The sequence below is a fragment of the Carassius gibelio genome, chromosome B19 (genome assembly GCF_023724105.1).
Source record: "Carassius gibelio isolate Cgi1373 ecotype wild population from Czech Republic chromosome B19, carGib1.2-hapl.c, whole genome shotgun sequence".
NCBI classification, from domain to species: Eukaryota; Metazoa; Chordata; class Actinopteri; order Cypriniformes; family Cyprinidae; genus Carassius; species Carassius gibelio.
The window spans coordinates 15,475,973-15,585,990 of record NC_068414.1 but is presented as its reverse complement, the minus strand read 5'-3'; the positions used below and the strand labels follow the sequence as shown (position 1 = coordinate 15,585,990).

General features: G+C 37.2%; 10 protein-coding genes, 2 long non-coding RNA genes and 4 other non-coding genes across 31 annotated transcripts; 13 read left to right on the top strand and 3 right to left on the bottom strand.

Annotated features, from left to right (window-relative positions):
• Positions 1–5,475: 5,475 nt before the first annotated feature.
• Positions 5,476–16,379, top strand: si:ch211-152p11.4 (regulator of G-protein signaling 1). Of its 2 annotated transcripts, none has more exons than XM_052584095.1 (6): positions 5,476–5,687; positions 7,914–8,382; positions 10,132–10,193; positions 10,383–10,513; positions 13,197–13,363; positions 14,722–16,379. In XM_052584095.1, exons 2-6 carry the CDS (start codon positions 7,918–7,920, stop codon positions 14,890–14,892), a joined length of 996 nt encoding a protein of 331 aa, XP_052440055.1. In that variant the 5' UTR covers positions 5,476–5,687; positions 7,914–7,917; the 3' UTR covers positions 14,893–16,379. The 2 variants fall into 2 exon arrangements, with proteins under 2 accessions (XP_052440055.1, XP_052440056.1); XM_052584096.1 differs by having other exon boundaries at positions 7,865–8,382.
• atat1 (alpha tubulin acetyltransferase 1) lies at positions 16,324–30,048 on the bottom strand. 9 transcript variants are annotated; one of them, XM_052584090.1, is made up of 13 exons: positions 29,526–30,048; positions 27,970–28,030; positions 27,771–27,862; positions 27,537–27,594; positions 27,334–27,447; positions 25,658–25,759; positions 25,391–25,436; positions 23,696–23,741; positions 23,206–23,280; positions 21,788–21,992; positions 18,721–18,824; positions 18,521–18,623; positions 17,174–17,320 (listed from the first exon to the last, which is right to left on the bottom strand). In XM_052584090.1, exons 1-12 carry the CDS (start codon positions 29,615–29,617, stop codon positions 18,569–18,571), a joined length of 1,050 nt encoding a protein of 349 aa, XP_052440050.1. In that variant the 5' UTR covers positions 29,618–30,048; the 3' UTR covers positions 17,174–17,320; positions 18,521–18,568. The 9 variants fall into 9 exon arrangements, with proteins under 9 accessions (XP_052440048.1, XP_052440046.1, XP_052440047.1 ...); XM_052584092.1 differs by having other exon boundaries at positions 18,521–18,602; positions 29,526–30,047; XM_052584088.1 differs by lacking the exon at positions 18,521–18,623 and having other exon boundaries at positions 16,324–17,320; positions 29,526–30,047.
• Positions 30,049–30,414: 366 nt separating this feature from the next.
• LOC127979016 (uncharacterized) lies at positions 30,415–32,642 on the top strand. The gene is made up of 8 exons (XR_008158693.1): positions 30,415–30,469; positions 30,689–30,753; positions 31,288–31,354; positions 31,576–31,642; positions 31,839–31,885; positions 31,978–32,039; positions 32,211–32,279; positions 32,447–32,642. It is a non-coding gene; the product is annotated as an uncharacterized LOC127979016 (long non-coding RNA).
• On the top strand, positions 31,145–31,211 carry LOC127981069 (small nucleolar RNA SNORD52). Its single transcript, XR_008160050.1, has one exon. It is a non-coding gene; the product is annotated as a small nucleolar RNA SNORD52 (small nucleolar RNA).
• Positions 31,431–31,497, top strand: LOC127981070 (small nucleolar RNA SNORD52). The gene has a single exon (XR_008160051.1). It is a non-coding gene; the product is annotated as a small nucleolar RNA SNORD52 (small nucleolar RNA).
• LOC127981072 (small nucleolar RNA SNORD52) lies at positions 31,700–31,766 on the top strand. The gene has a single exon (XR_008160053.1). It is a non-coding gene; the product is annotated as a small nucleolar RNA SNORD52 (small nucleolar RNA).
• LOC127981071 (small nucleolar RNA SNORD52) lies at positions 32,078–32,142 on the top strand. Its single transcript, XR_008160052.1, has one exon. It is a non-coding gene; the product is annotated as a small nucleolar RNA SNORD52 (small nucleolar RNA).
• Positions 32,643–33,210: 568 nt separating the features above from the next.
• cb19h6orf47 (chromosome B19 C6orf47 homolog) lies at positions 33,211–36,950 on the top strand. 2 transcript variants are annotated; one of them, XM_052584101.1, is made up of 3 exons: positions 33,211–33,556; positions 34,121–35,073; positions 35,645–36,950. In XM_052584101.1, the coding sequence occupies exon 2, from the start codon at positions 34,131–34,133 to the stop codon at positions 35,058–35,060; it is 930 nt and encodes a 309-aa protein (XP_052440061.1). In that variant the 5' UTR covers positions 33,211–33,556; positions 34,121–34,130; the 3' UTR covers positions 35,061–35,073; positions 35,645–36,950. The 2 variants fall into 2 exon arrangements, with proteins under 2 accessions (XP_052440061.1, XP_052440060.1); XM_052584100.1 differs by having other exon boundaries at positions 33,212–35,073.
• Positions 36,951–37,456: 506 nt separating this feature from the next.
• On the bottom strand, positions 37,457–41,231 carry ppp1r11 (protein phosphatase 1, regulatory (inhibitor) subunit 11). The gene is made up of 3 exons (XM_052584106.1): positions 40,829–41,231; positions 40,014–40,122; positions 37,457–39,750 (listed from the first exon to the last, which is right to left on the bottom strand). Exons 1-3 carry the CDS (start codon positions 40,904–40,906, stop codon positions 39,569–39,571), a joined length of 369 nt encoding a protein of 122 aa, XP_052440066.1. The 5' UTR covers positions 40,907–41,231; the 3' UTR covers positions 37,457–39,568.
• Positions 41,232–41,354: 123 nt separating this feature from the next.
• vars2 (valyl-tRNA synthetase 2, mitochondrial) lies at positions 41,355–58,861 on the top strand. Of its 3 annotated transcripts, none has more exons than XM_052584075.1 (30): positions 41,355–41,586; positions 42,309–42,530; positions 42,625–42,706; positions 42,820–42,920; positions 44,155–44,276; positions 44,409–44,475; positions 44,573–44,670; positions 44,869–44,950; positions 45,783–45,902; positions 45,975–46,083; positions 46,154–46,242; positions 46,434–46,524; positions 47,494–47,621; positions 47,919–48,022; positions 48,191–48,272; positions 49,210–49,286; positions 49,452–49,539; positions 49,677–49,770; positions 50,420–50,490; positions 50,646–50,771; positions 50,969–51,073; positions 53,461–53,529; positions 53,613–53,691; positions 53,785–53,912; positions 55,311–55,463; positions 55,530–55,766; positions 55,855–55,966; positions 57,136–57,326; positions 57,406–57,555; positions 58,274–58,861. In XM_052584075.1, the coding sequence occupies exons 2-30, from the start codon at positions 42,345–42,347 to the stop codon at positions 58,373–58,375; spliced, it is 3,243 nt and encodes a 1,080-aa protein (XP_052440035.1). In that variant the 5' UTR covers positions 41,355–41,586; positions 42,309–42,344; the 3' UTR covers positions 58,376–58,861. The 3 variants fall into 3 exon arrangements, with proteins under 3 accessions (XP_052440035.1, XP_052440032.1, XP_052440034.1); XM_052584072.1 differs by having other exon boundaries at positions 49,674–49,770; XM_052584074.1 differs by having other exon boundaries at positions 42,293–42,530; positions 49,674–49,770.
• Positions 58,862–59,897: 1,036 nt separating this feature from the next.
• LOC127979004 (alpha-1,3-mannosyl-glycoprotein 2-beta-N-acetylglucosaminyltransferase-like) lies at positions 59,898–70,058 on the top strand. Of its 4 annotated transcripts, none has more exons than XM_052584082.1 (4): positions 59,898–60,239; positions 60,415–60,619; positions 65,002–65,870; positions 68,085–70,058. In XM_052584082.1, exons 3-4 carry the CDS (start codon positions 65,043–65,045, stop codon positions 68,784–68,786), a joined length of 1,530 nt encoding a protein of 509 aa, XP_052440042.1. In that variant the 5' UTR covers positions 59,898–60,239; positions 60,415–60,619; positions 65,002–65,042; the 3' UTR covers positions 68,787–70,058. The 4 variants fall into 4 exon arrangements, with proteins under 4 accessions (XP_052440042.1, XP_052440041.1, XP_052440039.1 ...); XM_052584081.1 differs by having other exon boundaries at positions 60,415–60,652; XM_052584079.1 differs by lacking the exon at positions 60,415–60,619.
• Positions 70,059–71,456: 1,398 nt separating this feature from the next.
• ddx39b (DEAD (Asp-Glu-Ala-Asp) box polypeptide 39B) lies at positions 71,457–79,803 on the bottom strand. The gene is given in 9 exon segments (XM_052584109.1): positions 71,457–72,464; positions 72,569–72,634; positions 73,214–76,541; positions 76,849–77,014; positions 78,055–78,130; positions 78,132–78,145; positions 78,263–78,372; positions 78,468–78,627; positions 78,630–79,803. Coding segments are annotated over 7 exon segments (819 nt in total). The 5' UTR covers positions 78,723–79,803; the 3' UTR covers positions 71,457–72,464; positions 72,569–72,634; positions 73,214–76,341.
• Positions 79,804–79,990: 187 nt separating this feature from the next.
• Positions 79,991–80,999, top strand: polr1h (RNA polymerase I subunit H). Its single transcript, XM_052584108.1, has 4 exons — positions 79,991–80,289; positions 80,402–80,505; positions 80,603–80,712; positions 80,856–80,999. The coding sequence occupies exons 1-4, from the start codon at positions 80,172–80,174 to the stop codon at positions 80,878–80,880; spliced, it is 357 nt and encodes a 118-aa protein (XP_052440068.1). The 5' UTR covers positions 79,991–80,171; the 3' UTR covers positions 80,881–80,999.
• Positions 81,000–81,149: 150 nt separating this feature from the next.
• On the top strand, positions 81,150–96,842 carry LOC127979005 (general transcription factor IIH subunit 4). Its single transcript, XM_052584084.1, has 14 exons — positions 81,150–81,298; positions 81,658–81,773; positions 82,006–82,110; positions 90,063–90,194; positions 90,274–90,459; positions 90,577–90,685; positions 93,093–93,161; positions 93,335–93,418; positions 94,187–94,355; positions 94,454–94,584; positions 94,679–94,726; positions 95,805–95,883; positions 96,273–96,334; positions 96,427–96,842. The coding sequence occupies exons 1-14, from the start codon at positions 81,296–81,298 to the stop codon at positions 96,535–96,537; spliced, it is 1,404 nt and encodes a 467-aa protein (XP_052440044.1). The 5' UTR covers positions 81,150–81,295; the 3' UTR covers positions 96,538–96,842.
• Positions 82,263–89,622, top strand: LOC127979017 (uncharacterized). The gene is made up of 2 exons (XR_008158694.1): positions 82,263–82,765; positions 82,861–89,622. It is a non-coding gene; the product is annotated as an uncharacterized LOC127979017 (long non-coding RNA).
• Positions 96,843–97,374: 532 nt separating the features above from the next.
• Positions 97,375–109,050, top strand: LOC127979006 (SH3 domain-binding protein 5-like). The gene is made up of 6 exons (XM_052584085.1): positions 97,375–98,145; positions 98,377–98,439; positions 99,116–99,244; positions 102,954–103,115; positions 104,473–104,646; positions 105,148–109,050. Exons 1-6 carry the CDS (start codon positions 97,900–97,902, stop codon positions 105,769–105,771), a joined length of 1,398 nt encoding a protein of 465 aa, XP_052440045.1. The 5' UTR covers positions 97,375–97,899; the 3' UTR covers positions 105,772–109,050.
• The last annotated feature ends 968 nt before the right edge of the window (positions 109,051–110,018 follow it).

The following is a 110,018-nucleotide window of genomic DNA, read 5'->3' as shown; positions in this document are numbered from 1 at the left end:
AATAAGGATTTCATACAGTTATATTTATTTATGTGTTTGAAGGCAAAAATGTATGGCATGTGCAAATGTGTGTGTGTGTGTGTGTGTGTGTGTGTGTGTGTGTGTGTGTGTGTGTGTGTGTGTGTGTGTGTGTGTGATCTCTTATCAGTCTCTCTCTGGTCCCTCTCTTCTCTGAATGAAGAACATCTTCCAGGAGGAGGCAGTGGAGGATCATCTCTTGCTAAAACTAGAGAAAGACGGTAAGAAAATTAGTAAATTGGTAAAACCAAATCAGCAGACCTCATTTTTCAGACATCTTCTATCTATCTTTATTGGAAGAAATGGCACACACACACACACACACACACATACACACATATAGGTGGTTCAAGAAAACGCATAATTTTCACATAATTTACAGTTTTACAATACCTTTCTCCCCAGCCTGGCACAAATGGCTCGATTATTTCCAGGTTTGATGAAGGGCCGCCTTCCGAAATGTGATGTGATTGGTTAGCTGTCCCAGTGTGTTTTGATTGGCGAACAGCTAAGACAGTGTTTCAGTACTGCCCCGTCCCTTACCAAAGCAACAAGGATGGCGTCAATATTACTTTATTAATTTGAGCAGGATTCAGACCCCGAGTTTTTGACTAAATCACGTTTTAGATTCAATGCCAACAACTGCTTTAAAACAATGTTAATATGAATTATGTTTATTGTTCTTTAAGCTATAACATGAATTGCAGTGAAATGCATGCAATTCAAATGTTATACAGTAGAATTGATTTGTGCCATATTCTCATAATTCAAATGTAAATTGTGCAGATTACATAACTGTCCAGTATTGTAATGTCAGCAATTTATAAAAACGTTTTCATAACTGTAATACATATTTACATACATAATTATTATTCAGGTTGCATGTGAATGATAAAAAACAGCGTTTCTTCAACATGGGGAAAACATGAGGCTACAGCAGCACTTCTTCTTTGTCGTCACGATCTTGCCTGATGCTCTTAAAGCTGCAGTAGGTAACTTTTGTAAAAAATATATTTTTTACATATCTGTTAAACCTGTCATTATGTCCTGACAGTAGGATTTGAGACAAATAATCTGTGAAAAAAATCAAGCTCCTCTGGCTCCTCCCAGTGGTCCTATTGCCATTTGCAGAAAGTCATCCGCTCCCGGTAAAAAATAACCAATCAGAGCTGCGGTCCGTAACTTTGTTTGTGTTCAAAATGTAGAAAAATGTATATAATAAGCGAGTACACCATGAATCCATTTTCCAAACCGTGTTTTTGGCTTGTCCTGAATCACTAGGGTGCACCTATAATAAGTGTTTATATTCGGACTATTTTAGATTGCTTCGGGGATACCGCGGTGGAGTAACCCAGTACCTTTGTGATTCTTCATAGACATAAACAGAGAGAAGTAGTTCTGGCTACGATGTTCTTCCGCAAGACGCTAGCAGTTCTGTTTATTAATCGCTAGAGCGTCAAAAGTTCCCTACCGCAGCTTTAACCAAGTGTTCTAACCACGCCCCTCCCCACCCCCAACCATTCGAATTTCTGAAGGCGGGAATTATTTTAATGATTATCTAATGCTTTGTGACATCACAACAACCCGGAAAACAATGCTGTAGTCCAAACGAGCCGCTCGTTGTAGTTCTTGAAAAGGGATTTATTAAGATCTAAATATCTCCCTTTGGAGTGGACTTTGAGATTTGTAACTTTGTAGATCATTTTTATGCCCACACATGCACACACACACACCAACTAAAATTCAAAAAGTTAAAAAACATAATAGGACCCCTTTAAAATTTTCCATTATTACAATGAAGTAATACAGTACTCTAAATATTAAACATAAACCACCAGCAGGTGGCGATAAATGTCTTTATAAAAGTCATACATCCCTTCATGCATTCATTCGATTTGTTCAAACAGCTGATTCATTCTGGAAATGCATTAAAAGATTTTATTCGCATAATTTTTTTATACATAAACAACACTACAGCAAAAGATAGAAATAACAGACTTAAAAACATTTTAGCAGGTGAAAATAGTGTTCTAATAACTTTGGCCACCACTGTGTGTGTGTGCATATTTAAGAATCTTCATAATATAAGAATGCTATATTTCATTATTATTTGTTCAAAACATGCTTTTGTTTGATATTCCCGCTTAATATCCTTCTCTAAAGTCTATTGCCTGGTCTCAAGAGGATCATGGTCTTCAGGAACCTCTTTCCAGTGGTCTTGAAGTCCTAACCCCTGCAGATCAGCAGGTTTATGGACACCTAGCTCCAGTCCAGAATCAGCTCACAACAGCAGAGTGGACTGAGGGTGTGTTTACTACCATAAACTAAATAATTAATCTTAATAACAGATGACTTTCTGAGTTATGAAATGGGCAGAAAGTTTGGTAAGCGAGGATTCGGCTCCATCAATTAAATGAAATGCTTAGAGGGTGGCCTTGAGGTATTGTCATTTTCTTAGAATATTTAACTGCAGTGTTTTGTCTTAATTAAGTAGTGCCCTTGTCATGTTGTAAATGTATGGCAATCAATGTTGTTTTGTTGTACAGGTGGCAGTGATAATTGCCAGAAAGCCAAAGAACATGAAATACATGATCAACACTGTATGTAGGCAATGCTTGCTGGTGTTTTTTATTTTATTTTATTTTTTAATGCAATCATACTGACAACAATTTGTCGACAAAAGTCCTTGTTAGGGAAGCAGCTCCATCGAACAGTGATCACGGTGTTTCACCGTGACATTAAGCTGGAGAACCTGCTGATGAACCCTGAAACCCTCAAGGTCAAGCTGATCTCCTCAAAGACTCTGGCTATAAAAGTTTCTATGTATTATGCATCAATCCAGTAGTCTGGGAACTTTTTTTTTATTACTTTTATTAAATTACATCATATATGTTTACAATGTTTCTCATATTAGAAAATATGGTGTATTATTCAAGCTTACCCGTCAGGCACGCAAGAGTACTTCCCTCCCGAGGACTATGTGAGGAGTGAGTATACTACAGTAGACCAGCTACTGTGTGGAATCTGGGAGAGAGAGAGACATATGATGATTTATTATAAATTCTGGAGAGCATTGCAATTACAGAAAAACATATTAGCTTATTAGGGCTGGACAGTCAATGACAGGATTTAGATAAAGTTAGATAGGGCACACTGTCACTCAACGGCATGGTCCTGTTAGGTTTTAATGGCAACCAGATGCACTGCATGCCATTTTTGGCTGGTGTGGTCTGATCTGAGTAAAGAGAAAAGCTACTGTAGCTCAAATAGCTTCAGGTGTCAGAACACACAGTGCATGGGAGATTGCTGCATATGGGGCTGCAGGCATGTGAGCATGTGCCACAATGGACATGTGAGTGTCAGAAATGGACAATGGAGGAATAGAAGAAGGTTACCTGGTCTGATAAATCACATTTTCTTTTAAATAAGGTGGATGGTTGGGTGCATGTGTGTTGTATAAATTAGAAAGTAGAAGAATGAGGAAGAAGGAACCGGCAGGCTGGTGGAGGCAGTGGCACTGGAGGCAGTGTTATGAAAAATGTTCAGGAATTATTTGAGAGACAAAGAGTTCAAGGTGTTTCTTTGGTCATCAGTTTCTGCAGATTTTGCTCGGCAAACGAATCCAATCCGCACACTTCTATACGACTTGAGACAGTCCTCAGACCAAATGATCAAAGTTGTAAGGTTATAATGTTTGTTTAAAACATTGATAACCACAGAAACACAATGCAATAGTATGACTAGTTCAGAAATTAATGGCACCGCCGGTTTAGTCCATGGAAATATATTTAAGTCACTCGGAAATCTCATTGGTCACAGTACACTCACACAGCAACACACTGGGACTGAAACAGCGTTATTGTGGTAAATTGGCAAAACACAGTGATGGGTTCCACTTCAAGACCATCATTCATTCTTATTCTCATTAAATGAATCTTCACCAACAAAGAGATCAATAGATCAGTCACCATGTTATTGGCTTTTCTGTAAAGTTACTAGACTGTGAAACAACTCTAACTGGAACTTGGAAACTGTGAGATGAAATATACACAGAAAAAGAAGTTAATACAAACATCAGCACAAAATTGCACACTTATGAGAGATGAATAACAGCTGCATGGAGTTCAGAGGGCACTGATAGTGAATCTCTCTTTACACAAAACTTGGATTAACATACTGCATATTATCAGTTTTAGTATGAGTATTACTGCTGACATTAGCATTAGTATTCAAGATCATGTCTAGCTCAGTGGCAGCTCAGTAACACAACATTTCTTCTTGCATCACGATGCAAAGCTCTTCAGAGACTTTGTGATCTGATCAAGGTTAAAGTACAATGCCTTCTTGGGAAAGGACTGCTGCACAGCAACATCTGAAGAGCCATGGGAGCTATGGCTGTTGTTCGGTGTGGTTCTGGAACTGAGGGACCCCATGTGGAGAGACATGCAAAGACACAGCACCCCTGTAGACAGAGAGGATCATGGGCTGTGCTCGAACTCACAGCTCAGTGCTCATGTGCCAACACATACTGAACCAGCGATGAAGGTAGTGACTGTAATGTAATGCATGATTTTATTTGCAGAGAGAGAGAGAGAGAGAGATTTTGTTATAAATTAAATGGTTTTTAATTGCAAATAGTAGCTCAGTGGATTAACTATTTTAAGATCATAAGAACAGGTTGGACCCAAGACAACTCTATATGAAACTCTATATTTTATTAGAAATTAATTAGAGTATAAAGTAGGCTATTTATCAGTGTTATCTTGATCCTTCTTGGTATCTTGATATCCAGCTTGATGGCTCTAAAAACAATCTGTTGTGTGACTGCTCCATCTAATGGACAGATTGCATTCATAAACGTGCAGAAAGTCCAGAATGCTTAAATAAAAGTCCCACATTAAAGGTCTCTCGGCTCTAAATCATGTTTATTATTATTATTATTATTAATCTATTATTTCTAATTAAATCATATTGTGTAAAATATAATAACAGGCTAAAACCTCTAGTCAAAATGGACTTCCATGAAATAAAACTTCGCATTAGTTACCTGTAGATGGAGCCGTTTGAGAACAATCAAACACCTGTTATAATCACGGTTTATCACGAGTAGAGATACTTCAGGAATTAATATAACAAAACATGAGATAACAAACCCTAACCCTTGTCAACCAGCTGTTATGTGTTTCCTTGTGCCATAACCATGGTTTACGCCCAATTATTATTACTGAATTCATTGTTACTGCTGCAAAACAATACGATAAATGTATCTGTTTTCTTCTTCAAATAGTATTGGAGGCTTACACAACCGTTCTGTAATGTGTTGCATATGCCATGCGGCTGCTGATCCAGTTATCTGTAGTAGCTGTGCTCTTTTGACATCAATAGACGCTCTCAGTGTATTATATAGAAGTATGCAGGGAGGGCAAGTCCAGACTGTGAACTATGGGTGTGACGAAGAGAAAATAGGCGTTGCTTTTGCCATTCAGGAGTAAAATGAGAAGAGAGACAAGCAAGACGTGATTTTGACGCCACTCCAAGACTCGCTTCGGATCCAGTCGCTGTGTGTAAATTCGGATTCTACTAGAAACACGAACCGACTCCGAATCGCTCGGATATAAGTCACTTACAAGGATTTGTCATGAAAAGGCGGGAAAAGGATCTAAAATAAGGTATATTTATATGGCATATGTGCACCATATTCCAGTGCTCAGATTTCACGTTGCTTTGTTTACACGCTGCGCTACAGACGCGACGCGACGCGCTGGAGCTCTTAATAACAGGAACGAATCCGCGGGCGCGCGGTGATGATAACGGGAGGGAGCTTTCTGTTTTGACGCTTCGCGTCGCGTCTCTGTCAGTACAGTCATGAAACTCTCGAGCCTTGGCTTGATTTCAGTCGTTTTTTACAATTGTAAAGCATAAAGTTATATTTGAACCTGTTAACTAGGTTAACATGCTCAGTAACGTAGTTGTCTACAACAAACTGTTACTTGGAAGCAAAACTTTGGGAATATGTTAAAAGATCTTAAGCTAAATTAGATACTTGTCACGTATCTATACGTTTAGTTAATAATTATTTATTTATTTACTTACCTCAGGAAAACAATTCTAGTAAATAATACTGAATTATATTAGAAGCACAGTAAGTAGTTACCTATAACCAGTATCAGTTATTGATGAGATCTATACAGTATATCTAATATTGTGCTATATGAGTATGTCTGCATGTCTCTGTCTGTCTATCTATCTACAATCTCTACTTAAAGTTGGGAAACTGTACAAATTGTAAGTAAAAAAGGAATGGAAAAATTTACAAATCTCATAAACTTATATTTTATTCACAACAGAATATAGATAACATATCAAATGTAGAAAGTGAGACATTTTGAAATGTCATGCCATATATTGGCCCATTTTGGTTTTAATGAAAGCTACATATTCCAAAAAAATTGGGACAGGTAGCAATAAGATGCCGGAAAAGTTAAATGTACATATAAGGAAAAGCTGGAGGATCAATTTGCAACTTATTAGGTCAATTGGCAACATGTTTGGGTATAAAAAGAGCCTCTCAGAGTGGCATTGCACTTCAGAAGTCAAGATGGGCAGAGGATCACCAATTCCCCAAATGCTGCGGCAAAAAATAGTGGAGGAATATCAGAAAGGAGTTTCTCAGAGAAAAATTGCAAAGAGTTTGAAGTTATCATCATCTACAGTGTATAATATCATCCAAAGATTCAGAGAATCTGGAACAATCTGTGCGTAAGGGTCGAGGCTGGAGAACCATACTGGATGCCCGTAATCTCCAGGTCCTTAGACGGCACTACATCACATACAGGAATGCTACTGTAATAGAAATCACAACATGGGATCAGGAATACTTCCATAAAGCATTGTCGGTGAACACAATCCACTGTGCCATTCGCCATTTCTATAGGTCAAAAAAGAAGCCATATCTAAACATGATCCAGAAGTGCAGCCGTTTTCTCTGGGCCAAGGCTCATTTAAAATGGATTGTGGCAAAGTGGAAAACTGTTCTGTGGTCAGACGAATCAAAATTTGAAGTACTTTTTGGAAAACTGGGACGCCATATCATCCAGACTAAAGAGGACAAGAAAAACCCAAGTTGTTATCAGCGTTCAGTTCAGAAGCCTGCATCTCTGATGGTATGGGGTTGCATGAGTGTGTGTGGAGTGGGCAGCTTACACATCTGGAAAGGCACCATCAATGCTGAAAGGTATATCCAAGTTCTAGTACAACATATGCTCCCATCCAGACCTCGTCTCTTTCAGGGAAGACCTTGCATTTTCCATCATGACAATGCCAGACCACATACTGCATCAATAACACAATAACAACATCATGGCTGTATAGAAGAAGGATCCGGGTACTGAAATGGCCAGCCTGCAGTCCAGATCTTTCACCCTTAGAAAACATTTGGTGCATCATAAAGAGGAAGATGCGACAAAGAAGACCTAAGACAGTTGAGCAACTAGAAGCCTGAATTAGACAATAATGGGACAACATTCCTATTCCTAAACTTGAGCAACTTGTCTCCTCAGTCCCCAGACGTTTGCAGACTGTTATAAAAAAGTAGAGGGGATGCCACGCAGTGGTAAAAACATGGCCTTGTCCCAACTTTTTTGAGATGTGTTGATCCCATGAAATTTAAAATCAACTTATTTTTCCCTTAAAATGATACATTTTCTACATCTATCTATCTATCTATCTATCTGTCTGTCTGTTTGTCTGTAAAACAGCTTATCTCAATGATAGGTAGTTAGATAAACATAAGTAGAATAGGCACTGTATGTATTTTGAATGTAATTCTTTTTGTTTTGTTTTTTAGTTGGCCTCTGGCATTCTCTGTGTCTTTCTTTCTCTCTTTTAAAACCCAGCATAATGCTGCGTAAGTTCAGTTCGGAGGGTGCGTTGCTGGAGCTGGATTTCCTGCCCTGGGGGGATAGAGATGGGACTCCGGACACCTCGGATGATCAGCCAGATGGAGCCTCAGCATCCTACCCTTGCACCCCAGATGCAATGTCGGGGGGTGCTGGAAAGGGGGAGCTCAAGAGAGATCACAGCATTAGTATGGAAAATCTGGTCGACTTGGAGAAGGACTCTGGTTTGCTGAAAGTGACAAATTTTAATGAGAGCTTTAAAGCGTATAGTGACAGCCAGCTCACTGGCACTGCTAAAGGCAGCTGTGAGAGTGTGGGAAAGTGTGAAGCGCAGCACCACTCCCCGTCACCCACACTGAAACCTGGCCAAATGCACGTCTCCCCAAAACCTCCCCACTATCACCGGCAGCAAGCTCGGGCCAAACTGGCAGCTGCTAAATTACACCTTAAAAGCTTGTTTGGACAGGTAAGTTGGGAGACTTTTTTTAGAGTAGAGTTAATGAATTATATAAAACTACTTTAAAAAACACATGTTGACAATTTGAAGTTCATCACAACACAATTATGAAGATTTTTCTCCTGGTCCAGTCGAATTATTATTATTATTATTAATATTTTTATATTTTAATATTAATAATAATATTTTTAATATTATTAAAATACATTTTTCCAAATATATTATTTTTGGATGTTTTTATCAACAAAGACTACTGTTCAAAAGTTTGGGGTTGGTATTATTTTTATAAACGATTTTGAAATGCGTCTCAAGCTCACCTAAGCTGCATTTATCTGATCAAAAATACAGTAAAACAGTAATATTGTGACATATTATTGCAATTTTAAATAACTGCTTTCTATTTTTATGTATCTTAAAAAGTCATTTATTCCTGTGATCAAAGCTGAATTTTCAGGATCATTGCTCCAGTCTTCAGTGTCTCATAAACCTTCAGAAATCATTCAAATACATTGATTTTGTTATTAAAGTTGAAAACAATCATGCTCCTTCATATTTTGTGGAAACATGACACTGGTTAATAGAACTCTTTTTTTTTTTAAATTGAAATATTTTGTAACATTATTTCCTGTCATTTTTGATCAATTTATTGTGTCCTTGCGGAGTAATTTATTTTTTTTCTAGAAAGAAAATATTACAGACTCCAAATATTGAACAGCACTGTAATTCTAATTAGTTTTTGTAACACACCCACACGTGTGTTTGTGTGTATTTTTTACACTTTTTTTTCTATATTTCTATTTTATTATATATAATATATATTTGTTTGTTTCAGAAATATTTCCAACAAATTATCGTATGTTTGTAATTTGCAACAACAACTGGAAATGTAACCACTGTAGTGTAAATCTATGACTGCTATGTTCATAATTGCTTGGAAAATTATAGCATAGACGCAAGACCTCACTAATTAATTTATTATTCTCCACCCATTCTAACTGAAGCCAAGACAATCAGAAAAGCTTTCATTTGTCAGCCAGAGCTGGATAACAGCGCATCATTTAAGTCTGCAAAATTTGGGGGAAAATGGTACTTTAAACATCCAGAAACTGATAAATAGAAGATCATATAACAGTGTACACACTGCACTGATGTGGAAAAACAGTTCCTTCAGCTGGTCTGAAACGTTCCCACACTGTCTGATCATCAAACCATCTTTATTGTTGAACCCTATATATATTTGTACAGTACAAGACATACATCAGGAGCAGCAGCTCTGCTTCTTCAGAGCTCACACAAGCCAAGTGGGATGAAGTCAAAGACATGAATGCAGTTTTATTACACCAGTAGTCAAGCTCACTTTGAATCAGTTTTACCCCTTGAGATATACTGTTGCTTTGTCCAAACAGTAAAAGGAGAAGCAAGCTCTGAAAAGGGAACTGAATGTTCTGGTGTTGTATGAGGGAATCGCTCTATTGAAGCAAATGGGTGTTTTAAAAAAAAAACTACAATATTGTTGCAAGAAATCGCGAAGAGATACCGTGGAACAAAAAAGTTCATTCTTTGAAATATTTTGGCATCTGATAGATCCGGCTTTGTGAGAATGATTTCCATGACGTAACACCTTCACGACATTCAAGTCATGGAACGATTGTGTGAATTATACTTCCTTAAAGTCTTGAATCAGTTCATATCATCATAAAAGTTTTATGCAGTGTTAATCAGTGACCTTTTACTTTTTTTCTTTTTTTTTCACACAAGGGTTCACCGCAGTCCTCGCATTCGAATCTGGCCAGTGCAGAGCACAGAGCGAACGTAACCAGGTTAAATCTATCACCTCAGTCACACATTTGATCAATTTCATCTTCATTTCACTTACGGCCTGTTCTCTGTCCGCCACTTGCAAAACACCCCCTCCCCGGCCCTTTAGTTTGGTCCCACTGTTATTGATTCCACACATTTTTTTCTGACTCTCTTTGTCACGTATCCTCTCACCCTCTTGTCTCTCTCAGTGCTAAAGAGAGGCGTTCTCGAATGCCTTTCCTCAAGCAGTGGAGTCAGGTGGGCCACAGCAGAGCTCGACTCAGCAGGAAGGAGATGGAAAGTTGGGCCAAGTCCCTTGATGCTTTGCTGGAAAGCAGAGGTGAGCGCAAAGGACACTTTCGATTCACCATCAACACGGGTCATGCTAAAGCAAAGCTGTTGTTCTGCTAACTTTGACCTGGAACGCTGTTCTGGCCAACTGCCCGTCCATGCTTGAAATGTTGTTTTTAGGAAAATGATGCGTGCAGAGAGCATCATATCCTGCCTAGTATCAAATACTGGATCATGTAGCATTACAATAAACAACAAATACTTTAATACAGTGAGGATGCATTAAATTGATCAAAAGTGACAGCATTTATAATGATACAAAAACAAATGCTGTCCAAATGCTGTAATCAGCATATTATAATGATTTCTGAAGGATCATGTGACATTGATAACTGGAGTAATGATGCTGGAAATTCAGCTTCGCATTATTTTAATTAAATATTTTCAATATATATTCATACTGAAAACCTGAATTGTAATACCTCGCAATACATTTACTGTACTTTTGATTAAATAAATGCAACTTTTGCACAGTGGTGTATAGGTCAGCTTGGTTTGTGTTCGGTATAATTCTGTGGTTCAGTTATGAAACCCATTTATTACATTATTGAAACACCCTTCACACTGCTTCCTCTTAACATTGAGGAACCGCTTTCCTGTGTAGCTTCAGACATGAGTTTCCGGAGAATTCCCAAACAGCATGAAACAATATGAAGAAACTAGATAACGCAGTAATGAGCTTTTTCCCCCCAGAGGATGAGAGCGCAGATGTGTAATTGCACAGATTAAACCACCAAGACTGTTCGATTTTCCGAAGGAAATGAGAGTGCGGCTTGTTTGTCGCATGATGCCAGGCTTTTGTGAGTGGCTGTCAGGGTTAAAAGAGTCCAAGAACAAGGTCCTAGATAGTCCCTTGGGTGACAGGTTCATTGTGCACCAGGCAAAAAATGTTAGTTGGCTTTCTTAGAAAAGTTGTTGCACTGAACTGCATGATTTGGGGCATCGTTGAAGTTAGTAGCATAAAGTGTCAAAGCTTTGTACTTACTGAATATGGCTGGGAGCAATAATAAATAAGCAACAGTAAGCCTTAGAAAGCAATAATGATAATTAGTGCTGACCTCGAATGTGAGAATGAAATGCATGTCTCATAACAAGTTCCAAGAAACTGTAAGCTTTTATTATTAGTGCAGCTTGTGATGTGTAAACAGTGGACTAATGGGTTATGCTTGATACCTGACGTCGTGTTCCAGTGGTTTGCATTTTTTAATTATTTATAGTATTTACTTAATGATTAACAGCATCTCGTCTTCTCTTAAGACTGCTGTTGAACTGAGAAAAGTGGTATTGACCAGTTGTTGTTGTTGGAAGTAGTTTATCAGTGTGACAGACCTCACAAAAATCTAATAATACACTGATACACATGAAGCACAGTCTGCAGTCACAGCTGGAAAAGTATAATATGCAATAAGAAATTCAGTCTATTCTGTGTCGCTGCTGTTTTGGAAAATAATACTCTATATACATAATAGATGCTTTCTTTGAAAAGGGTATTGTTTAATGGGGAAAAAAATTAACATAAATCCCATGTTCTGTTAGATAAATGTATTTCTTTATTATTATGATTATTTTTAGCTTTGAAAATGTTAAGGCTGTGATCTCTTAAATTATAAAACTTTAAATTATACCGTATCGTACTCTTCGTGTAATCTGTTGAATTGATATTCAGTTTATTGTAGAATTTATTTAGTTGTGTATTGTATCAAACCATATAATATTGAATATAAAAAAATATATGTATATTATGGAAATTATATTTATCAGTAACTATATACAAAATTTTTAAGCTTTGCATTATTTTAAATGAATTAAAAAAAGCCAACACCATAATTTATTTTACTTCTACATTTTAAATTGAAGTTCAATACATTTTTTCCCATATTTATTTATGCTAGAACATGGGGTCAAGCTAAACCTGCAGAAAAAATAAACAAACAAACACATAAATAAATATATAGATAGGTGAATGAATGAATAAATAAATAGATAATTAATAGGAAAATAAAGGAATAAATTGTTTGATAAAACAAAAATAAATTATTTGTAATAAAATTGAATCCTGAATTTGTATTGCATTTTTTTTCTTTACTTATTTTCTGTATTTATTTATTTTTAATTAACTTTTTTTTTCTTAACTTGTTTTCATTTTTTTTTAAATATATTTATTTTTTTATCTAATTATGTGTTTATTTCAAGATTTATTTATTTATTAGTCTTTAAGTCTTTTTCTTTTCCGTGGGTTCTACAGCGTTTCATTTCATTTCTGATCTGAATGATGTTGTGAACTGTGTGGTGAGTGTGTGTTGGTGTGTGGACTGGTTGAAGTGTGGGAACAGCAGTGTGTTGTAACTCCAGAGGCCTGCCCTCCGTCCCACTTCTATTTTCACACTTCAGAGTGTCGTAACCTGCAGTCGAAGGGTTTTTAGAGAATCAGAGGGAAGGAAGGTATGTGGTGTGAGATAAACCCTCATGATACCCATGCCCAAAGTTTTTCTTTCCTGATTTTTGTGTCGAGTGTTATGTGACGTGTGTGGGTTGGTGTGTGGCAGAACATGCATGTGAACGTGTCATCTGAGCATCTACCAACAACCCATCCCCCCCACCCCCGTTGTAAACAGAAATACCTGATTTCCCCCCCCCCCAAAGTTCATTACGGTTGTTTCTCTTCTCTTCAGTGGGCGTCACAGTGTTTGAAGCGTTCCTGCGATCGGAGTTCAGTGAGGAAAACCTGCAGTTCTACTCGGCCTGCGAGCAGTACAGACAGTCGTCCAACAAATTCAGCCTGCAGAGACGGGCAAAAATGATTAACGAGACTTACATCCAGCCTGGTGCTCCCAGAGAGGTAGATTTATCCCATTTTGTTTACTGCATTAAAAATATTGCCTCCAAAATGTCCAAGCTGCTTTTTCTCATACAGTGAAAATAAATAGGTCTGGGGCTGCTGAATGTATAAATGTACAGTCCATCTGACAACTTCATTATTTTAGCAAATTTCAATAACGCCACAGACATTTCAGACTTAGCCTTTAAATTTCAGTCCCTTCCTCACAAATCTATCATATGATTCAAGAAGGTAATTTTTAGAGTTTGATAGTCCCAGTGACTGTTTATAATAGCAAAATTAATTATTGTCCTCTCCTTACACAAATATGTCATCTCACTACGGAAGACTTAAAGAAATATACAAATATTCCTCTATAATAATAATAAAAAAGGGAGCTTGATAGTCCCATTATAAAAGCAAAGTAAATTCAGCACACAAGGTCTCATACAACTTCAGAAGACTTAGAAAAAATATAATAGCACTTCTTTGTCATTTCTTTTCTTTTTTTAGAGCTTCATTGTTCCAAAAGAAAAAGAACAAATCTGCCACATGACTTCAGAAGTCTAAAGTATATATAGAACATTGTAAAAATAAAAACAAAAATGAATATTTCTTTATTTCTTTATTGGAGCTTGATAGTCCTAGTGCCTACTATAAAACCAAATTAAATTCCTCACAGAATTCTATCATATGACCTGAGAAAACATAGCAAAAAAATAACTGTATAATTTCTATAATAATGATAATAATATTTAAATTTTTTTATGGCACTTGACAAGTCCTAGTACATTTGAGTACAGTCCTCTATCATATGATCTAAATCTATCATGTTAAAGGGTCAAATAAAGATGGAAATGATGTGTTTTGGCTGTTTTTGAAGCTGGCTAAGGACTCTGATTGAGTTGGGCAGGTCATTCCAACAGGAAGTGGAATATTATACAAAGCTTTTATTATTAAAGTCTTTTAAAGTACTTTCTATTCTAGTTCTATTTTATCTATTTGTTGACTTGACTCTCTAACACTTGCTCTCTCTATTCTTTTTCTATTCAGTCAACTTTTTTATATATATATACATATATAAATATATAAAGCCTTGCTATGCGTGTTAGACAAACTGAGCCATGTCATAGCACATATTATTGCTCTTTTGTTGGTTTCGATTGCTTCTATTGTCATCATTTCAGTGGCTTTGGATAAACACATCTGCTAAATGACTAAATGTAAATAATATCATATTAATTCATTTGTTTGCCTTTTTGGGAGCTCGACTCTGTCCCACTCCCAGTTATGAAAGCAACGATCATTCAGAATATCCTTCAGTATATCATTCTTGTGTGAGTATTTGTGAACTGTGAACTTCTTTCCAACACGTTTAGGTGAACCTGGACAGTAAGACAAGAGAACTGACCCTAGAGCTCCTCAAAGCCCCCTCTCACACGTCCCTCTCACACGCCCAGAGACGCATCTACTGCCTGCTGGAAATGGACAGTTACCACCGCTTCCTCCAATCGGAGATCTACCTCACACTTCTGAGGGACTCATATTAAATCAGGAGCGGGCCAAATGTCCAAAAGCAGAGTAATCCTAAAAACTGAACGGATATCATGCCTGGACAGTGTGGAGACGCCAAACGTATCTCTCTGATGAAAAAAAGAAATCATCGTAACTACTGAATAACGTTTTAGTAAAATAAAAAAGGAAACAGACGAGCAGGGATGAGGCGTCTAAAGGGTCATGCAATGGGGAAAGGAGTTTGATTTTTAGTTGCTAGATTGAAACAATATCACTGGACTAAATGGTATGTTGACAGGCAACAAAGGGAAAACACGTCTGGCAGGAAAGGGCTGTTCGGTGAAAGGCCGGAGCCCTCATTAGGGTCAGACCAGCACTAATAATATAGTTAAACAGAGAATCAAACAAAAACTCAAGCTCTCAGCAAGACAAAAGTCAAATACACCGTCATCTAAATAAGCAATATGAACACAATTACTTTAAATAAAAGATGAAAACTTCCCTGAAGGCCCGACAGACGGACAGTTTGAGTTTAAAATGTTAAAATGTGTATTAGGATATTGTGATTTTATGATCACAGACTGTATATTAAAGCTGTACCTGTCATTCATTTGAAGAAAATGTGACTGAAGACATGGAAATCAAAGGTCTATCACTGTCTGTCACGTTACTGAAAAGGGTTTTTGGTTGTTTTTTAGGTAACTGTAGAATTCAGTAAATGTCACATGTACTTAAGTGACACTCTGTAGAGCGTGTTGCTGGGAAATGTCAGGTTTAAAAAGCAGACACTGAGCAGGAACCTGATAGACACCAGCACTAATACCATCCCATAAGCACAAGCACATTTCCGAGACTTCAGTTAAAGAGCAAATGATCTGAAGAGCACTGTATTCTTATTATCGTGGACAAACACCTGAAGAACATCAGAAAAATGTCCACTTCCATGTTTTAAATGCATATTCCAGATGAATGCACATAGTGAAAATGTTCGGCTGGAGGATGTAATGTGTTGTATGTATTTTAGTGTCTGTGACTGACACATTGAAGATGGTACGTGTATTATTACTGTAGACATGCTACTAAGAAATGCATGCACTAATTTCCTTGGTCAAATGTTCTCCGAGGGTTTAAATCTGTTTATCCGAATATAATACAAATGATTTCCCTAAGGGAATGATGTGATTATGTGATCAGTGTACAAGAATGAGCATCAGTTTGACTGTCAGGGTATTTATGTTTGTTTGAGAGCAGCGATAAAAATGAATCGAGCGGTACAAATGTTCAACCATTTAATTTAAATTCCACCAAAACGTCTGCACTTTTGCATAGACCTGTTTGTGAAAAACATGATAAAAGATCAGAATATAAAATTGTGATTATAAAAGCACAAGCCATAAAATTAATAGCTGAAATGTTTATAAATAGGATTGATAAAAAAAAAAAAGAGTTACAAATAGCTGCTGATGTTATTTTCATTAAAAGTCTTTTTCACTTTTGTGGTTTAATAAAAAATTCCTATAAATCATTTCCCTCATTATTCTCAACTGCAATGTCCGTTTCTGTTCTTAAAGGGATAGTTCACCCAAAAATGAAAATTCTGTCACTAATTACTCACCCTCATGTCGTTCCAAACCCGTGAGACCTCCGTTCATCTTCAGAACACAAATAAAGATTTCTGATGAAATCCGAGAGCTTTCTGACCCTGCATAGACAGCAATGTAATAATAATAACAATTTTATGAAGCCACGAGAATACTTTTTTGTGCACAAAGAAATGATAAATTTACTTTTCAACAATTCCTTCTCTTCCGTGTCAGTCTTCAATGTGCATTCACAAATTCTTCTGCTTGTAAACAATGTGCAGTTCATCCGAGTTCTACATCAGAAAATGTATTATTTTTGATTTCTTCACGCACAAAATGTATTCTCGCAGCTTCATAAAATTAAGGTTGAAGCACTGATGTCACATGGACTATTTTAACAATGCCTTTACTACCTTTCTGGGCCTTGATCGGGGTAATTACATTGGTGTCTATGCAGGGTCAGAAACTCTCGGATTTCATCAGAAATATCATAATCTGTGTTCTGAAGATGAATAAAGATCTTATGGGTTTGGAACAACATGAGAGTGAGTAATTAAGGATTAATTTAATTTTTGAGTGAACTATGCCTTCCACCATCTTCCGTCACCAGGGCCTTGTGCTGCGATACTCTTGTTTCTGTCGGACCCACTGGGCCGTACATCGGCTCTCCCCAACCGTCCAGGACCATCCGCCTCTCCCTCCGCCCCTCTCCACCTCAGCCGCTCCACCTTTCCTCCAGTCCTCCGCTCGGTTCTGTGACACTTTGGTCTGCAGCTCTTCTTTGCGGTCCAGGGGTGTTATGGAGGTCTGCTCCTGAACATGATCTTTCTTAGTGGCGGCAATTTTCGGAAGGGACACAACCTGGCCTTGAAGATGCGGTCTGGAAAAGAAGATGAAAAACAATGAAAGATTGAGCAAAAAAAGCAGAATATTAAGCAGATGATTTGAAGTGAATAAGGCCAAGGCTGAGAAGAAAAGCAGCAAGTGAAATCAAACTTATATCAGAACAAGAAGAAAGAAAATGATAAAGTAGGAACATGCACACACTGTATTTCCTGACCTATAACTAGGTCCACACAGAACATACACACTTTCATGATTCTTTTATTTTCTATTTTGCACTTATTGTAAAAGATTAAATGCAAAATGACATGTTTTGGATATAATAATGTTACAACTGATCTGAGAGTACTTGACTCGTAGATGCAGCTGAAAGCATGATCATATTATTTCTAGTCTAGTCAGCATCTTGATATTCCACACCTGTGAGATGGATGGATTATCTCGGCAAAGGAGAAGTGCTCACGAACACAGATTTAGACAGATTTGTGAACAATATTTGACAGAAATAGGCCTTCTGTGTACATAGCTCTTAGATCTTTGAGATCAGCTCATGAAAAATGGGGGCAAAAACAAAAGGGTTGTGTCTATAATTTTGGTCAGTGTAAGTAATCATGTAAAACATAATTTAAAAGTAAAACTTAAAATTGGACAATTACAAAGTGTTTTTTTTTTAAAGTGTACTTAAGTGTGCTAAGAAACCTTGTCATGAAAGGGAGCTCTCTTTAAGTGTACTTAAGTGGCCTTTTATTTAATTGATAATATCTGCAAGTACAATTACATTAAAAAACATACTTCTAGATCTGACGTACATGACAAGTGCGTATTCATTACAATTAAATGCACTTCTTTTTCACAAAACTTGGTCAGAGATCTTTTAAGATTTTTGTCCTCCAAAAAAACACATTAATAAGCATGACAATATGGGGTGAATTATGCAGCAAATTTGCATGCTCTGGGTTAATGGTTTGCTCAAATCCTAACCCTCAGTGTGAGCTATCACAAAAAAAAAAAAGTGATGCTTGGCTTGGCAAACCTCATTAACAAACAAATTCAGCAGAAATCGCCAGTGGTTTCTGTGGAATTCTGCAGTCGTGGATTCTGTGGAGACCTAGTCATTACCTTGCTCTCAATCCCTGGGGTTTTCTTCAGTATTCATTCCCAATTCACATGTAAATAATACAGCAAGCAGCACCAGGTGAAAGTGACTCTCACAAAGGTTATGCAAGAAAAGCCCGACCTTTCTGAAGTGTGTTTGTGTTCCTCTGCATCTGCGTTTGCCCCTGTGTCACACACTCTCTGACAGAGCTCTGCTTTCAGCCCTGAGGAAGCACACACCACAGCTACTAATGGTTTACTAATGTGGTTTCCTGTGGACCATCGTAACGCTTCACGGTGCGCAGAGGTAAATGGCTGATTGCAGTTCAAACGGTGCATTACCTGGAAGCTTCAAGGGGTTCTGCTGTTCTGGCAATAATTGCCCGACATCTCGGCTGTTGATATGGCAACTGTAGAGGCTGCTCCTGGCAACCAGACCCTGATGGCTACAGGATATGAGGAAATGGACGAACAACAGCAATAGAGGTACGGGACGGAGGGCCGAGAAGAAGGGAGGGGAAAAGGAGAAATAAATGAAAAAATAAAGAAAAAGAAAAAATGAACAATTAAAAATAAATGTGACAGAAAAAAAAAGCACAAATAAAAACGGAATTAAACATAACCTCAAATGCAAATTCAAAACCCAACATTGTATGAAAACAAATTCCAGTGAAACAGGACACAGGGCAATGATTGTGTAACGTGATGGTGGATTCTTAAACTCAAGAAAAGACTAATATGGTGTAATTTAGCAACTTAATGCCTGGCTTTCTTTCGGACATTAGAGTTGCAGTCAAATGTATGGCTGATATTTTAGGTCTTAAAATATCAAAGCAAGAGTCAACTTGATCCACAAGCTTCTCTCACAACCATTTATTCTGAGCCATTTTGTATTTTAACCTTTAAACTGATATAATTGGCATTTTAGGGGCACATGTAGCTCAGAAAGGTTTCTAGAAGAGTTTCGTTCACCATTTTAACTACAGTATAGTGTCTGACTACCACAAAGTATGCAGATACTTCATGTTTCACATGGGATCTACTGTTTTAAAATGTTAAACCAAACAAACTTTATTTTTGCAAAATGCTTAAAAAAAATTAATAAAATAATAATAATAATAATAATAATAATAATAATATATATATATATATATATATATATATATATATATATATATATATATATATATATATATATATATATATATATATATAAAAACACACACACACCCAGTATATAGTATATATAGTTATATAATTAACTAAACAATTTTTTATTTTATTTTTCACCTTTTTGGGGACACCACTTGCGTTCATTTTATTTTCAGAAAGATATTTTTAAAGAAAGAGAAGCCATTAATTCAGCAAGGAAACATGTTGATTAAAAGTGGAAATAAACGTATAATGTTACAAAATATTTTTTACTTCCTATTCATCAAAGTAATGATGCTGAAAATTTTGCTTATCGTCCGAAAATAAATTACATTAGAAAATATATTAAAATGGAAAACAGTTATTTTAAACTGTAATGATACAGTTTATCACAATATTACTGTTTTATTGCAATCTTTTACCTTTTTTAAAGAGACTTCTTTAAGAAGTCTACTTTTACAGTTTGTGTGTATTTCTCATATTTTGTATTTCTCAAGATAAAAATCTGGACCGAAACCAAAGTCCTGAGGTGCACCTGACAAATGAATTAATTGACAAGTGATTAAAGAAAACCTAGATTTTTTCAACTGTAACTTTTATTACTTGCTGCTCAAGACAGAGAATGTTTGACAGTTGAGGGTTTGCACTAAAGTAAAGTGACCAGTAAAAACTCTGTTCTATCTTTTAAAACACTCTTATTGGAAAAGGTACAGAAAATTGTATTATCAAATCATTTTACAGGAAATCTGATCGTTCATACACTCACAAGGCAGAAAGCAAAATAATAAAGGCTTAGTTCAGTCAGACAATTAAAAAAAATGTTTCATGAATTTGTCGTCAAGCTGTTTTCCACTGACAGTTATTTATCTGTGAAACACAAAAATTCTACAGAATCTTTTGATGATTCTTCAGAATTCTTCTTTTGAGTTCCACAGAAAAAATATCTCTTTTCAAAGGAATAGATCAACTTACAATAAAAACTGGTTGAAAATTTCTCAACCCCACGCCAACTAAAATAGAGATGAATTTGTTTCTTCTTCTGAACAGATTTGGAGAAATGTAGCATTGCATCACTTGCTCACCAGTGGATCCTTTGCAGTGAATGGGTGCCGTCAGAATGAGAGTCCAAACAGCTGATAAAACATGAATATTATGTAATACCATATTGAGAATAGGGGAGACCGGGGGCAATTGAATTGTACATTTTATACATTTTCCTTCATAACTCAGACTACTTGAAATACACCATATTTTGATACTGGAAACAAATATAGGTGCACTAATTAATAATACAACTGATATATTTTTACTAATAAGGATAAGACTATAATATTAAATTGCCCCCAGGCTTTGTTCCTTACAAACACATATCTTTTCCCCTTACACGATGTAAAGTTGTGTGAATTATTTGTGTATGTTTTTATCAGCTGTTTGGACTCTCATTCTGACGGCACCCATTCACTGCAGAGGATCCACTGGTGACCTAAGTGATGTAATTCTCCAAATCTGTACCCATGAAGAAACAATCTCATCTACATCTTGGATGACCTGAGGGTGAGTAAACTTTCAGCAAATTTTCAATTCTGGGTGAACTACTCCTTTAATTTGAACTTGCTAAGAAGTTTAATAATACAATGACGTTAAAGACTGAGGGTCAATGAAAGCTGAGCCTAGATCTATTTAGAGAGCTGGCGTGGAATGAGAGAATGAGAAAAAGAGAGAAAAGCATGTGTTTAAAAGAAAAACAAAGAGTTGAAACTCATCGAATAAAGTGAAGGTTTTGACAACAAAAGGAGCATGAAATAATTGGGGAAGTCAATGCATAAAGCGAGCATGTCATAATCAGAGATTAAAGGAGGAGAGAGAGAGAGAGAGAGAGAGAGAGAGAGAGAGAGATGTTTAGAGCTTCTCTAGAATAAAGTGGTCAAGGCTGCTTACGTGTTAGAAGAATAAACAGGCCGTGTATCTGTCCTTGATGCAGTACACAGTGATACAATAACGATGCACTAATGAGCTGAGTTCACATTCCTGCCACCAAGCAAACCATGCATTCCCCTAACACAGGAAGTGGTTCTTCGTGAACATGAATGACCTTAGTGTGTCTTCACTTTCATTCCCACAGAGCAAATGCTCTCAGTCGCCAAAATAAACCCCAGATGGAAAAAGCGAAGAGGAAACAATGTCAATATTTGCAAGCAAAGCGCTGAGTTAGACTGAGGTATGCTGTAACTGACTGTGAGGTGTGGTTGAGATGTACCTGGTGCGTTTTGCCCTGCAGCTGTCGTTGAGCTGGGAGGAGGGGGTCCCGGGGGCCGCGGCGGGGCGGAGTGGGGCCCGGCTGGGGGAGGATCCCACACTGAGCGAACGGGATTGTGGAGATGAGGGAAGCAGAGGGGGAGAGTGGGGGGGACCCACGGGGCGTACGAACGGCCAGGGGAGAACCCTCTGCTCCTCCCGAACCACTGTGGAAGAGAGGAAGTGACTCCTCTTACTGATTCCTTAACAGTTGCATTTATGATTCTTTTAGCACTTTTAAAGAAGAGATATGTGAAAAAGTGAAATGCAATTCCATTGCCTCACTATAAATTACTGGCTCATTACAGTCGTTTGTTCAGGAATCAGACTACACTGGTTGTGCCGTGTGTTTTTGATTCTCTATAAAGAAACATTTGATTAGATCCATTCGTTCAGGAATCAGACTACACTGGTTGAACCATATGTTGATGATTCATAAGAGTCATTCATTCAAGAATCAGAATACACTAGTTATGTTTTATGTTTTTAATTCAACAAAAATTACTCAGAATAATTTTTTCGACAATCAAATTACATTGGTTGTACTGTATTTGAATCACAAAAAAAGAACTGGCTCCTAATAGTCATGTGTTCAGGAATCTGATTACACTAGATTATTTTTTGTTTTACATTGTGTTTTCAACTCACTAAAAAGGATCAACTGTTCAGAATTATTTATTAGACAATTAGACTACACCAGTTGTCTTATTTGATTTTGAATCACTATAAAGAACTGACTAATAAGTCTAATAATTTTTTCCCTGATTTTACCTCACTAAAAAGAACTGATTGCTTCTAATCATTTTTAGACTACACCTATATGCTTCTGAATCACTAAAAAGACCTTGCTCATAATTAGGTTTAGTATCGGACTACACTAGTCTTATGTAATCTGTTTCACACTGTAGATTTAATAGTGAATACTGAAAAGTAGAGCATAATTTGGAACAACATTTTGTCCGCTTGTAAAATGTCATTCCACTCCTGTATTTTAAAGAATAACACCGGCTCTGAATAAAAACAGATTTGTTTTGTTCCTTCTTGACACCTGTATGCTTGTTGACTGAATTGATACATGGATTTAGATACTCACACTCCCCAGATTACAACCCTAATATATCTAAACTAGGAGTGAGAGTACTTATTCTTTGCAAAATGCCTGTGATCACTGAAAAAAGCTCTTTCCTAAGAGCTCTAAAGTAACTGGTGGACCAAATCAAGACATTTAATGAATAAAGGGAGGCCTGTTTCTAGCTAAAACTATTTATACCAGTGGCTGGATGACGTCAGTTTTCAGCTAGTTGGTGTAAATGTCAGCTACTAGTGTCTCTATTGAACCAATTTGTTGAATATACGAGACGGAGACTATGAGTAACCCACCTTCTCTTTCCATTAATGAATATGGTTTGATCTCTCCCTCTGCCTTTTTTGGCAGGACTTTTCTCAGCTGGACCGCTGTAAGGGTCAGAAAGAGCCAAAAGAAACAACTGGTATGATTGAGAATAAGTCTGGAGTACAGCAAGCAGTAAAACAGTACACTGCACTCTTCACACATATTCATATCCATAGATATCCATGGCCATAATGCATATATCGATTACCATTCCACTGCACTTTGGGGAAAACATCTAGCACTTATCTATAATTGGATTTTATAAGGGAAAAGCAAGGGATCTTGTAAGGAAGTGAATTTGTAAGCAATTTGTTGGGACTGATTGATGTGGGCAGAGGTTATGAGTGCAAAGGAAGAGTCTATAGTGAGTGGACTCTCTCCTAAACCATGAATATCCAATAAGGGAGTGATAAGTAAGGTGGAAGCCGGGTGACGGTGGGATAGGGGAAGAGAACAAAAGATATTCAATGTCCTTACAAAAATCCGTACATCCCCTGATCCGTTGAAGGGGAGGGAGGTGTTCCTAGGTGGATTTCATGAGACAAAAGCACTTGAACAATAGGTGTATTGAGTTGCTTGCATGTTAAACTCAGTCTATGGCAGCTACCAACTATAAACAGCCCAGATCTGGGCTCGGTGAGTCACATATATATAAACATAAATAAATGCACGGGAACGGTTTTTGCAATATAATATTATTATAATATAATACTGGTAAAAAAAAAATTATAGCTTGAATGCACTGTTGCTTTGGATAAAAGTCTCTGCAAAATGCATGAATGTAAATGTATAATATGATGAAGGTTTAGATTAGAAAATACACTTGGTTTGAATAAAGAAGCACTGGAAATATTAAACAATAAAAGAACCAAAAAAGACAGCTGTGAGCATTATGGACAAGCACAACTAAAGAAAGACTTTATTTCAAATAATTGTGGAATCTGCTAAAATGCCCCCTTTTTTTTTGCAAGGAGGCAAAAGAATATTATAAATAAATTAGATACTAGGAACATGACATGCTTGTTTAATAGTAAAAAAGATAGCCTAACCCTGATTATGCAGGTGAACTTGTGATCCTTATCAACTCTTTGTAAAATCTTTGAGAGAAAAGGGTTTATCACATTTGAAATATGGGTATTTTTCTTTAAAAACACGTGGATTCGCTGCAGGAGGCTTTATTTCATCCCCCGGAGCCGTCTGCGGCACGTTTATTATGAATGCGCGAGCTTTATTTGACGACTTGTGGACTGTTCAACTGCAACACCCGCTGACTGCAATCATAGAGCTTGGAATAGACAGGAAAATTTTTAATATAAATCCGTATGGATTAGTCTGAAAGGAGAAATATACACCTAGGATGCTTCGAGAGCGAGTAAAACACAAGTTAGACAAGTTACACAAGACCTAACCCTTTAAGATAAAAATAACAATAACTATGCTATGATATTTTTGTGACAGTTGCAGTGTTACAGAGAGACTAAGACTAGTCGTACAACTACTGTAAAATAATACAGTTTAAATAATTACTTTTTAGTATTATTGTTCTCGATTATAGCATAATTTATATTTTAGCTTATATTTTTATAATTTAAAGTTTGAAGATTTAGTACCGGTAATTATTTGTACTTCTGACATTTTACGTTTTTTTTTTTTTTTTTTTTTTTTTCATGATTTGTGAATTTATGAATTAATATTATTTTGAATTATTATTATTATTATTATTATTATTATTTACATTTAATTTCGTTTTAGTTTTGTACTTTAAAATTGACGTCAACTTTTAGGTTTTTCATCTAATATTGATATTTTATTTCAATTAATGAAAATGATTTTGAATATTTATTAAAATACAATAACAGCAAGGATTAAAATAATGAAAACTACAATGATAATATATATATATATATATAGCAGGTATTTCCTTGTCACTGTCAGGTGTAGCTTGAATTAACAGTTTGTTAAGAGTTTTGAGTTGAATTACTTCAGAAATTTGAGGAAGAAAAGAAGAATAAAAAGAGGAGGAATTTCAATACAGTGCTGCCTCGCACGAACTGTAATTAGGAGAATGGGAGGTTGTCCTGAGAATAAGGCATTGAACCCTGGCACAGATCCAGAACAACATTCCAAACCCACATAAGAACACGGAAGAACAGTGATGCATTCAGCCATTACCTGATCTACTCTGGAAGAATCCAGTGAACACCACAAAGTTATTCACCTGAGAAGAACAAGTGTGACAGGGGAAGAAATGATTGAATTACATCATAACAGTCAAGTTTTGCAACAGTCATATACACACCTAACTGTTCGAGGAAAACACTATGCTATAAATTATCTGTACAGGAATTAAAACCTCACTGCTCCAAAATCTCTCTCCACATACAGTAACATCAAAACATGCTCTGATTGGCTGTGATTGCAGTGCTTTCTCTTTCATACCTGAGGCACACTGTTCTTGAGATCACAGTGCTTTTCTAGAAATGACAGGAATTTAGGAGAAGGTCTATCGTACGCCATCTGTTCAGGCTCCACCCGTTTGTGCTGCTCAATCAGAGAATATGATAAGGATAGGAAAACATGAGTCACAAAATACAAACAGGACTGTTTAGTAGCAAATACAAATAAGGCTGTGCAAAAAATGCAATGTGATTTTCATGCTTATCTCGTCAGTAAAGATGCTCCTTTAATTAGAAGTATATCTCCAGCATGTGCGTTCAGATCAGGGTTGCCAAGTTTTCACAACAAATCCTGACCAGTTGCTTCTCAAAACTAGTCCAAGACTAGCCCAAACGCGTTTCCAGGAGGTTCCACGATAAAAATTGTCCTGGGGTTAAAATATACATTTTTTGGAAGGGTTGCCTTGGTAAAATTTGCATTTTAGGCACTAAATGTCACGTTATTGGTATTGGGGTTGCTTCAAACGAGGACATGAAAAACAACCACAGACTTGGCAACACTGGTTCAGTTGGAGCGGCAGTTACTACACAGAGCCGTAGTCTACCGACAACTAACACAAAATCGACAAAGAATCATCTGTGATTTAAAAATCGATTTTGTGTAGATTGTCAGTGAATTACGGCTCTGTGTAGTAAATGCCAACCAGTGTTGCCAAGTCTGTGGTTGTTTTTCATTTCTGCAAGTCGAAGCGACCCCAATAACCAATAACATGATATTTAGCCCCTAAAATGCAAATTTTACCAAGGCATCCCTGCCAAAAAACATATATTTTAATCCCGGGAAGCAATTTTTATAAGGGAACCTCCTGGAAACGCGATTGGAGTAGTTTTGAGAAGCAACTGGGCAGGATTTGTTGTGAAAACCTGGCAACCCTGATCTGAACACACGTGCTGGAGATATACTTCTATTTACAGGAGATGCGCATGAAAATCGCAATCCATTTTTTGCACCGCTTTAAATACAAATGGGTCTTTATACTTTTCAACTGGACATAATAAAAAAAATAGCTAGTAGTTGGTTTTTTTCCAACCGGAAATCACAAAAATAGATATTAGGTAAAATGTTCATGCTGCTCTTTTCCACACAAGATTCAAAAACTTTTTTACAAAAAAAAAAAAGGAAAAAAAAAGCATAAACACAGTCCATACAACTAATGAGCTATATTTTATGTGTATGACAGCTTTGTCTGAGAAATACACCAAGCTATAAGATATTCACATTTTAAAATGTAAGTTATGCAATAGAAATCTGAATAAGTAATGTTTAATAAATAATAAATGTTTCACTGCACAAAACGTAGTTTCACTTTTCAACTCAACCTTCCCATTTAGCATCCAGCAAGGTTTAACTGCATAAAAACCAATGCTGTTTAGCATCATTAACGTCAAACCTGGTCTTGATGAGGCAAGTCTAAATATATGTGCACTTGCAAATAAGTTTTAAAAGCTACAATGAGGCTTTGAATAAAGTGAATGAATTATATTGACCTTGTCCTTGTGTGTTTTTGTTGCATGGAAAAGAGCAGCATGAACATTCTTTGAAACATCTCCTTTTGTGTTCCATACAAGCAAGAAAGTCAGATGGTTTGGACTTAATTCAGGGTAAATAAATGACAGGATTTTCCTGCCAACTAAATCAGGCCGCCGACAGACACTCACTTTCAGCATGAAGTCAAAGAGCTCGAGCCCGTATCCATGTCTCTGCAGTGTCTCTGTCACATAGAAATCCAGCACACATAAAGGCTCGGTCTCCAAATGCGCCCCCCGCTGGTCCTGGATGCAATTACAACATACTGTAAATCATTAAAACATCACATTTAAAAAGACTGAATTTACCAACTCAATAATGAGCAAATACTTACAAGTAAAAAGAGCTTCTTGTAGCCAACCTTCAGAAAACCAACGATAACACCCCTCCCGCTGGTGAAGCGAAAGACAGGAAGAGGGAGTCAAAGACTGTTATTAACATCAGACGAGGATGTGTTTATATGAAATGGAAATGGAAAAACAGGAAGGAGAGAGGTCAGCTGTATTGATGTGTAAATAGATTAAATCTGAAGCATAGGCTTAGAGAGGGCTAGAGAGAGAGAGCGAACCCATTCTGTTCTCCATCTTTCAGGAGGTAGAGATGGTGTTTGTTGGCCTGGAGCTTCGCTGCACTGGTTATAGGAGCAGGCAGCTGCTGGGCCTGAGGAGATACACACACACACACACACACACACACACATGACATGATGACAGGCTGAAGCTGACACTGAATGACATCTGCAAGCTCAAAAAGACCGTCATTATCACCTTAGAGGAGGCTTTGCCCAGCTCATCTATAACTGTGCTGATCTGAAGAATAGGATCTGGTCTGGAGAACAAAAAGCAGGTATGTTAGGAATCTCACACAGCATTTATGATTCCAGTTATGCAAGTCATAACGGATGCGTACACATGTACAAAGCATAACTGTTTTGAATGACAAGTCTGAATCATATATAGCTGTGAGGCTATACAAGAGGCTGCCATCAGATTATATCATTACATCAGATTTGTGAATCATGGTTTGTTCCAATGGGTAGGTAGAGCAATGGTCCTCCACTAGGGGGCATCTCTATTGAAATGTTAAAACACACATACACAAATAAAAAATAGGTACAACATTAAATTGACATATGCATATTTTTTCTTTAATTTAATTTGATTTAGTTTATACATGAAAGACCAGCTAAGATACGAGGGCCTTTGAATATTGTCTAGAACGAAAGAGAGCCTTGGAGTCCAAAAGGTTGGGAGACACTGTGTTAAACACCATCTGGTGGCATTAGAATAAATATGTTTTAATTTAAATGTGTACATCTGCAGTGGATTTTGTCAATGTTTAGCAACCAATAAGCATTTATAACCTCGGTTAACACACAAAAGGTGTGACCTAAATTGCATACTTATGCACTACTATATGACATTTTAGTATAAATAGTGCAAGTAGTGCATTCACACTGAAAATTCAGAAAAGAAAAAGTACACTTTATATACCAGGATGATGCACTTAACCAAAAAAAAAAAAAAAAAGTGTGGAATGCTGTACAATTCATGCACTCAACTGTAGCAGTTTTAATTACTAGCGAAGGGGGAAGGTTATCAGACTCCAATTATTAATAATAAGATAATCTTTTAAAATGCATACACACTACATGGCTGAGTACATAGTGCATAAGTGCAGACTGCAGGTGTGTCATTTGGGATGCAGTTAAAGACTAAAAACTGCTGGCTATATAAAATATATTTTTGGCGAATTTTAAAATTAATGTCAAATCTATAATTGTTGTAGTATAATAATATGTTACTGTTATTTTTATGAAAATTCTTCATACTAAAATAAAAATACATGCTTATTCATTAAAAACGTATCTATTAGAAAAGTCTTTATTATAATCTATCTATCTATCTATCTATCTATCTATCTATCTATCTATCGCATAAGGTGATATCTTCTAGTTTAATCCAAATAAAGTCTGCTGCTGTCTTGTAGAATCAGCACAGTTCAGATTAAACCCAAGGCAGATTTAAACAGACTCATGTCAGGTTTGTTTTTTTTTTGTTTTTTTTTCAGGGCCGCGTTTGCATCCTCTGACGTCAAGCTCTCCATACAGCAATAGGCTTATCATTACAGGAAAGAAAGATGACAAAGATGACCCGGAACAAATGCCACATTTATCCTAATAAAAGAACATCCCAAATCCCCACTGGTAGCAGTATATGTCCAATGCACACCCGTGTCAGCCACCGTTTCAAGACAAAAGCAGTGTATGCAGCGAACAGATCCCACCCGTGTCTCTCCCCGCACACATTAAAACACACATTACCTCCCATACGCTCTCCGAGCTGCACTCAAGTTGTTATCCAGCACGGTAATTCTCTCGGTGAACAGCGCATTCAGGTCGAAAGGGAAATCCATCGTAAGGACAGAGCTGAAATCTTAAGACAATACCTCACTAATGCCCTACTGCAGATTCAAATGCATTTATCACAGTGCCAATCGATTCTCACTGCATTCCCGGCCTGCTCTTCAAACACCAGCTCCACATCAGTGCCGCTTCAGTAGTAGACGGGTTATCAGTGCAGCTTCTGTCCTCTCATTGTGTCTGTGTGTCTCTCTGATGATGAGCGCGAGCGGTCCGCCCCAGTACACCCGTATATATCTGTGCAGTACACCCCACACACGCGTGCAGACGCGACAACACCGCAGGAGTCCCGCAGCACCTGCCAGTGATTTAGAGTTTCTTGTTACAGCTCTAAAAATGTAAACAAAACAAAAAATCTTTAGACTTCTGCGGCTTCAGAAGATTTATTTCCGTTTCCTCTTGGCAACGACGCACAACTTTGTGCTGCATAGCAACCAAACAGAGCGCGATAGAGAGAGAGAGAGAGAGAGAGAGAGAGAGCAATATTTAAACACTTTTATATTTTATTTTTCGTATTTTTATGTTTGTTTTCCTCCTGCAAACTTTATTTAACAACATTTAACTTTAACGCGTATGACTGGCCTTAAATATTTATGTGGCGTGATAATTGTTTTTTTTTTTTTAACTGTACAAATATCCCATCTGTCAGTTCAAACTAAGTCATAAATACAGTCATTTAAAAAAAAGTGTAAAGAAGAAAATGTGTTCGTGTGTGTGTGTGTGTGCTTAGATTTTCATTCAGGCAGATATTTCGCTACCCTGCCTGCAGCATTAGGACCCTGTTAAATATCGTTTCCTGCACGCTGTGCGATCTTTTCCCTTCTGGGGACGCTGCAGTGCCACAGGTAACACTGAATGGTTTTTGCGTTTATTTAATTTTTATTTTCATGTTATTATATTATATATCCTAAAACATAGTTTAGTGTTTTGTTTATATTTTGTTTGAAAGGCCGACGTGGCGTTGACGCTGGCACGTGTTGCCTCGCCCTCGTGATTTTCTGAGTTCACAGATCAACGTGCTTGAGCGACTATGATTTAATGAGATCACCGTAAATGTTTTACAGATCTACTTGAACTACTCTGGGAGACCAAATTTCAAAGAATGTGCCGAAGCTGCGGCAGTTTCCCAGTAAGTCTGAGACAACAGTTGTTTTATTTTCTTCAGGGGTTTTCAAACTGGGATGAATGTTCAATTAAAATTAAAAAATTACTTTTGATTAATAATTATCTTTACAACACTATAAAAGTGAGTAAAACTTAAAAATCTGCACAAAAAATGCAATATGATTCCAGTTTCTGTTTATCAGCATAAATGTTTATGCATTTATTTATATATATATATATATATATTTATATTTATATATATATATATATATATATTTATATATATATATATATATATATATATATATATATATATATATAGCTGCCTTTTAAACTTTAGGACAGTAGTCCCTTTTGAACCCATTTGGGGTCCTGTGACCCTTAAAGATTGAAACCCCCTGTTGTCTATTATTGCATGTAATGATGAATCCTTAGACTAGAGTCTCTGATTTACTCGTGAAGATCTTCACAGTGCACTGAACACATGCTCTACAGCTTGAGATGGAGTAGAAAGTGACTTGGACCTTTTCTAAATGTTAAAGGTTTGTTTTTTACACAGATTGGGAGAGAGGAAGTGATGTTGCCAGGTAGCTGATGTCAACCAACCAATAGCAGACAACCAATGGGTAAGAGCTAGTTTATGACCAGGAAACCATGAATAATTGGTCATTCAAAGGAATAATCTCATTGTCCATTATTGCGTGTAATGATGAATCCTTAGACTAGAGTCTCTGATTTACTCGTGAAGATCTTCACAGTGCACTGAACACATGCTGGACAGCTTATGATGGAGTAGAAGTAATTCGGAGCTTTTCTAAATGTTAAACTAAGGTTTTCTTTATTACAGATTGGGAGGGAAGAAGAGATGTTTCCAGGAAGCTGATGTCAACCAACCAATAGCGGACAACCAATTGGTAAGAACTAGTTTATGACAAGGAAACCATGAATAATTGGTCTTGTCTATTATTGCATGTAATGATGAATCATTAGACTAGAGTCTCTGATTTACTCGTGAAGATCTTCACAGTGCACTGAACACTTGCTCTACAACTTGAGATTGGTTTGTAGTGGCTTGGATGTCTCTAAATGTCTAAACTTTTTAACCTTTAGGTTTGATTCCAGCAGAATGGTTAATCGCCACGGTTCATGACTACAAGGTAAGAAGCTGTATCTTTTTCTGTCTTTGCATGTGTGGCCCATGTACAGTTTCTAACAATTTGTTTTTCACAAATGCTTATTTTTTTTTAAGGATTCCAGCGAAGGGTTCGAAGCTGATATGGACATTGTCTCCAGCCCATGAAGCTACATCAGGTTGTCCTAACAGCATTTCAGATGTTTTATCAGTGATGTGCAGTGATGATTCAACAGACTAGAGTTTCTGATAACACCATGAAGTTATTCACATTACTGAGCACAGCATTTGATTATAATAGTGTATTGTTACGAAGAACATCTAGGTAACATTGGATTTTATTTTTTTAGGTTGAATGGATGGCAGAATTATGTGCCAACGATGGGCACATTCCTGTGAATGCACAGACCTGTCGCTCTGTAAGTACAGCTCCTGTAAATTAACTTGGGTTACAGTTGGGTATTAATTAGTGCGTTGTTGTTTTCACTGAAACTCAATTAAGTTAACTTATTGTGGTGCACAAATACAGGCAATGAATTCACTTGTTTTCCCCATTTGTAATCTAATTCACTCGTTTTCTTTTAAGGGCTGATGTTTATGCCGTGTCAGAAGAGTTGTGGTGACCGGTCTGGAGCACAACGTTGAAATGTCAAGCTTTGTACTATTGTGTATCATTACTTCAACACTTGTTTCACTGTCATTTGTATATCATTCTAAGAACAGTTTGAGAAAGTAACTGCTTTTGTGTTTCCTAATAAAAAAGAATTTGTGTGTAAAATGTATCGAAAGTAGATTGAATTTTCTTCTGCTATTAGAAATGGCGAAGGACTTTTATTATGGAAACGGGTCCCTTCCGTTGCTCGCGGCTACTATGTTTGACTTCACTGTACTTGACTCACTTTAGCCATGTTCATATTTGCTGCTAGCCTACCGGTTTTTTAGCAAATAAAGAACCACGTTTTGGAAATCAACAGCCTTTAGTAGTTTACACAGAGGGTCACAAATCTCCAGAGCGAAGGTCACTGGGCCAGCAATGACATCATGTAACTGGTTGTGATCTGCGTAGCAACGCCCGATTTATGAACGAATCGTTCTTTTGAGTCGGATCTTTTAAATGAATCTCCACTGACTCCAGCTCCGAGAACGGTTTTTTTCTTCCTAAACGAACTATAGGTTATAGAGTGGTTTTTAGAATTCGGAATGGCATATTAGCATACTCTGCTTACAATTTAAAAACTTTCTGGCTAAACCTGATATCGAAATACTCGTAAAGAACCGTAATATGACGGCACACGAAAGAATCACTGAGTTGTTTAGTTGAACCGGTTCCTTCATATGAACCGGTTCGCAGGAACCGGTTCGCAGGAATGAGCCGGACGTCCCTTTGCTAGATACGTAAACCAGCTCGTTCTCTACACAATGACATTCTAGGTGCGTGAGGTTATCTCAGTCAGATCGCCGTGAGTCTGTTGGACTTGAGCTGGACTGTATTTTCGCACGGAGTCGAGCTGTTTATGTGCTGAAACGGTTTAAGTTAAAGCATGTTTGTGCCGGGCGCAAGTGAACAGGAACGTGAAGCTGGCTTCGATAAGTGAACTCGAATGTTTTTGCAACTGAAGCAGAGAGACTGATGTCTGGGAGATATAACTGCATGTCTTTACTGCAGTCACACAAAACTAAAGTTCTGAGGTCGCAGGTATGTTTGATCCGGTCGCTAGTGTTTCGACATCGACACAGTTTCACCTGTGAAGTTGTGGAGTCGTTAGGCTAGTTCAGACATGCTAACAGACGTCGTTTCGCTTGAGGAAAAAGCGTTTAGAGCTAAACAAATAAACGTTACCCCAATGCTGCAATAATATTTTTAAGTGGTCTTTTATCATTTTATTTAAATACATTTTCATATCGTTTAGTTATCTGCACGGGTGTGGCCTTGGGTTGTTATCTGGTTGATTTGCTCTAATACAAACACGCCTTAATACAGGTCTGTTGAGGTCTCATTGTTTAAATGCCTTCTGACACTTGTGGCAGTGTAAACTTTACATGTCGTCTTAAAGCAACACTCAACGTCGTTTTTTGACACTTTAATATCTATATAATTAGATTTAAGAGCTATCTGTACTTTATACTATACTATATTTACTTTATGGCATACCTAGCTTTTAATGTGTAGTTATCAATTATATCAGCTTTCCACCACACACTGACACTTTTTATTAATGTTATAGAATTGTAATTTTCTCCTTTGTGCATTATAAAGTAGTAGTGCAGACATGACCGGAGTTGTAGGGCGAGTTTGGGGGTGGGTCAGTCCAGCGAATCTGTACTCCTCGTGGGGCAATAATGCCAAACCTAAAAAACCCCCATCAACGGAGATTCAGACTAGAAGCAGATGGGGCTTATGGGGACTTACTGCCTGGGTTTGGAGGGGCGAGAACCCCCAAAAGGACCAAAAGACAATCACTGAGGAATTCTGGGAGACTGAGGAGACTATCAAGCCGTTGGAAGTTGAAGAGCTAAGGGCTGATATTGGGATTGAGAAAGCAGCCGCCCAAAGCCCCTCGCGCTGGTGGAGCCGAATGCTTCCATCCAGATACTTTTTCTGGCCCCGGTGGTCAGCATCCACCACGCTCCGCCAGCAGAAATGTGCCGGGTGGAGTGAAGGTACATGGGACAGCGATGAAGTCGACGGGCAATCAGACTATGGGACGCCTCCTCCGTCCCCCACGCCACAGAAATCTGCATTCCAGTTCTTCTCTCGCTCGTGGACGGGGGAAATCGTGCCTGAACACTACGACATTAGCTTTAATTTCCTCCGCCACCTCTTTGACTTGTTTGTGGTGGGCTTCCTGACCACCGTATCTCCTCCGACCAAGTTCATTTTGGACGTGCTGGGGGTGCAGGGGGCCCTGAAGCTGTGGCTCCATGGGATGGCCATGTTTCTGGTGTCGTCTGTCGGGATGGCCGGACTGCTGTGGGTGGTACAGGAGTACCTGCTGCTGTTTGCGTTGGTCTACGGTATCATGCAAGCGCTGGTCATCTCTGTCAGTGTACGCCAGAGCGAGGCTTCGGCAGAGGGGGATGATGGGAAAGCTGACGGAGAGGTCAGAGAGAGCGAGGGGGAACAGAACGACATTTGGGAGCAGAATGAGCCACAGCAGACAGCTGACGAAAGCAAGAGAGGAGTTAAACAAAGGAGCTGAAAGTCTATTTTTGGTAAGTAGTGGATTCTGCCCACAGATACGGTTTTCATATTTGTGCTGGTGTCATAAAATAAAAAGACTTTCATTGGAGAAATCTATTTAACCCATATAGCGATGCACCAAAATTATTATTATTTTAACTGAAACTAATGTTTTCATTTAGCCGAAAACTGAAATTGGAAGTACTTAATATTTACTGTTGGATTTTAATTGTTAAATTGACTTCATTTGAAATCTCAGACTTTTTATATCAAAAGTTATTAAGCACAAAGCTTACTGATTTGTTCTAATTTTAATGTGACTTTTTTATTATTATTATTATTAATAAATCATTTTTTTGCAATCTTTACCACATCATCGATTACCCATAACCCTGAAGTTATGATAACTTTGTTACAGACAGTCCCACATTTGAATCAATATTAACTTAAAACTATTCTTTCCAGCATAGTTTAACATCAGGGTGAATAAATTTTGGCAGAATTTTTAGTTTTTGAATGTTTTATTTTTCTCCAAGTAGAACACACAAAAATCTTTCTTTTCTGGTATTGCAATGATAACCAATTTCTTCGCTTCTGTCACAGGTTGTTGACATGCTGATAGTCCAGTACCAAAATCATTCATTGAGGATCTAACCACTTCAACACCACCACCAACAGCTCCCCATGAGCGATTGAAGAGCACCCTAAATATACCAGCACCTCTTTCTCTCCACCAGTGGACATTTTTTGCTCGTTTTAAAATGTAATTTAAATTTTTCCCAAAACTATTTTGATGTAGCACCCCAGCAGGAGAAGTGACCGTGTAAAACTAGACCATAACATCTGCCATCTACAAACCTGACGAAGCATGTACAGAACTGAGAAACCAGCGGTGATGGAAATACTGTGTGATTCTGAAAGCTAGTTTGTACTTTTACCTTTTATATGGTGATTTACCAGCTTTGTGACTTCACGTTGAGTGTACTGCACATCTGCATGTGTCACTTTATTCCTAGTTCAGTGTGGCCTCTGGATTGCTTATATCTGCATTGTGTCCTCTGCTGTTTAATGGGTTGAGCTGCCCATCTTTAACTTGCTCCATTAGTCCAGTCTTAGTGTACTTTTTGAGGGCAATTATAGAGGAACTGGACACTTTTTGCATACAGCAAACCTTATGTTGTTTTGTACTCATTTTATTTTCATTCATAGAACCCGTTTATAAAAAACTGACTTGTGTTTTGGGTTACATCATTAAAACCACTCTGTGTTTGAGGTATATTTATGTACACTCCGTTACATTAACTCTAATTGTGTTGTCAGTCATTGCTGTTTCAGTTGATTATATCTGTTGTGCCTCACAATGTCTGGTACTTCGGCCAGTTCACAGGGAATTATGTGTAAAGAAACTACAAGTAATTTTGCACAGTTGCGTACTGACCGCTTAATATCCAATGCTTTGTTGCACAAACGTGTCTCTCGCTCGCAAGAATAGCTTTCTCTTCCTGAATGTTTTCCACAGCTAGCATTTTATCTATGCATGATCCTATTGAACAATGAATTATTTGTGAGTGGCTTTTTCTTTGTAGTACTGGTTTGTAAATTTCTGCGTTGTTCATGTCCGTTATTTAAGCGCTAGAATTGTTGGTTTACTACATACAACCCTTAAGCAATGCAAGTATATGTGTAACCTAGGAAGGTTCTTTAAAATGTGTTTTTCATTACCATTGAAAAGTGCGGGCCACTGCTGAAACCAGACAGCTGTGAATGGAAATGTCTGCTGTAGAGTGAAATGCATTGCAACTCAAGGATGGATGTATCTATGGTGTGAGATCCACATCTGCTGTTCTTAAGTGCTGCACACTGAGTCTTTAATAGTCCTTACACCTTAAATAAACTTTCTTTTCCCATATATCATGTCTGGAGTATGTATGTTTATATTAGGGCATATGTGGACACAGATTTGATCTGTTATGGATCAGTCTCAAGTGGTCCCGAAAATTGCGACTATCTTCCAGTTTTAAATTTTTTGTTATATATATATATTATTGTTAATATATTATTACAACATACTGTACTATATATATATATATATAGTACAGTATGTTGTAATAATATATTTTAGAGCAGAGCAGACCATGAAAAATAAGTCACTATAGAAATTTCCATTTTATACATTTTAGTAAATCTCAATCCACAGCTCCCTTCTATGCTGTAGTGTAATGCATGTTAAAATTCTGAAAAACATTTTACTGAAGCTCCACAGCTCCCTTCTATGCTGTAGTGTAATGCATGTTAAAATTCTGAAAAACATTTTACTGAAGCTCCTAAACTCTATTAATAATGCATCAACTGAATCATTATATAAATGTGCATTCAATAAAAACTGAACAGAATCAGGATGAGAGACAAACACAATCAGCTTGCCATTAAGCATTTAATAGATATAAACAACATAATTTACCATCTGTTTATTCATGTTAAATCCACTCTATGACCTTTGCTTTGTGCATACAGGTGCATTCACAGTAAAGGGACGACAGATGCATGTGGATGCCGGAAGGCAGATGACTGCAGTGATGGTCCTGATGGGGATCAACTGTAAACTGTATGGGCCTTAAGTGGAGAGATGATGTTATGTGCATTTGGTCTGGACCAGCATTCAGCCATGCACTCTCCCGTGCTCTTTATACCACATATAATCCGTTTACACCTTAAAGCTGGAGTTAAACTACTACACACCATCCTGATGGCATGCAAACTCCCAACATTACAGCAATTTTTGCCAAATAAAAGCAGCCAAAGTGCCTAGGATAAGATGATGCACCATACATGTCACGGTGATCTTCTATATAACACACAAAACATGTTCCCTGTATCTTGTAGGCATGAGAATGAATGGAAGAGATACCAAATCTACACATTTTCAGATCAATCCCACTGTTTAAAAGAGTAGTTCCCCCTGAAATGAACATTTGCTGAAACTTTACTCATCCTCGGGCCATCCAAGTATTAGATGAGTTTGTATCTTCATAGGAAATGTAGCATTACATCACTTGGATCCTCTGCGGTGAATGGGTGCCATCATAATGAGTCCAAACATCTGTTAAATAATCCACAAGCAATCCACACCACTCCAATCCATCAGTGAACATCTTTTTGAAGTGAAAAGCTGTACATTTACGAAGAAACAAATCCATCATTAGTCAGTGTTTTAAAATTAAACCATCACTTCTGGACAAAATATGAGTCTATAATCCATAAAAAATAAAATAAAAAACACTTTCTCCAGTAAGAAAGTCCTTCTCTTGTTGTTCTCATACATCGAAATTCACCAACATATTCCTTTATAACAGTTTTTAGCAGTTTTTGCCTGTAAACAGTGCTTGATCTGTGCATATTTCTCTCCTGATTCAGACAAAATGACTTTCAGTGGATTATGGTCTCATATTTTAGTCCTTAGCAGTGGTTTGAAAGCAGCCTTTCACTTCACAAAATGTTATTTGATAGTCTGGAGCTGCGTGGGTTATTTGTGGGTTACTGTGATGTTTTTATCAGCTGTTCAGACTCTCATTCTGATGGCACCCATTCCCTGCAGAGAATCCACTGGTGACCAAGTGATGTAATGTTAAACTTCTCCAAATCTGTCCCCATGAATAAATAAATCCATCTTGATGGCCTGAGTAAATTTTCAGCCAGTGTTCATATTTGGTTGCACTATTTCTTCAGTTTTATAGCTGCTGTCAGTGTTGTGTAATGCTCCATGTGGCCTTCTCAATTCACATCACAGATGTTTCTCAGTCCACTTCACTAAGTTATAAACACATCGATATCTTTGCACCTACATGCCGAGTCTCTGACTAGTCTGATTGTCTAAGGGGAGTCTCACTATAACTCAATCAAACTCACGACGGCTGATGGAGATGATTTGATGCGCCCTTGTAAAAAAAAAAAATAAAAACACCCAAAGGGCTGAGTTCCTGAAACTTGCCATGTTTTAAATTCACTACAGCACACAACACATATTACTCTCGAAGTGATATGAAGAAGCACTGCTGCTAGAATTGAGACACTGCAAGGCAAATTATGTTTGATAGAAAATTCATTTTTATACACCGCACTTATTCCTTTTAAATCCGTTTGCTATAACCCTGCAGAATCATATTTTAAGGTGTAACTCCATTAAAATGTTGCTTGTGGACACAAAACTGGTAAGATCAAGTTGCGAAACGCAAAGAAATAAATATAGATTTTACTAAAGAAATAAAAACCAATGTCCTATGCACAACAAATATCAATTTTCCCCAGCATTCAGTTCACAAAAAAAGGTTTAGTCTTCTTTGAGTCATTAAACTAATGACAGAGGAGAAAACGAATCACATTACTCTGCTCTACACGCTTTCATTCATCAAAAAGCTTTGACACCCAGTGATGGTGTGATGTAATCAGATGTGAGTGAGGATGAGGGATTATGAATCTAGTGCCCACGCCGTCCGTTACCCTTCCTCCAAACCGACTCGCCCTTAACTGCTAGTGAGGGTTCTTTCCCCCAGAGCTAGGGGGCGCTGTGCTCCCTCCACCCTCCCTCTGTTCATGGCCTCTTCTCCCGTGTCCCAGAATGCAGTGCGCGCTTCCGCAGCCATCCTCATCATCGCCCTCGCTTTCCGAGGAAGACTCGCCGAACTGTCGAGGCTTCTCGTAAACACAGCAACCTGAACACATCAAAGCCATTGTAGAAGAAGATGAAGAACAAATAAGCGGAGGACGTTCTATTTCAAGAAACGAAGCGTTCAATAGGCAGCTCTGAGAGAATGCAGGTCATTCAAAAGCTCAGCTATTTCTAATCTGGCCCAGATCTGCCTGTCCTGAGCTATTTTCAAGTATGAGACAGATTCTCATTTTATACAAGAAACGAGTAGACATTAAAAAATTCAATTCAGAGCCAGATATGATATGAAGTCAAAACAAGACTCACACTTTGAAGACCTCCGTCCCAGATGCTCATTGTCCACCGTGTCACTGGACCACTCCACTTTCTTCTCCGTCTTCCTTTTCCTGAGCTTGATGGTCAGGCTTCTGCCCTCCTGGAAGCACACCAAGCCAATGAAGCATATTAGTGACAGTATTAAATATTTTGACAGCTACGGGTAAACATTAATAGTTATGATGATGACTACATTTATCACATCAACCATTGTTCTGGCTTTGTGTTAGTTGCCACAATCAATGAACATGAGATCTTATTAAGTACTGCAACACAATCTGCTAGAGATACACCACAGCAGTACCATGTTTTATTTATTCGTTTAATTTAAATGCCTGCGTTTTTTTTTTAAGTAAACAGGTTTTGTCATATTAATGTTTATTACATTTTAAATAGCAAAAAAAAAAAAAGTTTAAGTACTACAGTCCCATGTACTTTTCTGGCTGTAGGTGTTGTAAAAGTCCCCGTGTGGTAAAAAGCGTTCACAATTTTCAACTTTTTTTTTTTTTTTTTTGTTACGGCAGTAACAATAACAACTGTAGTAACTGACCTGAAGACTACAAATACCTCTAAGTGGAGACTTACAGGTGGATTTCTGTTGTGATGTGGGTTAACTTGTGATCATAACAGAACATGTTGTTTATTAAACAGGCCTCACGCTGGTATCTAGTCAGTCTCTTTAAACTCCTCGAAGGGCGAACCTCGAAACGATCAGTTCACCGCGAGAGCCGCTGGTCCCAGTTCTTGACTGGCAGAGGGTGTACGTGTGTCTCGTGGTGGTGTGTACCGTATCTAGGGCACAGTACCTGCTGCGGTGGAGGCGGTGTGCCCGTCTGAACGGTCTCCGTTATCGTCTCACTCGATGTCCCTGTCGCCTCCGCCATAGCGCTGATAAAACCCCGATAAACCTCCGGTGGACGACAGTCTGCTCTCGGTACAGAGGAGGTTAAATCACCACGGCTGCAGCTCGGGTGTCGTGTCAGGGTGTCGAGCTAGACGCTATATGAATCTGAGTCTGAGATGAATGCAATGCATGAGCTGAATTTGCCCCAGTATAATCACTCCTCGGAACGGACGCAATTTGCGGACGGACCGGTTATCGATGTTGACTGTGTTTCAAAAACTGAAGAGCTGGCTATCTAGACAGGATTTTGAGACAACACAGTAGTATTTGGAGTCAGCTCAGCTGAATTGTGTATCTACAAATGCCGTTGACTCGAAAAACGCCCAAAAAATAAGGATCTCGGAAAGCGCAACGCCCCCTTGATGCTCATCAATGCTGTCTAGATAGACAGCTCCCTAGCATTTGGGATGAAGACGCTGAGTGTTACTTTAAATACTTTCCGATAGGAAACAGCAGACGCTACGAGAACGTGCATAACGTGAAGGAAGTCTAATCCAGTGAAATTTATTTTGATTGTTTACAGCTTTTTGAGTTGACACTCATCTGTGTTTTTTATCACAACATTTTAAGTCGTATGGAATTTCAGACTTTAAAATATTAGTGGGAAAAGCACTGCCGTATCCGCAATATGTCTGCGCCCTGTGACCGCACTCACTGAAGGTACATTTCTCGTCTAATATGCAGCATTTTTTTTTCTGATTGAAAGATTAGATGTGTATACTGTATAAACATGTAATTAAGTTTCACAACGCATTTATTCACAATATTTAAAAAAAAAAAAAAACACGAACCTTCATTGACTGCTTTTTAACATTGCCAAACACATTTGACTTTGTATTTTCAGGATTGTTTCCTATTTTATGTTCTGTTTTGTTATACTATTGTTCTTAATGATTGCCATATTCATGTTCTGTTGCATTTACATGGCACTCCAAGCAATGTTATTTTAGTACTATTTATATGTTATAATGGTAATTAGTACTATTGTGAGTTTTAAATAATTTTTGTATTAATAGTTTAAATTACCTTTTAGTTAAAGTAAAGCTTTAGTCATTTTTATTTCTATATAACCTTTTAGGTTTTATAACTTAAACATTTCAGTTATTTGCCAGGGGAACTTTTCTTTTCTGTTTTTTTTTTATACGTTTATATCTTTCAACTGATATTTATTTGCAATGTTTAAGTATTTCTGTCTATCTTTTTTTTTTTTTTTTAAGTGTAAGTTTCACAATAGTTTTAGTTTCAGTTAACAATAACAACACTTTCCTTGGTACCATGAAAATAAATTTTTAAATGTGATGCACAAATTAAATTATATATATATACGTTTTTTTACATTTTTTTATTATTATAACAGAAAAAACAGTTGTTTGTCTTTTCAGATTAGTTTCGGTCTGAAAGGCTCCAGATCTCAGGACATGTGGATGGCTGTGCATGTGGCGTCACCCAGAATCTGGAGCAGAGATCTTCAGAAGGCCTGGAGCACGTGGGGATGCAGACTCTGCTCCCAAAGCTCATCTGGCACACAGCCTTCTCATCCTCCCAGGACACAAGCAGAGAAAGCCAAACGCAGACAAGCGCGGGAGAAGGCCATACTCACCAGTGTAGGTTATGCAGACTGTACATATCAAAATATGTACCTAATGTTTCCTTTCCTTTAAACACATACATGTCTCATCATGTCTTTAACCCTTGCAGGATGTTAATGATCCTGGACTAATCTGGTCAGATAAAGAGAAAATAACATACACTGCTGCACTCATACCTGGAGAGAAGAAAGGTGACAGAATGGTTTCCCTCTGCCTGTTTTGTCTTGTGTTGCTGTCATTTTTCTGACTAATGCAGTTAATATTGATGTCTATTGCTACCATCCCATGTCTTCCTCTCTTTTAGACACCACTCTGCCCATCCCACAATCCTACAGCCCAGAATATGTGGAGTTTGGCTGGTATCAGTGGTGGGAGAAACAGGGATTCTTCAGTCCTGAGCAACATGTGAGAGAGCAGCTACAGCTTGATATAAATTGTCTCTACCTTATTTTTATCCTCCTCAATAATGTGTCAATCCAAAAAAGATGCTGATTCCATTTCAACTTGACTGAACTAAAAGAAAGAAAGAAAGAAAGAAATTGATATATAAATACACCATTGTTCAAAAGTTTGGGTTCGGTATAATTTTTTTAAAAAGAAATTAAAAGTTATTAATTTATATTATTTTTTTAAACTTAAATACTTTAATACTTAATGATTCATTAAATTAAGACTTTTGTTAAGTAAGAATTAGATTTGGTACCAACAAGTAGAACTTCTGTTTTGTTTATATTCAGCTTGAGAAAGTTATGCCAAAACCAGGATTTAATCTCTTCTAAGCAGCCCAAAAGAGAGGAAGAAAGAAGGGTGGAATTCTTAGAAGACAAATAAAGCTGGCTGTCGTCAGCATAGCAATGAAAACTGATGCCATATTTCCTAAAAATTTTACCGTAAATGTTAAATAAATAATAAATAAAAGAGGGCCCAAAACTGAGCCTTGAGGAACACCAGCTGTAACAGGTGAAACATATGATCAAAATTTTTTAAGTTGAACAAATTGAGTGCACCCAGAGAGATAAGATCTGAACCAACTAAGAGGGACACCGGTACTTCCTATAGAGAGTAGTCTATCTAAGAGAACTTGATGAGAAATTGTATCAAAAGCAGCAGTTAAATCAAGTAGAATAAGTTTAGTTAAAAGTCCAGAATCAGCTGGCATCGGCAGAGCAGTCTCTGTACTATGCAAAGGGCGGAAACCAGATTGGAATTTTTCAAACAGGCTATTTTTAAAAGATGGGAATGAACCTGACATACAACAACTTTTTCCAAAATCTTTGGGATAAAGGGCAAATTTGAAATTGGGCGAAAATTAGCAAAATGATTAGTGTCAGCTCCTGGTTTCTTAAGTCTTGGAGTGATTTCAGCAACCTTAAAAGATGAAGGAACCACACCAGAGGTGAGAGACGAGTATATAATATCAGTTACTATACCAGGTAGAGAAAACAAACAAGCTTTGACCAGTTGAATGGGGAACTGATAAGTGGAAGACTTAGATTGTTTGATAAAACCTGATGTTTCATCAGTAGTTGGAAGTTCATACTGTAAAATGATACACATGTATATAAATATTTATTTAATAATTTATTTATATATTATATATATTTTTATTTGAAACCCTGTTTTTTACCTTCTTCCTCAGAGTAAACAGCCCCATACAGTTGATAAATATTTCTCCTTCTGTATTCCTCCGCCGAATGTGACCGGCACATTACATCTCGGGCATGCGCTGACGGTGGCTATAGAGGATGCTCTGGCTCGCTGGTACCATCTTAATAAACTCTTTTATTATGACACTGTAACACTACATGCCTCAGCAATACATGTATAACATTTCTCTATAAATGGACTCTCAGTCCAAGATGAAATGACCATTTCATCAAATAATGTTTTCAGGCGACGGATGCAGGGCTACAAGGTGCTGTGGGTTCCCGGCTGTGACCATGCTGGGATTGCGACACAGGTATCCCAGCTCTTTATCTCTGTTTTAAAGGGATAAATAGGATGCCTAGGTGTGAGTTTCTGTTGGGAATGATCTGTGTTGTGTCTCTGTGTGATAGTCGGTGGTTGAGAGGATGCTGATGAGAGAGCATGGGAAGTGCAGACGAGACTACAGCAGAGAGGAGTTCCTCAAACAGGTCTGGAGATGGAAAAATGAGTAAGTCTCTGTCTGTCTTTGCTGTCCTTGTTTTCAGAACCTTGCAGTTGTTTAGGAGCTATACTGTATGCTACTATATGCTACTAGTGCATCTGTTATGTCATTATATGTCCATATGGTAACTGTAATGACTGCTTTCTTTTGTGTTTGCCTTTCTGCTGTTTTAATGATTTATTAATTTTATTAAATTTTTTTCAGAAAGGGGGATGAGATTTATCATCAGCTGAGAAAACTTGGTGCGTCTCTTGACTGGAACCGAGCCTGTTTTACAATGGATCCGGTAATAAAAAAGAAGAAGTGGTTTCTCTCAGTTTTCTCATGGGCTGTTTGTAATAGCATTCTTCTGTGATATTCATTCAGTTCCTGGAGTATGCAGAGTGTATAATATGCACATTATGCATATTCTCTGTATGAATAGGATATCTAATTAATGCATCCCACAGTGCAATTCACTTCAACCTGATCATCTCTTCGGAAAAAAGGGTTAATTTTTACTATGTAAATAACACACTTTACATTCAGTTCATACTGAAGTCTATTTTTTAATAAACCTTTTTTGGACACATACTTATATGTTAATTACATTAAACTTTATTCAAAATGAATATAAAATCCAGTTAGCTGAAATGTAGAGAGTTTTTTTATCTGTTTAATAATATGTCATTTTATAATTACGTCTTTTGTACTTGAAATATGATTAAATGTATGATTATGATATGATTATAAAATGTATTATTGAATAACACCCTACAATTAATGCTTTATATGTACTTTAGTATGTTAGTCAAAAACAATACTTCTTAAAGCATAACAATTTGTTAAAATTTAAAATGTACTTCAAAGTAAAACATTTAATTTGACTTTATAAAAGTGCACTTTAAGAAACCTAGTCATGGAAGTATGCTCTCTTTAATTCCACTCAAATGTGCTTTTATTTAAGGAATATTATAATATCTGCATTTAAAGTTTTTTTTTTTATAACCTACTTTTAGGATTTGAAGTACACATCAAGTGCAACAATCAAAAAAACAATATATAAAACTTTTTTCATAAGGGTTTCCATTTAACAAGCATGTACAATAATTGTCTATAATGTTCTTCATTCTCTGTAGGGTTTCAGCAGTGCTGTGACAGAGGCCTTTGTCAGGCTGTGTGACTCTGGGCTCATCTATCGCTCTGAAGGTCTGGTCAACTGGAGCTGTGCATTAGAGTCGGCCATCTCAGACATAGAGGTACATCACTTTGCCGGCCGCTCCATGTGGAACCACCGGGCCGCGGACTAACTCATGATTTGATGTGTTCAGGTGGACTCAAAGGAGCTGTCTGGCAGGACTCTTCTGTCTGTTCCTGGTTATCAGCAGAAAGTGGAGTTCGGGTTCATGCTTACGTTTGCTTATCCACTGGAAGGACAGCGTGAGTGAACTTTTCAGTGTGCTCTGTTTCTCAAGATGTTGCTTTTCCTTTATTCTTATTTGTTTTTTAGAAGGAGAGGTTGCCGTTTCAACCACGCGTCCAGAGACGATGCTGGGAGACGTGGCCATTGCTGTTCATCCCGATGACCCTCGATATAAAGTAACACTACACTGGTTTTATTAGATGAATTGTTTGTAGTCTGCTCTGTGCTTACAATATGTACTACTTATCTACATTTGATAAGTCTAGTATGCAGTAGGCAGTATGTCTTGTCTACTGTGCTAAAGTGACTTAGAAGACTGAATATATTGATGCAGTTTTAGCCCTTTTCTCCAAAATGTTCATCTTAGGACCTTCATGGGAAACACTGCAGGCATCCATTCACTGAGCGTTTATTGCCCATCGTCACTGACCCGATGGTGGATGTGACATTTGGCACAGGTATGTCATTTTTTTGTGCATATCTTTTGGAAAGAACTGTGTGTTTTATTGTAAAAATGTTCAATTACAATTAGTGTACTTTTACACTGCAAGCCAGCGAAATTGTGACCCTGGTCTACATTTGCGATCCTATATTTGTATTTTATTAATAAATAAAAGAACATGTATATTTAAATAAAAATATGTATTAAAAATAAATTTTCTATAAGTTTCATGAACATTGAGTTAAAGGTGCTGTGTGTAAGTTTTTGACTCTACTAAAGCATAAAAGTACCATAATAGTTTTGCAGATATTTAAGAAACATGATATTTGTTTATCTGAAAAACAATGCTAGAGTCAGTTATTCTCATTCTGGAAATGTTCGTTCCGGGCCGGAATGTCTGTCTTTGTTTTAGTCTGTGAAACCCTGCCCACTGCCAATTTAACCACTTGTCGGAAAACACAGCGTATTTCATTTCATTCACCGTTAAGTGCGCTCGTTCCTGTTGGTGTCGACAATCTGGCAACCTGTGTGTGATCTGAGTAGTGGCCGGGTGATAAAACCCTCTCCAATATTTTGAATTTGGACTGCAATACCTAGTTCAACCACTCGCTGTCAATCCTACATACAGCACCTTTAATATACTATTAAAGTACAAATTTGACAAAGTTTGACCTGACTGTTTAAAAATCAGTTAAGAATGCAGCCTTATCTTGCATCACATTTATTATGTCACACATTTATTTATCATGTTCAGCGGTGAAATCCAGTCATTGCAATTGGAATTCATGATCAGGAATTTTGTGTGAAGACAAAATAGATTTCAAGAGATTTGGCACTGAAGTTGGTCAGAAATTTTAAGTTTAAAGTGACTTCTGTGTGAGTTGTGATTCGTACATCACTGCACTATTGGGAGTATTAGTTTGCTTGTGAAATTTGTGACTGCACCTTTAGTCTCAGCTCCTGACTTTAAACTGTGCCTTCATAGGTGCTGTGAAAGTGACCCCAGCTCATGACCACACTGACTTCCTGCTCTCTCAGAGACATTCACTCCCTCGCCTGACTGTGATTGGAGGAGATGGGACTATGACCTCAGACTGCGGCCAATGGCTAGAGGTACAGAGATTCTTTATAACTGACCTTTTTAAAGGTTTGACCTCAGTGGGATTATTACAATTATTACATCTCTGATCATGTGATAATTTGGGATAGCAGCAATTATTGGGCATTAATAACTATATTAGCATTTACACCAGTGAACAATGATGTTTTGTTTATTATAAGCGCACGCTGCAGTTTTATCGTCTGTCCCTTTAAATGCTCAAGCTCTTTAAAGTTGCGTGGATTCTGATTGGCTGTCATTGTTCATCATCTGCTGGAAATGTAATGTTTTGTAATGTTTTTGTTTCTCAGGGTGTTAAGCGATTTGATGCCAGGGAGCGTGTGATTACTGCGCTGATGGAGAGGAAGCTGTTCAGAGGAAAGAAGGATCATCCCATGTCATTACCAATCTGCAGGTAAAGCTATGGATATCAGACCACCAGCAGTAAACCTTTCCTCATCCTCCTGAGTTTTGAGTACTCCGGCAACATTTCTGTCAAACATTTCTGTCATGTTCTTTCAACTAAAAAATACCAGTAGTGTCTGACCTTTTGTCCTCTCTTGATTTTATTCCTCCCACATAGTCGTTCTGGAGATGTGATTGAACCGTTGCTGAAGAAACAGTGGTTCGTGCGCTGTCAGGAAATGGGCAGAAAAGCAGTTCAAGTGAGTGAGCGTGTTTTAAATGTGTGCTTGCATCAGACAGAAATAATGCTCATGTGCTGAACCACACAGTATGTGGGACAGATGCAACTTTTAAACTCTGTCTTTCTTACAATGCTAGTTAGGCTTAGAAATAAACCTTATTCATATACTATGATTTATATCTCTCAAAATGATTTCAGCATTGATAATACCACACAGTGTGTGGATAATACAATGTTTCTTGAGCAGTAGATCAGCATATTAAAATTACTTCTGAAAGACCATGTGACACTGAAGACTGGAGTAATGATGCTGAAAATACAGCTTTGATCACAGAAATAAATTACATTTAAATGTTATTGCAATGATACACTTGTTTTATATTTAAAAAAAAGTAAATAAAATTCCACTATTACTTTTTTACTGTATGTTTGAGCCTTGGTGAGCTTAAGAGACCTCCTTTAAAAACATTTGAATGGTATGGCATATCAAGCATGAATGCAAGTTTACAGTAAATGGTTAATGTCAGTTCGTCGACATGCATGTGTGTTATTAACTGTATCTGTCAATACTGCCTCCAGCAACAGCAAATGTATGGCTCATTAAGCTCTTTACTGGAAAACACATTCCTGTTACTCGTCGATGATAGTGGACAAATGTTAATTAACTCTTGAAATTTCATCGTTCTGTTTAATAATTCCAACATTTAAAAAAAAAAATCATATTATACTACAATACACTACAGTTTACTGTAGGAAAAACTAAAGTATACTACCATATTTATTACAGATTATCAATTCATTATAGCTAATACTCCAGTATGCTGTAGCGTTCATTAACAAAGAGTTGCAAATACTGTAATATATACAGTATAATTTACTATAGTGTGGTTCAAAAACACTATAGTATTTTTGTATGTGGGTTTTGTTATTGATATGGATGTAAATGCTCTCTTTAGGCGGTGGAAGAAGGAGATCTACAGATAATTCCTCACTTTTACACAAAAATGTGGAAGAGCTGGCTGTCCAATATCAGGTTAGTCTTATTATTTATTATTATTGATGCAAGGCTGTATTCTTCGTGATTTACGATTATGTGCATGTCTTTCTGTTTTTTGACCAGTTCCACACTTTTGTTAATGTTCTTTCCGTTACATGTTTGAATAAGATTTTATGGCATATGTGTATCTCCACCTTGCAGCGATTGGTGTATTTCCAGACAGCTTTGGTGGGGTCATCAGATACCAGCCTATCGAGTGACAGTGGAGAACTCAAAGGACACAGATGAGGTGTGGCACTATCATGAAATCTATATTTGTGGCCTTAAAGTACCTGCTGTAGCATAATGTGTTTATGAATTGAGCCTGATCACACTGGGTGAGGCTTTGACTGAAGCGTTGACGGTTGTTGGCTGTGTCTGGAGCAGGAGCAGTGGGTTTGGGGCAGAAGTGCTGCAGAGGCGCGACAACGTGCCGCTGTGAAGTTTGGAGTGAATCCTGATGCCATCACACTCACACAGGGTGAGAGTTCACATCAGTCACACTCCCAATCTACACTACTGTTCAAACGTTTAGGGTTGGTAAGATTTTGTAATGCTTTTGAAAACAAAAACCCTTTTATGTTCACCAAATCTGCATTGATTTTAAATATAAAACTGTAATACTGTGAAATATTTTAGTTTGAATGCGTTTTAAAATATAATTAAAGGATAGTACACACTTAAAAATGAAAATTACCTTTTTTACTCACCATCAAGCCATCCTAGTTATATAAAACATTTCTCCGTTCATTACTTCTCACTGAAGCTTACCATACACCTGTGTCATCCGCTGGAAACATGCGTCTCGTGAACATGCGTATGAAAGTCAGCAGAAGCTAGAGATTATGGTTGATGACGTTTTAAATCTGTATATTTTTCAAAAACATCGATTCACTTCAGAAAGTCTTTATTAAACTCCCGGAGTCATGTGGAGCACATTTTATGATGGATGGGTGTTCTTTTTTTTGTTTTTCAAAATCTTGATCACCATTCTCTGCCTTTATAAAGCTTAGAAGAGCCAGGGCATTTTTAAATATAACTCCGATTGAATTAGTCTGAAAGAACAATCTTCCTTAATGCAGACTTTTACTGTAGCATTGAATTCTGACTTTTTGAAATGTTTGTTTCAGACCCAGATGTGCTTGATACTTGGTTCTCCTCTGGTCTCTTCCCGTTCGCAATGCTCGGCTGGCCTCAGCAGGTTCATCATTTTTAAAGTCCATTTGTCTTTCAACATCACGAACTCATGAAAGAAACCAGACTGAACCAGACACCAGACAAAACGAAAACAATAAAGAAAGTCTAGTGTATTGACACATTGAATGAACCTGCTTTGATCTCACTCTCTATCCTCAGACAGAAGACTTGAAACAGTTCTACCCCAATTCCATTCTGGAAACAGGAAGTGACCTCATCTTCTTCTGGGTGGCCAGGATGGTGATGCTGGGCAGAGAGTTGACCGGCCAGCTGCCCTTTAAACAGGTTGGGACGATGGCTTATTGCCGAGCTCATACCTCTAAGTGCAATATCGTAAGGTTGGCAGGAACTGAATATTTATATTGCAGTGTGCGTCATATACCAAAAGTATCCAAAATGTCACAGAGAAATGTTACTGTTTGTATTATTTTGTGCTGCTCTGACTCTTTTATTGCTCTTTCCCTCTCTGCTCCATCAAACAGGTGCTCTTTCACTCTCTGGTGAGAGATAAATATGGGCGGAAGATGAGTAAATCTTTAGGAAACGTCATTGACCCTCTTGATGTCATCTCAGGGGTTTCTTTGGAGGTACAGACACATACATACTCTCAGATTAAGACCTTTTCCAACCAAGTACAAAACATGAAGATACCATGAACTTGATGTGGTTTTGACATATTTAGGGCCTGAGGACCTTCTTATAATTTTATCTGTTTATTTTATAGCTTTGGGTTTGCCACAGCAGTGACCATTACTTGCTACTCGATACTGCTAGTCAATTGCAGCATTCTCATTCTCACATTTGATTGGACCAAAATCGAAGCTATGAGTCATCAGTATATTTGGTCCATGTTTTAAAGCTAATAGCGGTAAAGCCCAATAAATATGGACCATTATTAGGCAAGGCAAGTTTATTTATATAGGACATTTCGTACACAATGGTAATTCAAAGTGCTTTACATAAAAGAAAGTAAAATAATCATGAAGAAAAATAATAACAAAAATAAAACAAGCAATTTTAAAACTTTTAAAATTATTAAAACATTTAAAACAGTTAGAAAATGATTTTACATAAAAAATAAATAAATAAAATAAAATAAAACAGTGAAAATACAGTGCAATCAGTTCGGACATTGCACAGTGCTCATTCAATAAATGCACAGCTAAAAAGATGCGTTTTGAGTCTAGATTTAAATGTGACTAGTGTTTTAGCACATCTGATCTCTGGAAGCTGATTCCAACTGCGGGTGGCATAGTAACTAAAGGCAGACTCCCCTTGTTTTGTGTGAACCCTTGGTATTTCTAACTGACTTGATCCTAGTGACCTGAGAGCTCTGTTAGGTTTATATTCAGTGAACATATCTGCAATATATTTCGGTCCTAGGTCATTTAGTGACTTATATACGAGTAAAAGTACTTTAAAATCAATCCTAAATGTAACTGGAAGCCAGTGTAAGGACCTGAGGACTGGTGTGATATGCTCAGATTTTCTGGTTCTAGTCAGAATCCTGGCAGCAGCGTTCTGGATGAGCTGCAGCTGTCTAATGGTCTTTTTGGGAAGGCCAGTGAGGAGCCCATTACAATAGTCCACCCTGCTGGTGATAAAGGCATGAACAAGTTTCTCCAAGTCTTGACTGGAAACAAAACATCTAATTCTTGCAATGTTTTTTAAATGATAGTATGCTGATTTAGTTACTGCTTTGACATGACTACTGAAACTAAGGTCTGTCTCCAGAATCACACCAAGATTCCTGACTTTATTTTTAGTTGTTTGACCCCTAGAGTCAAGAGATAGATTAGAGATTAGAGATAATTTTAATTGATCAGGAATTGTTGATATTGAATATTTAATTGTGCACACTCTATACTTTTACATTTATCTTACATTTGCCATCATCTAACACTCACTTAAAGTTAATCTACTTGACTCAAAACTTAAATACTTTAAAGGGGGGGGGGGGGGGGTGAAATGCTCGTTTTCACTTAATATCCTGTTAATCTTGAGTACCTATAGAGTAGTACTGCATCCTTCATAACTCCAAAAAGTTTTTAGTTTTATCATATTTATAAGAGAAAGATAGTCTGTACCGATTTTTCCCGGAAAAACACGACCGGCTGGAGGCGTGACGTGTGGGCGGAGCTAAAGAATCACGAGCGTGAGTAAGCTTTTGCGACGCAGCGCTTGTGTCTCCTTCCGCTTTGTGGGTGACGTAAACACGTTGTGTCACATTAAAAAAATAATTGCGAAAGAACCTGATGTGAGATTTAAAATAAATTAAAAGAGGCTTCCTCTGCCTCGATCATTTTTTGTAATCGAGTTACTCAAGGAATCGTTTCAGCCCTAAGTTTCAGCACTTACAACCTCTCAAATCTGGCAGTGCAAGTTCAAATCCTAGCGCTTTGACTTTTGCTACTCTTTTTGCGGTATTCCTGTTGCAAAACTCACTTGTGCACAAATTGAAAGATTCAGCTTTTCACATCAGAGCTGTGAGAGTACATTTCAACTTACAAATACAAATGTTAATATGACAAGTTCTCACATTCAGATTTTCAACCTCTCGAGTTTAGCTACTGATATACCTCCATAGTTTTTTTATATACTTCTTTAGTTTGACATCATTAGACTCACATTAGACTTGGCATTAGAGGTTTGAAACCTTTGTCCTTTCTATGCCTGTACATTTTTTTTTTTTTTTACTTCATTCCCTTTTTAGTTCCTACGAATATTAGATCCTCAAGTACATTAATAAAAGAAATAATTCAGACATATTAATGAATATAACAAGACTTTGTACAGCTGGCGATGAACATCTATCAGTCAGACGTCTTTATCCAGGCCTCAGGGCAGAACTGACTTCACTCGCTCTGAACGCACCGTGATCCGTGGTGAAATCTTAATATATGAAATGGCTAATCTTCTCATCAGCACTCTGTCATGAGGACTTCATCTTCTTCATCTGGTTTAATCTCTGTAGAGACTTCAAGAGAAAGTCAAAGAAGGAAACTTGGATCCGAGGGAAAGCGTTGTTGCCATTGAAGCACAGGTCAGCACCAGGTTCGCTTCATTCCAGTGTTCAGTCGTTTCCAAATAAACAAGTTCACTTCATTTCCTGTGTCCTTCCTGCAGAAGAAAGATTTCCCCAAAGGGATTCCTGAGTGCGGGACAGATGCTTTGAGGTTCGCGCTCTGCTCTTATAAAGCCCAGGGTAAGTCACCCTCATTAGAGAGTGCTGTAATCAAACCTTACCATCAGCTTTACCCAGAGTTATTCACCCAGTTTTCCTCGAACCCTGTCTCAGGAGAGGACATCAGCCTGTCTGTGTCCCATGTGCTGAGCTGTAGACATTTCTGTAATAAGATGTGGCAGACCGTGCGCTTCACCCTCGCCACGCTGCATGATGCAAGTTTACCGACATCATTAGCAGAGGTAGGGCAGCCAATATATCTTCATTAAATCAATAAAGCAACCCAGACGAATGCTGCTCGCTGGGTGAGACGGTGTGAGAGCTGATCAGCATGAACCAGACATGATTTAATGATCTTAGTTCTGCATCTAGGTTTAAATGAAGTACACACTTTATCTTGTGCTGTATTTTGTCTTGCACTATGCTCTTTCATATTCGCTTTTGTTTGGTGTACTGAGACTAAATCATAAAAGAAGAGGAAGAGTGCCAGTGCAAATGGAAATCAGTTTGAAGGGTGAAGTCTCAGTTCTTCACTGAGATTATTCCCATTTGTTGATAACTGTTTTTGTTCCCTTAGTTTCACAGTGTGCTTGTGTCAGATATACTGGCAGCCTGCTTCAAATGTTTCGAACGGAATTTTGAGAAAGGAAAGGAAAAGTAATTTTTTTTTAAATTAGAAATAATTATGTATTTAAATGTAAAATGTTTCATGAAATAATTCTTTAATTTCAGCAGTTTGCTCTATGCCTATGTCATTCAAAGATTTGGCGTTTAAAGAAATTAATATTCAGCACAGACACATTAAATGGATCAAAAGTGACAGCAAATACATTTATGATGTTACAAAGTATTTAGTTTTCAAATAAATGAAAAAAAATTTTCTATTAATCAAAGAATCCAATGTTTTAGTTTTTTTTAAAGATTAGAGTGATTTCCCGAAGGATCATGTGACACTGAAGACTGGAGCAATAGTGCTGAAAATTCAGCTTTGCATCACAGAAATAAATTATATTTTAAAGTATATTCAAATGGAAAATCATTATTTTAAATTGTAATATTTTATCACAATATTAGTGTTTTAACTGTATTTTTACTGTGATCAAATGTTTAGACAAACTATTAGTCACATTGCTCTCTAAACAGAAGCATTTAAAACATAACAAACTCATAAAACATATCTGTAAAAATAGGGCACAATATATAATTATAAGGGTATAATTTGAAGGAAGTTTTCCATATTTCTTTTTTACAGGTGTTTTACCGGTACTTTGAATTTTACGCTTCATTGCATTGTGCTTTAGAGTTAACAGAAATGTCAGTAAAATTAATGGACATGTCATGTGTTATGAGCTCCCAGTACTTTTCCTGTTATTTTACACATTTATTTTTTACAGTGTATAGCCCAAATATCAAAACATGCCTCTCGCTCATACCTAAAATGCATAGTTTACAGTCTTTGTTATTATACACACCGAACAGTTTAAAATAGCCCAGCTCAGTGGTTAAAACTGTGGACTTGGCAACCCTGCTCAAAAACAGATGTTTGAGGGGAGCCATTTGCGTTATTATAAGTCTGTGTACCATATGATATTTAAACTTGCATACAGTTGCTTTAATGTATCTCTGACTTTGTCTCTCAGACCTATCCTCTGTCCAGCATGGACCGGTGGATCTGTAATCGTCTGTACAGCACGGTTCAGCAGTGTGAGAGGGGTTTCCAGAGCTACGAGCTCCACACGGTCACGTCTGCACTGCACTCTTTCTGGCTCCACAGTCTGTGTGACGTCTATCTGGTGAGTATGATCTGTCATGATCCTGGTGCATCTCCCGGTCACTGACTGATGAACTGTCATCTTCAGGAAAGCATCAAGCCGGTGTTGAAAGGTGAAGGCTCTGGTAGTGAGGAACAGAGAGATCGAGAAAGGCAGGTGGCCGCAGCTGTGTTGTATCACTGCGTGTCCATCTCTCTCACGCTCCTCTCGCCCTTTATGCCTTTCCTCACGGAGGAGCTGTGGCAGAGACTCCTGCCTTACGCTGACTCTGACGGGACGTCCCGCAGCCTGTGTGTGCAGCCCTACCCAAAGACCTCACAGCTGGTCAGAAACAAAACTAGACACTACCAGATAACACGCAGCTCTATTTTCCTCACAAAACAACTCTTTTGCATCTCCTCGTTCTCCTCAGGAGCACTGGTGTTTTCCTAAGGAGGAGGCCGACTTCTCTGTGGTACAGGAAGTGGTCAGAGTGGCGAGGTTACTGAGGGCCCAGTGCCAGCTGACCAAGGAAAGACCTGACTGTGAGAGAACCTCAAGTTTTTGTTGACTAAAAGCTGATGTTTTGGACATTAGTTGTGTTTGCTACGGCATATTATCACTACTACAATAGCTCATACTTGCAGTGTTTAGTGTTGCAGTGTTTAAAAAGATTATTTATATACAGTGCTATTATAGTAATACTTTGAATCGACTTTTTATATTTATATATTTTCAGTAAGGAATGTTAAAAAAACATAAAAAAATTTGTTACTTCAAATAAATGTAAAAAAAAACAAAACATGGAAAATTACTTGTTTTCATTAAGTTTAGTCATTTTAAATTGAATTACTAAATTCTATCATTATCATTAATAAAATTAAATAATTAAACTAACAAACTAGCTTATACTTTAATAAAACATTTAAATATACATTAAAAATTCTATATAGATATATTGAAAAAAGCTAACAGAAATGGAAACATACAACAAAAGTATATAAATGTAAAAAAAAATTAAATATTTAAACAAATTTATTGTGCTCTTGTCATTTTTATTAGTTTTAATATATCATTTTAATTATTATTTTTAGTATAGGGTCCAATTCACACTAATAACTAGTTGCTTATTAACATGTCTATTATTAACATATTGGCTGTTTATTAGTGCTTATAAAGTACATATAATGCATGACATCCATAATCCTACCCAATACCCTAAACTTAACAACTACCTTATAAACTATTAATTTCTGTTTGGCTGATTTATTTTTATTTCCGTGTTTGTGTTAACCGTTTTATCACTTAAACTTATAATGTTATTTTCTAACTTTATGCTGGATTTTGCCTACCACTCAATAAAATGTGAAAAAAGTCTATAGACATAACCGTCTCGGGTCATAACTTCACTGTAAAAACAGATTAGTCAAAGTTGTTAACAAAACCAACAAAAAAAAACATTGCCATTTCCTTGGTAATAACATGTGAAATTCACTAACAATTTCTGAGTAAAAATTCAATACAAAAAATGTTTATCGACTTTCGACTTGGGCATGTAAGAAACCACCTAGCCCTAACAACCACCCAGAACACCTTAGCAACCACACAGAAGACCCTGGAAAGCAATATTTCCTCTTGTTGCAGTTCTTATAGTAGCACATGTAATGTATATAGTAGTTGAAATCTTTCATCGTGTGACGTTGTGCTGTTGTAGTGTGGGCGGTGTGTGCACAGGATCAGGCTGAGACTCTTGTGCGCTTCAGATCGGCCGTCTGCACGCTGGGCCGGATCTCAGCGCTTCATCTACACTGTCCAGAGGCAGGCTTCTCCAACTCTCCTCCTCCACCCAAGGCCAGTGCTGTAGGGGTGGTGGATCACTCCATCTGCTTACATCTCAGCGTTCAGGTAATGCAGAGTACTACAGTAACCACGTGTCTATATATAGACTGCTGATGACTCTTTCTCTCTCTCCATCAACCTACAGAATGGTATTAATGTTGACAAACAGAGAGCTCTCCTCTCTCAGCGCAGAGAAAAGCTGGCCTCCAAACTCACACAAGCCCTCGCTCGCACCCAGATGCCCAACTATGCAGAAAAAGTACCCAACAGAGTCAGACAAGAGACCGAGAATAAGGTGAGTACAGAGAATGGGCAGCTGTACTTCAGTAAAACTGTACATTTTATATTTCATCCAAAATTAAATCATATTCGATTGGAAAATATATTTTGAGTTTAGAAAATAAAGCCTATTTTAGGACCTATAAGTGGTTGTTTTTTTGCATTGCTATTCTATTTCCTCCCCCAAATTGTGATGCCAAAAAAAATATATATATATATGATGATGAATTCCCCCACTAATGAGAATAAATGTTGCATTGCACTAAACACAGTTTTGAAGAAATTAGTGTTTAATGATGACGATGATGCAGTATAACCGAGATAACAATGCATTGCGCCCGAAAATAGGCTTCTTTTGTTTTTTGATTGTATGTGAAATATAAACTGGACATTTCTTTGTGCGATTCACCCTCCTATCTATGGGAAAGAAATCTGAAAACCAGATTTACATACTAGCGAGTCTCCCATATGTCCATGTTACTCAAAATGCATTATTCATGCTTGCATGCCTCATTGCACGATGTTTTCATACGCTCTTGTAATTCCATTTTCAATAGAAAACCTCATCATTTATTTTGTGCTATTAAAGTTCCACTGCAGAGTATCCACATGTACCTTCGTGGATTGAGATGTTTATGAATGCACTTTTATTCTCCTTCTGTATATCCCATCAGAAAGCTTTGTTCTTTCAGCTGAATGAGCTTGAGTACACTTATTGTCTTCTGAAATAACAGATTGCAGCTTTGGAGCAGGAGCTGAAGAACATCGAGGACCAACTTTTGGCTTTGGAAGAGACGCAAGGAAAGAAGTCTAATGGACACCAATTCAACCAATAACCAGACGACACTTTTTGAGAGGAGTGAGAAGCAGATTCCCTACTTTAACATCTCAGAAGCAGCTGGCAGATGTTCTGACACATGACATTTAACTGGGAACCATTAAAGGAAAATGGTGGAAAAACACCTTAATAAAGAAATACTGCCTTTCCCAGGTGTTCACAGTACTTTGAGACTGATTTGTGCAGTTTGGGTACATAATTGTTTATTGCAGTCCTAATGTCTTTATCAAAGACAAGCATGTGCCAAAACGGCACACTTCCATGTGTACAGTGTAGATGTCCTCTTTGTTGGTTGTGTCATGTTTAGTCTCAGCAGGGAGCTCTTCTTCTCCTTCCTTCATATCTAATCCCATCAGCTGCATTCTCATGTAGGTCATACTCTGTGTTGTCCTCAATTACATAATCTCCTTTAATCTGCCATGTTTGTTTCTTTGTCACTGGAGTAATGATAATACTAATGATAAAGAGTTTTCTGAACAGTAAACCGGTTTCTTGTTGGCCATTGTGTTCACCAGCTCAACAAACAAATCTGTGATTGGCTACAAAACCTTTGACACTCTTCACCAGGGCAGGATTTGGGGGCCCGGGGCCCCTGGGTTTGAGGAAATGTTTTGAGACTTGTACACTACAAATGCCCTCAACTAGAACCTCATTATAGAGCAACACAAAATACACACAAATTAAAATACTTTGAGGCACATATAGTACAATTAACATGCAACATGTCTAGCCTATAGTCATAGTTTAGATGTAATATTAAATAGTCGTCATAATAAAATAAGCAAGATGTGTTCTCTCAGTTGAGATCAAAGCCCTGAAATGAAATTGACCAAAAAATATATAATATAATGTATTTGTATATATATATATATATATATATATATGTATATATATATAAAAGATATATTTAATGTTATGTCAGGTTCTTATTTAATCAATGAATTCAATCAGAATAAAAAGACATGTTGGCTATTAACATTAAAATGTCTTCTACATCATGGTAGTATGACTTTGTTTTCCTGCAATTTCTGTTATGTGTTAGGCATTTTAACTTAATTCGATTTTATTTTCTAGATCGATTTTCCAACCATATATATATATAGCAATACTATACTTTGTTTGTTTATTTATTGATTTATGTTAAAAAGATCAAATAAGTTGATTGCGACTTCAACATACAAGGGTTCATTTATTCTAATTGTATTTATTCATTTGTTTAAATGTTTGTATTTCGATTTAAACCTCGGCATGTACTTTAACGACAAAATCCAAATATTAAGTTCCCAAAATGGGATAAATTTTTCATATATTTCTTAATTTATAATTCTAATGACCCTAGTTGTTTTTACCTGTTCATGGAGTTATTACAGAGACACCAAGCATCCAGCGGCCCATCACCACATCGCGACGGTTGCTAAGGCGTCTTGTTGCTAGGGAAATGGCGAAGGGGGCGGGTCCTACTTAATGAGTCAATCCGGAAGTGGGGAATCGCTTTGCCTGCACACACACACACACACACACACACACACACACACACACACACACACACACAGAGAGAGAGAGCAGTAGCGGGAGCGGCGTCAAACGAAGCCCTCCGTCAGTGCACAACTGTTAATACCGCCGCTAAAACAAGCGTCCGGAACAGCGCGTGCTCACCTCGCCAGCCGCAAGCACCGGATGTGAAACACACACACACACACACACACACACACACGGGCAGAGAGGGACATGGGCGACAGCTGCAGGACTGGAGAGACCCGAGTATTGACAGCAGCGCCGGGTGAAGGCGACCGATGAAGATGAAGATCTCTTCGTCTCTTCATCTCGCTGTTTAACCCCATCCTGTCCGGAGATGATGAAAGGTGAGGGACACAGCGGTCGTGGTCTGCGGTGTGTGGAAGTGTTAGCCACTGTTACATCAATGGCGAGAGTGTTTGTATTTCAAACTAGAGTATGTGTGTGAACACATCCTTCTCGGTGGGACCCTGGTGTTTAGTGTAGTGCATGATATCTCTCTCTCTCTCGGTGGATTACAAGAGAGAGTCCGTCCAGGTGAAGCTCTAACATCATGTTTGGTCAGTTCCGTGTGTCCTGGACCTTCTGCTGGTGTTGTGATGACAGACCAAAGCTGTGGGACTGGTCAAACGTGTATTAGTATACCCTGAAGCCACGTCATCGTACCCATCACTAAAACCTGTAACGTTACCGTGTTCTTCAGCTCGAGCTCACGAGGATCCGGCGAGTGAGTCTGTGCGCTTCTTTAGGAATCGTTGTGGTTAGTTATCCATGATTATTCATAAACTTATCTAATGTAGCGTGCGATTGTAATGTCAAATGTTATAGTAATGAGCATAAAATATATATTGTTGTCAGTGAAAGGTCTTAGAGGCACATTTGAAACCTATTCACGGACTAGAATCAGTGTTTTTATTGCTTTATACAATGTAGAACTTTTACAAATGCATTGGAGCTAATTTAAATAATGCTGAAAGTGAAATAGAAAACTTAAAAAGTAGCCTAAAAGAAAATTAGAAATGTTGACTTGTTTTAATTTGCAGTAGCTACTAAAATTATTAAAACGAAATGAAATAAAACTAAACCCCTTTTAAAAATCTAAAATAAAACTAAAAATAGAATAAGCTGGTTAGAAATGTTTAAAGAAGGAACTTAACATTATTACTAAAACTTAAAATTAAAACTGAAAAATGTAAAAAATTAAAATTCAAAATCATATTAAAATAACAGTACACTGGGGTAATAAATTATGTAGAAAAGGTTTTTCTTCAGAAAGGCTATTTGATAAATAATTACACGTTGAATTAACCATGAGGTTTTAAAGTAAAAAGACGCACTCCAATAATCTTGTTTTATTTTCAGCGTTGAACAATCATTTTTACACTCTATATCAGTCTATAATCATAAATGAATGTGGAATCTCCTGAATCAGTTTAAGAAGTTTCTGAAATCTGTATTGTTGTGGTGGTTCCCGTTGTTTTTATTTCAGTAACCATAACTGTAGCAAAGCTATAACAACAATTCTGCTTCCCGTAGTGCATTTTTGCAGGAAAATGTCATTGTAATTCTTCATTTCAGCCTAACATTTCTAAACAAGCGTTCCTGTATTTAATGCTGAGAACTGTAAAACAACTGGACTTCCATCTTTATAAGGAAGTGACGGACTGAACCTTTCAGGGTGTCACGCGTGTTAATGCGAGCAAAGGAGGGTGTTAAAAGCACTTTGGAGCGTAAACTGGCAGTGTTGGCTCTTTGCATGGGTACAGTACTTCCCTTTCCTTTCTCCTCCCCTCTCTTTTGGCTCATCTGTTTCTGGCTGATCAGCTCTCTGTGAAGAGTTGGGGAAGAGACGTGGAAACATAGTCTGCTCTGTGTCCAGGTAATGCTTAATGATACCTCTGAACCCTTTTCCACACGATCCACTACCAAACAAGCAACTTCTGGGCGTCTTGTGTCACTTTGTGGCACTACATGATCTGTGGGCGTCTCTTGCTTTTTTGTATTTATAATGTTTTTCTCTATGTTGTCCATTCAGCATGCTCTTTATAATGTTTTACGATCTTTGCATGCACAGTCTTGCGTTTTGCTTGTTTAATAAGTCTTGTCTTGTGGACACGTTCGGTTCCAGGTGTTTTTGATGAAACCTTATGCTTGGAGCATGTGCGCGGGCACAACTGGGAACTGGTTGTGTTTTTGTGTCCTGTTTATTCCTCAGAAAAAGCACAGAGAGACGCGTTTCAAGCCCATCAAGGCCTAAATGGGTTCCTTGTGTCCTGCTGATTGTAGATTTGTGAGTGAATGCTTAGATGTCTAACAGGGTTAAGTGGAGATTAGTTGGTTTCAGGCAGAAGATTACTGAGGTTATTAATGGCTCAGCAGACACCTTTCCTGTGCAAAGCACTTTATTAGGTGGTCTTCTGATGTCTCATCTTCACACACTCTCTGGCTGTTTAACCCTTTAGCGCTGACTGTGTATGAAATGGAAATGTTTAATCAGTGACAGTATGGTCTGTACAGAATGATGAGTAGTCTTATGAGCCCGTGTTGACTTTTGTGCACAACTCTGTCACAAACAATGAATGGACTTTGTTCTTGCAAAGTTTTTTTTTTACTAGCTAAACAGTAGTTCTGACTAGTGTGAGAAAGAAAGCAGGTTTTTATAAGTGGTAGATTTCCTGTGGAAAGACTTTGCTTCAGTGCATTCAGAGGCAAACGGCTAAAACATTTTTTAACCTTGTTTCTTTAGTGTAGCTCGGAGTAGAAAGTGAAACCACATGCTACCACTGTTATAGCTGTCATTTTTGGCAGTAGCCTGTAGAAATCCGATTAATTGGATGATATCTGGCCACATTGGTTAACTGTGCTTGCTCAACCAGACTAACATAACTCTGAAATCTGTAAACGGCTCAGAATGAAAAACGGTCATTTCATCCGTCCTATCAATCACTAACAGGTTTAGTTTAACTATGCTTAGATTTAGAGACAACCAGTGTGTTTAAACTAAAAACCCTTTAACAGTTGTCCACTAGTAGAAATTACAGTTAGTAATTAAATTATTAGACTCCATGTGACCTTAGCAACTAGAATTTCCTCTCAGGGATCAATACTGTCAGTCTGTCCATCTTTCTCAACGTCAGCAGCAGCGTGGGATGTTTGCTGTTACACAACATTTGCACTAATGCAACTATATGCTGGAGTCCACCTGGATAATGTTGTTTTTCTTGTGCAAACAGTGCCTGCATAATTCTCCCTATCCTTCATGAGTGCCATGGGTTTTGTGTCTAATGAAAAAGTGCTTACTCAAAGAATACTTATGACCTCGTAAATCCACACAGGAACCACTGGGCAGTGCCACGTTTCTGTTTTAGGGATGGATGTTCAGCTCTTCCTTCGTCAGTGACAGACTTCTGTTCATTGGCAACACCACATGGTAACATAAAACCAGACTTGGCACCATAGTGCAACTGACTTCATGAGACCGAATCTTTCTGAATTTCACTCTTGGGAATTGTAGGCCTCTTTAAGAAGGAAATTCCTGTCTGGTATACAAACTATGTTGGTCTGGCCCATTTAGAAAAAATAGGCTAGCTCTTGTTAGTAGCCTGCCCCATGAAAAGCATCAGCTAATTGGGATCCAGAAGTGATATCTCAGCTGTGATTGTTGGTTCAGTTCATCCGACTGTAAAAAAAAAAAAAGATTCACCATTGACTGTCATGGTAATTACGGAGTGCTCTTTTGCAATGATGGCGGTCTGATCAAACTGTCAGTTTTAATTACTCCGGAGTGCCCTCAACCAGCCAAGAGCTGGGTTTTCAAAGCATGCTGGGAAGTTTGTACTTCCTAAAGCCCTCCTGTGGAGTGGGGTGAATGAAATACACTAATTTGTGTTTGAGATGAAGGCAGCTGTAGTACAGATGAAATATAGGCAAGGCCATTGGTGTATAAAAGATTTAAGGGCAGTCATACTGCGATAAACGTCTTTAGTCCAATATTTCCCATCCAAACTACTATGACGAGATGTGAATGTAAAGACAAGACATGCAGTGATAAATGTAGCTGGAGCCATCGCAAGAGATTGTGGGTGACTTGTGGGTAACTGGCTGCAATGGGTGATTCATCATAAGTGCAGTCAGCAGTTTTAAAGACAAACTCTCCACTCCTGTTCAAATGACAGAAATGCTTGCTTCTGTTACTTACATTGTTGTCACTTCTCTTGTTGTGTACTGTACTCCATTGGTAATGGACCTTAGACAGATTTAACAATGACACTGTAAAGCCTAACATATGAAATAATAGTAAAAAAATAAATAAAAATAAAAAATAAAATATATATATATATATATATATATATATATATATATATATATATATATATATATATATATATATATATATATATATATATGTAACATATAAAATACATAATTTTTATAATTTTTTAATTACTAATAAATATTATTTGAAAGAAAAAATGCATTTTGAGAACATTTAAATATTTTCAAAGTAGTCTGTCCTTTGAACCTTTTTTGTATAGCATTTTTGGTAGTTTTTTTTTTTCTTTTTGGTAATCTATTTATTCAAATAAAAAATTAAATGTATTTTTTTTTTCATTGCAAATACAATCTTTTAAACATTTATATTGATTTATTAATTTGAACATAATTTTTTTTTTAGATTTGCTAGTTTGTCATAATAAATCAGAAATATGTATAAACATTTATTTTATTAATAATATAAACATAATTACACAATAATAATATAATTAAAAGGAAAATATAATGGGAAGTGAAATTTTAATCATGGAAAACATGCAAATAGGTAAATATACCCTAGTATTTTTTTTCTCAATATTTTATTTTACCTGCTATTTCCCATTTGATATACACATTTTCAACACCATTTCTTTTTTACTTAAGCCATTTCTTTATTAAAATCAGTAAATATTACTTGGCAAAAAGGCATGTGCATCATGAAGTGGAAATAAAAAAAATAATAATAATAATTTTCATATTCTGTTCTCTACCTCACTCTCGTCTGTCTGTAATTAATAATTTCTGTCATTTTATCTTTATCTCTAAATTTATATCTTCCTTTTCTCCGATTTCTAGCATTTTACTCACTGCGGTCCCTTGTGTGGTGTCACTGGACCATGGTTCGCAAAAAAGGATCTCTTATTTTGTGTGGAGCGTTTCTATTTGTCGCCTGGAATGCCTTGCTCCTCCTCTTCTTATGGGGGAGGCCTCCCATTGGCCGACTTGGGGAGGGAGGCGGAGCTGAACCAGGGGCCGGAGAGGAGTGGGGAGGTGGAAAATCAAAAGTGGGCGGAGCTAACGAATTGGCCGGCGAAGTGATCAGATTGGCCGAAGAAGTAGAATCAGAACTGGATACTCAGAAGAAGCTTCTCAAACAGATTCAGAGTCACAGGGAATTATGGGAACAGCAGAAAGAACAGGGAAAGAGGGAATCTGAGGACACAAAAGATGAAAAGAACGTAGAGGAGCCTAAAAAACCTGCAATACCTGAAAGTCACAAGATTGTAGAAGAAGTTCTAATGGTTACGCCACCTCAGCTGATCATAAAAGAGCAGCAACAAGAGGACAAGAAAATGGCAGAAAATGAAGAAGGCCGTACTAAGCCAAGTCCTCAGATCATTATCCCAATTCTCGTCATTGCCTGTGACAGAGTAACTGTGAAGAGAAGTTTAGATAAACTCATACAGTACCGCCCTTCTGCTGAGCTTTACCCAATCATTGTCAGCCAGGACTGTGGTCACGCAGATACTGCAAGGATGATTGGCTCCTACGGCAGTCAGATAACCCACATCAGCCAACCGGATCTCGCAGACATTCCAGTGCGACCCGATCACAGGAAGTTCCAGGGCTACTACAAGATCGCCAGACACTACCGTTGGGCCCTCAACCAAGTGTTCAACGTCTTTGCTTACTCCACAGTGGTCATTGTGGAGGATGACCTGGAGGTAAGATAATGCAAACGTTTTCATTATGAATGGTATTCACTGTCGTCATATCCATCCTGCATTTGAGCATCATTATAAGTTAACCAGGTCCCCATAGTTAGAGTGCCATATCTCAAGGGAAGCCACATTTTTCCTCTTTTATAATTCATAGAGAGGAATTTTGATAAGAGCTTGTCTCTCGCTCAGAGGGAATATTTTCATTTGCACATTTCTGAACCTTTCCTTGAAATTCTCACAGGTGAACTGATTATAAAGTCTAATATGCACCAAAAAACCCATTAATAGGACAGCGGTAAAGCTTCAGTCTTCTTCTTGTGAGTTCTTTAAAGGAAGGGATCAAGGTCTTTGTTTAACTTGGGTATTCAGGCAAACTAGTTTATTTTGCATACTCATTACTATGTTCTGTGATGGATTCGATGGCTGTCGTTGCAGTGGTATAAAGTTATTTACATGTTTTTTTTTAAACAAACCTCTGTTGTGCTCGAGGTAATAGTTGCCTTCAAATGTCTGAGTCATTGACAAGTAACAGTGTAGATGAACGTGACATGGACAGATTGTAATTGAATGATTGTGGAGTGAAAAGTAATCATATATTCCTTACACCTTGAACATATGTGTGTGTATACGTTAGGTCTTTTTTAGAAGTGTATAGGGTATTTTCTTCCCCACATATCCTGAAATAATTTCATAAATATTAAATATCATGCCACATGACATTTTACAACCTGAACTAACATTGTCGCGTCATGAAAAAAGTCAAATTATTTGATATGATAAAAGACAAAGCATCCTTTGCTTAACTTAATTTTCCTTTTTTTAAATTATTATTCTGTGTGCTGGTTGCACCAGATTTGTGATTGCACCACATGACTTTGATTTGACATTTATATACTACTTGTGTTTTTTTTTCTTCCAAGAATGTAATCCTTTCAGGAAAAACTTGAGAAATGTCATGGCTTGTCATAAAATATCATAGCTTCGAAAGTACCACTTTAATAAATTAATGAATAAATAAAGCTTTAAAACAGGGGTTTCCAGACTCGGTCCCGGAAGGGCCACTGTCATGTAGGGCTGGACGATTTATCAAACATTATGTTCATCTAGTCAGTAAATCTGGTTCCGTGATTACCGCTAAATCGCCATCATCTGCTTATAATTGGAGCGACATTTAATAGACAGAGCCGTATATCACTGACAAGCTACGCAATATCGCGTTCATCATCCCAAATGAATCGCCTTCGATAATGAACGCGATATTGTGTAGCTTCTCAGTGATCTACAGCTCTGTCTATTAAATGCCGCTCCATTTGAAAGCAGGTGATGCCAATTTAGCGGTAATCACGGAAGCAGATTTACTGACTAGATGCGCATGATCATATCATTAGATATATATCGCCCAGCCCTACTGTCATGCAGAGTTTAAATCCAACTTGCCTCAACAAACCTGTCTGGAAATGTCTAGTATGCCTAGAAATTGAGGTTGGAGCTGAACTCTGCAGAACAGTGGGCAACCAGGAGCAGGATTGGACACCACTGCTCTAAAACCTTCTAGATCAAGGGTGCCCAGTTACTGGAGATCTACCATCCTGCAAAGTTCAGCTCCAACCCTGATTAAACGGCTAATTAATCTCTGAAGTAGCATTTAACAATTACAGACATCTGGGTTGTCTGTAAACACACCTGAGCCAGCTAATCAGGCTCTTGTGAGGTATTTTGGACACTTCCAGGCAGTTGTGCTGAGGCAAGGTGGAGTTAAATGCTGGAGGACACAGTTTGGACACCCCTGGTCTATTTAGTCTATTTAGTATAGTTGGTTGTTAGGTACTAACTAGTCAACCATCTTTACCCATCCCTAGTCTTTGCTGAGGCTAATGTTTAAGAGTAATTGTGATGATAATGTTCTTTAGTGGCAGTTTGGTGTATTGATTCTGCTAACCATTGTATTCCAGGTTTGCTCCCTCATTTTAGCACATTTAGTTGGTCAGTGGATTAACTGTAATGGTAACATTAGTTAAGCTCTACTGAGCATCACAGTTAAGCATAACAGTGATTCCCTAAGGCTCAAACACACATTTTTTTTCTGTACATCATTATAAAACAGCCAGCTGGCTTAACAAATGTTCACCTAACACCTAACATCTTTGTCCAGACATAGTTTTTTGTTAATATCTGTTTGTTTTTATGTCTTAAAACTGCCTTTGTTTCATCTTGTAGGTAGCCCCTGACTTTTTCGAGTATTTCCGTGCGCTCTACCCTATCTTGCGATCGGATCCGACTCTGTGGTGCATTTCCGCCTGGAACGACAATGGACGGGATGGGTTGGTCGACCCGGGCAAGGCTGACCTCCTTTACAGGACAGATTTCTTTCCCGGCCTCGGATGGATGCTTCTGAAGGAAGTCTGGGCAGAGCTGGAGCCCAAGTGGCCCAAGGCATTCTGGGATGACTGGATGCGGCACCCAGAGCAGAGGAAGGACCGCTCATGCATTCGTCCCGAGATCTCAAGGACTATAACGTTCGGCCGGAAAGGTGTCAGTTTGGGGCAATTTTTCGACCAGTATCTGCGCTACATAAAACTCAATACTGAATTTGTGCCTTTCACTAAAGCGGACTTGTCCTACTTGGTCAGGGAGAAGTACGATGAAACCTTTGAAAAGGAAGTGTATAGCGCCCCCTTGGTGAAGGTGGAGGAACTACAGCAAGGTGGAAGCCTGAAGGGCTCCGGGCCGTATCGAGTTCAGTACTCCAGCAGAGACAACTTTAAAGTCCTGGCCCGCAACCTGGGAGTTATGGACGACTTGAAGTCAGGGGTTCCCCGTGCCGGTTACAGGGGCGTAGTCAGCTTTATTTCCCGCGGACGAAGAATTTATCTGGCTCCCCCTGAGGGCTGGACTAAATATGACACCAGCTGGAGCTGAGGAGGATGAGCTTTAAACCACAAAAGACCAGAAAGAGAAAACTCACAAATGTTATTACAAGTACAGGAGCAGAGAAACGCCCTCTCAAACCAAAGAAAACAGAGGCAGGGTGTGAAAGGTTGAGGGAAGGTTAACACTAAGATGAAAGTATAAAATACCTGCTGTTTTGTTAGGGAGGAACGCCCAGGAATGCTGGGAACAGCACAAAAGTTGGTGCATCGTATATACGCAGCAATCACGCAACAATCTTCCCTCAGAGTTATGCTGCAAACAGCTCCTATGCAGAATCACTCATTCTGACATGGAGAAAAATGATCTGATTGTTTATTTTTCCTTATTTGAACGTACTGACCTTCAAGTTGATTTCACATCAATCCAAAAGGAATTTAAGGTTTTATATTTTATCCTACCGCAGTGTCTTTTGGATGAATCTCACAATAACAGTCAAAGGAAGAAATTATATTTGCATATATGCAAAAAAAAAAAATGACAATTTGACATTTTCATTGCAAACGCATTTATTATCTTTCTAAAGAATCTGGCCATTTTTTTTTTCATTATTCTGTGATGATTTTAATTAAAACTGAAATTACCGAATAATTAATATATATTATTACTGTAATAATATTATATATATAATTAATTATAGTTTTATTATTATTATGTGCTTAATTTTAATACATTTTTTGCTTACGATCTGACCAATCTGAGTGTTAAAAGCCCTTTTGAAACCCTTTTGCAAAGTCTTATGGGTCCCTGAGATCATTATAAATGAAGATTGTGTATAACTGTTGTCTAATTTGATCGATGCATTCGTATAAAAGCGCAGACTCGTTCATTTGACAATTATGTAGCACCTTTGAATCTATGAAGTTCAAGCTTGTTGCCAGAAATGATTCATGGCTTGTGTAACTGACATACCAAAACTCTGGAGCGCATCTCTTCTGTGCCATTCTGTTGAAGTACTGTACTTGAACCTGTTTTTGTTTTAGCTGCTCTTCCTGGACCGGGAGAGCTCTCATTGCTTTTTAAGGATGTTGTAGGTTTGTTGCAAAACCAGTGGTCATAGAAATCGCTTTATATGTTTTTACGAATGAAATGAATGGATTTCAGTAGGCCAGAGGAAACATTTTAATGAAATGTACTGTATCTAAATGTTTGGGAGAGAAATGATCTGATATTGATGCTGCTTATGCGGTATGAAGAAGTGTGAAACCACTGCCTGACATGTTTATAACTTTAATACATTGAGAATAAAACAGACTATTTTGATATTTGGCAATATATGCTGTTTTTTAATCAATTTTGGCAATCTTTAATTTGTTTCGGTCTTAAATGTTACATTTTCTCTTTTTAAGTCCTAATTCTGAGGTTTGTAAACGTGTTCTTTCTGTGTCATGTTGGTTGTTTAAGCTGAAATCCTATCTGGTTGACTTCCTTCCAGGGATCATTTGTCCAAACCCCCAACATCAGCACTTATCCAGGCGCCATTGTGACACCTTTGACGTCTCTGTCGCTCCAGATTTCCTTTCTCACTCCTCTTGTGCCCTGTTGACTTCCTCTCTCATGGCTCTCTGTGGTTGACTGAAATACTTTCTTTTCCTGTTCTTGTACAACCAAAAGCAACTTTTGAAATGCCAAAGGATGCGTGTCACTGATTAGATGAATAGGACATTCATTTTGTGTTTCTTTAGCCATTAATCAGATTCATTTTTCTGGGAATTGGGCAGCGGTGAATCATACTGGAACATCTCATTGTAGTATGATTGATTTAATTGGTTGATCATATTGCCACATCAGATCAGGGAAATTAGTAGTATCTGAAATTAAGAGGTTGAGACTGTATCTACCATGCTTTCATGACTTGTTAAAAAGAGCTAATTTGATAGACCTCTTTCATATAAATGCTATCTTTTGGCTCTGAAAGGTAGTTGTAAAGGCTTGTTCACACCGAGAACGATAACTATAAAGATGGAGTTCTACATTTTTTTGTCCACACCACAGCTATAATGATAAAGGCACAGAGAAGCGTTATCGTTGGAATCACGTTCAGAATTTTTTATTTATTTTTTCTCCAGCTAATGACTGACACCCAATCAGAATCAATCTTGCTATAATGAGCTCGAGAATTTAAAGTGGCAGATGAGTGTGCAGTGCTTAGAATAAACAGATGCTATCGACAGCTGGAGTGGATGCTAATATAGTTTTCTTTATAGTTGTTTTTATAAGTTAACGTTCTTTGTGTGAATGGGCCTTAAGCCTGCTCAAAATTTAATGTAGAGATGCATAACAACCAAACTACATTATTCCTGCTCTGAGACATATCACCCTGCCCTTAGTATCAATACACAGTTGAAATAGTGGTGTAAATGCATTCATGCCATCTCAGAGCAGCATTAAAGAGTCTGTGGAAATGCCACTTCAGAAGCACTTCTGTGACACCTTTGCAGTGTAAATGACTTCTGAAGGTCTGAATGCATTAATTCATAGGGGTCCTTAATGTTCTGTGTTCCTCTCTGTCTAGTGCACAGTTGGTGAAATCTAGCGAACCATTCTTTTCACATGTTTATCATCAGTGGAGTCCGCAAAACTGGGGACAAGGGAAGTTAACTTTAGGAACCAGCCAAAAGTCTTGTGAACCACTCGGAAATCTTACAAACTAAGTGTGTGTAAATTAAACAGACATACTTTATTTGGTTTAACAAAACTTAAGTGGTTTAAACAAAGTGGCCATTGTTCTGGCAGCTGAACATACACTGAACTCATTTTGTTGATAGCTACTTCACTGGTAACAAGCATTTTGCATTTACTGCTAATATATTAAACAACTTTCAAACCATTTAATATCAATGCAATCAACTATATGGTCCATTTTAATCCAATGATGAAAACGCCTCCTCTCACAATAGAAAACTAAAATTATGCCTCTGCATTATATTACTATATTGTGAGGAAAAATATTAACATTGAAAATAATGCTTTTTTTTTTTCTTTTTTTTGTCAACAAGCAAAATCAAACTGAACTACTGAGGAGGTATTAGGAGATCCACTACATTATATGATAACACTGATATATGAACTTATTTTTCACCAGCACCATAACAGTCTGTGTGACAGACAAACTCTGTTGCTACAATGCCATGCATCCTCCGAAGAAACTGCTACCTTTTGTGGTGTGTCGTCTTTATCGTGTTTGTTCTACTTGGAGAAAGATACAAAAAGAGAAAATTACATAAGTGCATAAATTCATATAACATAAGAACTGTTTTGACGTGTTTCCTCTAAACATTGTCTAAATATGGACAATTTCGAAATTTTCTATTAACAAAAATCCCATTAACTTTCTTTTTTTTTTTTTATGGAAAAAAGCAACGTAGACATTCTTCAAAATATTGTGTGTTCCTCAGGAAAAAAAAATGCAGTTGAACAGGATTCTGAAATAACAATGAATACATGCGCAAATTTTAAATCCCTTTAAAACCTCTTTTATTGGAAAATTGTCTGTAAAGACTGAATATTACCATGCACTCACTGTAAAAAGAGATGTCAATCTCCTCTGGAGGTTCACTGATGTTTACCTCAAACCTGTCCTGAACATCGTTCAAAGTGCAGGCGTCAGTCTCATCTGACAAAGGTGATGGCCAGACCTTTCGTTCCAAACCTGCCGGCCCTCGCAACCTGAATGAGTGAGAAAAGTTAAAGCTGTTCAGATGGATCATTTTACTCTCTGGAACTTGGCTTTTTTTTACATTAATTATTAACTTCATATAAACTAAACCAACCCTGTGCAGGTATGTGTCTGAATCTTCAGGCATGTGGTAGTTGAAGGCGATGATGAAGGTCACCACCTGCAAAAATAAACAGCTGTACCAGCCAGATGTCTTTATTAAAATGACACATCAAATGCAATGACCACATCAAACCAAGTGCAAAAATTCTCCCATTGAGTTAGCTCTTTTTTTTTTTTTTTATATATATATATATAGCTTAGGTCAATCTTTTGGATTGCTTGGCAAAATCTCCAGAAACCAACAATCCAAATAAAAAATCCATTGGACCCTAAACCATTTATGTACTGCACACAATATTTAAGGTTAGGGTTGTAAAATTGCATAATCAAGTTGCATCAAAACTTGAATATGGTTTTGAACTGAGCTGTATTTCATCATCTCACAATTTTACTTCCATCCGTTCCATTCGGTTGCAGTTTGCATTTAATTGGATAAACAAAATCTGTATTCAAATGGGTCGCGTTGTATTTTGCATTAAAGCATGTGAATGACCAGAGTGCATTCAGTCGCTTTCAGATATGCAAACGTTTCTTAGAAAGCGGCAAAAATCAGTGTCTCTTCCTTGAGTCACTCCCCATTTGCATCGACTTTGGGGACTTTCTGTGTGTCCCCTGCTGGACTCTCCAGATACTGTACCTGATTGAACTCCAACACGTCCAGGAGGTCAAAGAGCTTCCTGTTCTTCTCGTTGTCCTTCAGCTTGACGTAGTACTGCTGGAGGCCGTGAAGCGTCAGCTTGGTCTCGTCGTCCACAAACATTTCCATGGGCTAGGACAACCAGTGGAAGCAGGGGGAAGGTGAGGAGGGGAGGGAGAGGAGCATGCAGGTTCACATTGTGAAGACACAGGAACGTTGACAAGACAAGGGTGGTGCGGATAATAATGTTACAAGGGTGTGAAAGAGGAAGTGGTGTTTATGGCATGGGTGGAAACAGCAAGACAGACAAAGAACAAAGAAAAATAATGGACAATAGAGGTATAAAGAGTTTAGAGAAGGACAGTGGTGGGGGAGGAGATGACAATGAGAAGGAGAACATGGTGTTAGGAAGGAGAGAGTTATGAAACAGCAGGAGAAAGGGAAGGAAGAGAAGGGATGGGGGTTAGATTCACCCTCCCCTCCCGTCCCAAGCCAATGAGGACACAACACACACACACACACACACACACACTTACTGTCTCAACACGTTGATAAATGCTTCCCTGCTGACCTAGGCTACTTTTAGCTACCAATATCAAGCCTAAAATCTTATCTGTGTTATTTTTAAATAAACAGTTCTACTATAGAGGAAACACAGAGTAAAACTACTTCTGTTACATCAAGCAATGTGCAGTTTGACAGAAATGAGTTTTAAGTAGAATCAAGTCAACATGAAATCGAAAGCCTCTTTGACCCTATTTGCTTTCTAAATACACACTCCTGTTCATAACACGACTGATTCATCAGAGCACATTATTCCACAGAACAATGTAGCCTTTCATTAAAATGTAATAACTTGATCTGCCTTAACATCTCTTTTTTGGATGATTTCATCAAGGCTACAGCAACAAACCCATTGCAATTTGTAGCTATTTTACTTTTTGGCAAATTGGAGAAATGACAGACATCTCTCTGGCCAGACTTTTCCAATCATTTAGTCCTTTTAATTCATATACAATCGACTGCAGACTTGCATTAAGATCTGCCTCCATCCAATCAACAACCGATGGATTGAACAAAGCCCATCTTCGAACAACAGCCAAACAGCCATAGAGTCAGTAAGTACCAAGCCAGTTATAGTCAGATTAATGTGAGTACATGTTAAATGAAAGCAAAGTGCAAGTGCATTATCTAGATCTGGTACAACTTCAGTCGGTCTTAAGCTTTTGAATGGTGTAAAAAGTCCAATACATTTTTTAGCTTGACTTTTAGGCTACTGATGTATGCAATCCAGCCTTTCTATAAATCTTGCTAGCAGTTAACTCCATTATTTAAAAGCATAACAATCGGGTAATTTCAACATTCAGCCACCAAACCAGTCAAAAGCATGTGGCAGCTGATTGCAACATGCATTAAAAGTATGGTCCACTCCACCATCCACCATTCAATCAAGTCCCACCCCACATTTGGAAATGGTCTCTTTCTACGCAAGTAATACAAGTTATGAATGCTGACTTTTCATGTTGACTTTAAACACTCATAAACCACCTCACACCATACTGCAACACTGTTGAACATTTAGCAGTAGGAGGTTCAGAAGGCCAAATTCATGTGCCTGATTGTTGAATTAAACATACAGAGAACGTCCTCAATCTGACCTGATCTGGTAGACTTATGTTTTAGGATCTGGGCTACTAAAACAAGCCCGTGGAAAAGGACTGAGATCAAAATCTAACTATTAGTCCCATGACAGAAGCGCTAAACTCCACCTCCAGCCGTGTCTGACACAGTAGCACTGCTAAATGCACTTTTGCACTTACCTTCGAGACGTTTAGACAAACCTCTTTACTGTCTGTCAATGAATCCTCTATTTGCTGCTGAGCTGGTCTAAAGCTCATTTTCCTATATTGTCTTCAACCTTATGTTTAATGGTATTTATGTATTGTAACTCTCACTAAATAAGCACAAGAGAGTGGATGTTAGAATCTGTGTGTTAAAAATACCCATTTTAAAGTATATTATGGTGCAAGGAGATTTGCTCATGAATATTAAGTGAAGCCACGCCCCTCACAATCATTCTGAATATTTCAAAGGGGCTCAAAGTTGTATTGTACTATTTACGTTTTTTTTTTTTTTGAGTCTGGCCACCCAATGGTTCTTCAAGAGCGCCTCTATCTACACCCGCGCATGTCTCCTCTCTCTCATCTGAGTTTCTTCATCAGCTCATCCCTCTCGCTCCAGTCTTCTGCAGCTTAATCCTCCCTTTCGCTCTCTTCTCTTGTCCCTTACACCCGCGCATTCTTTCCCCACCGCTTCGGGCCAGTTTTATCGCCTTGAATTTAACTTAGCGACAGACAGTTAGTCTTTTTTCTTGGGGGCAGAGACTGTCAGCTGGATTGATGAAGAGCTGTTCCCTCATCGGCTGGTCCACCTGAACTGATTTAAGCCACCAAAGACTGAATCTTTTATTTCATTGTATTCCTGCTGTCTTCTTTGTTAAGGAGAAATTAACTGCAGCCCTGTAGTGCCAGTTTCTTGTGAATCTAATGTAGTTTTTAGCAGCTTGCTTTGTCGGGCCGCCACTTTATCGGTTTTAGTTTTGTGCCTCTTGAGAGTCTCTGGCAGGTGACAACAGAATTCACGAAGCTCCGACAAGTGCTTCTCCTCTTAATTAAAGGTTATTTGAGGACAGATCACTAGGCTGGAATTACAGTCGAACATGAACTTAAGCAATTTATCATAATAAATAGAAACTGAGAGTGAAATAATATTCAAACGGGAAGGATTTTGGGTCTCTAAATGCCTAAATGGTTCATGCTTTGAATTTTACGGCTCTGAAGTGAATTTAAAGATACACTAGATCCTTCCCTTAAAGAAATCCTCGTATCCTGTTTAAAATACATTGGATGGACTCTTCATGACTTTATCCAAGGTTGTTAAAGGACCTATTTATATTTAGAGTGGACTGACCCTGATGGATGGTGCAAATCTGTTTGCCAAATGCAGACGCAGCATTGCCAGCTGAGGTGGGGATTCAGCACTTAACATCTTTTTCACTGTGCCTCTATTAGTTAACAGTCTGTGATTATCAAACGGGCAGCAGGAGGGGCATTTAGTGTTACGATGTCTCAGGGAGGCCGTAAATGGGTATGAGGTGGTCTTGTGAAAGGAAGGAGCTGCTGACATAGAAGTAAGAGAGGCGTAATTACATCTTGCATGAACTTTCTGCAGACGGGACGGATCTCTTTACTCAGGGTGGCACTGAACATCATGACCTGCTTCTCGTGAGGGGTCATACGAAAGATCTCCTGGACATCACGCCACATGTCTGCAGGGAAAAATTTATATTAATCATAGCTTTGTTTGGAACAGCATGCTACTCAAACTGTTTCTGAAGTACATAGTGTAAGTAGTATAGTGTGCGATGTGCAATGTTTAGATAATTATTATTAAAGACTGAATTAAAATGCATTGTGTTATTTTTTTTCGTTTTGCTATCTGACAACAATGGGACAGCAGAATAATGCCTATAGTTTCCCCTACAGCTTTTAAAGAAAAATGCATGTGTGTACTGCACAGAATTCAGTGTAATTTCGTTGGGAACACAGTCATAGTCTCGTAAAGAGTCTGCTCACGAAGCTGCTCCAGCATCTTGTCACATTCGTCCAGGATGAAGTGCTTGATGTGGCGCAGGTTGAAACGCTAAATGCATCCAGGAGTTTCCACCACCACATGAGGGCTCTCTTTCTTCAGAACCTCATCATCCTTCTTTATAGATAAACCACCAAAGAACACTGCCACCTGGGGAGCGAGACGGCACACGCAAATGAAGGTGAGAAAAGATTGTGCACAGCAATATTAAAAAGTAACAGTTTTTTAGATTAGCAGATCATGACTTGCTTTTAATTTAAACTCCTGGGTTTTTGTGACACGGCAAACGAGAAGTGAAACTGCAAGTGTAGGTTTTATTTATACATTTAATTTATCAGTATGGATCACCCATCAGATGATGTAAATAATCTATTGTATTATATTCATGTTTTTTTAAGAATGCATATTAAAATTTATTACATTTAATTTTACAGACCCTAGTGGAAGAACACGTTATTTACATCACAAAATGACAAATATCAATATAATGTCTACAAAATAAATCATTTTTGGTGCTATATGCAAAAAATTAAAAGTCTCTCAAGGCTGCATTTTTACAGTAAAACAGTAATAATGTCAAACAATATTACAATTCAAAAATAACTTTTGATTGAAATTAAATAAAAATGTATTTATTCCGAATGCAAAGCTGAATTTTCAGCTTCATTGCTCCAGTCTTTAGTGTCACGTGATCCTTCAGGAATCATCTAATATGTTGATGAGCTGCTCAAGAAACATTTCAAATTATTATCAATGTTGAAAACTGCTTGAAATCCTTTCAGGACACTGTAATGACTATATTTTTCAAAAGAACATTTCTTTGAACTGATCTGTTATTATTACTGTCAGTTGTGATCAATTTAATGCACCCCTGCTGAATAAAAGTATTAATTCTTTAAAAAGAAATCTTACTGACCTCAACATTTTCAAAGAGTAGTGTAATTATTTGGTGTATTCCAAAGGTAGACTAAAGAAATTCCTCTGTGATATGAATGAAATTCATTGTAATTCATTTACAATTCAGTAAACTGCTCTTCCAGTTGAAATTCCAACACAAGAATGGAAACAGAGGCCACTTTTACATCTATCACAGCCTCTTCTACAGGACAGATCACAAGAGATATTTAAAGTAAGTAGCTGAAACATGTGAACTAAAGCTTTCCTAGAATTTGAAAGTTCGGCCTTCTTACTTTAACGCTGGGCTTGTTTTTGGAGAAGCGCTCATACTCTTTGCTGATCTGCAAGGCCAGCTCTCGGGTGTGACATCACCAACACTGACACCTGGGTGAAAGCAATCACTGGTCAACCCCAAAACTTGTGGGATGGCACATAAGGCACACTCAGAGAAATCACTTTATTTATGTAGTTTTTTGTTGTCAAAGCCTTTAAAAAGATTGCCTGCCCTGTCACTGGCTCCAGCTGCTGAAGGGTAGCCAACACAAAGACAGCCGTCTTCTATAATAATACATCCATCCCCAGGATCGCCTGAGGAATGCTTTCATCCTGAACTGAAAGAGGAAAACACACATACACATAAATATATTTAAATATAATATGTCAAACTGATATTCTGAAAGCAATAACCTAATGTTGAATTGCTCACCCTGCGACAGATGTCCAAATCCACAGTCCACTATAGCTCTCAGCAGTTCTGGTCTGAGAAGGAAATCCTTGAATCCTGAGGAGTGGATGGACACATATTTGACCCCTTCTTTCCTGATGGATATTATCCCACTGTTGTGTCCGAGGCCTGTGTCCCTGACACCACCTCATCCTCCTCATAGTCCAACAGCTCATTCTCAACGTCGTTCTCATTCAACCTGTGGAGAGATTGGGAAAAGACAACAAAGAAATACATGAGTAATCAAAACTAAATGAATAATAGTTACTGACAGTCCCTCTTCCTGTTAATCATTATGTAATGTAATCATCGATATCTCATATCTACTATCATCTGCTATATTTTGCAAGCACTTTTCTAGGAATTGCTAATACACCAGATATAGTAAATGTCTCTCAGAATGGCAAAACAGTTACACTATTTGAGGTGTCGTACATTTGACTTGTTTATGGAGGACTCTTACTGCTCTAAGACTTTAAAATATCAGTCGTTGATATCTACCATTGGGAACCTTGGGTACAGATGCCAGTTTATAGTGCTGGTGTTTGGTAGTCTAGGTCATGTACACAGGCTGGTGATCCATGGACTTTGCATTGGGGGGCTATCTAAAATAAGGGCTAAACAGTTTGCAAAGTACTGTTCAATCTCAGCAATTATAGGAAGCATGTTTATTTGGAAAAGGCAATGTTTCCTGTTTTGTTTGTTAGGACAATATTTGGCCAAGAAACAAATATTTGATTATCTGGAATATGAGAGTGCAAACAAAATCTAAATATTGAGAAAACTGCCTTTAAATTAATCCAAATAAATCCCTTAGCAATGCATATTAATAGTAAAATTACTATATATATATATATATATCTTCATGGAACATGATCTTTACTTAATATCCTAAAGATATTTGGCATAAAACAAAAATATAATTTTTTAACCCATTTAATGTATTTCTGTTACTACAAATATCCCCCAGCGACTTAAGACTGGTTTTGTGTGTGTGTGTGTGTGTGTGTATAAACACACACACACATTTATTTTATTATATTTGATAACATGATTAACATTAACACGAACCACATACATTTTGTAATCAAATATTTAAAAAAATTATACACTATACATTTTATTTGATTACTATTATTAATAAGTAACAATATATCATAAGTTACATTGAATTAAACCTACGTGTTGTTTTTCTCTACTTGTTAACAGACAACACATACTTATACAGTAACTTATCAACAATTCTTATGACAAGCTATTTAAAATAAAAACAATTTCTCTTGCACTATAATTGCAAAAAATTAACATTCATTTGAAGCTGTTTCTTTGTGTTAATTAATACGCGACTAATTAAGAGGGCAGGTCAAACTAGCAAACTATACTAAACATATTAACTTAACAGTAACTTATCGCAGTTACCTCAAAATACTGTAGAAGCTGTTGAATTTCACTGCACCTGCGAGAGAGGCTGGCGATGGCGTCATCAATCCGCGACGAGGACACAACACGTGGAACTGTCTTCAGAAGAAAGTTCTCAGATTACAGACCAGAAATATTGTGCTTGTTATTGAAAGCAGGGTAGAAATTGCATGTTCGAGGCCGTTGTGTTTAAGCTTTAATAAGTGAGTGCGTTAAGACGCATCTTGTTTTGAACGCAGTGTAAATCTCTGTATTATTTTACCAGAAATGTCATGTTTTAGTGGTGATCTCAACTTCTGCCCAGAATGTGGGAATATTCTTCCAGTGCCTGGCAGGGAAAATACTATCACCTGTCCACGGTGTTCCTTCAAAATCCCTGTTCGAGGTGAGAGACATAAGTTATTGGATATTTAGTGCTAGACCCAGCACCCAGCAGCAGAGGTTTATGATAAATCAGTGAGTTTGTATTATAATCTAGCTGTAGGACTCTCTCTCAGACTTCACAGCTCAAGTGATTCAGTCCTCGGTGGTGTTTAATCCTCTGGATCAGAGCTCCAGCACTATTGACAGCGGAGAAGATGCTGAATTAAAGGGCCCAGTGGTGAGCTATTTCAAAATATATTTGTGTTGGATTCTTAAATATTATTGGTTCTGTTTGGAATAACACTCAATAGACATTAAACCTGTGCCTCTTTTAGATTGACAGGAGATGTTCCCGCTGTAATAAAGAAGGAATGGTTTATCATACAAGACAGATGAGATCTGCAGATGAAGGACAGACGGTTTTCTTCACATGCATACACTGCAGGTCATTTACATGTTACGCTCTTATTGACAACTTATCCTTGTTCCAGTAGGTTGTTGTAAATGTTGTTTAGACATTGTGTTAAGTGATATTAGATCTATTTGTGCACTGATGCCAGAATTTTTCATTTAATTTCTCTGTTACAGGTTCCAAGAAAAGGAGGATTCATGAGAAAATTGCTGTTGGCATTTACATTTCTTTTTTTATTTCTTTTTTTAGTATAATTTAAATGGTATGAAATAATAAAAATGCTTTGTACATGTTTTCAAATAAAAACAAATAAATAATAATGTGTGTGGGAGTCATTTTTTTGCAGGGCTATAGTTTAGTTTAAGTATACACAATAAAACATGTCTTTAAAAACACCATGTATTTTAAATAAGAAGTTTACGAATGAATAGTTTATCGAAAGTCCCGCCCCACGCACGGCATGTTAGCCAATCAGACAGCACGTTTCGGCGGTCACGTGATCCTTCAACATGGCTTCTTACCATCAGTACTGAATGCATGTATGAATTGTTGTGAAGAAATACAATGATTAACTTCATTTAATGCACTCTCTTGCGCTACCTGACGCACCTGAGACATGGTAAGCATATTGACTGTATATTATATTTTAAAGCGAAAAACACTGACATTAAACACTTCTGTAATCAGGAACTGCACGCAACAATAAGCACAGTGATACATTATTAAATATCGTTTTCAATGTATTCGTTGCCTGTTGACTTTTGATTTAAGTGTATTTTGTTTATATAAATTATAGCTATTGAATGTGCTCTAACGCCTCAGTTAATATTCCTATGTGCAAAACAAAAATGTTATGTGGTACTGTTCATGTATTATGAACAGTATAATGCACTTTTTACCATTCACCATGGCCTTTCATTATAGTAATAAGTCATAACGCAAGTCATCCTTTGACTCTTCATTCTCCTATGTAAACAGATGAAGCTTCGAGTCCAGCTGCAGTGCAAAAACTTGCATGAGTATCTAAAGGAATTGAGTCCAGAGATCCTCGACAAGCTCTACAATCACCCAGCAACATGCCTGGCAGTCTACAGGTCCATCTGGCTTCAGTCTTTAAATATGCATGCATATTAACATGTATGAATCTAATTTGGTTAGATAATGCAAGTGGGATTTATTAAAGTGAGAGAGAGAAGAATAATGCACAACCTGGTTTTCAAGCCAACAAAATTTTTACCTAAAATAATATGATAGTTCTAACATAATTTTCATAAAACTGAGATTACACAATGGTTAATGCTTTTTGTCCGATTCATTTTCTAACAGGGAACTTCCATCATTGGCAAAGAATTATGTGATGCGGATGCTGTTTTTAGACCATCCACTTCCACAAGCTGCAGTCGCGCTGTGGGTTAAAAAAGACAGCCAAAAGTATGTACAAAAGTTAGTTTTGTCATTCTAAAACAAATTGGGGTAACATTTGATATTAAGGTGTCCTTGCTACACGTTACTTGTACTTACTATAATAATTATAATGAATTATTCATAATTATAGATTTACAAGTTACCTTTGAAGGAGTGGATGCCGATTTGCCATATCCTTCATACTGATATTAATTATTTTATTACATGATTTCTTGTTTGACTTTTAATCAAGTTATAGCAAGAGTGAAATGTGTAACCTCATGTGTGCTGTATTTCTTTTCCTCAAGATTAATGTCCACATATTATGTGTGTGTATCCAACCGTAATGATAAGACACTCGCCAGTGCTAGAAAGCCTTGAATTTTAGATAAGTTCTCCGTGTACGTGTGTTAGTATCTGTCTGTACAGGGAGAAGCTCAGACAGTCCCAGGACAAACGATCAACTGCCAGTGTCCAGCATATCAGATATACGTCTTTGGAGAGTTTTATCTAGATTTTGGAACCAATCAGAATTTTGTTGACTCATGTATTGACGCAATTAGTATCCTCTGTCAGGGTATAACTGTGGTTGATTTTGTATTGTACTGGGGGCGGCCTGCGAACTCCTTCGAGAGTGTTGAAGCTGACTTCTGCTGATGAAATTGCAAACTATTTTCTTCAAGTAAAATTATTATTATTAACTGAACTCATCTCTGAGTCCTGGTCTTCATTGCGACATATCTGGTCCTTGGGTTTTAACTGTAAATTCCCCTACAGTTAATGGTGGAGGATCGGCGGGCAATAGTTCTTTGTTGACATCCCTGATCAATCATCAAACCAAGGTAGGAAAGATTTTAGATTTAATATTATTGGTTAGGAACTGTCTGTAAGTGGAGGGGGTCGAGAGAAGGAGGAACGATAGACTTACTCAGACGTGAGGGGGTAGACACCAGCTCCAGGGTGGAGTAGGTAAATTGGTGTCACAATATACCTGTAAATAAGTAACCTTGTGAGTATAAGGGGTACAAGTACACATCGGTAGGTCTTGATATAAGATATTTAGAGATGTGTACAGTTACAGAGGGAACAGGTGCACACCTATAGGTCTTAGAGAGAGACGTAAAAATTTTCTAGGTGTGCACAGTCCAGGGGGGGACAAAAACGCATTCTTAACAGGCATGTGAACCCGTAAAGGGCAGTGCTGGGTCAAGCACCGAGGGACAAGGGACACATAGGGCCGTAAATAGGCAGTGCTGGGTCAAGCACAGAGAGCCAAAAAGCACGAGAGGCCATAAAGGGCAGTGCATTTACGGCCGGGTAAGCCAAAGTAGGGGTATGGGAAATCCCGAGAAGAATGTAAGACGCTAGACGGGGGTTCTAGTCGTATCTCGCTCTTCCAACTCTCGATCACCCACCATTACAGACAGGGGCGCCCCGAGCTTAGAAATAGGCCAGGTCAGTGGTTAGGGAACAGAGTATCCAAAATTAGTGTTTAAAAATAAATATTGATAATTCATATGTGCACCTATAAAAATATAGGGATATATGCAAAGGGAAAGTATTGATTGATCTGGGATGCCTCAGGAACAACCCCAAAAGAGCTAAAATGTAGTTTTCATGACCCTGATTGGATTGGACCAGTATATGGAAATTCTGGAATATACTTTGCAATTTCATCACGCAGAAGTCAAGTGCTGTTGGTAAGATCGCCGCCTCAATATGTTTTTGGTTTATGATAGAAATATGACTGACAAATTAGGTAACCTGGTCAGCCCTGATAGAAATAATGAAACAGAAGAGAGCAAATGCTGTAAACAGTTTGGCTCTGAAGCTCTGACTTTAAAAAAAAAAATATATTCTCTGAATTCATTTAAAGAATGATCAGTCTGAGCTTTAATTCTGATTGTAATGTTAAAACAAAAACTTGATTGGCTTTAAACTTAGAAAGAACCTGAGAAATAAACATTTATAAATGTATGTGCCGATTTGTTAAAAATAATCCCAGAAGTAACTGAGTGATGATTTAATCTGATTCTCTGTGCATAGAAGGTTTAAATGACAAAGAATGATATCATAAGACCTGTTCCAGTTCCTATATAATTGTTGAAAGTCCTGACAAGGAATACTGAACAGAATTCTGGGTTAGTGAAAAAAAAAAACTGTAGGCACACAAATTGGCAGTGGCATTTTGGAAAAACTTAGAAGCTTATGTTTTGCTTTAAAAAAGATAAAATTACTTTGACTACAATGACGCCGTTGTTTTATCTCATGCTGGCCCCCACCATGACTCTGGCTTAAGCTTTAAAAGTACCAGAGACATGTTCTGAGTAAAAAAAAAAAAAAATGTAATTCCTATATTTACTAATGTTTGGCCAAAAGAGTAATTTTATTGTTGGATTGCAAAATTGTAGTCACGCAGCATCATAAAAAAAGAAAAAAGAAGAGAAAAGAAAATTATTTTTTGTTTATGAGATGATAAAGTTGTAAACAAGTAACATAAACGGGGGTTTCAAAGTAACTTTGAAGACAGCATGCTAGCAAGACCCAAAGTAATATACCTGGGTCAGATAACCTCTGACAGATTTAAAACCAATGTTGAAATTCAGAAGCCATGGCCAGAATTAAGTGAATGGATAAATACAAGTTGATGTAAAAGTAATGACAATGACTGCAAAGAACTTTGAGAAACATTTGAGTTGCGAAAATAAAGTAAAAATACAAATATAAAGATGTTTATTTTTAAAATGCATATAATTTCTGACAAGTTTTAAACTGGGCTAGAATAAAATGATAGTACGATGAAATTATGTTAAAAATGAATGAAAATGCATTGTTACGAGTCCTGAATCCCTCAGAGTTCTCTCTCTCTCATTCAAAGTAAGCTAAAATGCCGTTATCTGAGCTTGTGTTTAAGTGATAAGATATTTATAGTACAGCACAGTGTTTCAGTCAAATCATAGGCAGAGATGCTAAAGGACATGCTAAAAAGAGTTCAGATTTAATGCATTAAGAGGGCAATTGGTAGTTAAATGTTCAACTGCCCAATGCATGTAAGAAATAAGAGATTATAAAAATAATGAATAACAATTTAGGAGCAATTGTTGAAGAGACATGAGGTCTTTAAAATCATAATACAGACCCTGAGCTATAGATGTAATAATTTTGAATAGTTAAACAGTTGTATTGCTATTTGTTCTATGACCAGTAACTTATCTGTCTTATTTTTAGTCTCCACCATCATACAGGGCCTGATGGCTGCAGCTACAGAAGCAACAGAAAATTACAATGAATGGACGGGTGTGAAAAATTAATTCACTGAGTAATCTCAGCATGATAGTTTGGAGGTATCCAATTGAGTTTAGCGATTAAATATTAGTTTGATTAACCTTTTTCAATGTTTTAACACTAGTAGGTGCTGTCAATGGCTCTCATGGTTCTTGAGTGCACCTTTCCTAAGCTGCAGGAAATACTGGATTCTGGAAGAAGACTGTCGAGGATGTTGCAACGGGAAAGAGTGGTTACCAGTGTGCATGAGGTGATTTCTCAATGACGGGTAAGATCCTCTTCTGGCCAATAGGGGACAACCTAAGGCAGGGGGTCACCGCCACTGGGCACCTGCCCTGAAGGGAGGTGTTATATGTGAGATGGTAGTGGAGTTGAGCGGATGCTTGATAGGCCTAGAGCATCATTAAGAGGGGAACTGTATGAAGTACAGCAATCTGCCTCAAAATGTGAGCTCCTCCAGACCTGATCACCAGCAACCACATTCCTTGACTGATTGTTGTGACAAGCGTCCACAACTTGATGCAACTATGCCAGTGGATCACACCCTGAGGACAAGGAGCTTATTTATAAAAAGTTAATGGCAATGGGCTTTCAAGAACCATCTGAGACCATGTGATGACAGCCATTATTTTGAGACAAAAATTTCTTATGAGGCTAAAATGATATTGAACTAATATGTCTATATCATAGTCTTTACTCATGCAGGTCATTAGGCATGACACAAGATGATAACAAGATATGGTGGTGGCTAAAAAATAAGACTGCTTCTGCTTAATCAAGAGATGGTTTAGATAACAAAGGTTAAGGGAATTAAGCATGTAAGGTAAAAATAATTTTAAAGAAATGTTCCTAGCATTATGTATTTTAAACAGTTTAAACTGAGATTTTAGATCTAGAAACTTTGATATTTTTAACTTATTTGAATAATTTAGGGTTATATGTTGTAATGAATTTTATATTATTGTCTAAGTTAAAGTTTGGCAAAAATTGTCAAAATAAATAAATAAATAATATTTTGCACAGTAAGAGAGAGAGAGAGAGAGAGTGCTTGAGTGGAGGCAGGGATAGTGCTCTTCTTCTATTATTGGCCTGCTAAGAAAGAGTAACCAAAACAGAGCAATGATTTGAAGACCAAAACAACCAAGCTGATTTTACTCTAAATAAAAATCATTAAAGAACAGGCAAACTTTGAGATTAGATAAGAGACTAGGTTCAAACTAGGTAAAATGCACAGACAATGTTTAAGTTTAAATCCTTCCGATTTAATACCAAAAGGAAAACCTTAAATATGAGCTGTTAAAATATTAATGTGTTAAGTATGTGCATGCACAAGGATGGCTACTATAAATTTTTGGGGGACAATTCTGTTCCTGTTTTGTTTCAATTGAGTTACTAACCTCTGGAATGAGTGTTTTATCATTACAGATGTGTTGAGTGAAATTACTTTACAGAAGTCGGTAATTCTGAGTGAAACTAATGAAAAGACAATGCCGAACATGGGACGAGCTTTAAGTGGATTGGTTATCCAGCTCTGTCTGCTACTGGTAATAATGACTTGTTTTGTCTTTTATAATGCTGATTTAAATCACTCTCTGGATTAATATGTTAAAGAGTGTTTATATGATTGGATTTGTGAAATTTAAGTTTGCCGTCCAAAATGGGTTTAAAATCCATGCCTAAATTTAAATGAGGGTCTAAATTTTAACAAGTTAACACTTTGTTGTTTGAATGGTAAAGGTAAATATTTTAGACGGCAGAAAAACAGTGACAGATTGGCTACGTCACTAACCAAATTATCCAGAGAGCACCCTCACATAAAGAAGCCTGGTGGGAAAACAAAGGAGTGAATCCCGCTTGTGTAATATAGTGCAAAAGCTTTATGTAGTGGTTTATGTAGAACAGAGATAAGTTGAACAAAAACGTGTGGATAGCCCCTTAATGGAGCAAATCCATAACAAGAGGTTTGAATTAATTGAAATAGCACAGCAAAAAAAAAAAAAAAATAATAATAATAAATTTAGTTTGAACAAAACAATTGTAATAGGCTCTATGGAGCTGCTTATGAACACCTGTCAGGTCAAATCAAATTAATATTGTGAACACTGACAGGGCTTTTTGATAATGTATACTGTTTCAATACAGATTTACAGAAACTGAGGATGTCTCTTTAATAAATATTTGGGCGTTTAGAACTAAGTAATAGTATTGTTCATTTAGTAATAGTATTGGGAAATCTGTGTGCTTTTTTTTTAGTTTATAATAATTTATGAGTAAATAAATATCACTACCAATTGACAAACATGAACGAGGGTTTTAAAGACATTGATCTCGTAGCTGATGTGTAAGCATTTATCACTGACAAAACAGTGAGAACTAAATTGACTTAATACGAGGTATTGAGGATTTGCTTCTGAATGTGTCATTAATATAGTCTGAGTACAGTAATATGGTATGAAAATTGACAAGATTTGCATTTGAAAAAAAAAGGTAATGATAAGGCAATGAGTATGGTTAACAGTAATGTCCTGGTATAAAATACATGCATGACAATAAGTGGATAGGTTAGGTGTATTTTTGAAGTTAGACACTTCGATACTTAAAATGTAATTTTGATCAAATGTTGTTAACAATGACAAGTTTGGGTTAATGGTTAATGTATGTTTAAACAGCATGTGAACTATGATGACTGCAAATGGATTCGTGGTGAAAGTAAAACTTAATAAAAGGGCTATTAAGTAATAAACTAGGAACTGCTCTAGGTTTTCGAGGAAATTATGATTATGATTATTTTTATTTTTTTAAGATGGCTCAATATTGATCTTACTTATTTTTGGTTTGTTTAATTTTGTGTTTTTAACACCAAGTTTGGAATGAAAGGGTAAAATAGATAATCAATCTCTATAATTGTACCATTGATGGGGAAAATTATAGATTTTCATAAAATAAGGGTATCTTTACTGGGATTTAGGTTATAAGCAATGTCTATATTTGGTATCTGTGAGGTGACTGAGGGTCTGACATATGTCAGGAATGCAATAACAGTGGTTATTCATTTAGCCCGGCTTCCAGAGAATAATATATATACGTTTATTGTAATGAGTTTATTTTAAGATATGACCAAATTAACTAAAATTCATCATAGTTGTATAAAACATGCTAAAAGAAAACAAATAAGGCAAATATCCTTCTTAAGGGTTAAAAAAAAAAAAATGAATTGGTTATAGTGTATGCGGTTTTCTTTAATGATTTGTTAAATCTGGTTAATGAATATGCAAATTTAGTCTTAAGGCTGTTAGATAAATGTTTTGTTTTAGAGGGTAAGTGTGAAGTAGCTGTAGTAGGAAGAGAGGTATTTACAAAGATATGTTGATGAAAGTATATATGGATGGAGGACACTTTTCCAGGTAGAGGGACACACAGAATAATTCACTGGAAAAGACATTATGTTAAGAAAGACTAGTGCAAGTGGCGATATTGTGGGATTAAGTAAGTAGATGAATGTATATGGGAAGTAAGAATGATTATGGGAAGTATTTTGTACAAAATAATGTGTTTATTACTAGAAATGTCAGCCAGTACCAGAGATCTTAAGTATATGCACCTGCTTAAGTTGACCAACAGCCTGCATTCTTAGCATGCATCACAACTACACCTGACCTCATTTATTAGACCAGATGTGGGGTATTAGACCCCACATTGATCTAAAACGGGGGACTGAAGGAGTGGATGCCGATTTGCCATATCCTTCATACTGATATTAATTATTTTATTACATGATTTCTTGTTTGACTTTTAATCAAGTTATAGCAAGAGTGAAATGTGTAACCTCATGTGTGCTGTATTTCTTTTCCTCAAGATTAATGTCCACATATTATGTGTGTGTATCCAACCGTAATGATAAGACACTCGCCAGTGCTAGAAAGCCTTGAATTTTAGATAAGTTCTCCGTGTACGTGTGTTAGTATCTGTCTGTACAGGGAGAAGCTCAGACAGTCCCAGGACAAACGATCAACTGCCAGTGTCCAGCATATCAGATATACGTCTTTGGAGAGTTTTATCTAGATTTTGGAACCAATCAGAATTTTGTTGACTCATGTATTGACGCAATTAGTATCCTCTGTCAGGGTATAACTGTGGTTGATTTTGTATTGTACTGGGGGCGGCCTGCGAACTCCTTCGAGAGTGTTGAAGCTGACTTCTGCTGATGAAATTGCAAACTATTTTCTTCAAGTAAAATTATTATTATTAACTGAACTCATCTCTGAGTCCTGGTCTTCATTGCGACATATCTGGTCCTTGGGTTTTAACTGTAAATTCCCCTACACCTTAAACCAAACCCTAACCATACAGTGAGTGCATAATAAAAAAATAAAGAGTTACCCAAATCGCATATTAAAATGACTTCTGTAGGATCATGTGACACTGGAGTAATGGCTGATAAAATTGCTATCACAGTAATAAATGATCAATAAAATATTTTAAAACAATAAACAGTTCTTTTAAATGTTAATAATATTTTGGAATATTACTGTAAATGGAGACTTGGTGAGACTTTTTACGAAAACATCTTACCCACCTCAAACATTTGAATGGTAGTGTCATGTATCACTTTCTTATATATATATATATATATATATATATATATATATATATATATATATATATATATCTTCATGTTTCTTTCCTTTTCCTAGGGACCACGATAAGTGCGTGTCAGTGTTAATTGGGCTACGGCTCTGGCACAGTCAGCACCTTCAAGGTGGACTCCAAGGATTTGTGCTGAACCCAGTGTTTAAAGACAACCTGAGAGTAGCACTTCTAGGCGGGTGAGGAACACTTTTTGGATTAGGAACTGTATTTAATGTTGGGGAAGCAGGTTTACTGGACTAATGTTGACTTTGTCAGGGGTAAACCGTGGACAGATGAGGGCAGTAACCTGGGCCCCGATCGTCACGCGAGGGATGTAGAGAGTCTGGACCGCTATGCCATGGAGCGCTGGGAGGTCATCCTTCACTTCATGGTGGGCTCTCCCAGCGCAGCCGTCAGCCAGGATCTGGCCCAACTTCTCACACAGGCCGGGCTCATGAAGAGGTAGAGCACACCATCGCTCCTGATGCACCAACTAAAGTAGGTCAGACATGAAGGGTAGACATAAAGTGATCTTGATCTGTTTTTTCCTCCCTCTCTCTCTCGCTCTCTCTCTCTCAGCGAGGCTGGCGAGGCTCCTTGTATCACCTCAGCAGGGTTTCAGTTCCTGCTGCTGGACACAGCATCTCAGCTGTGGTACTTCACTCTGCAGTACCTCAAAACAGCGCAGGTCAGTGCATGACATCTAGAGTCTACTCTGTACTCTGTAAAGAGCAGATCTACTACCGGCTTGAACCAGCACAAACCCACTTTAGGCAATTAAAAAGCTACGGTCAGGATTTATTAGAGACTCACAGTGAAAAATGAACGATGAAAAGCTGTGGACGCATTTATTTTGAGTCTGAACTTATTGTATGTGTATTAAATGGAGTTTCCCTTTCAGACACAACATTTATGAGAGGAGAATATTTAAAGCTGCGGTAGGTAACTTTTGACGCTCTAGCGGTTAATAAACAGAACTGCTTGCGTCTTGCGGAAGAACATCTTAGCCAGAACTACTTCTCTCTGTTTATGTCTATGAAGAATCACAAAGGTACTGGGTTACTCCGCCGCGGTATCCCCGAAGCAATCTGAAATAGTCAGAATATAAACACTTATTATAGGTGCACCCGGGAGCGGTAAGAAATAACCAATCAGAGCTGCGGTCCGTAACTTTTTTTTGTGTTCAAAGTATACAAAATGTATATAATAAGCGAGTACACCATGAATCCATTTTCCAAACCGTGTTTTTAGCTTGTCCTGAATCACTAGGGTGCACCTATAATAAGTGTTTATATTCGGACTATTTTAGATTGCTTCGGGGGTACCGCGGCGGAGTAACCCAGTACCTTTGTGATTCTTCATAGACATAAACAGAGAGAAGTAGTTCCGGCTACGATGTTCTTCCGCAAGACACAAGCAGTTCTGTTTATTAACCGCTAGAGCGTCAAAAGTTCCCTACCGCAGCTTTAAATAAATCATGCTAAAGATTGGGGTAGTCAAATTAATGTTATTTAAACACACAAAAAAGGCATGTCTTAAAGGCTTAGATCACCCAAAAATGAAAATTAGGCCATACTTTATTCACCCTAAAGTCAGCCTAGGTGTCTCACATGGCTCTGCGGGGTGAACAAAGGCCTCCTGTTGTGAATCGATGCATTTCTGTAAGAAAAGTAACCATATTTAAAATAATAATCACTTGAATCTAGCTTGCACTCACTGTTGAGCTCACTAACTTTTTGAGTTACAGGCCTGCAAACTTTAAAGAAAAAACCTGAAAGTGCTATTTCCCATTTTGAATGGTCACCATTGGAACATAAAGCAACAAAGATTGCTAAAGTCAACAGATTTTACTAACAGACCAACAAATCTCTGTGTAAAAGTACCGTTATGATGCTGTCATCTTTCTGAAGTCCTTTTTACCCCTCGATAAAAAGGCTCTGAATCTCAGGTGAATTATGAAATTTTTATCCCCCTCTACAAAAAAATCTCAAATTTGTGCTGGGGACCTGTGGTTGAGTTGACTCGGCATGACCCAAATAATGTTTAAAAAAAATGTATGTTTCTTTACACTAATTCAACTTAATTTGTAATTTAACAAAAAGTATTTTTGTCACCTTATTGTACGCAATACATTACCAGGTACAATTTGTCCATTTAAATTGGTTAAAATGGTTATGTCTGGTATAAAAAAAAAAAAAAAAAAAGATGTGTATTTTTAGAGTCTTAAATCACTTGCAAAGCTTCATTACCTTACTAAAAATTATGCAGTTTTCATCTCTGCTGGGTCATTATGTGTTGGTCATTATGGATATGATTTGGCTGTGTCTGTGTTCTTTCATTTGTGTATTGTCAGTGGATCAACCGCAGAACTCTCCTTTCTCATCGATGTGCTTATGAGATTGTGATCTCATGCTAATTTGGCCTGTTCAGTAAATCTGGCCCACATTATGATATATGTCTCATATAAAGGTTTAAATGCCCAGACTAGACTGACAGGCAGCAGATTCATGTGTACCCAGTTGAAATTGTGAATCAAATTTCTGTGTGCCAAAAGTGCAGTAACCGCGAGAAGCTTCTGAGTGCTGTTGAAGAAAGATAAACAACTTAGCATGATACAACAGTGTGTTTGCCTTTCTAACATACGGAAAAAACATGGCTTTCTTCTTGCGTTGCTAACTTTGCTTAACAGAAGTTAAGAATTTGTAAAAGCATCACAAAACGATGTCTCTATCTAATGAAAACATATGGCCTTTAATAACTAGACATCTGGATGAGAGTCATTTGCAAAGACCACTGGGTGAGAGAGCGTCTGAACCTCATTGCATGTGCGCACAAAGTATTTTTGAATCTGATTGTGAAAGTTGTCCGATACAGATGTTCGTATGCCAGTCGCTCCTGTTCGGTGAATTATTCAAGACTTGCACCTCTTCTTTCAGTCTAATCATTTTAATTCCCTCAAGGTGTTTACATGATGACTTCTCATTCCAGTTGAGTTGTCATTCTGATGGTATTATTAGGCTGCGTGTAAACGTGGTTAGTGTGTTGGAAAATCTGGCTCCGCCTCCTCATTAACAGTCTGATCTTCTCCTTCACAGTCGAGAGGAATGGACCTGGTGGAGATTCTTTCCTTTTTGTTCCAGCTGAGTTTTTCCACTCTTGGTAGGGTGAGTGCAGCTTTTACAATGTCAAGAATAACATACGAGTCATAGATAAAAGCCATAACTTATTGTAATTCAATTAAAGAAGCCATTCTGCTATAGTCTCATGAAATAGATTTGCTTGCGTGCTTATTAAAACGTTTTGCTTTTTACTAGTGGGATTGTTGTTTTTCTTGCAGGATTATTCTGTGGAGGGCATGAGTGAGTCTCTGCTCACATTTTTGCAGCATTTACGAGAGTTCGGTCTGGTTTTCCAAAGAAAGGTCAGTCAGTCATCCAGTAAAAGTGCTGAACAGCTCTGTGTGAGGATCAAATTATACATATAATATATAGATAATAATAAAAATGTGTTTTATGCACGCACATACACAAACAAAAGTAAGGAATAATAAAAAAAATGTATTGTTAAAGATGTCTAAAATGCTCACCAAGGCTGCGTTTATTTTACAGTTAGAGTACAGTAAAATAATATACAAAATATATATTATTACCATTTAAAATATGTTTTATATTTGAATATATTTTCAAATGTATTTTATTCCTGTGATGCAAAGCTGAATTTTGTCCCATGATCCTTCAGAAATCATAATAATATGCTGATTTGCTGCTCAAGACACTTTTTTTATTGTTATTAATGTTAAAAACAGTTGTGCTGCTTCATATTTTTGTGTAAACTGTGGTAAACTTGTTGTTGATGACTATAAAATTCGAAATAACAGCATTTATTTGAAACAAAAATATTTTATAACAGTATAAATGTCTTTATTGACACGTACAAATTTAATTTGTGGTTGCTGAATAATTTTTTTTTTTTTTTTTTTAAATAAATATTTTACTGACCCCAAACTTTTAAACGGGTTTGTATTTATTTATCACTAGGGACATTGTTAAAGTGCTGTTAGAATTTTATAGTAATCCTAACATGCTGTCAAAATGTTTTACTTATGCAGTACTTTAAATGCACTGTACTGGAAAGATGACTTAAAAAATAAAAAAAAGCAGTTGCACCAGTTTGCATCATCTTTTCACAGAGGAAGTCAAGGAGGTACTACCCTACCAGGTTGGCCATAACTCTAGCTGCAGGGGTCACAGTAAACACTGCCACTGGATCTGCTTCGACTGCACTCGGAGCCACAGCAGGAACAGGAGACACAGGCTTCATCGTTGTAGAAACAAATTACCGTGTATATGCCTACACAAGTACGTCACGCACATCACACACACTGACTTGTCTAAAATGCAATGCACCGTATGAGATAAGTCGAGGAAATCACACTTCCTCCATCTCTCTCCGACAGACTCTGAGCTCCAGATTGCACTAGTAGCTCTATTTAGCGAGATGCTTTATCGGTTTCCTAACCTGGTGGTTGCACAAGTAACCAGAGAGTCAGTGCAGCAGGCCATCGCTAACGGCATTACAGCACAGCAGGTGAGAGACACACAACCTGGCGCTCTGCAGATTGGTTTGTTCTTCTAACGACAGGGCTGTTTGTTTGTTTGTTTCATGTATTTTGTGATTTCAGATCATTCACTTCTTAAGTACCCGAGCTCACCCAGTAATGCTTAAACAGGTAATTTAAACCTTTGTGCTAATAAAAAGGGTTCAAATTTTAATATTTTAATATTAGAAATTATAATATTTTCTAGTAATTAATTATTTCTAGTAATTCTTCATTTATCATGAATAATTATTAAAATGTTTTAATATAATTAAATGCAGTGCTTGTAAGGATTTCTTTAAAATTGTGTTTTTCCAGTTGAAAATCTCATTGATCATGTTCATTAGAAATCTATTAGTCCCATAAAGCACTTTAATAATGATATATTTTTCATGGCCAGCCTGGAAATTTTATCTATGTTTTCTCTCTCTCTAAAAAAATAAAAAACTTAAAAAGCTAATAGGATTTTTTTCCACTTGCTTTTTAATTTAGCAGAAAACAAGCTTGGTGACCAACAAAAGTTAATGATTCTTAAAAGCCATAAGAAAAAAACTAAAGCTATAAACAAACTTCACCACAGTCACATGACTTTAACGTCATCAGCACTATTAAAGGGATAGTTCACCCAAAAATAAACAATTGTGTCATAATTCACTCATCCTCCTTTTGTTCCAAACCTGTATGATTTTCTTTCAGCTGTTAAACACAAAACAATATATTTTGGAGAAGGTTGGTATACAAACATTGGACGGTACCCATTGACTTGCATAGTATTTCTTTACCATACAATGGAAGTCAGTGTGTGATCTTAAATGTCCTGCCAATCTTTGTAGGCACTGGTTAGCAACTGCTTTTTTCAAGACAAGTAATAGCTTAAAAAAGCACAAATGGGGTATTAATTTATTTTATGCCATGGAATAAAGTGTGAAAATATCTTGAGCTTGTGTTCACCACAGACCTTGTTTCAGACATTTAACTAAAAAACATTGACTTCAGGATGATGAAACAGGAAATGCTAACTTGTTTCTGGGTTTTGACTGCAAAAATGTAATCTCACAGCCCTCTGTAGTTTCCCCTTACAGGCTCAGATGTCCCTTAGGGGTCTCCCTTGTGCAATATGGTGACCCTTATCATGACAATTCTATACTGCTATGCAAATATTCTCTGCTTAATGCATGAACATGTTTCCACATATCATTCTGTCCTTCAGAGCCCCATCCTTCCCCCAACCATCACGGATCAGATCAGACTGTGGGAGCTCGAGAAAGATCGCTTACAGTTCACAGAGGGTGAGTATGTCTTTGTGCATAAGAGACCAGCTCTCCAGCTCCAAAGCAAATTTACATTACTTAGGTTAGTTCAAATATCAGTGTTATATTTAATAATTTTTGTACATTAGGAATTTCAGTTATTTAAATAATACAGTGTTGCTATTTTATTTAAATGTAACCAATGGGAATGGCTGTCTCCATCTCAATAAAAAAAAAGAAATGACATCTTGATGATTTTATGACATAGAGAACTTGTTTCCATTCCATGGGTGAGCTGCAGGGTTCATTCTCTTGAATGTAAATGTCAGTCTGCATAAGAAGTTGCATTGGAATAAGGTTTGGGGTAGGGGTCATAAACACCATCTGAAAATCTACAAACTTCTCAGTGGTGTTTTTCATTCTTTCAGGAGTCTTATACAACCAGTTTTTATCCCAGGCTGATTTTGAAGTCTTGCGGGACAGGGCTCAGGTAAAGAATGGCATCTTTCTATGTGTACTTGCTGTGCTTTATTAAGCAGCTGTGTGTGCTGCAGTGATGTCCTGTACCGGTCTGTCCTGCAGGGTTTAGGTGTGCTGGTTTGGCAGAACCCCGCTCACAGGGTCATGGTGGTGTCGCCACATGGACACAGCGAGGTTAAGAGATTCTGGAAGAGACAAAAGAGCCATACATAGAGGAAAAAAGAAGAACAGAAGAACAGCCCTGAAAGATGCATCTTTCACTTATAAATTTTACAAAAATTATAGCTTATAGATGGACATGAGACATTAACTATAATGAGCACTATTTTTGTGTGTTTCATTGCAAGTTCATCTGTACAGGAAAAAAACGATATGTTTCTATACATAGTTCAAAGCCGTTAGCTGTTTATGCATTATTATTATTCCCTTATTGACTTAATTTTGCTTTTGTAATGTCTGTCTTTGCTTCATGTTTGTGTCTGAGGTAAACTGACTAAAATAAATACTGTTTACACTGATTGCTATCTCTTTTGTTTGATGGCATGGAAATTTGGTCCATGAAATTTACATTTCAGTCACAAGTAATTAAGGGGATATTACAGAATTCAAATTCAGCTTTTATGTTGATGATGGAGATGAATAAATTTGAGTCTTAACGGGCGAATCTTATAAAAACACGCCCAGTTCCCGCTATTTTAGAAGATGAATAACGCGAATAATTACATTGCAATATTATTTCACTTGAGTAAAATAACAGATACAGTAGGAATAATAATGATACATGTAAGTAAAAGGCTTACGTGGTATTTTCTTTGCAATGTGATAATAAGAAAAATACGAAAATGAACTTAATTATCAAAGTAATGTTAATAATGTTAAATAACAATGAAATATATTTTTTCTTTGTTATTTATTACATTTGATGTTTCCGGGGTAAAATGCTATTTTAAGGTGAAATACTTGACGTGTACTTGTCAGGTGCCTCGAGATTCACATATTTTGAATTACAATAATTCTTGTATTAGCCACCGCTATCATCATATTTAAAAATTATCAGCGGGGGAAAAAAAACTATATAAATATAATTTCTGACGCTTGATTTTACAGTAATAACGATAACTGGAGTAACAAGGCGAAAACTTTGGAACGGTTTCCATGGGAAATGTTTGTAAAGATCATCCTGGACCAAAACTAAAAAGGCAGTTAGAGATGAAGAAATAGGGAGGGTAAGAAATAACGGAAACGAACACAACCAAACTGGGACAATAACAGTAACTGTCTATCTATGTCTGTCTGGAGCTGTCGCTGTATTTATGAGCCCTGAGCAGTGCGGTCTGGAGAGGCTGTGATTTCTGCAGTTAGCCGCGAAGCTAACGGTTCAGCTCGGGTCATTCATCGCTGCGAGACTCTACCGCTACAAAAAACACGCCTGCGCCGTTAAATGATTCTCATTCACCGATAATGTAGCACTTTACCGGTAATGATCGGGTAAATATGTATTTAGGCATGGCAAACATTTAAGCTCTAATATATTCTTATTTAAAAGAACAAAACGGGTAATTCTCAAGGCCACGGATGGAACCGGGGCCTCAGCGTGAGAACCCCCCCGGGTCAGGGGAGCCTGAGAACGGGGAGTGGAGAGAGCAGAGCGCCGCGGTGGACACCGGGGAGAGGGACGACACCCTGAAAAACAGAAGCGGGGATGGAGGAAACGAGGAAATCACGATCAAAACCGAGAACACCGTGGTGGCGGAGAAAGATAAGGATGAGTTTGATGAAGATGAGGAGCAATATGAGGAAGAGCTGGACCCCAGGATTCAGGTTTTAGGATTTGGACCCAAAATAAACTTGATACTGTGTCTATGACTATAAACTCAGTGAACTATGATACATATTATGCTTCAATTAATGGTTTATAATAGTAAAATGTTTAGTTTGTCTGTGGTTTTTGCTGGTTTTATATTAATTAATGTACCTTTGTTTGTTATTTAATACTTGTAATAATAGTAAATGAATGTTAAGTGTACTCCCTCCCTGTTTCTCATTTGTCAGGAGGAGCTGGAGCACTTGAATCAGGCCAGTGATGAGATCAACCGAGTCGAACTACAGCTGGATGTGAGTAATGTGTATGAGACTACTGCTTTGTCTCAAAACCATACATACAGCCTAAGAGAGATCTTCAGTTTTAAACAATATAACGTCTTGACTTCAGATTTGGTCACACAGTTTGATGGGGATCACTTCACACCTGTTCTATTGTCTTGATGCAGTAATTCAGTTTAACAACAGCAAATGAGATGTGCACAAAAATGTAATTTATTTCTGTGATGCAAAGCTATTTTTTTTGTTTTTTTTTGCAAAGATGCAGAGCTGCATTGTTATTGGAAATGCATGCATCCTATTGTGATATAATATGTGAAAAGTGAGAAGAATTTGTTAAAAGGCGGCAAAAGGTGGAATTGAACTATGGTTGATTGAGTTAAAAAAGTAATTATGCACTTTATCATCTTCACCACTGGAGATGTCCAGCAGAAGTCTTTTTGTTGTCTAGCTAAAACACATGTTGGTGGGCGGTGGTAGTGTTAATAGCCTCTGCCAACTCCTTTAATATTTTCTTTCGATATTATTTATTTTACTACTGTCTTTATAAGCCATGTTTGGGTTGTGAGTCCCCATCGGTTGAGAAACACTAAATTAGAGTAATAATGAATGTATTGTTTACAATATTTAACTCAAGTTGAGCATTGTTTTTCTCACTCTTTCTCATTATCTCTGTCTAACGCTCGTTTAGGAAGCGAGATCCAGCTACAGGAGGATCCTTACAGACTCGGCACGCAAACTCAACGCTCAGGGCTCTCAGCTGGGAGCCTGCATTGAGAAAGCCAGACCTTATTACGAAGCCCGTAGGCTCGCTAAAGAGGTGTGTACGTGTGTGTCGGATGAGTGCAAGATGTTTTTGTAGTTTGCTGCTTCATTTCCAGTCTCTCATTATTGCGAAAATCCTCCCGCTGAAGCAGAAAACATTTCTCATTGCAGTGATCGTTATGGTGAAAGAGTGAGTGTGTTAATGTGATTAACCCTGATAAGACGAGGTGTGATTTGCACATCACTTTTCATTAGCATTTTGCAGCCAATTTTGAATATGTAATTGAACTGATGGAAATCGTTTAGCTGAGGCTACAGAGTGTAATTGAAAACAATTGAAGCAACGCAGAATTTAAACTTTGACTTGGTCATCATCGTCCCTCTCATGAAAACTGTGCAGATGAGTAGACAAGTTCAGTAAATGTAGTGCTCTGACTCTCTCTCTCTCTCTCTCTCTCTCTCTCTCTCTCTCTCTCTCTCTCTCTCTCTCTCTCTCTCTCTCTCTCTCTCTCGACACACACACACACACACACACACACACATATATATATATATATATATATATATATTTATATATATATATATATATATATATGCTTAATATATTGCTTAAGTCTTTTACTAAATTAATTTGAACAAATAATAATACACAAAAAACACCTGGAGGACGAGTATAAGCATTACAATACATAACACGCGTTAAGATTCTTTTATTTTTATCGCTACTCTAGAGAATAAGTGTTTATACCAAAACTATAAACGTTTACCCCAGTACTTCTGTTATTTAAATATCTGTCACAGGGATAATGTTGTGTGGTTGAAAAGACTGTTTGTGTTGCTCTTTCTGTATCAGCAGCACCATGAATGATTTATTAACATGGGCAGCGACAAAATGTGTTTCCATGCTCCATTGACACTCGCGATGTGAAACAGTCATAATAGATAGCTGATTTGTTGTCATTCAGGAATAAGATTGCGTGGGTGTTTGAATCGAGATTGCAATCTGTAAACGATTAATAGTGCAGCTCTAATGTAAACACTGCAAATTGTTTTGTGAGGATATCATCACGTTCTCGCAAGACACATCGGATCTTGCAAGATCTTGTACCACGAGATTTCGCCACAGCTCTATTAGGTATGTGCAAAAAACACATTTTCAAAACTTACCACACTGTGGGCCGCCTGAACGACTCTTCAGCTAATCAGTCTTGAGAAAGCCCTGTATAATATGGCTGGTTTTTGGGTTCATTGACACAGATATGCTTCTAAGGGAGGAGGCTACACAAAACTCATGGCTAATGGTGACGTGCTCAAACAGCAGCACAATACATGAGTCCATGACAGAGCTATCTGTCTGAATGTGTCTGGCTGAAGAAGAACTGCTCTAAAAGAGATCAATTTAGAAGCAACATTTTCAAGGGCATTTTTTATGCAAGCCGTCTAATACACACACACACACACACACAGAGATTTTTAATATGACAAATACAAGATGAGAGATGCAATACAATGATAACAGCCACAGTTATGGGCAACTGATGAGGGCAGCATCACCACAACTATGTGTCCTTCCCATATATGTACACACACTACCTTGCAAAAGTTTGGGATCAGTTAGATTATATATATATATATATATATATATATATATATATATATATATATATATATATATATATATATATATATATATATATTTATTTATTTATTCATATATAAGTAAATAATACAGTAATATTATAAAACTATTTAAATTTAAAATAACTCTTTTCTGTTTTAACCATTGCTGTCAAATGATTAATCGCATCCAAAACAAATACGTTTTTCTATGCATAATATTTGTGTGTACTGTGTATATTTATTATGTATATATATATATATATATATATAAATACACACTCATGCATGTATATATTTCAGAAAAAATATGTTATTTTTATATATAAAATATATTTATTTATAATATTAATGAATATAAATGCAGACATGTAAAAATATGTAAATATTTTCAAAATATATACTGAATGTGTGTGTATTTATATTATATATACACAATAAACATACACAGTACACACATATATTATGCATAGAAAAACTTTTATTTTGGATGCGATTAATCGCAATTTATCATTGATTTTATTATACTGTAAAATATAATTTATTCCTAGTGAATTTTCAGCATCATTACTCCAGACTTCAGTGTCACATGACCCTTTAAAAAAATAATTTTAATATGCTGATTTGATCCTCATTTATTATCAGTGTTGGAAACTGTTTTGCTGCTTAATATTTTTTCTAACCTGTGATTCGTTTTCAGGATTCTTTGATGAATAAAAAGTTAAAAAGAACAGGATTTATCCAAAATAGAAATATTTTCTAACAATATAAGTCCTTGCTATTACTTTTTATCAATTTAACACATCCTTAGATTCCTTTACTGAATAAAAACATTAATTTCTTTCAAACAAAAAATTATTAACCCAAAACTTTAGATTTCTGAAGGATTATGTGACTTGGAAGGCTAGATTAATGATGCTGGTGAAAATGTAGCTGTGCATCACAGAAAGAAATTACATTTTAAAATACACTCAAACACAAAACTTTTATTGACCCCAAACTTTTGAACAGTAGAATTAATCTATTCAGGTGTGTGTGTGTGTGAGAGAATTAAAACAGTTTTGAATTCAGTTCTCATATTTTATATTATAAAATATATATATTATCGCATTTTATCTCGTATTTTATTATATTATACACTGTCTGATAGGGTTTTGCTGAGAAATATGACATAGTTTTCTGAAAATGATGTCTGGTGTGTAGTGTCCTTATGCTTTAAGAAAGCCTTTTACAGGCATATTTTACTCCTCCCAAGTGATTTGAATAAATCTTTATCAGTAAATGTTGTGTAAAATAAAGGCTACATTTACACAGCAGCAGAATATGGTTGTGAATCCTGTTTTGAATTTGAATGTCTTCCATTTCTAACATAATGTAGTTTCAGTTTTGATAAGAATTTCTGGAGTTGTGCATGTCCCCATCTTTTTACTTATACTGCTGTCACAAGTTTACAGGTGATATTCATGGCTATCGCAACAATAAAAAAGGGTCTTGGCTTCATATATTCATTCATGGAGACATCATTCGATCCCCTCCTATAAACTGAGCATTTGAAGAGTCTGCTAGTAAGTGCAGTTGTTGATGGGAACGTAGCCAAAGTCAGATATCATCCTTGGCGAGGATGCCATATTTCCAGCGAGTTATCCCAATGAAATATGGCCTGCCATTCTCGGTTCCTGACTTTTATTGATTGGCTTGGGTGTTCTGATCTGTGCACAGCAATTTTCACCGACAGCAAGCCAGGCTTTTTCAGTTAAATGGTTTTCAGATCCAGCCTTATTAGAGTTATGATTGGATGTCAGCTTTACATTCCTCAACTCCCATTGGCCATTTCATCCTCGTTATTTAAAGTGGATGGTTATGGTTTGTGAAGTGCTATACAGAGTACATCTCTCTTGTCTTTTGCCTTATTACATAAAAATTAATATTGCTGTAGAATTATGTTCTTCCATACTAATCCCACATCCTGTAGCTAGTGTTTTATTAGATTGCATATAACCTGATATAAAGTTTGGAAGGATTTGTAGTGCCCATTCACTTTATGGCTCTCTGTAAGGTCAGCATCCCTTCCTCTGATTGGCTGCATGTTTGCAGAGCTGAGTGATTGATTGCTGTATATGAAATATGACGGATGACCTTACGCACAGGCTCAACAGGAGACCCAGAAGGCAGCGCTGAGGTACGAGAGGGCTGTCTCCATGCACACGGCTGCCAGAGAGATGGTTTATGTGGCTGAGCAAGGTTTATTGGCTGACAGGAACACATTGGACCCTACCTGGCAAGAGATGCTAAACCATGCCACAGCAAAGGTACGACAAAGTGAGTCTGTATCGCTCTTAGATAATTACGGCAATAGGCTGTTGCATAAATTTGTGCTCAAAAACACAAGTGGTCTTAGGTTTACGACAGGTCTTAATTGCTAAAATCAATCCCTCATCGTCAGAATTCTAGGTTTGCCCTGTTGAATGTGTCTTCTTTAAATGTGCCCAGCTGGTTAGTGTGGATTTTAAAGGCAGTGTGGCTTTGATTGACACAGTGGGAGCAATCAATAATGCTGATGAATGCACACCTACACTTAAAGATCAAGGTTACATGTCTTCATTTATATTTTATTCAAACCCTGCCAGTAAAATGGAAGCAGCACTTCTTCGATGTGAAATCATCCTACAGTTTTAGTTCCCAGTTGGGTTGTCACCAAAACTTCAGTAGTCAATTACCAATGCTAGTGAATTTTCAAGATGCTTGATGCCAATTCCAGTAGCATAGAAAATACTTTTAAACAATTATGGCTTCAGGTTTTTCAATAAATCATTCAAGTGAAAGTTGCAAATTAAATAAACACTGATTCAGGATTATAAATGAATCGTTCAAGTGAACAGCCAGTAATAAAGTACCGAAAAATAACAAGGAATGGAAACAAAAATACAAATAACTAGTAAATTCAAGTAAATAGTACGTAATAAAAAAAGAATAAAGTAACAAATTGCATGCAATAGAATAGAAACAATAGAACAAATTAAATGTCAAAGGAACAAATTACAAAAGAACAAAACATTGGATATGCCTGGTTTTATTGTGAATGATTTATTGGTGCATTTATTCCAAAGAATACAATTGTTTTTGTTATCTTTAATCCAAATGAAAAAAAATTCCCTTTTATCCTGATGTCACTCCAGCCGAATGGCTTTCTGGATCGTTATTTCAGCAAACTCACATTCAGTCTGACTCCATTCTGTTTTGAAATGCCCTCTTTTAACAATTTATTCAATTCCCAAAAGTCTTGCTTTTTTCCTCATTCAGTATCCTGTATTACTTTGAAATGCATCACATTACAGAAAGAAAATGGGTTGTTAAGCAATTCATGTTAACTTGAAGCTAACAAAAAAGTTTTACATTTACTCTACCTTTTTAGTAAACAATCAGTAATAAAATATTGAATAATTTTTTTTTTTTTTTTTACCAGTAACAGTACAAAAATTGTACCTTTAACATTCCTGTATGTACTTTTCTACAAACTCCTAAGAATACTCTGTTATTGACAGGGTTGATGCGATATTGATTGTTAAGTCTTTGTACGAATGATACAGAAAGAAATGAGAATACATTTGATTAAATGTCTCTTGAGAACAGAACAGGATATCACGTTGGACATGTTTCTGTTTTCAGGTGAACGAGGCAGAAGAGGAGCGTTTGAGGAGCGAGAGGGAGCACCAGCGTGTCACTCAGCTTTGTCAGGAAGCAGAAGCACGTGTGCAGACTTTGCTGAAGGCTCTTAAGAGGGTCATTATAAAGTCCAAGCCTTATTTTGAGCTCAAGGCTCAGTTCAACCACATCTTAGAGGTATGCATCAGGGACTGGCCTCTGCTGTAAAGGTATTCAAGGTCTGCTGGCCGTATCGATTTAAGTTACTAAATGAAATCCTCTATGAAATGCAAACTAGGGGTCGGTGGAATTAATAGGACCTTGACTTGTAGCATACAAACTGTTCATTTCTTTTTTAGTTAGTCTATTGCATTTTGTAGTATAAAGAAGTAAACATTTTCTAACATCAACCAATTATATTTTATATATATATGGCAAATAACCACTAATTGGTTGATGTTAGAAAATGTTTACTTCTTTATACTATATATATATATATATATATATATATATATATAGAGAGAGAGAGAGAGATATATTATAAATAAAATAAATATTATAAATAAAAAAAATTCTGATTGGATAGTTATCTGTTTATCTGGTTACCATAATGTCATTGATATATGTGGTGCATAAACATGACAAATTGTTTGTCTTTTTTTAATCCATTGTGCTATGATTATCATCACTCATTAACAGGAGCACAAGTCCAAAGTCGTCCTGCTGGAGGAACGAGTGGCGAAGGTGAAAACCCGATATTCTGTCGCCCTCCACAACCTTGAGCAAATCAGCGAGCACATCCATGCCCAAAGGGGTCGCATTCGTGCTGCCAAAGAGCGAAACAGAGCCCGTGGGGGGCGGAGCTCTCCAGTGGGGGCGGAGTCTGAGGGTGTAATCCAGGCAGGGGCGTATGGAGGGGTGGTGGCCAATCCCTTAATGGTTAATGACTGGGCTGATCAGGAGAAAACCAGGCAGTGGGTGGAGAAACACAGGGAGGCGGGGTGGGGCCAGAGAGAGAGGGCGGAGAAGGCGGCGTCAGACTCCATGTCAGTCATCAGCCTGCAAACCATCGCCTCCGACCTGGAGAAGTTCGATTCTGTGGAGCACTTGGGAAACCTTAGTGACGTCGGAAGTATAATAGGTGAGGAGAAAGAGGCAGAGAGCGAAAGAGGATTTAGGGTCGATGATAGAATAGTAGAGAGAGAGGTGTTGAACCTCTCGAGACAGGACACAGAGAACGGTGCCTCAGGGACGGACAGAGAGCAGAGAGATAGAGAGCAAGAGAGCTTTGTGAAGCAGCACCACAGAAGTGTTAGTTTGTGAGGAAACAAGAAATTAGAGTTGCCTGTTACTCCACTCCAGTGTTGGAGGGCTAAAGCTTGCCTGCATGCTTCCAGGAGAGACTCTCAACTGACTACAAATAAATCAGACTGAAAACACTGCATTCTATTAAATGGATAGTTTAGCCGAAAATGAAAATTGTCACTCACCCTTATGTTGTTCTAAACCTGCAAGACCTTCGTTCATCTTTAGAACACAAATTAGGATTTTTTTTGATGAAATCCGAGAGCTTTCTGACCCTCCAACGCAACTGAAATTTTAGTCCCAGAAAGGTCATTGTAAAAATAGTCCATGTGACATCAGTGGTTCATCCACAATTTTACAATGCTGCGAGAATACTTTTTGTGTGCAAAGAAAACAAAAATAACCCTGAGTTACCGTCATCTGCCTTTTATCGAAAGTACCGTAATGCATGAGTGTTTGTTCCTCTGCACGTAATCAGTGCATGTGGTACTCTCTATAATGGCAGAAGATAGTAACTCGGGGGAGAAGAATTGTTAAATAAAGTCATTGTTTTGTTTTCTTTGTGCACAAAAAGTATTCTCATAGACTCTTAAAACTGAAGTCAAGCCACTGATGTCACATGGACTGTTTTAGCGATGTCCTTACTACATTTCTGGGTCTAAGAACATTTAGTTGTGTTGCTGTCTATGCAGGGTCAGAAAGCTCTCGGATTTCATCAAAATACCTTAATTTGTGTTCTGAAGATAAAAGTCTTTTTTTTGTGAATAATCCTTGTAAAGGTGAAGTGTGTAATTTCTGTGCCCATGTGGCACTTAATGGAATTGCAAAAACATACAGGTTTCCCAAAATATTGGTTAGACGATCCGCCCCCAAACTTATGGTCAGTGTTGCCACATCAGGCTTGTCTGGATTCCCTGGGGGAAGTCGTGGCCTAGTAGTGGTTAGAGAGTTTGACTCCTAACCTTAGGGTTGTGGGTTCGAGTCCCGGGCCGGCAATACCACGACTTAGGTGCCCTTGAGCAATGCATCGAACCCCCAACCATAAATGGCTGCCCACTGCTCCGGGTGTGTGTTCACAGTGTGTATGTTATTACTGCTCTGTGTGTGTGCACTTTGGATGGGAATTCTGAGTATGGGTCACCATACTTGGCTGAATGTCACGTCACTTTCACTTTCTAAAAGAGTTTACACGTTTCATAGTAATCAACATCATCAACTTGATCAACAAGCTTGAGAAGAATCCAGACAAGCCTGATGTGTCAACACTGGCTCAACCAATGGCATATGCGGATCATCTAATCAATGACAGAAAGTATTTTACTTTCTGAACAATTATTAAATACTCCATCTTTATTAACACTAACTATGGAAGTCCGTTTCCACCTGAGAGTAAAAAAAACTAATTGGTAAACAAATTGATCAACATTTCTTCACCATCAAAGGATTAGTTCACACCAGAATTAAAATGTCCTGATGATTTGCTCACCCCAGAGTCATCCAAAATGTCCACATCTTTCTTCAGTCGAAAAGAAATTAAGGTTTTTGAGGAAAACATTTTAGGTTTCTTCTCCATATAGTGGACTTTAAACAGGAACCAGTAGGTTGAAGGTGCTAATTGCAGTTTCCATGCAGCTTCAAAGAGTCTTATCTAGTAAAACGATTGGTAAATTTCCTCAAAACACATTTTTTTACCACAAATGCTTGTCTTGCATGAGCTCTGTGATCTGCGTCCATAACATCACACACCGCACATCACAGAGCTCGTGCAGGACGAGCATGTGTGGATAAAAAGTATTTACGTTTTATTTGTATTTTATTTTTATATTTTTTTAGTCTTAATTTTATTTATTTATTTTTATTTTTATTATTTATTTATTTATTTTTTACTGAAAATGGTGGAAACTGTCCTACATAAATAATAGTCCTACCAAATGGTTCAAATGAGTGCAAAGCTCCTCCAAGTGTGGCGACTAAGATTCAGACATGATATTGAATCCATTTTTGGACATAATTAATCGAGAGGAAGGAGAATATTAACACACCTACACTGATTGACGTGGCATTATTGTAACACTGCACTATAGCGGAGGGGGTTCAGATGTTCTTGGCAAATTAATGAATAACAAAAAGGAGGATGTATTTTATTCAATCCGCAGGGATTTGTAGTTCTCATGCTCTGATCCTGTCTTTTATTGGCTACTGTTTCACTCGGTCAGGGAACAGGGGAAAAAAGACAGAAAAGACACTTCACACATTGCGAGAGAGAGGGAAAACAAGCGAGAAATGGATTGAACATTGCAGATCAAACTCACATCTCTTTCTATTACCTCAAAAAAGGGAAATGCTCTTAGAGTGGAGGTATATTGGTACAGTAAAACACTTTCCTGATAGGCTTCCATTGTTAGTGTGTAACTTTAAACATTTTTTTTGTTTGTTTAGGAGAATGAAATTCAGCCTGACTTAAAGTCTTTTCTGTGGTGATGGTTAATATGACACTCTTCATCTGACTTAACTTGTATGTAACCTGGAATATATATTATATATATAGTTTTTATAATATTGCTGTATTTGGTTCCCATCTCCGGGTCTCTCGCATCAAGTGTAGATATCTGGAATATTTAGTTTTTATAATTTTATTTGGCTGTCAGTTGGTATTATTTCATGCAACATGTAATGTTAAGTTCGTGGCATTTATGATATATTTTACTGTACTGTTTTTATTGTCTTTGATATTTTTGAGAGATTTTAGGTCAGTTGAGGAATGAAAGGAAATGTGTGTCAGTTCTGCTGCTTTTTACAAGAAAAGTTGGGTAAATAAAACAAATGCGGTGCGACTGAATGATGTGTATTTGTTGACATAACTGTTTTACAGATGTACACTATGAAATCATGTAATATGCTAGCTGAAATCATGTAATATGCTAGCTGTTTGAACAAACCGTGCTGTGAACAGTACATTATTGTATGCAAGTTTACATCCTACTCTCCTCTCCCAAATGTTTTTGTTGTTTTGGTATTTTTTTCAAACGTAGTTGTTGTAGTTTTTGTCCAGAAAGCCCCATCATAACCTGCTGAGTACAGATTCCTCACCTTTCCTCACAGTAAATAGATGAAGCTGTGTAGAGTTATTCCAGTATGCTGCTGTCTCTCTCTCCATTCGTTGGTCACATGAACTCTATGTATATACAAGCTGATGTATGATGAGTACAATTAATCTCTACGTGACTGATACTGTAACTTATTCTGTAAATGTTTATTTATTGCACAGTTAGAGATATTAAAACTTTAATTTAACAACTATGCTCTTTGTCTTATTTAATCTCACTTGGAGTGTGGATTGTTAATTGCTACTTTTTATCTCCCCAATTATGACTTAATATCACGATATGTTTTTATATCTCACAATGTAACTATACAACATATCTCACAATTGCAAGTTTGTCATGATTGCGACTTTCTCAATTAACTAAAAATGTGACTTTTTCTATATCGTTAAATTTTTTTACATTTTCTTGTAAGTGTGACTTTATATCCTATCACTGCAAAAATTTCTTGCAATTGCATCATTCAAACTAAAAATCTGAATTCTTACAGTGTCTTTCTTTATCTCTCTGTGTCGACATTATTTAATTTAATTATGACTATTTCGTATCATTTTGACATTGTCTACCAGCTGTGACTTTGCAATTGTGACTATTTTTATTTAATGTGACTAAGTGTCTCAGTGGGACTTTCTCACAATTGCCACTTTCTCCCACAATTGTGAAGATTAATTAAAATTTCCACATTTTAACAAAAAGAAGTCACAACTGCGAAATATAACTTGCATTGTAATTGCAAATTTATATCTTATAATTGCAAATATTTTTTGAGACAATATTTCACAGTCGTGAATTTGTTTCTAGTAATGCGACACTATAATTCACATTGTAAGTGCGAATTCATATCTTACAATGGCATTGCTATGTAGTTGCTATGATGTCTTGTGGGCTTGTTAGATTTGCTAGCCCTGCGTAGGAGCATTAGTACCACTTACGCTTGGTTTACCAAACACCACTAATCACCAGCTATAATGAAAGTGTCTCAAAAGCTTGATAATTGTAATCAAGAAGAATGGCGAGTTCCTAGGACTTCTCAGATATTTTAGGCTGAACGTTGAGCCGAGAGCAGTGGAGCACTCCAGCTCCCTGAAATCAATCAGCTGTGCTGGAGAACAGGACTTTCATAATGAAAAGAGAAGAGGAGATTATCCTCAGTCTTTAATT

Excerpts from the sequence above, each read along its gene's own strand:
- si:ch211-152p11.4 (XM_052584095.1), top strand. The coding sequence starts at position 7,918 with ATGCTGCGTAAGTTCAGTTCGGAGGGTGCGTTGCTGGAGCTGGATTTC. Across the intron at positions 8,383-10,131 it reads TTAAAAGCTTGTTTGGACAG|GGTTCACCGCAGTCCTCGCA; the intron begins GTAAGTTGGGAG and ends TTTTCACACAAG. Across the intron at positions 13,364-14,721 it reads AGCCTGGTGCTCCCAGAGAG|GTGAACCTGGACAGTAAGAC; the intron begins GTAGATTTATCC and ends CAACACGTTTAG.
- atat1 (XM_052584086.1), bottom strand. The coding sequence starts at position 29,617 with ATGGATTTCCCTTTCGACCTGAATGCGCTGTTCACCGAGAGAATTACC. Across the intron at positions 27,595-27,770 it reads AAAGATGGAGAACAGAATGG|CGGGAGGGGTGTTATCGTTG; the intron begins GTTCGCTCTCTC and ends TCGCTTCACCAG. Across the intron at positions 25,760-27,333 it reads TCTTTGACTTCATGCTGAAA|CACAAACGGGTGGAGCCTGA; the intron begins GTGAGTGTCTGT and ends CTGATTGAGCAG.
- cb19h6orf47 (XM_052584101.1), top strand. The coding sequence starts at position 34,131 with ATGACCGGAGTTGTAGGGCGAGTTTGGGGGTGGGTCAGTCCAGCGAAT.
- ppp1r11 (XM_052584106.1), bottom strand. The coding sequence starts at position 40,906 with ATGGCGGAGGCGACAGGGACATCGAGTGAGACGATAACGGAGACCGTT. Across the intron at positions 40,123-40,828 it reads CACCGCCTCCACCGCAGCAG|GAGGGCAGAAGCCTGACCAT; the intron begins GTACTGTGCCCT and ends GTGTGCTTCCAG. Across the intron at positions 39,751-40,013 it reads GGGACGGAGGTCTTCAAAGT|GTTGCTGTGTTTACGAGAAG; the intron begins GTGAGTCTTGTT and ends TGATGTGTTCAG.
- vars2 (XM_052584072.1), top strand. The coding sequence starts at position 42,345 with ATGTGGATGGCTGTGCATGTGGCGTCACCCAGAATCTGGAGCAGAGAT. Across the intron at positions 46,525-47,493 it reads GGATGTGACATTTGGCACAG|GTGCTGTGAAAGTGACCCCA; the intron begins GTATGTCATTTT and ends GTGCCTTCATAG. Across the intron at positions 55,967-57,135 it reads GACCAAGGAAAGACCTGACT|TGTGGGCGGTGTGTGCACAG; the intron begins GTGAGAGAACCT and ends GTGCTGTTGTAG.
- LOC127979004 (XM_052584079.1), top strand. Across the intron at positions 65,871-68,084 it reads TTGTGGAGGATGACCTGGAG|GTAGCCCCTGACTTTTTCGA; the intron begins GTAAGATAATGC and ends TTCATCTTGTAG.
- polr1h (XM_052584108.1), top strand. The coding sequence starts at position 80,172 with ATGTCATGTTTTAGTGGTGATCTCAACTTCTGCCCAGAATGTGGGAAT. Across the intron at positions 80,290-80,401 it reads CTTCAAAATCCCTGTTCGAG|ACTTCACAGCTCAAGTGATT; the intron begins GTGAGAGACATA and ends ACTCTCTCTCAG. Across the intron at positions 80,713-80,855 it reads TTCACATGCATACACTGCAG|GTTCCAAGAAAAGGAGGATT; the intron begins GTCATTTACATG and ends TCTCTGTTACAG.
- LOC127979005 (XM_052584084.1), top strand. Across the intron at positions 93,162-93,334 it reads GTTTTTCCACTCTTGGTAGG|GATTATTCTGTGGAGGGCAT; the intron begins GTGAGTGCAGCT and ends TTTTTCTTGCAG. Across the intron at positions 96,335-96,426 it reads TCTTGCGGGACAGGGCTCAG|GGTTTAGGTGTGCTGGTTTG; the intron begins GTAAAGAATGGC and ends TCTGTCCTGCAG.
- LOC127979006 (XM_052584085.1), top strand. The coding sequence starts at position 97,900 with ATGGAACCGGGGCCTCAGCGTGAGAACCCCCCCGGGTCAGGGGAGCCT. Across the intron at positions 98,146-98,376 it reads AGCTGGACCCCAGGATTCAG|GAGGAGCTGGAGCACTTGAA; the intron begins GTTTTAGGATTT and ends CTCATTTGTCAG. Across the intron at positions 98,440-99,115 it reads GAGTCGAACTACAGCTGGAT|GAAGCGAGATCCAGCTACAG; the intron begins GTGAGTAATGTG and ends ACGCTCGTTTAG.